Raw genomic sequence first — 144,179 nt, 5'->3', positions numbered from 1 at the left:
CCGCATTGGCGACATTCTCACCTTATAAAGAAATCGTACGCGTGCATATTCAACTCGAAGTAGACACGTCGTGCTTGACGTTTGCGCGAGCGATGTCTTCAGCCACGAGAAGGGAGCGACGGCTCGGCGACGTCTTCGTGCAAATCGGGTTGGTGGTCGGGCGTGTCGTACGGGATGAAGACCAATTCTTTTGATCAGTCCCAAATTTCTCTTTTAAAGGCAGACAAAATTCTCCGGTACCGCGAACGACAGTTCTGAAATAGAGGTCCCACGCCCGTCGTCCGCTGCCATCGCGTCCCTGCGAGTCCCACGATACGCGAAACGACGCACGCACAGAATGCTTCCGGTTGTCTGTGAAACTTTTTTTTTCAATCAACGTATTTGCAGCTTTTTAGAAGCCACAAAAAATGGGTTTCATATTTTTTTCTATTTTTAATATTGAGTGTGTGCCTTCAGTGACCCACGACTTTGATTAAATTTGGTGGTCGCATCGATACCTTAGAAAACGGCCCGTGACCGCGGAAAAGAGAGTGAGCGAGACTCGAACCGGCCAGTTCTTGATCGGCGGTTTTCGGGCGGAAAGAAACCGAATTTCGAGCAGCAAATTCTGTTCTGGGTAGTTGAGCTCTCATATGTCACGTACAACTAAAAACCTCGGCGAGCATAAATATCCTGTCAGTGTCCCTTTAACAGTTGCCGCAAGTCGCGGCTTTGGCTGCATTCAAGTTGATCGAAAAGCGATTTCTCTGCCGGTGAAGCATCGCTTCCAGCTGAGTGAATATCCGCTTTACAAGGATTAATTCAAGACGGCAACTGCAGCCGTGCGCGAACAGCACAAATAGGAAAACAAACACTTCAATATAAATACTGGCTACGAAGAGCCGTGCGGGAAAACAAACTCATGGCTTGGAACCACATTGGAGCACCTCGATTTGTTGGCTTTCAAATAATTACGGGATGATCGAGCGTTTTCTTTTTAATAAGAGATTCATCCCCTGAGCCATTAAAAATATTCTCAGATCTATGACATATTGCTGGAAAAAAATGAACATGTTCGGAATATTTTTTATTGCTTAGGGAGTCAACGGAAAATTCCGTACGTTCAAAACGACCAGTATAAAAGACGGAAACGCAGGGCTCGGGAGTAGTGAGCGCATTCTATTGCCGGCGCTCGTCGGGTGCGGACGATAGGATGAGTAGCTCCCACGGAGCGGTGATAACGGCCTTCGCGGGCCGCGGTTCTTCGGCTGCTGATAACTACCGCATAATCCTGCCCCCTCTGCCTTCTGGAATAGTCACGACGAACTCTTTATTTTTACACTGCGACGTAACCGGACGACCATACCGTATTGACGACTTTCGAGAAGAATTACAGCGACTGCAAGTACTCGGCGATGTGGCCTCATTTGGTGCTTATCAAATGAACCACGTTTGGATGGTCGCCTTCCAGTCTACAACAGCAAAGGACCAACTGCTTGCGGCCAAGGAGCTCACCATCAAAGGCAAGCGCTGTCTTCTCATTGACCCCCAAAACTCAGAACTCCGCATAAAGATTCACTGGGTTCCTTTTCTCGTGTCCGATGACACGGTGCGTCGAGCGCTAGAGCAGTACGGCCAAGTTCATGAAGTCACCCGCGAGACGTGGCGGGCCCAAGGTTTTCAGGGCATACAGTCGACGACAAGACTGGTTCGAATCACTCTGAAAGAGGGCGTCACAAAGGAAGACGTCCCTCACCAACTCCGGCTGTTCGGCGGCACAGCGCTCGTCCTAGTGCCCGGACGCGCCCCCTTATGTCTCCGGTGCAAAAAAACCGGGCATATTCGGAAGGACTGCAGAGTCCCTCGCTGTGAGGACTGCCATCGATATGGCCACACTAGGACAGATTGCGTTAGAACCTACGCAGCTGCAACAAGTGGACCACTCCTCGATGAAAACCTCGACATGCTGATGGACGAAAGGGAAGCGGAACAAGCAGCGAGCGCGGGCACCACCGAGTGCAACTCTCCCACGGAGTCACTGACCAGGGGCACGCCTGCGGTCATCCCCGGGTGTAACCCATCTGCGGCCCCGCTGACCAGCAGCATGCCCTCGGACACCACCGGGCGCAATCCTTCCGCGGCCCCGTCGTCCAGGGGCACGTTTGCGGCCTCAACGTCGACACCTTCCTCACAAGTCGAGCTTTCTGCGGACGCTACTACTGAGGGCCCACTAACTGGCGGTGACACAACGCCCGTTTTCCAGGCGGATGGCCGGGCGAACCAAGCGCAGGAGGCAGCGGTACCGGACACGGCAGGGCAGAACGAAGCGGAGATGGAGGTGGTTGCCACGGCTATCAAGCGACCTCTCGTCCAAGAGAACAGCGCTGAGGAAGAGGAGGACGGCACACCGACTTATTTACACTGTAAACTCGCCACAACCAGACGCGGACGCCTAAGAGCCCCGAAGCCCCGGCCTCCGCTAGAGGACCGGCACGAAAGGAACTCCTAGAAGGTGAACTGTTCCAACGCTTTCAGCGTCGTGCTGTGTGCAGACGCGTTTTGATGCGCGGGGTTTTGTTCTCTATTTTCTTTGGATCGCGACCATAATGAAACAGTTGAAATTAGTAACTTTAAATTGCGTTAGCCTGATAGCTCGAATAAGGAAACAATGGGTGTTAAACGCGCTGTTAAAAGAGAACGCAGACATCGTGTTTCTACAGGAAACGAAACTCTCCTCCGATTCTCAGGTGCAAGAATTGGCTCGATTCCTTGAGCGACATTTCAGTTTGTTTCATTCGAATGCTATCGCACAGAGTGGGGGGGCGGCTATCCTAGTTCGCAAAGATAGTGCTCTCGCCGTGCTTCCGGAGTGGGAAAGTGATAAGAGCGGTCGGGTGTGTGCAGTGGAACTGCTGTGTAATCGTGAGCTCTTTAAAGTTGTGTGTGTTCACGCCCCCAACACACCAGCAGATCGTAAGTCCTTCTTTATCAATCTACGACAATACTTGGACACATCGGCAAAGACGATACTAGCTGGTGACTTTAACTGTATTGTAAATTCGCGAGACTGCTCAAACGGGCTCCATTCTGATTCGAGCGTTGGAGAGCTTAAGAAGTTATTACGGGATTTTGACCTTCAAGATGTGACGGAAGTGGCGTCGGCGCCGTGGCCCGGCTATACCCATTGGCAGGGCAATTGTCACTCGCGCCTCGATCGTGTGTATGCGTCAAGCGAATGCGTAGCGACTGCGGAAGCATACAAGGTCAATGCCGTCGCTTTCTCGGACCATGCAATCGTTTCAGTGCGGGTGGGAAAAAGCAAACCTAAAGTAAAGAAAACATCAGGGTGGAGTTCTTGGAAAATGAACGAGAGCCTGCTAGAAGAGAAGCCGCTTGCTGCCAAAATAGAGGAAGTTCTACGCGAAACAAACAAGGCTGGCGTAGACGCTGTTAGGTGGGAACTCGTGAAGGAAGAGGTCAAATTAATCACCTTTCGGTATAGCCAGAAAAAGGCTGCTCAAACGCGGGCAGAAAAGCGCACCCTTGAATTAACTCTGAAAACTTTAATCGGTGAAGAAAGCCGAACCCCTGGCGTGTTCACTAGCGATATTCGCGAATGCAAGTCACGGCTCCTCTCGATTATGGAAGGTGAATATCGTGGTGCAATGGTGCGATGCCGGTTGCATGCGTTAGACACAGAAGAAAAGCCGGTTAAAATCTTTAAAACGAAAGAGCGCAATCACATTCGCCGAAATAAAATAACTTCTCTGCAAGTTGGGGAACAGGTTTTTTCAGAGCAGGACGACATCGAACGTGAACTCGTAGACACATTCACTAAGCTGTTGAGTGTGCAGAAAGAGGTAGATGAGACCACTCTAGAAAAATGTTTGGAAGCCATGCCGAAAATTCCTCCGGAGATTTCTGAGAAAATAAACGGGGAAATCACTGAAAAAGAAATAGGAGAAGCGATTAAAGAACTTAACACCAGAAAGTCGCCAGGTGTAGATGGGCTGGGTTCAGCATTTTATAAAAAGTTTTCAAGCCTTCTAATTCCAATACTCCGAAATGTGTATGCAGACATCTTAAAACGAAATTTGCTACCTCCATCAATGCGACAAGCAGTAACAGTTCTCATTCCCAAAAAAAATGCAGGCTCCAGCGTTACGAGCGCAGACAACCTTAGACCAATCAGCCTATTGACTTCAGATTACAAGATCCTCGCCAAAATTCTGACTAAACGCATTGAACAGGGTTTAAGCTGTATTGTGGGAAATCATCAACCTTACGGGTTTAAAGGTAGGTCGATCACAACATACTCCCACATAATGCGGACTATATGCGAAACGGCGGAGGCCGAACAACACCCCATTGCAGTGCTCCAGGTCGATCTTAGTAAGGCCTTCGATAGGGTGTCACACTCGTTTCTCTTTACACTTCTGGAACGATGCAGTCTTGGAGGGACGCTAACAAAGTATATTAAGATTTGCTACAGGGAAATCACTACTCGCTTATTAGTTAACGGGAACCAAACTACTCCTATAAAGGTAAAATCATCAGTAAGTCAAGGATGCCCAATGTCGCCGCTGCTCTTTGCGTTATATTTAGAACCTCTATGTAAAATAATTATGGCCGACGAGAGCATTCAGGGCGTGAATCTTGGCACCGGCCCAACTAAAATTCTAGCCTATGCCGATGATGTTGCAATTGTATGTTCGTCTAAGCGAGAACTGGAGCTTGCAGTAAAACATTTATCGGATTTCTCCAACGCATCAGGGGCAGTCATGAATATGTCCAAATCGACTGGGGCTTGGCTCGGCCCATGGATCACAAAACCCGAGAGGTATTTGGGCATGAATTGGTCGTGTTCAGTCTCTAAATATCTCGGAATTGAACTCGAAACTTTATCACTCAGCACCGGCCGAGAGGGCATTCATTTAAATAAGGTTCACGGAAAAATGAGCGAATGGCACGGAAGGTACCTTTCGTTCTTTAACAGGTCTTTTGTTTGTAACTGTATTCTTTTCGAGTGTATGGTATGCGGCACAGGTTGTGCCGTCCCGTCAAGTAGATATCCACAAGTTTCACAGGATTTGTGCAACATTTATCTGGCAATCTTTGTTTGAACGGATGCGCAGAACTAATTTGTTTCTTAGCCTTTCCAAAGGAGGTATGGGACTCGTTAACTTAGAACTAAAGATAAAAGTAAATCGTTTTCTGTTTTTTCGGGACCAAATCCACCCGGTTCTGGCGAGATCCTTAAAGTGCCTAGGGGGACGATACCTGTCGGCCTGGCAAGTTAGTACGGAAGAAGCCTCCAGAAGGGCTCCCGTACTTAGGTTTTACAAAGAGATTGAAGACGCCATTACTTTTTTTCAATCACGTTTTTCTTGGGACTACTTAATCCAGGCGAATAGGAAAAAGCTGTATTGGGACACTATCGACCTGGTAATACCGCCACCAATGTATCGCTCTCCGCCGGAAAGCGTAGAAGGGTCTACAGTGTTTAAAAAACTGCGTAAATACCCGGTAAAAACATGCATAAAAGACTTCTTCGTAAAATTTCATACAGAAGTGTTGCCTGTTAAGACGTGGCTCGAGAACAAAGGGTTTCTTTTGGCGGGGTCTGTCAATTGTGCTTTATGTCCTTTCCAGGAGACTTTGCACCATGTATTCCTGTACTGCACAAATGCTGAAATATTCTGGTCGGAACTCCGTCATGCACTTAACCTTGATGAGGCCCAGCCGGATTGGGGCACTCTAAAATTTCTCCGTGTTGCAGCTGGTGTAAACCAAAAGTGCGTAGAAGTGTTATTTCTGCTCGGGATGCATGCGATTTGGAGATCCCGTACGGATCACACGCTCGTTGAAGAAAAAGGCAAGCCTGCTTGGAGCCATTTCGTCGAAGGCTTTTCCTACACTAGTAACCTGTTAGAGCAAACGTGCATGCCCGGCTTCGAGCAGAGGTCCGTTCTGCAAGCACGTTTAAAAAACTACATGGTGAAAAGAGACAAGTTCATAAATAGAAATTGTATAATGCTCAACTGATCCTATGAAAATTTGATTGGGTGGGTTTCTATACATGTGTGGCTTCGGCAATGGCCAAGAAGGCCAGCTTTTAACTCTGTAAATAAAAACGTTTTTTTAAATAAATAAATAAAAAAAAAAAAAAAGGCTCGGGAGTAGTGAGCGACGTAGGGTGCTGTTGCATTGATGTTTGTATGTGCGATGCCTGTGTATGCGCTCAATATATGTTCACCTGATGCTTGTAGTGTGCGTAACGTGTCTACATGTGTTAGAGATTCCAGAAGAAAAGGAAACGTAATTGTGGCTTAAGAAAAAGAAATGTTTTTTTTGTTTTTTTTAAACATGAATTGGGCGGTACCTAGCGCCACCTAGCCCAGCTACTTGGGATTACTCTGCTTGACCCTGCCATCTGGTGGCAAGCGATTTAACATCCTTTTACGCTACACGGCTACGCCATAATTTCGTGTTACCGGGCTGAGATAAGCCAAGAGGTTGCTTCGGATTTGCTTTTTTTTTAGAGCGGCTTTTGGTTTTGCGGGCGAATGATTTTCACTCCTCCGTGATGTGCGGTTGACGCAATGGTTGACGAAGGAATTGTGGCTCGAGGAATAGCAAAGGTAAGACATAAAGTGCGCGATCTGGGTGCCGGTTGTCTCCGTGAACATCGCAGTGCTGACGATGAGAAGACTGAGTGACTGCGTGCTTTCGAAACGTAAGTTTCTTTACCTGCAGGGGTAAAGAAACTTCAGAAATAAATACAGTTCGCGGAAAGCTCGTGTTACGTTTTTATTTGCTGCTCCTCTCCCTTCGTACAATAGACTTAGTGTTCTCGTTAAGCCTTATCGAGCTCGATTTGCTCGATTCGTGGCCGCCATAATGTGATGCAGTCGACGGAGGAACTTTTGCTCCCCTACTTAAGGGACGAAGGTTTCTCCCTTTCTGAAGGAACATATATGTCAAGAGCGTTCCTCCCTTTAGGGAGGACTATACTGACCCTTTTTTCTAAGAGTGTATTCTAAAACGCTCTAAATAAGAACGCAGAATAACCAATTTCAAAGCAATAATCGCGCCCTGCATGTTGTAAGCTCCCAGTGACTATGCGCCGCGAAAGTAATAGAGAGGAGGAGATGAGAGCACGCTCTAGGACATCAGAGCGCCGAGCTCTGGTTAAAACGATTGGTCGGGAGACCTTAAGCGAGCTGCCTTTGTCTCCACTGCACTTGTAGCATGCGTTCCAACGCGAAAGTCAAATGCCGGACGCCGGCGTTCCACGTTCTAATAGGCCTGTTGTTTTCGGCCAGGGGGCGCAATAGCGCTCAGAAAAGGCTACCACAAAAGAGGCGCCTCCGCTAGCGTCCGCGAAACGCGACCATTTAATGCTGACGTGAAGTGGCGTCCCAGCGTCCTATCATGCACCTTCCCAGGGCGTAAACTAGCGTCTCTGAGCGTCGTGGCTGGGCGTCTGCTCATTGTTCACGTGCACTGACAGAGCATTTGAGAGGATGCAACGGTACGCACGGCGGAAACGCGATCTAGAAATATCTTATATTGCTCGCCCGGGACACTATTCAAAACTTGAGAGCTACGGGTCTATTCGGCGAGCGCAGCGGAGCAAAAGGCAGCTATACACCATTCCATTTAGCGCTCTCTGGGCGGCACCATTTTGTTCGACCGCAGCGCCCTCTCCACACATCCGGGAAGTTCAGCGGGTTCGGCGGGGTAAAACGAGAGAGAGGGCACGCGCCCGACTCCGCTAGCACACGACAAACCGGGAGGTTGCCGTTCTCCATCTTTGGGCTGTATTGGCGGGCTCTACCGAACATCGAACTCTCGCTCGTGGCTGCCGTTGTAAAGTGGTTCGCGTTCTTAGAATAGTTGTGGCTACTCCAAAATCGGCCAATAGCTCTCTGTTGTTTTATTTTGCTAAATGATCAACTAGCATATATTTTTTCCGTTACCTAAATAGCAGTTGAGTCAGCCAGCAGTACTACCCTCAACTACTGCTTGTATTGCGGCAGGAGAGCATGTTTTATTTCTTATTTCAGATTTCCACTCATGGTCGCTAAAGGCCTACACCAGTACGAAAGTTTGTATAGTAAAAAATGTACAGTAACCGGATTTACTTTTCGCCAAAGAGACCGGCCAATCTGACACAGTTTTCCCTACTTTTTTTTTATTATTATTTGCACGCAGGTAACAGCGCAATTGGACCCTGTGAGTCTTTTTATCTAGCATAATATTACACAACTGGCATACCAAAATCTGCGCATCTGCGCTTGAAAGTTTCAAAATGACGCGATTTTAAACAGAGTTTGCACGCCAGCCGGACGCTAGCTAGAGCCCACTCGGCGGAGCGGACGAGATGAGGGGTGAGACGGGGAGTGCATTTTTTTTTTCTTCTACCATCTCTGCTATGACCCTAATGGAACGGTCTATACCTTGTTTCAACTTACGTCCAGACGCAGCCGAAACTACAAGCTGATGGGACCAATCTGACAGCGTCAAAGGCGCACCATCGATTTGTTCGTTATGTTTCTGCATGTGTTTTATTATCACTGAACCAATCGTAAACAGAAAAAGGCCAGTGACTTGCGCTTTCGACGGTGCTTGATTAGTCCCATTACCTGGTTGAGTCGGCTGTCTCTGGACCTAAGCTGAAACAAATCTTCAGGTATCCCCCCAATCCTTCCTACCAGAACTCTGCGTTTTGATGTCTCCGCGCTCTCTCTTCTCCTCCCCTCCCTTAGTTTGTTGTTGCATAGACACATTAGATGACAGAGCGCCATCAATCGCAAGGAAAGGCAACCAATCCTAGACACCATCCTGAAGGACACCGCGTCGCTCATGCCAGTCTCCACACGTTTCAATGTTGCAATACACATTACAATACCGTGGCGTTTTGTTGAGTATTGTTAAAGAGAGAGTGGTTTAGCTTCCAGAACTAGTGAAAGAACTAAATAGGTGCAATTCTGCCGTGATGACCTAACCAAAATCCGCGAGATTTGAGGTGGCGACTCAACGTTCGACGTGGCGAGGTCCATTTCACGCGGAGCTTTGCATGTGTGCGAAAAAACTACCGATACAGTTTCTATTGTTAATCATATTACGAGTGCGGCTACGTTTTCTTTCCTTTATACGGCTTTACTTGCATCGTTAGGTGCGTTCCAAGACGCGGAGTATAGGTAACAACTGTGGTTTGACAAGCTCCTCTCACAAATGGAAACCGCTAATTAATCATAGCGTTTAAACACCTTAATACAATTCCAAATGACCTTATCACAATATTTATATAGTTAATGCTTGTACCAATTGTTTCCCATCAATTAGTCGTTTTAGCAACATCGTTCACAAATTCGTTTGAAGTTTATTACACGACTTTTTGAAAATACGTTTACGTATCAACGAGGATAGAGGGGCTTGTTGCGATACACTGGGGTTCCAGGCCGCGCACAGAAATGACCCGCCCCCCTCTCCCGCCCCTTAGGCCACCGCCATTACACCCAAATCTGACTACTCGTCAATTTGTCCTAACCAAATACGCGTCGTCACAGGCAAGATGGCAGCGCCCAGGCAGTGGTGACTCCGGCTGTGACAGAGCTTGTCGTATGCGTTGTTGGCTGTCGTTGATCCGAGTGAGTTGCTTTCAGATGTGGGTGCCATGATCTAAAGGCGATCCAAAGGAATTTTAGAGTTCAGTGTGGGAAATACGGAGGAACAGAATTTTCAGTGCAAATTTCGTTGGCGATCAGCGGGGATATATCCACGAAAGACACATAAACGGCACTGCTTTGCTCGGACCTCGGATGTATCCGAATATCGCTAGGATAAAAATTACCGCGATGTTTTTCCGTTCTCGTTCGCCATCAGAACTTTTGAGGTCTGCAGTGAAGTGGGTGCGATGTATTTGTATACATAATTTATCTACATAAATTGCGTAAGTCATGCTTGGCAGTGTGCGGTCGTGGTGTGGCTTTGTCCAAATCACCGGAGGCTAACTTTGGTGGCGTGCTGCGCCGGCGCTGCTTTCTAAATTGTTCTGGCATAGATGTGCACTTCCACGAAGCACAGCCGTTGCAGTTCAATGCCAGAAAAGTGGTGCCACATCCACTTCCATTCGGTTGGGCCACGGCAGCTGTCGAAACACCGAAAGAGAGGACTCAATCGGACAGCTTACTGCTAAAGCTATGTAGCTTTTTAGTGGTCTGGATAAGGGTGATTTCATATAAGATCGACCAAAGGGTGGCTGGTCGACATTTTTAAATCAACTGATGTTTTTATATGACATTGTCTAGTGTCTGGTATGAACGAATCCAAACTTAGTTTTGACTAGAAAAAATACTTGGGGACAGGAAAAATCGTAAGGCATGAGGTGGTGGACAGTTGCATTAACGCGCACTGATGGAGGGGGCCCGTTTGAGAGTGAATAACTAAAGCGATAACATTAGGAGAACTCTAATACGTTTTAGGCGCAAACTATGGGTATAGCTTGCTTGTAATATAAAGTAATCATATTTATTTAAAATTTATTTATTTTTCTAAAAATTGACAAACATGCCTGCTCGAACGACAAATGGCAAACTTTGGAGGTCTGTATCTCATGAAATAATTTAATCATTATGATATAATTTGCAGATATTATTCTACTAATATATAGCTAATATTTAAAAAATAACTAAGGTATCTGTGTGATACAATAGTTAGGATATATTTAGTCAAACATGGAAAAAAAATCAAACAAAGAAAAATTTCGATGCGAATAAAAAAAAAACACCACCCTCGATTTTTTTAAATTTAGGTAACCTGTTATACTCTATTTCGGCATTCATTTCCATTAAAAACATGTTGCATCATTTTATTGAGAAAGAAGATACAACTCCCCAAAATAGGGTCCTTTTTCAAAGCCTACACTTAGCAGTGTTTTACACAAGAACTGACTCTGAGTTCCAGTTTCATGAAACCAACACACATCTTTTATATATTTTTATTCAGATGAGGCCAATGATAACTAAAGAAATCGTTCACACACTTAAATTAAGGAGAAACTACTGTGTACAAAGAGGTATCATATTACGGACTAGTGATCCGAGAAAAGATCATGCAGCCATCGGCCACTAGGAACTTTGTTTACTTTATTCTCCTGTGACACTATATGCTATTCCCTCTTCCGCTCTACCTTCATCTCTCTCTCTCTCTCTCTCTCTCATATATATCCCTGATATATATCCAGAACAAAAACATGTTCAAGCATTCCCTTTCTGCGTGGTAGTGTTCTGTGGCTAGCAAAAATCATTTCCTCGCTAAGCTCACGATTATGGCAAAATAGTTGCCGGAAACCGCAGACGACACTCGTCGCTAGTTCTGGCAAAACGGCCGATATAATCTTTTTTTCGCATTTCCCCGCTTGCTGTCGAGGACAAGGGGGTTCGCTTCAACCAGCAAAACATGGCCGCCGACGCCTGTTTTTTTTTCACTTAAACAGCGCAATTAAGTTACGTAAGGAAGAGACAAGAGGAAGGAAAGAGCGCTGTGCTTGATTGCGAAAGAACAGATTCTTGCCTTGCACACACACATAACGATTAGATGAATATATGAAGAAACAGGGTCTAGAGGAGAGAAACACGGTACAGAGCCCATTGTAGAAGAAAGGTATTGTACCTCTTGTCTCTTCCTTACGTAACTTATTTGCGCTGTTTAAGTGAAGATGTCTATCCAACTCGCCCAGCAACTCATTTTGGTGCGACGCCTGTTTACTGAGCAGTCATGCCTGTCGCCATCTCACTCGCTGGCGTCACGGGCGATAATATCAGGCACAAAGGGGCACACCAACCGGCAGCATTAACCCCAAATACTCGAGCCTCGCGTAAATACATAGAGTGTAAACGCTGTCGCCATGTTATCGTAGTAAGACCGCCCCCCCCCCCCTCCCCCAACGGGGGACTGCAGTACGCCACGGCGTACTAACACAACGGCGACGATATCGACATCGCGGGCTCCGAATTTTCCCATAGTTCTACTCCACGGGCATTTCTCGAAACGCTTGATATTGTGTACGCCCGCCTGGAAGGATTTCAGGCGCGTAGTTAACATAAGGCGGTTCTCCGCGGCAAAAGAAAGCAATTTCACAAAAGCTTAAAAGCGGCGGCGACGCGTGTGCGGTGAACGCTTGTAGTTTTGGTGTAGACAGGGTGTGTGTTCTCGTTGTTGACACCAGCCGGCGATAAGGCACTGCAGGCGGTAGCTCAGTACAGCAAGGGCTAATCCGAGTGGCCATCAACGTAACCCCACCGCCAACCCCTCGCGAACCGGTCGCCGACATGGCTCAGGCTGTGTCATGAACCACGTGGTAGAAGCTCGGGTGCTTTCATATCAGCGCGTGGAGGGACGACAGTGCGATTCCGGAAAGTCTTTTTCGAAGGCCGCTGACCACAATTTTTTGTCTGGAGACTTTCCCTCTTTCTTCCTTTGACGTGGATCAAGCTTTGCCGACAGCCTCAGTTGTGACCTCTCTTTTCAAATGTACGTTTGCAGTGAGTGAGCTCCTCAGCCTCGGACTTGTCACGTGTGCACCCAGTAGTTCTTTCACTTGGCAATTATATGCCATCAGTTGGGGTTTAATTTCTATTATTTATGTATACATTATGAAGACGTCCTGGAGCTCCGAACGAGTGTTTTGTGCAGATTACTTTTGCAAACATAAAAAGACTATACCAAAGCAGCGGAATTTTCGAAGTGTTGGCGAGTTGGACCTAAACTCGTTGAAGCAAATTCTTCCGCCTGACTGTTCCACCAAAGTGAGTGCGACGGACTACCTGTGCTACCATTGCTTCATGCACATCACTAAGGAGATCTCGATGCGAAGCTCAGAGCAGTGCCCTGACATATTTGTGCCAGCTGAAGAAGCAATTGAAGATCTAAATCGCAGCATACTACCTACAGATGTGTCGCCGCTGAGACAACCAAGCGTCGTAAGAAGTCGGGACAGGCCTGCCTATGTCAAGAGAAAGCAGACAGAACTGGAGCAGGTTGCTGTCAAGAATATACGCTCAAGGCTACGTATTGCGTACGACAGGGACGCACCATCGGGGTCGTCCGAACCAACATGCTCCACATGCACTGAGTGGGTGGACAACTTTCGGCAGGCCTTTGAAACCGCCACCTCTCTCCGGGAACGTTGTCAACTGGTTACACTCCTGCCGTCAACACTGACGAAGAATGAGTTTCAAAAGATGATTCCACAGGCCTCAATGTACCTCATCAGTAAATCCCGAAAACTCAAGGAAAAGCATGGCGTGTGGTATGAGCCGGATCCTTACATGAGGTGCAAGGTGAGCCCTGAGAACCTGTCCTGCCCTAGAGTACTTCACGAAAGACGAGCTACAATGTTCGCGCCAAAGTCCCAACCAGAAGGACGTCATCTCTGTCATGCTCAACGGAGAGAAAACGTTCGTGCCAAAGCGCTTCATGACACGCTCAATACGAAAGGCCTTCCGTATATACAAAGACAAGCATCCCGATTCCGGCGTTGGGCTAACGAAATTTTATTCGTTGCGCCCTAGATGGGTCCAATGTATTCCACACAAGGAAGTGTGCGTTTGTGTGCGCTGCGCCAATTATTATCTTTGTATTGCCGCTCTAGAGAACGTTACAGGATCAACATTCAACACTGGTGAAATGAACTCGGCATTTCTGTGCGACCCAGCAACAGAACTGTGCCTTCAAGGAGACTGTGATCACTGCCCAAAAGGCCAGTTTCTTACACTCCAGGAACTGGATATCCCGGAGGATGAAGAGATTGTGCTTGCAACATGGGAGTCCGGCGACCTTGTGAAAAAAACTTTGGAACCTGAGACTTTCCTAAAAGTCATCCAAGTGACGGTTGGAAGTTGGGTACTTCACAACCATATCCGGCAAACGCAAGGTAAAGCGATCTACGATGAAAAACAGTGCATGCAACGCGGGAGCATTGTCTTTCATTTTGACTTTGCTGAAAACTGGACCATCGTGCTTCCTGACGAAGTGCAAGCATATCACTGGAAAAAAAAACAAGTTTCGATATTTACATGTGTAGTGACGACAAGAAAATCTACAAACAGCTTTGCCATCATCAGTGAGGACCTGTGTCACGACGCCGCTCACGCTTGCTTGGCTCTAGAAAAAGTGAAGGAGTGGGTTGAAGACAACGTTGCGGTATACTCGTACGTGACGTACGTAAGTGACGGCGCCGCCAGTCATTTCAAGAATCGCTACCAGCTTCACCAATTTGCAAAGGACGATTGCCCACAAGCCCAGTGGTTATTTTCTGCATCTGGACATGGGAAAAATGCATGTGACGGAGTTGGCGGACTCGTGAAGCACCAGGCCACGCTGAACAACCTGAGAGAACGTTCAGTAAGCGCAATTCAGACGGCCAGGACAATGGTGAGCGTTCTATCAAAGAAACTGAAAGGCGTGCATCTTGTATATCTGGACGAAAATGAGGTTGTTCGGTATCGTGAACAAAAAAAAAGAAGAGTGGCTGACGGTGCGCGCCTTCCCTGGCATTCAGTCTTGGCACGCGTGGCGGCTCAGCAAGTCATCAACAGAAGGGACCTGTGACGTATATGTAGCACGGACAGTCGGATCTGTTTGGAAGCAACTTTATTAAATGGGTACAGCGAGGAAAACCTTAGCGTAAAGTGCCGAATTTGATTTCCCAAAGACTGCTCATTTTGAATGCAGGGACATCTTATTTATCACATTTTTCTTCACGGGGTATTTAACCTACTGTTTTTGTTGGTGGTTACTAATAATTTTTATCTGATCACTATAAAAAAAATCCCAAAATGTTATCCTCGAGCAGGATAAAATATATCGGCTTGCCACGATTCATTCATACACCGAGAGCATCGAAGCTGCTCCAGTTAGGCACTATGGCATCCGTCACCTGAAATTGTTTGTAATCGTAAATACACAGCCAACCTAAATATCTTACTATTATATCTTTGTTTTTGTGTGTGGAAGTAAAGTTATTTATTTTACTCTAGATGTAAAATATACCGGAAGGTACAACTTCACACTGCATCATCTTTTCTCAAATCATTAGTCTCTAATATGATACCACTTTGTACGCTTATGTAAAATGCTGTATATAGTTTCTCCTCCCTTTTACTGTGTGACCGATCGCTCTTTTTATCAATGACCTCATCTGAATAAATGTATATAAAAGATTTGTGCAAGTTTCATTTAACTGGAACTCAGAGTCACTTCTTGTATAGGACACTGCTAAGTGTAGGCTTTGAAAAAGGACCCTACTTTGGGGAGTTGTATCTTCTTTCTCAATAAAATGATGCAACATGTTTTTATTGGAAATGAATGCCGAAATAGAGTATAACAGGTTACCTAAATTTAAAAAAAATCGAGGGTGGTGTTTTTTTTTTTTATTTGCATTGGAATTTTTCTTTGTTTGATTTTTTTCCCATGTTTGCCTAAATATATTGTAACTATTGTGTCACTCAGATACCTTATTTATTTTTTCAATAATAGCCATATATTAGTAAAATAATGTCTGCAAGTTATGTAATAATGATTAAATTATTTCATGAGATACAGATTTCCAAAGTTTGCCATTTGTCGTTCGAGCAGGCATGTTTGGCAATTTTTAGAAAACTAAATAAATTTTAAATAAATATTATTACTTTATATTACAAGCAAGTTGTACCCATAGTTTGTTTGTAAAAAGTTTTAAAATTCTCCTAATTTTGTTGTTTTAATTATTCACTTTCAAACTTGCCCCCTCCATCAGTGCGCGTTATTGCAACTGTCCACCTCTCCCTGCCTTACGATTTTTCTTGTCTCCAAATTTTTTTTTCTGGTCAAAACTAAGTGTGGATTCGTTTATACCAGACACTAGACAATGTCATATAAAAACATCAGTTGATTTAAAAATGTCGACCAGCCACCCTTTGGTCGATCTTATCTGAAATCACCCATAAACACTTTTCAGATAGTTTTTTTTTATGTTGTCACAGATGCTTGGTTCAGTCCTATTTTTAATCAATCTTTCTTATTTTGGAAGGTTCCAGCCCATGCTCGGCTGTCATCGTGTCCAAGTGGAGGTGCTGGGTGCTTTACCTAATGGCCTTTCTTCGTACACCCAACGCCTCCTAGATAAGAAATCCTAAGTGCTGAATTTTCTTGCGTCACTAAAGAAGGCCACCATAGACCAAATATTGGACACAATTACAGCGTCAGCCTTCGGCAAGGAGTCGTGTCTAATCAGTGAGAACACGAGTCTTAGCCGAAGGCTGTCGCCGCAGTCGTGTCCAATCTCCGGCCTACGGTGGCAAAATTTCTTTAGTGCCGCAGGAAAATTATGCACTTAGGCTTTCTTATCTAGTAGGATTTCATACATCGCCCGGGGAGTCGTGAAGTGAGTCCGATCTCGAGCCCGGCAAACAAACTGCAAGACGTGTGAGTCCCACAAAAGAGTGAACGCCGAAAGCAGACCGCGAAGTACCAGAACCACGAGTCAGTCGCGGAAATCAAGGAGAACCAATGGGATTTGGTCTCCTGCCGGAAAAATCAAATCGGGCGGCGTCAACGATCACCAACCCGTTGCAGTAGACCTCGGCCGTAGCCAGCTGGGCGCATGCTCAGTAGGAGTGTCTACATATAGGGAACTCGGAGGCAAGGAGCCGATCTAGGAAGGCTCTCTTAAACACTTTACTAGGAAGCGTACCACTCCACTCCTCAAAAATACAATAGCCTTGGCGCGGACAGGTTTTCTGGGTCGAATGGCTCGACGTCCCGCACCCGCGACGTTTCCCCCATTGAATAGGAGGCTTGGCGAGAGCCATCTATCGTCAAGGAGGTCTCGGCTTTAGGGCGGTAAATGATGATGATGGTGGTTTTTGATTTTGAGGGTGTTTTTTTTTTCCTTCAAAGGCAGTACCTGGTGGACAAGCCGCTGTCCGTTCGATTGTGCGTGTTTTTTATCTCTTATTTTATTTATGCATATATACGCGTATAAATAAAGAACACAACGGGCGACCACGTGGAGAAGATGACACATCGGGCGTCGGTGGTGCCTCAATCTGAGCCCTGAGCCTCGGTTCCTTGGAGGCTGTAGCTTCTACATTGACTGGGCTACCTTCTTGGAGCATGATACTTCGACCCCAGTGGACGCCAGTGAGCAACAGCTGCATCATGCTCCTGGGACTCCTTCATGTACAAATCGAACGCCGTGCCAGATCCCATGGCTCGCTGCTGACCCGCCCAACCCACCCCACGAAATCCGGACTTCTGCGAATCGGACTCCCATCCTCCCCAATACCAACGATTCATGTCGTCGTCATCATGCATAATATGCTGATCACATTATCATGTTCACTAGACGCGGCACCGCGGGAATTTATGGTACGGGCTGCTACTGCCTTTCCGCGGGGGCGCGGCTCTCCAGAGGCAAATAAATAAAGACTAAAGACTAGAGACAAAATGCTTCTGACCAATAGCCGGTAGCGCCCTAAAAAAAAAAAGAACAATAGTTTTCCTCGATTATGGGGTACAAATTCCAAACCTAGAGCGCTTTTGGCATAAGTGTGGTTCTTGGAGCTTCGTGACTATGCCTTTCCGACGTTCTTGTAGTACGATATGTGCGAAGATTGAAAAAAATGGAGTCTCGCAAAAAGCGCAATCCCCCCCCCCCTTTTACCGTGTCATTGCTTCAACTTAAACAAACATGGTGGCGTCAGTGAAACAGAGCAGATACTGGTCTATAGCTATCCTTGTGTTTTGTCTGGTCTTCACGCGATGCTAATGCAGTGCTACCTTAAAAAGCGGGGGGAGTTGTGCGCTGTGGGAAGCTTTTAATGTTGGTAGGCCAAAACTACGACGACACTAAAACAGTGAGTGACCACTCCCGCATTCGTGCAAATGAAGCCTGGTCCGTTGTGAGCGTCCGTACCGCCGAGCTCACTCTTCTTCGTCCTTGGGGGGGGGGGGGGGGGGGGGGGGGGGGAATTCATGCTATTGGACCCCCCCCCCCCCCCCCCCCCCCCCCGCCAGCCCCCGAAATAAAATCCTGGCTACGCCACTGAATTTAGCACTAGGTCTATTTAGTACGGTAGTTATCAATAGCCACAAATTTTAAGATCAGTAGACTCTCAGGTGGATAATATAGGGTTCTCAAAGATTTGCGGCTGTGCGACCCGCTTCGGCCATGCCTATCCTCGCACCGCCATCTCTTTGTCGTCGTTCCATGCGCTTGCGTGCTTAGTTTCCTTTCCTTCCGCTCACCCTCGGTGGCGGTGCTGTCGCGCGTGTCTACTTTCAGCCGGGTGGTGGTCCCGTCGCGCGTGTTTAGTTTCTTCTGGCTCCTGGAGGCGGCGATAGTCGTCCACGCGAAATAATGACCCCCGATCAAAACAGCAATAAATGTGTGTGCGTATCTTTCGCCGCGATGACCACCGATCAAGACAATAAATCTGTTCGTAGCTTTGTTCAAAATTCTGTATCGCGTCTGTGTCGTCTGCTAAACAGCTTCGGTGCTCATCTACCCTCACAGAGTGGAGTGGGTGATGGTTTTTTTTTTCTTGCTCAAAAGTTTATGTGTCGTTGTTTGCATGAACCGTGAACTAGCTTTCATAAAATTTGGCTTCATTGTGTTTTGCACTCAAATTGGCAATGACAGTTCGCTACATGTTAATTTATAACCGGACCCTCAAGATTATCAGTTCACTATTGGTTGGCCCTTGAGAGTATCCTTTGTGGGTTTTTCCTTTTTCCCCTGTTCCCCCTCCCTTTTTCGTAGTTCAGACAGCATATTAGCGGATTCTGCGGCAATAAATTTCAGCTGTGTTTGAGACTTCTTTACTTCTTCCTGTCGTTTTTCTGTCGTCACAGCGCAGTGTCGGGTAATTCTACAGTTAGCAACCTACGCCAGATCACTGGGGCCCTCACGTTTTGTAAGCTATTCTTGTTCTTCTTTTTTTGTAGTATATTTTTCATTTACTTAAAATGTGTTAATTAGCTTTCTAATGAGCGGCCTTACAGACGCGCCATGTTGCAAAGCAGTTTATGAGGCAGCCATTGTGGAAAGGTAAGGCAATTTACGCAAGGTGAAACACCGGCTTCGAGATATTCGCCGACGAACTTTGGGCCGTGTCGGCTACGATTGACAGTAGTGTGCAGTGATATCATTTTTTTATTTCGCAGCCGATAGAACGCTAACTTTGTCGGCAAATATATTCAAACCGGTGCCTTCTGTTTAGCTTTCCTAAATTGATTTAGCCTTCCACGGTGGTAGCCTTCAAAATCACACTTCCAACATGGCCTGTATAGCCACTAATGAAATCGTTAACGAATTTCAGTTAATTACCCTACAAAAATTACGGTTACATGCTCGTATATTCTCTGCCGAGCTATAAAACAGGGTATAGCGATAGGCCGAATTCAATAAGCGCGGGCGTTATTTTATTCACGAAAATATTCAGGAAAAAAACCGGTTTCTGTACCATATGATATATATCATGACTGCGTCGCCGTAATATAACAAATATTCCGTCGACATCGGCAGTATCCAAATGGTACCGGCACGATTTTGCCCATACAACGTAAATATCGGCAGTACTGACACGACTTTCCTGACCCGAGACGAATATCGCCACAATATTGTGTGCTGCCTGGTGCTTTGCTCGCATGCAGTCCTTCCGGGCTAGAAAAAAAAACATCGTTACTTGCCAAGACTAAGTGCGAAACGTTCTGCGGCCTTGGCAAGGCATTTAGGATAAACCATTTACTCGGGTCATTCGTTGTTCCCAATCGTCGAAGCTTACGGTTTGACATTTCTTGACGAAATGGCAAAAAGGCTGGGGATTTGCGTGTCCTGCACTCTGAGGTTTTAGAATGTGTTGACCTTGCTCGTTATGTGCCCTTCCCATTAAAGCCTTTCGGCAGTTTGTCCCAAATCTGACAGTGCGGTAGAAGCTATGTGCTCGTTGGAACAGTCACAATTTCATCTCTCGGGACGTAACCACGCTCTCCTATACACCCTCGCGCAGAGAAAGGGACAGGTCATATCATCAAGTAAAAGACTGGGAATTAGTTCTATTGAGCTCATAGCCCCCACCGCATTGTCAGCTTAGGGCTGAATGAAGCATAGTATCCTCGTGATGGCGTGACGCCGTGAATCTGTCTTTAGTTGAGTTCGTGCGCCGTAGCCTTCCAGCGATATCTTTACACATGAGCTTTTCCCACTCGCCTTTCCAGCCCGCCTTTGTGCGTCTGTCGTGTTCCTCGTACAAGACTTTACACGCAGATGACACTCGTTTATTCACTATGCAAAATTTGCATAGTAAATGCATAGTAGCAAACGCATAAAAATGCGTTTACTACTATGAAAAATAATTATATTTCTTTAAAGTTCGCAAACAAACCATCCTTAAACAATCGGGAAGAATAAACACAAATTCTTTCCGATTGTTTTAGTATATTTACCAACACGCTCGTTTTAATATAAACCATCCTATTTGTAACAAAAGTGATTTCAAAACTAATGAGTAATTTTCTCGAAATTATCGCCTGAAAATTATTTATTCCTTACTAAAATACTAGCCTACAAAAGTAATTTATTTCATTACTCATTGCCACAAAAAGTCATTTAATTGCAAAAAAAAAGTCAATGCAAAAATGTCATTACAGGCATCTCTATCACCAGTCACATAACCCTGTTTGGAGACTTGTGTTTGTCCTTTATCCGCCCCTGTTGGGAAATATTATCGCTATTCTTTAAAGTACCGGTTCATCAGGTAGCGAGCTTGACTCTGCGTGTGCGAATTGGCGCTCGCTAGTTTGAATTTGTTTTATAAATTCGTCCGTTCTCAAGAATTTTTGAGTGCCGGGAAAACAGTGGTGTTAAGCTCCAGTTTCATAGGCATCTAAAAGACGTTAAAAAGGAGATAGCTTGCAGATTCGCTGATTTTTCAAAGTAGTTCGTTCTGAATGTCTATGACGTGCTCGTAATATCAGGGTACTGATGTCAGCAAGATAGAATGGCATCTATGGGATCGTCGAATATGCTCTCGTTCCCGGTTATTGGCGTTGCACATGCTCCACATCGCGTGAGGAGTGGCGCGAGCTCATTGGCCGATGGCTCAATTGTCGTTCAACGAAACTGACATCTGCATTCCCGCAAAATACGCGAAAGATCCAATATCCGCAATCTCCGGAAAGAGTTTGGCAAAGTAGGAGGCTTACAATATGTTATACCTAATAAAACAATGTTCACTGTGGTGCTGAGCAATGGACTTTCCCATGCTTAGTTCCACACCGCACACTTTTTTTAGGTCTAAACATAATTCTAGCCTCATAATTTACCGAGCTCCCTCCGGAGATTCCAGCAATTGAATCTTCCAGGTATCGTGCGGGAATGTAGACTCTCCAGATATCTTATAGTTTTTTTTTCAGTATCTTTATTGTTTACGGAATTTATCGTCGAATATTGCCACTGCCAGCTCACTTTTCTTGCATTGGGGCAGGACTGTGTGACAGGAATTTGAGAAAAAAAGGCTCTTTTCGGGTAGGTGATGACGCCACGTAACAACAATCTTGTTTTTCGCGCCCCACCTCACCTTTCCCGAGTAGATATCAAGATATAAAATTATTTTTAAACAAATATCGAGATACCCCGCTACAGTGCCATTTGTCCCCTCAACCTAAACACAAAAGCGAAGCTTCAAAAATCAGTTCTTTACCATTTATTTTTTATTTATTTGTTTTCCGTTCAGGAACTTTGGTTTTGTTTCAACAGCAACTGGTACTTAAAATAGCACCTGCACTCAACTGTACCAAGTTTTTTTCCGCGAAGACTCCCGGGGGACGAACCGTTGCTACACCGAATATAAACGTCCGATTGCTTCCCTATCACGCGGGAAGTTCGTCGCAGTGACATTCAACGTTTATGCGCCAGTACGTTCATAGGATCGCCTTATCACTTTTCGCGACTGATAATGCTTCACCAAAGTACCGCCATAGCCTCTCGTATTATCATGAGGGTAGAACCTCGAGGTTGGCCTGAATATCTGCGCAGTGGACGTACCATTCACGAAAGCGTCTTTTCTATATTTTTAGTTTGTGGCAGAGGATGATTGTTTCGGCGAATAGCAGTAAGCTTTATGCTCCCGCCTCGTGGATATATAAAACTCTTGTATCTGGTGTTTTAATTTGACTGTCTTTCTACTAAACTGAGGGGATTTGAGTGTGGTTAAGAGGCAGGAATTGACGCTTTGCGAGGGAAGGAAATTATAGTGATCTTCAGGTCATGTTAGCGCTCATTCCTGCACGTCTCAGGTGGTCTATTGTTCTGAATCCTATATAGATTCATTTTCTTTGAGAGTGAGAACGCCTCTAAAAGAGCGCCACCAAGATAATACTTTGGCAAGCATCGAAAGAAGTGCTTGAATATATGAATACGCTTTTCCGGGATGCCTCGTTAAATTGACCAAGCGAACGTGCACAAAAAGTCACAAACAGATGGGTATGGCAACACACGTAGGGGTGTGTTGCCATACCTCTACGCGGCTCATCCGTCCTTCCGCTTTTTGTGCAACAGTTGGTGGCGGTTCAAAGCCTCGAGCGACGAAATTGATGTGCTTTGAGAAAAAAAATAACATTTTTTTATTACACGCATTTTATATGTCTTACCTAGGCGGCAATTTCCAGTAAAACAGCGAAAGTTTGAAGCAACGCCAGAAAAATCAAATAGCTGTAAATAAAAAAAAAATAAAAAAACATGCAGCTCTTCCACTGTGGTGAAGAAGGAAGAGCAGCAGAGCTGTAGCTTCTGTTCTGAGCGGTGGCTTTCCAGGCGAGCAATCTGCTCTTCTTTCTCAGGGGAATCTGAAGCGCTCGACGCGGGGGAACTTTAGGCGACAGCGGTCTCGCGGTAGTTGCGGAACCATTCGCTTTGCTGCGCACATCGCCGCTCGCCCGGTTCCCGATCCTCTTCCTCCGTAGAAATGTTGCCGCCATCTATGAGCGACGGCAGCAACCAGTTGTCTGGTTGCCGAGGCTGGAAAGGATGCCGCGTTCTATGAGCGACGGTGGCAAACAGACAACCGGCAAACTTAACACTCCGGATAGCTACCGCCATCTATGAGCGACGGCGGCAACCAGCGTTGTGTCGAACACGCGTGTCGACATTTGTTTGGTACTGGACACGATCCTGGGGAAACTAGCCCTTAACAGCTCCGCGGTAAAAAAAAAATTATGTTTTTAAAGCTCCTGAAATTGGTCGTTGGAGGTTTTGAACAGCCACCAAGTTCTGCACTGAAAATCGGAAAAAAGGAGCAGCCTCTGTTCTCTATGGGAACAGAGATTCTAATGTCTGTTCCCATAGATTCAGATCTCGTCGTATGGACGAGATCTGAATCTGAATTTTGTTTTGTTCAAAATATTCTTTAGAGTACATTTTTGGCAATAAATTATGTTAGGAACCAGACTGGATATTAAAAATCAAGATGATTTAAATCGTGTTTTAAGCGATAAATTAAATGATGATTTGTCAGACCGATTTTGACTTAATAGTATAACTTAACACTTTCGTCCTTAACATTATTGCAATATTTTAAACTTACCGTTTGTCTATCAATGTCCGCTTCTTTTTAGCAATTATTTTATGTTTAAGTCAAATCATTATCAAGCAGGAAATATTTGTATCAGGGAGTCATTAAAAAAGAAATACAGTAAAAAATTAATTCGCGTCTAGCTGAAGTGAAGTAAATCATATATTTTTTTATTTATATCAAATAGATTTGTTTAAGATCAAATATATTTAATATATTACTTTAATCACAAACGTGTCACTATGTTAGGCGCTCACCATGGCCTCATATCTAAAATTGATCAGTTTTCATCGGTTTTTCGGAATTCCTATTCCGCATTCTTGATTTGTTAGTCAGCAGCATTGCTTACAAGGCGTTATCGCTCATACATCGACATTTCAACACAAATTTTAATGGATATATATAGCCATTAGCAGGGGAACAACTATACAGCTGATGCCAAGTTGACGAGGAAACTCGTGCATGAGGAAGGGAAAAGACGCTGGAGGAACAAAATGACCTGTAGAGTTCGGGTCGTCCCAAAGCGGAGAGAAAGGACGAGGAGAATGTGCTTGTAAACTCTAACTATATTTATTTGCAACTTGAACGGGAGGACCGATCGTGGTCCCCACACCTGTGCCGGACGGACAGCATCTGGGATCGACTCGTCGGGGTCCCTTTCTTCTTTCTCTTCCCCGACGATATCCTTATTTTCCGCAGATGTGCAGGGCATAGGACTTCATTTAGAATGATAATTTTATAACAAACCCAGCGGAAGTAGTCTCTTATTTGAGGCACGGGCAGGGACTCTCCGAAGAAGGCCATCAAGAGCCCGCCCCTTTGAAGTTCAGGAGACCGCTTGCGCCACCTGTGGGACGAAGAAGAAAGTATTTATTCTGTAACAAGCAACGGACCTGCTCCCAGGGGCTCTTGACTTTAGGACGGAGGCGGAGGCCAACATGTACTCGGCTGATGCAGCGCGCAGAACCGATGTTACAGAGTGCACCAGGAGAAGACATGAGGACGGCTAGCGTGAAAGCAAGGAGTGATGTAGATGCATGTAGTTATCTTTGGCTGGAGGCGAGGCTAGACTTTGTTCACCTAAGGCAAAGGGAATAGCCAACAAGATCCAATCCAATCATGAGCATAAACGCTATAAAGAGTTGCATACTTAAAAACTCTGCTTGCACTTACCAGGAATGGCACTTTTAGCGAGACTTGTTTTGCTCATTACAAAAGGGTATTTTGTGCAGGTGTATGTGTAACAAATAAAGCTATTATTAGTCGCTTTCCTTTATGTAGGATAATAGCAGGTTTATTGATAAATGTCTACCTAAACAAAATTCCGCAACGTTCAAATACCTTATTCATGTTTCCTTACCTAATATCAGCTGGCATCTCCTTATGTGGATATAAATTATGTTTTATATGATATGCAATATTTTTATCCCAATCCTACCTTGGGGTGTTTTCTTCCTTGGAGTGCCCGGCAGACTTGTGCCTATCATAAATTCTCCACTCAAGATACTGCATTCAAATACTTTTGGCCGTAGTTTGGTATCTTTCAAATATATTTCGTGTAGAGTATTTTCTACTCGATTTCAATTACATTTATCACTGTCTCGTACTCAGTATCTCAAACATATTTCTCAAACTTCAAGAAAAAATGTGTCACAGGATCAATCAACGGACCTAGGAGTTGTCAAACTCCAGGGCAAAACTGAACCGATTGCGAACTAAGATAGAGCCGAGCCACCAAACACAGAACAGGAAGCAGGGCACGAGCAACAAGCTGTATCGAAATGCCAACAGAAGCCGAAAATGATAGCCCCAAGTACACTCGCCTCTAAATGTCCTCTTGTTCTTTATTATTTTTCTGTTTACTTTCTTTGTTAATAGCACGTCATGGTTGAAGCTAGCAAAGTGCATGTGACGTCATCCGGATGTTTCACTCAAATCCCCCTTTTTCTTTAAAGCTAGAGTACTTCCATCAGCGGAGGATCGTGACGTCAACGCTCGACACGATCATGATGAACCAATTTCGGAAAGCACAGGATCAGAAGGTTCTGGTATCAAAATTAGCTAGCAATTAGCTTTGAGGAAGACCAGTCTAGTGACCTAGACTGGTCTTCCTCAAAGCTTTTTCTGTGCCTATTAGGGCTTAACTTTTGCTCCCAGGTTTGTCCAAGAGCGCTTATTTCATCTCCTCCCGAATGCCCACATTGCTTCCTTCTCAGAATCCTCAAATCCAATTTTTCGCGAGGTGGAGACAGTTATTTATAAACTGGCGGATTCTGATTTTGGAACTTTAACTTCGACGTGTCAAGAATGGTTTGAGCTTGAGGGGTGGGAAAGGGGGGCGGGAGGGAGATTGGAAGCGGTTTTTTGGACGCTCTCGTGTTACTTGTGTCTCCCTCCTTATTTTTCTACAATTTTTTTATAGTTTAAAGGTACAGGCGCTCCTCATTGCCCTTTGTTGGAAAGACAAAAAACTCGGTCTTTGTCAGCGACGAAATATGCTGTCCTCAAGCCGGTGATTCTCCTAAGCGTGCACATTTCTCGTTCAGTTCTGTACTCATCATATCTGGCTGCCAGATGAACTTGTAGTTCGGCTGTTATGGATATACATTACCGCGATGTATGTCAGTGCCCCGAATCGCGTCAAGGCAATTAAGAACTTATTGTGGATTGCGTCACGAGCCGAGCCTGCCGCCAAACTGAAGCTCGTCAGTTGCTATGCCTACAACACGTGAGTCTTCCCTCTTTCAAAATATTTCGGTACGCATTATGTATGATATCCCGAATTATTTTAAGTTAATTGCAGCAGCTAAATCGCTTCTTGCAAGTCTTGTGATTTTCAGCGAAGAAAACATGAGTAGAGCACCGCTTTTGAATTTTTTTATTTTTATATTACCAGCTTGCAAATTACTTGCCAAGTATCATGGAATTCGTGCAGAGAATGAGGTCAAGTGATGAAAGAGAGGCGGCTGATTGGTCGGGCAAGCGCGTAGCTTCCACCACAATGTCAGCTATGGGGTGAAGAGAATAAGAGAGCTCCGGTATCGTGTGACGTGCGTTTGGATCCGGTGACGCTCTTTGGGAACCGCGGATGTATCACAGTGAAAAGGCGGTGAGCTTACGAAGGGGAGGAAGTACGAAATAGTCCACTATGCTTTGAGATGTTTCCACTGAAAGTCAGGCTTTTGACTTTCTACCTTTTTTTTCTTGGCCCACTAAACCGATGTGCTATTAGTAAAATCCCAATCTAAAGTGATTTATACCATACCAAAATGTGTTTCTTGGGCCCTTTAAGATAATTGTATTTACTTCTTCCCACCTAGTCATTAACATCGATCTAAAAAAATACCGAAAGATTAATTTTCCTTTGTTTCTGTGAGTTTTCAAGACCTATATACATAAAAATGTGGGTACGTGACACAGAAGAAGAGTACGTGTTATACGCAAAGCGCAGTGCTAGTCTCAAGGTTTTGAAGCTCTGAAATACAACATGATGTATGTGGATCTCATATGATGCTTTCGTATTTCATCATCGGTCTTACCAAAGTTCTTTTTAGTATAATAGTTGACTTAATTAATTGACTTAATTATCAATCTGCGTTGGTCGAGGCAATCTCACCGTATGCTAAGTTGCGGTCACTTTTTTTTGCCTCTCCGGGTGCTTTGTACTAAAGCAAGTGCACTGGTATCTTTCTTGGCAGCTTTCAAGAGTCATACATTTGTTTTCATACTCCGAGCAATTCAAGCTTAACAAACTTTTTGTAGGAAGCAATGGCCGCGGTATAGAATTATTTGTGTCCCCTATTAGCCGCCATTTCGGGTCACATATTGGGCACGAGCTCCACGCTCCGTGTTTGGCTCCGACTCTGTTTAAAATTCATTGACAACAAATCTCAGCAGAACGCTGAAGCAGGTCTCGCGTTCAAACTGTGTCTTGTGCTGACCTGTATCAGCGGACGTATAAAATCTAGCACTGCAGCCTGCGCTATCTAAAAGGCGTTGCATAAACCTTCCTGCATAAAAGTAAAGGGAGGAAAAAGGCGAGAATAATTCATGACGTGTTCGACCACTCCGCCCAAACAGACGGCATCCTTTTTATTTGCTTAACGGCATATTTGTTACGCTTGTTGTATACTGGCCTCTCTGGTAGAGTTTAGTCGACAAAAACAACGTCGCTTAAGGGGTATACACACGAGGAAGAAATCCCGGGGATTTCTCCCCGGTACGCGCGCATCACGAGGTGAAAACGTGAGGCTTTTGCACATCGCAAAGCCTGACGTTTTCGTCGTGGGATGCGCGTGCCGGGGAGAAATCCCCGGTATTTCTCCCTCGTGTGAATGCCCCTTAAGCGACGCCGTTGATCTTCTCTTTTCCGTTTGCAAAAAAAAAAAGAAGAATGGTAAAAGGAGTTTGTCAGTTGCAAAAAGAAAAGTCACTATCGTTACGAATACTAGACGTACGGCACCTCAGCCATCCTAAATAAAAAGTCCATAGTGTTAAAACAAATCTGTACTGCGCACTTTTTGTTTAAGTGGTGTTGTCTCCGCCATGCAGTTTCAGAACTGCCAGAAATATCTCGGAGCGAATCTCTAATTATATCTAGCGCCTCGACGTTACCATTATCATCTTCACGGAGAGCGGATGAGCCTGCCGGATGAAAGGAGGCCGGTACTTCGAGCTAGAGATCGGAGCCTAAATAATTAGTAAAGTACTTGCCGGTTAAAGGTGTGTCAACGAAGGTGTCTTCGGAATATTAATAATCAGGAATGAGGTAGCAAGAAATAGTCCCGGACACTTCATAATAGTTTTATTGTCTCAGTTTTGGTAAAGCGCAAGGTCAGAGGGTGGAAAACCGCCACTATAATTTCCTCTTAAACTTCGAAGGATTGACAGGAGGCGTGGGGGGGGGGGGGGGGGGGGGCGGGTGAGGTGCTGTTGGCGTACGTTTAAGACGACTGCTCAACGGCGATCCATTATTGTTAGGACTGGCGTGCTCTTACAACGAAATGGTTGTGTTTTTACACTAGTACATAATTCTGGGAGCAGTATATGCCACTGAAAATGTTCTGTAAATTCTATGTCTCTGTGTGAATACTAAAACGTTTAAAGTATCAATATATTACATAAATTTTCGTAATTTATTTTAATATCATGCTTATCGAAGGAAAACTCGGATACATGCCGAGATGGCTGGAAAAATCGACTCCTAAGGACATCCTCAACTTTTCGCCAGAAGCAAACACATCAAGAACACAGAATTCTAACTATTCCACGCTCGAACTACCCAATCCCGAAAATACACCTCCTCAGATATCATTGAAAACATAATTTGAGGAAAATATTTATAATTTGGTTTTGCAGCGTTTTATTTTCATTGATATTTGCGGTATGAAATACGCTGTATTTTATCTAAAGTACATATTGTGACACATATGATTAGTTTTAAAAGATAGCTGATGTTCGTTTAATCTGAGCGCTGGCGTAACATAAACTATAAGCCTTAAACGAGATTTTTAAAAACAATTTAGTGGCCGCATAAACGCCAATGTGTAATGTATATATTAACTCTGGTGATTTAATGAGTCAAAAACGATTCAGTGACTCTGTTTTATCACATTGTCAAAAATAAGGTCGAATCTATCCATGTATTGCTCACTGCCCATGTCCGGCATAAACCTCTGCTCCCGTTTGTCACTTTACTACATTTAATTTAAACTCATCAAATATAAACTTATGACATTCAAGCCTAGCTATCTTCAAGTTCAATGTACGTAGACAAGCTAATGAAAGTTTATCGCATTCTCCTTCTATTTGAAAATTCATTGAACTGTGCTTTCTAAAGATTCCTTGACGTTCGAGCTTTTTTTTATTTTACATATTTACATAGACGAGTATTGGACGCCTCTGCACCACCTTCGAGCAGATAATAATGGCAATAGTCGGTGCATTTTCTAAAACATAATTGCACAGTATCTATAAACATAACTACGCCTGAATGAATATGTTATTGCCAGAAACATGTTTCAACAATGTGTTTGAAGCGTGTGTGTACATTTGAACGTCTAGTGGCTCTCTTAAAAAAATGTGACCCTAACTTTTTTCTTTCTCCGAAAGACACATGAAACAATCACGTAAACAAAATCACAAAAACTCTCAACTTCTTTTAAAGTTTCGACAAGTTTGATGCATTATTAGACTGAAGTAATGAAACTGGGTGACAATTAATTTATTTTTCAGCATGTGAGCAAACATGCCAGCATATTCAATATAACTCAGCTAACGCCAAAGCGGAGTTCACCACCAGAGTTCGCATCTTCTAATTTTGTAACTCAACATATCGGTAGAAGTACAACCGTTATCGATTACAGCAATTAAAGGTGGAACTCAAATTCTTCAAGAGTTCCCCGATTCGCCACCTCGCAGTGATCAGCTAAGGCATGTCACATTCCCTTCATTGGTCTTGTCGGGTAGGTCATGGCACCTAAAGCTACTTGACGCTGATTCATGCCACATTAGTCGTCATGTTTTGGCACTCAGCTTTGCATACGGTTGTGCAGAGCAGGTAAATTTGAAGCCGTTAATCTGGATGCCTCCGCATGTGCTAATCTTTTTTTTTTTTGAAACTTAGCTTAGTATTTATTCAAAATATCATCGCACTGTCTTGGGTGTGTAGCGCATTTTTCCTTTAGCATATAAATACGTCGATTTGAATAAGCCATTACGTTTTCAGAATCTGGTGACCTTCCCGTTAATACAACCCACACAATCAACTTAACGAGCCAGACGGATCGGAAATATTGTTTATATGTTCTTGTTTATAAAGCACGTACCGTCGTTTGTAAAGAATAGTCACAAGAAGACAACTTACACTGTCTCAAATGCTGTAATGCTTGTAGCAGTGCCAAAAAGCGTTTATAGGGATTAAAAAAAACTTTCTGATGTTTTTTGTTTGAAACAGCATTTGTCAGAGTATTCTCGGGAAACAGAAGAAGAAAGGAATCACCGAACTGTCTCCCAGCACGTTGGTATTTGTCGAAAACTGCAGGATGCCATGGAAACTGAGCCAACCCGATAACGCATGGAGCGCTTTGTGAGAAAATTTGGCACGGCGGAATAATGCTGTCAGCAAGTTTAGCTATGGTTCCGGGATTAATTTGAGAACGTCAAGACCTGACAGAGTGCATAAACATTACTGTACAGTGCTTAAAAAACTTACCTGGAACCCGCGGTTGGTGACTTGACATTTGTAAGGGCTTTCCCGCTGGCAGCTGAAGAACTGTTTTATGATGTAGCACTCACCACTCAGTGGAACTGTCCGAACAAGAGGGGCCGCTCGCGGCACCGTGGACATTGCAGCGATTTCGCCTACCCCCAAATGTATAGTTATTGCTACGTTCTTGAGCGAATGTGCGTAGGTAACTATCAAAACGGTCAGTAATTGGATGTGTCACTAAGTAAAAGTTTTATCTTTCTACTAGGTAAGTCGGAAGTTAGATCTCCTCACAAGCAAAATTAACGTGTTGCCCTTAGCACAGCAGCAAAGTTCGATCTTAAACGAGCGGCTTTCCGTGTTTAGATTGTTTTATTCAGAGATATGTCACACGGTTGATTGGCTATCGTCAAGATAGTGCTCCCAAGACGCTGTTCGTGTGTTCCTAGTAAGTTTAAACACAACTGTACCCTGCACAGATAATCCCATTCAAAGAGGCAATTATTTTCCCAAAAAGTACGTTAACTATGCTCAAGCGATGTCCAACGTTACAATATCTTGGATGAAGGAACGCGCATGAAGTGCAAGGTATTTCGATGTATTTTTATTGGCGTAACAATCTTCGGACTTCAATGACCAACATCACACGACGTTAGTTTCCACAACGTTTATAGCCTTTCTATGTTCAGCCTTTTACAGATATCTGAAAAAAGAAGGAAGTGATTGCCATGAGAACATTGGTAATGCTTGTAATAAAGTGATAAAATCACGCAAGAATAAAGTGTTCCCTTGACATTTATTTAATATTAGCAAAAAATCAATCTTACGACGGTCTTTTAGGTTATTCGTTTTACGTTTAAGTTAATATAAATTTCCGAATATTTTAACTATTTGAGTTTATTCAAGGGTTGACCTAATGAGTTTCCCGTGTTTTAACGCATCAGTGTATAGACGGGCTGTCGTTATTAATGCAGTAAATATTACTGAACTGAATATCTACAACAAACTTCTTTCTTATGTGTATTTTGAGTAGATGCTACAAATTATGCCAAATTTATGTCTGTGGCTTTTGAAAAAAAAAAAACACTCAAGGCAAAATCTGAACACGAAATGGAGGGACTTTTCCATCTCACTGAAAATTTTGGATACATAGTATGTATTACTTCACTATTTCCAGACTTCACATCTCTATTTGATCAAAGCTCCACTGTTGCCCGTAAATGTCACGATCTACTTTATACATAAAAAATATTTTTTTTTTACCTTAACGCTTAATACTGTTTTTCGTGAAAATTTTTGGGTTTCTTTCACGCGACCTAGATTACATTTGTCCTTTCGTAAGCACCCGATTTCAAAATATTTCAAGAATAAAAACACAATATCTATCACAAACTTGGCTACGGCTTTTTTTGTATTTTGTTTTGTAAGAAGAATGTAATCGAACAAACCAGTAGCTATTCAACTCAAATCAGGAGAATATATGAAATCCCCAACAATTCAGCCTGCCTTTATTATCTAATTAGACAAACAGCAAAAAAGAAGGTGTGTATACAAATTTAAAAACCAAAATATTCTACAATTTTATTTGTTTCTGCTTTTGTTTTGGAAGAATTGCATGGTATGCATCTATTTCTGCACCGCATCATGGGACGCACCTGTTCACAGTGTAGATGGCTAAACCGTAACGCTTAGCCATCTGCACTGTGTCCCCCTAGGCCGTATACCTCACCTGCACAAAGCGCATAAGTTTAGCTTTCACGGCTATTTTAAACAACTTTATAAAGCATAAAAAATAAAAGCCGGTATAAATATAATTTTTAAACTCCTAGTAATAAAATACTATTTGTGGAATATTATTCACATTTGCTAAACAGTCCCTTTACGCAGGCCTTCAGGACGACCTGCTTATCATTCTCCAATTTATTTTAGTTATTTCTGCAAAATTTAATTGAAAGTGAATTTTCTCGCTTTCAAAGTAAAAGCCGGACATTTCTTGATCTTTTATTTTTTGCACAATATAATATGAAAGTGTTTTTTTCAGTAATACTGCACACCTGCTTCTCAACCAAACTCAGTAAAGAAGGTAATTGATATACGTTTTATTTTGATTCCCCAAAGTGTAATATATTATATCTCACCTGATAATTTAGGCCAAACCAAACATCCACCGCAGCGAAAGCTGCATGCCGATTAAAAATGTGATGACCGCTACAACCTGCGCCTCAACTAAAAGTAAATCAGAAAAGAAACACTCTTTCATAAAAAAGTTTTTCCTCTTGTCATATTTCCTACGGACAGTAACAAAGTATATAGATCGAGGCAATGTAGAAGGATATAGTGTATGAAGTTCATCCGCGAAATCCCTACATCACTGAAAATCAAGAGTAAGTGCATATATGTAAATTAGGAACTCAAGAGAGCTGCAAAGTGTCACGTTTAAGCATCCCTGATGTGCATTGCCCTCCGCCAATTGCGGTTGCTTGTTGTAGGTGGCATTCTAAAGTAAAAAAAAGAAACGGGGAATTTTCCACTAGGGTCTTAATTTTAGGGGTGACATTATTCTGCTTTAAGCATTACGTCCACCCGTTAAATCGTACCGTTTAAAGACCTTCACTAGCTTTCCTTTTAAAGTGTACAACAACGGATTGCACGGGCGATCGCGGCCAATGCAGAGCAGAGTACAAGCCACGTGGTCTTCCGGTTGTGGACCGCGAAGCGGAGATGGTGCAGTCCAGAGACATTTTCTCGGTGTTTAATTGAGTCTGGTGATTCCGAGCGTCTGTTTTTTCTCTATTTTCATGTGAAACGAAACATAGGCAGCGACCTTTGTTGCGGATTTTATTAAACAGCTCTTTTATCTGCAATTCCTTTAATCAAAAACAACGTAGCGTCTCCGCGTTTTTTTTTTTTAATTTGCCTATTTCTGTTTTTCTAATTTTTGTTTCTTATAACACACATGTAGCTGCAAGTACACAAATCAATGTAGAGTTTTTGCTTTCATCACTAGTTTCTTAAAATATTAGTATTAATTAGCTCTTAGACAAAAGAGAGCAAAGATACTTACGCTTTTTACCCGCATTTCTTTCACAACGCTCTCCAGAAAATCCTTGTTTGCATCTGAAATGAAATAACGGTTTACAAATGGCACACCGTTTTATTATTATTCTGTTTTAAATTTCACACCTTAACCGTTTTCGCTGAATATGCAAAGCTATCCTATTAAAAGCTATTAAATATTCTTTTTTTGCAACAAGCTTTAAGAATACACTTACTGGGTGAATGAATCATTAAAGGAGAAAAGAGAAATCAATTCAACTATAAATAGGCTGCATAATTTATTCATTTTGCTTGTGCACACCTTAAGGACAGATAATAAATATTTCTCAAGGCGTAAGTGGGTGAGAGCCATATAGGTAGATAAACGAAATTACTCCTGATAAAGAACAGAAAACCAAAGTAAAAACGAGAAATTACGTAAAAACGAGGAAGACTATCAATCAAAGTAGTATTCAAGCGCAGACATGTATAATACATTATAATACTATAATACCTAAACTATGTCGAGGAAGGATTGTCACTGTAATATTATGAACTGCTGGGCTAGTGGTAAAGCATTATAGAGGACAAGAGCGCAAAAGACACAGACAAGTAGAAGAACATGACAGGACAGGACAAAGCGCTACTATCAACGGGTGTTTTTAATAAGAAAAAGGAAAACAAACCTGGACATTTTTTAGAAAAGGAAAAGGAACGTTCCTCTTCCTTTTCTATCACTAACAATATCCAGGCTCGTTTTCCTTTTTCACATTAAAAACAGCAGTTGATAGTAGCGCTTTGTCCTGACCTGTCCTGACCTGTCCTAATCTTCTACTTGTCCCTGTCTTTTGCGCTTTTGTCCTCTATAATATCAAAGGTATAGAGATACAGGCTAGCGTGTGAAGTGGTTGATCTGTATAAAAATTATCATTAACTGGGCTGTTTATTAATTAAACAAATAAAATTTATTGAAACGTAGTATCATGATTTAAGTGTTGTATTATGCACTCTAAAAGAAGCCAGTGTATCTACTTTCCCGCAAAATCACTCAGAGAGCCAATCACCGCGAATTACGAAGGCAGCTCAGCAAATGACCATTCCGAAACATATGTTTAGACAAAAAAAAACGCACTCTGAGTTGCGACAATAAGTAGTGCAAACTACAGTTTTTACGTGGCTTAATGTCACAACTCAAGGCACGTTTTCTTTTTTTTTTTTTTTTTCTAAACACGTGTTTTGGCATTGTCATTCGCTGAGATGCCTCCGTAATTTGCACTGATTCCCTCTCCGAGTTTTGCGCGGGAACGTAAACGCACTGGCTGTTTTAGAGTGTGATAACCAATATTGTTAAACGTGTCAAATGACATAACTTCGGCCTAAATATTGCTTCACGGCAATTCACTCGTTCCCGGAGGCAAGACGGCATGGCATTTAAAGAACTGATAAATATAAAATCTATACTCTCTCAAAAATTCCTGCTCATCTACTTAACCCCCAAAACACTTCAAGAACCAATCCCTGCGGACTGCGAAATCAGCTCAGCGAATAACGAGGCGGAACATCTGTCCTGACCTCAAAATTAACTCTGCGCTGTGGCATTATGCCATGCAAGCATGACGCTTTGCATTGCGCAATGAAAACAGCACAGGCTTCATTTTTAGGTATAAACGGATATTCCTCCACATCATTCGCTGAGCTGATTTCGTAGATCGCATAGATTGGCTCTCTGAGTGTTTTGCGGGTAAGCAGGCGTGCAGGTATTTGGTAGAGTGTGGCATATAACTTTTTTTTTTTGCTTCTGGTATTTATACTTCAAAGACGTAGTATTTCTCAGAGGTGACTTATTTTGATACAATGCCCGTTGTGCAATTCACCTAATAGATAGTGAAATTATTATGGGAGCTTTGGGTTTTTCTCTTCGAGTAAATATTCATATAATTTATAACAAATTAAGGCTTTGCTAGATTTGCAAAAATATTATAGTATACCCGAAGGGGCGAGAAGAGAACAAATTAAATGTGAGTAAACGTAAGAGATTCGACCTCATTTATATATTTAAAGCATCGGACATATCACTCAAATAAACATATTACGAGTCTGTACGCAATAATTAAACATTAAGCAACTTTGTGCGAATAGACCGATCTCACCAAGCCTTCGGCGCATGCGTGACGCCGCCATAACTTTAGCTCACAGAAGGCAGCCGGTCGTGCATGCGAGGACTCGTGCCGTTGCATGCTCCACACGCGCAGAGCTCCAGCGCTGTTGTCGGACGTGCAAAAAGACTAATGTTCACGCTATGCTTTGCAACAGGGCTGGCGAAGTCAAACTGGCTGGTGGCTATATAAGTGTGAATTTTCAATAAACATCAGTTGAGAGTGCGCCTTGTCCTGTTTCCCTTCGTCTGTGTCCCTGTATTTTTTCGGCGCTTTTTGCTTGCCTGGCTGGTGAAATCGGTTTATTCGCGACCAGCGATTGCAGTACTAAAAGGGAGGTCATTGATATAAATAGACGATAGGACTACACTTTCTTGTACTGCGTCCAATGTGTACAATAATATAAAACATCAGTTCATATTAGAAAACTCTTTCATCCCTAACAAATTGTTCAAGGCACTTGAAGTCAGTAATGTACACAATAAAATATTCCCAATAAATAAAATACAATCTTCTCGCGATATTCACTTTCTGTGATGATTTGACAATAATCTTTTGCATTTCGAATCGATCCCGGAATTCAGATTCCATAACAAATTCAACAAGCATAGTTGTAAAATTTAGTGCGATTCAGATCCTTGTACCTTTCACTTAAAGAGGAGCAGCAGTTCAGACAGTTATGGGAGGTATCGCCTTTGCGCACGTATCCTCACACTAAGTTGGTATACTAATATTGTATAATTCGTTGTGAAAATGTATATAGTGATAACTTCATACGAAGCTACCAGACAAACAGTCATTTGAACCAGCAAAAGGTGGACCTAATTTGTAAAGTTTTTCGGGAGTAGCAACAAATTTCCTTCCAAATAGGCCGATAATTAAATGTACAAACATTCAGTCACATCACATTGCAGGTTTTTCTTTGTCTCGTGAATATTTAGATACATTATTTACCACGTTATTAAGGAATGCTCTCTGCCGTCAGGAGCAGCGAAAGAATTAAGGAATACTCGAACACATACTTACTCGCACATATATGTATTTTTCGGTCCTTTTTTGCAAAGGCCATTATTGAAGCAAGGAATGCTTATGCAGGGGTCTAAAAAGAACAGGAAGATAATTGTGCTTCAGTGATGATGTTTGCGTTCATGAGTCACCATGGTTTGAAACGGGAGATAAAACAGGCAATCAAATTCATATGTGACACAAATATACTCTGTTCTTATAAATTAATGCTTTTATAAATCTATTGTTTTAAAATATTGTTTACCTAGAGTAAAGGCATGATAGCGAAAGTGACACAGATTGCCGAACACTAAAAATGTTGCCAACCTATAAACACCATCAAATACTAAACATTTGAATAAGATTGCATACATACACGATGGAGATGAAACTTCCTTTGGTTTAACGAAAATGTAACATATCCTTTGAGAATAAGGTTAAAGTATCAGTGCCGACATTTATTTATTTTTCCCATCGTAAATATTAAAAATTTTTAATTGATGGACCTAAACTAACCATTTTAACTTCGGTAATCAAACTCTCACTTATAAAATGGTTAAAAACCAGGAGGTTTCAATACTTCAAATAAACAAGTACCTAATTCCTTAAAAAGCTTTAAATGTCGGTATGTTTCAAAGCTCAGTTTATATATGCTTATATAATCAAAATTACTCAGAAACACAAGTTGACGTTATCGTACTATTAATCATTCTGACTTGCGTATTACATTTCGTTCACTCGGCTTATTTTTACATTTTCAATGTACGCACGCCACTTCAACGTGAGCCACAACGTCTTAGTGGTTCTCATAATAATGCTGCCCAAAATAAGACAAATCGAGTAAGTACATAAAATCATGAAATTATTCTATCAAGCTTCGCGTATCATTATTTTTATCCACCTGTAAAAGTGCATAAGTGTAAAGAGATGTGATCTGATTAACAAGGCAGTGGTTTAACGTTATGCGGACGAAAGATGTGCTAAATGACTTCCTATAGGGAGAACCCGAGAACATATAGAGATTATTACTGAAGGCGTATTAGCGCCAACGTTTCTGACCGCAACATTTATATATCAAGGTCTATTTTAGGCAAGAAAAGTGATACAGAGATTAATTTTCTTGGCATCTGGCAAAACGGTATCCTTATAATTAAATATCACCGTGTTTCAATAAAAACATTTTCACAGCTTTAATTCTTGTGTAAAAGTTTGTTCAGACTATATTTTGCTAGGCTTATCAAAGAAGCTTTCTGGTTTACTTTCTTAAAAAGGAGTATTAAGAGAACACAAGAAATATAAATATTAGAATCTTGTCTGGCTGATTCGTTTCTCGCGTCGAAAAATAGGGAAGATAAGCAAATACAATAAAAGTTGGCAGTGAGACGCTTTCGCATTCCTACCCTTTGGCGAAAAGTGAAAGTTAAACTGACTACTATTCTTTTTTTTTTTTTTTTTGCAAATAAGAAAAAAATCAACACTAATTTACACTTTCTTAAAGCGTTTGTCTGGATTATTCGCTTATGAAAGTAAAAGAAAGTTCTGCAAATTGCTCATTTTCCTAATCATTTTCTTAGTTGTTTCCTTACCTTCAGGATTGTTCAACGTGGTTGTCTCTCTGCTTCCGGCCTCAGGGGAAATGGTCTCAGGCGCATTACTTTCTAAAAGAGTAAAACACAACACTAGTCATACAGGCCAGTATATTTCCTAAAATCTTAAGATTTTGTGAGTCGGGGCAAAAATAAATCAAACAGAGCGAGCTCTTAATCATGCCAATTTCAGATAACGTGTTAACATCAAGCTGGATTCATAAGTAGAAGTTTATTCGCTGTGTCTAAAGGTACGTCGGACGTATCCCGATCTTAGATTCTAAAGATAGGTCGCACGTATCCCTATTCCAGAGTCTACAGAGACGTCATCACGGCGCTATCGTGCTTCTTTTTTTCTGCGAATCATCGCAAAAGCAAAAGGGAGTTCTTGAGTGTTCCTAACGGCCAAAATGAAGCTATAAGAACTGCTAATTTAATAAAGTTAGAAATTCAATGCCTTTTAAACAAGAGGTTGGTACACCTTTAAGGTATGGCAACAGGCGTATGGTTCATACAGTACATAACCCAGGTCACGAGTGCAGAATCGCTGTTAACCTAGAACCTTTAATTGATACACATGAAATTATTACATGCCACTAATAGGTTCATTAAACCGAAAGGAAGCATATTTATTGGCTTGTGCTAAATGAAATTCACTAACAGCATAAAGATTGTCATGTGCTAAATGAACTTCACTAAGAGCATAAAGATTGTCATGTGCTAAATTACTTCACAAACAGCATCAAGATATTAGAAAGAATAACACAATATTGCTTTTGCCAGTCGGGTCGTTGAGTCATTTATTCACAAACAGGATAAAAAGCCTAAAAAGAACACACATCCAGAAGGGAAGCATAAATAAGGGGCTGCAATACGACCTGGAAAGGTTAACAATAGCATGTAGCAAGATCACGTTTTTAATCAAGTTTTCAGAGCATGTAGCTGCGTCTGAGAAATTAAAATAAAACATTCCTATGGACTTCAGCCAATGACAAAGACAACTTGGCTAACCGATCAATGGGATCATGGTTTTGTGCTTTTGGAAAGTTGTTTTTGGAAGAAACTGATATATTTGACAAACATCCAACTGAGGTAAAAATTGTCCGTGTCTGAAATACACCGGCTCAGTCGATGCATGTGTTATGCAACCTGGGCTCTTTGATGCAAATATCTATTCCACGTCCAAACGATGGGTCCACACTGGAATGCTAGCATTTATAAAAGTACATTAATGAAGCTAATTATGCGACAATGTTACGCTCATTTTTTTTCTCATTATTTTCGATTGATAAAAATGGTTTCAGCCCAGGTTACGTAACACACTATCATTGTACATCAATGAGGTTATTAAAATTGAAATAGTTTTGTAGCTCGAAATTAATGCTAGAATCAAAGATGCTGTAACAATTTAAAGGAAAACAACATACTGCAATGTTTGTTTTTCTGCCGGAATTTTAGGACAATAATCCAAATAAAACTTTGGAGCCCGATGCGTTGAAATAGTTAGCTAATCAAATACTCTAAGCTCCTTGTAAATTAAAAGTAATCTCCACGAGAAATATAGAAAATAGCTTGATGGGTTGAAATAAGTAATCCACTCCCTACTCCATTGTACCCGAAAGAAATGACATGTCGGTGCTAGTTATGATTTCGACATTTATTTGTTGTGGTTATAACTACAGTTCTATTGACGCTCTTTTATTCCTAAGTTTCTAAAGACATTTTTAAAGCATTCCTTTATAGCGATTCGGTCAGTTTCGGTTTCAAATTTTGTAAGGAGCTCGTACTGGTTACAGATCCCCATCGCTAGCGACACTACTTCTTTTTTTCGACGTGGTTCTGTTGTGTGTTGGGAGCGTTTGTGTCGCGGGATGGAAATGCTTTTATACATAAAAATGTGCTAATTTATTTAAGTTTATCTATTTGTGAAGTTTCCTCTTACGATGATTATGTTCAAAAAGAGCGTGGAAGACCTACGACGCGACGGTCTAACGAGCAACTCAACACACTGATTTCTCAGACGCTGCCACATGCTCTAAAACTCGATTAAAATGTGAGATTGCCACAACCTATTGTTAACTTTTCCCGGTCATACTGCAGTCCCTCTATTTATGCTTCCCCACGTATGTGTGCTCTTCTTAGGCTTTTTAACCTGTTTGTGGATAAATGACTCAACGACTCGATTGCGAAAAGCAATGATGTATTATTATTTTTTAATCTCTTGATGCTGTTTCTGAAGTCATTTAGCACATAACAATCTTTATGCTTTTAGTGAAGTTCATTAGCACATGACAATCTTTATGCTGTTAGTGAAGTTCATTTAGCACATGACAATAAATCTGATTCTTTTCGGTTTAATAAGCCTATTAGTGGCATGTAATCATTTCATGTGAATGAAAAACAAGTTCCAGGTTAACAGCGATTCTGTACTTGTGAACTTGTTTGTGTACTGTATGAACCCTATGTGTGATGTCATACCTCAAAGGCGCGCAGACCTCTTGTTTAAAAGGCATTGAACTTCTAATATTACAAAATCTGCAGTTCTTATAGCTGCATTTGACCGCTAGAAACATTTAGCACGCAGTGTGTAATAAAAATATGGAACAAACACTTTTTTTGCCATAACTTGCAGAAGTAAAGAAGCACGATAACGTCGGGATGGCGTGTCTTTAAACTCAGGGATCGATATACGTAAGACGTATTTTTAAACTCTGAGTCCGGGATACGTCCGATGTATCTTTAGACTCCGGGTTACGGGTACGTCCGACGTAGCTTCAGAATTTGCTATCGGGATACGTCCGAGGTAGCTTTAGACACAGCGTAGTTTATTACTGGTAAGGAACACCCCCCTCCCACCGCTCTTAATAACTTGGCGCTATTTCATGGGGGCGCATTAGGAACAAAAATGTTGATATTTATTTATGGCGACTCGTTCCCCACGTTCTATACTTCGTTTCACTTTTACATCCAGATGCAGCCGAAGATACGAGCGGATCAGACCAATCAAACATCGTCAAAATTCACCGCCATGGTGTTTGTCATCTTTATCACGCGTTATATCATCACTGTAAAAATTATAAACTGAAACGTCCAAGTGACTTGCGCTATTTAAGCTGCGTGAAATGTCATATTAGCGTAGCAACACATTTGTCAGGACTTAAGCTGAAACAAAGTGTACATAAAGAGGCATTTGGCTAAGATGATTCCCTTTATGCAATATGTTCCTTTAAAGCACAATCATAAATGTCTGCTCTCTCCGATAACAATGTTGCCATTTGGGGAAGGTGCATATTTATCTGGTTTATTTATGAATTCTATCACGTTATAACTAATCCTACTAGGCGTATTTAGTCCGTCTCTTGTTTGTGAACTTTTGACAGGAGACGCGAAACGTTCCAAACTTCAAATAATACTACGAAAAACTTTTATCATTTTTGCTACATTCTTGTTAAAATTAAAAAAAAAATAAAGTGGAAGCCGTTTACAACTCCCTGTAACACCGAATTAGAGCGCAGCTCTTGAGGAGGAGGGGGGTAGGGTACTGGGGGGGGTCACGTGACCTTGGGGGGTCACGTGACGATGCCGATGATGCCATCAGTGACGTCACTGATGACATCATCAGTGACGATGACGATGCGGACTCCGATGACGTCATCAGCGATGAGGACGATGACGATGCAGATGTCAATGACGTCATCAGTGACGTCACTGATGGCGTCATCCGTGATGATGACGATGACGATGCGGATGCCGGTGACGTCATCAGTGACGTCACTGATGACGCCATCAGTGATGATAACGATGACGATGCGGTTGCCGGTGAGGTCATCAGTAACGTCACTGATGACGTCATCAGTGATGATGATGATGACGATGCGGATGCCGGTGACGTCGTCAGGGATGATGACGTCATCGGGGAGGTCACATGACCTCGGGGGGGGGGGGGGGTGTCACGTGACTTTGGGAGTCGCGTGACCTTGGGGGTCACGTGACCCTGGGGGAGGTGTCACGTGACCCCCCTCAAGGTCACGTGACCCCCAGAGATCACGTGACCTCGGGGGTCACGTGACTTTGGGTGTCACGTGACCTTGGGAATTACGTGACCCTGGGGGAGGGGTCACGTGACCTCTGGGGGTCACGTGATCTTGGGATGACCTTGGTTACGCCGACGCCGACGGCGACGCCGCTCAAGCCGGGAACGCTCCCCTAAGAGCTGCGCTCTAAAAAGTCAGCACATACCCCCCTCCATTACTGTATCTGCAGTTCCTGCTCTTTGTTCCCGGTGCTCGAGTCTAAAACATCTCCAAGTAAGCAAGTGTCTATCCAGATAAAATATCCCGGCCACTTTCGTCAAACATAGCTCTTCTTTCTCTCTCAATCTTTTTTTTTTTTTTTTATGAGATACCACTCCGAAAAAAAAACATATGAGCTCGTTCTTGCAAACGCAGGGTCGTAAGTTCGAGTCCCGCCTAAATTTCTTAAAATTTATCTTTAAAACAAAAGAATTACAATATTGAGTGCAATCACTTGGGACATACAGCAACCTTTAGTTCGCAATACCTGTCATGTTTTTAATCACTTTTATTCCACGTTTGACGCCACGTTTCACGTGAGCGATGGAGCTTGTTTAATATTCCCGCGCGAGGTCTTCCACCAATCAAAATTTTCTCGCCATGCCACCGACGCCGGACTATCTGCGACACAAGCTCCTTAGCGTTGTAGCGTTAAACAACGTCCAGGGCGTTATCATCCCTAAGAAAGGTGACCGGATCGCTCTCTTCAGCGGTGGTAGAGATAATTGAAACGATATTTGGCGTCCTCTTGAGAGAATTTTGGAATACGGGTTTCGGCCAGTACCTCAGGATCCTTCCGTTCAAATTTAATTGGAAAAATTCAACTTTGACAAATAATTTAAGCTCGATGTAGGCGAGAGCTAATCTGCTTATTCGTTTTATAGCCAGAGTGATCGCTACACAGCGTAAACAAAGGCTTTAAATTGGTTTTCAGGAAACATTATTTCATATACTATGGCTATTCGCAGGTCCTGATAATTAGTCACATGATGCGTTCGTTGGATCTCAATTTACGTTTGTATGCTTACTTTATATCTGACTCTTCTCCTTAAATCAGAAAGTATCAAAACGGCCTGAAAGCTTTCGGGTTGAAGAGGGTTGACAGGATTTCTTTGTAACTTATTTCAATATGCTATACTATTTCAATGTATAAACTCCTTCAGGTTACCTTCTAAAAACCCCACACTGTCCGCTGCAGAAAGATGACTTGCAACGTCGTGAAGGTAATAATACTTATTACCTTATATTACAACAGAGTCTGAAGCTATTCAATTTAATATGATAAAATATTCTTGTTAGCACTCGATTGGTGTTATTTCATATTAATATCCAACACGTTTTACGGTTACTAGAGCCTCTTTATCTTACCTGTTGATGATGATGTCAGTAGATCCTTTGCTGCAAGTATAAATATAAATTTTGATTGACATCGTGCATCCTAGTTAATGGATGTTTTACACTCATCGCAAATAAAGCGCCTATTGTAGATTATTTAGAAAACGATCTCTTCATACTTTTTTCGGTTGTGACTTTTTTAACATCATTATGCCATTATCGACCATTCACGTAACATATTTACTTCAATATAGTCTTACTGATATAAGGCACTGCGTGTGGTAATCCGGCTTCACCGCATAATGGCAGAGACGCACCCACATTATCCGATGTTTACATCAGAGAGCGTATACGGAATGCCTTCGAGGACTCCAACACTGTGCCGAGACTGGAGAGCACCGTCAACGCGTCTGTGTTATGACTCGAACGGAGGGGCCACTAATTTCGAGCGGCTAGGGGCGCGAGGGGCCGATGGCTCGAGTATCGCCAGGGGACTCGACCAACCCTCGACACGGGACTTGCAACGGCGACGGATGCCACGGTGTGTGTGTCCGAAAGATATAGCCATGTAACCAAAATAACCACCTTTAGTTCAACACCAGTACTATGTGTATTAAACAGTTGTCATTATACTAATTCACGCCTTTTTATTAGGAAGTAAAAAGTTTAAACCCTTTCAAATCAGACGTGATATATAATCCACAAAACTATAAGAGAAGTAACAAAAAAAATGATGACGAAAGCAGATGGCAAAATGGCTGGGCAGCAAAGTCACAACGCGGCAACTGCTTCGAGGGAGAGCAACGTCGGCACCTCCAATAAACGGTGACGCTCCGAACCTGCCACGTCTTCTGAGTCTGAACAGTCTTTGGACGTCAACAGTAGCAACTGGCACGGCAGTGGCAGGCAAAACCAGTGCAGCTTCTTCAGGTTAAACGACAACAGAAGCAGAGTTCCGGATCATCATGGACGCAGCCGTGAAAAGTCTTCTCCGGTAGGCGATAAGCGGTATCACTGGTTTAACTAAGACGGCTCAGCGCGACACTGCGAGTCAACCTCAGTCAATAAGCAAAACGTTGGTGTCCGAGTTTGATCCAGCGACGAAGCCGATTTCTTCGGCGAATGTATGGATCAACCGAATTGACGACCTGGCCACGGCAGATGGCTGGAACGATCAACAGACTTCGTGCTACGCATTGGTGAAGCTCGAGTGCATGGCCAAGACATGGTACGATGCCTTATCAACAACGCGACGGACCTGAATTGAATAAAGACAGGAATTTAAAAAGGTATTGCCGTCAACGTTAGGCCGATAGAAACCCCACCATGACAAGGAGGCGAAGTTGAGGTACCCCAACGAGCAACTTGATGTGTACTTCTAAAGCAAGCTTTCGAAGGTACGGCTGTGAGAACTCCCAAATCTGACTACGTGAATTACTTGATAAACTTAAACAATGAGGCCATACGAGCTCTCAGAACAGGCATTTCACACACAAGAAAGCCTTCTGGGTTTCCTGAAACGGATAGAATAAGAGCTGTCCCGCTTAAAGAGGTCGTCTGGAATGAGGGTAGCTTGGAAGAAGTGTGGCACCGAGACTTAGGTGCATGCAGTTTCACCGACTCTTCTGGGTTCTGCACTACAAAACCCACAGATGGAAAGAAGGGGCTGCGCTGTTATAACTGCTCGGAATTGGGTCATATCTCTGTCAACTGCCCGAAACCAGAACGGAAGCCAAGATGCATTAACTGTGGTAAGGCTGGCCACGAGACAAAAGACTGCCTTCAAACAAGAAGCTCAAGGAGCTCAAGTGAGAAGAAAACAGCAGTTTAAACACAAGGCATTATGGCACGCGGCTGCATGGTGTCAAACGATAAATATTTACACAAGCCGGTTAAGGCTTCCATAAACAAAGGTAATCAGTGTGTAGTTTTCGAGAAACCGCAGCGCACCAGAGGAATTCCGCTTACCAACCACTAAAATATCCATTAACGATAAGTGGATTCGGTTTAGGGAAAACAACACCACTGGGCATTGTTCAAGCAACGGTGACGGTTGATCACGCTATGGCAGACGTCCAGGTGTACGTCGTACCTCACGGCGTACAGGTTGTTCCACTGATCCTCGGTTAACGTTTCGCAGAACAGCCATGCGTCACCTTGATACGCCGAAAAAAAAATCTGTATGGATTTTCGAAGAGCGCGGGGAATTTGATGAGGAAGATAAGAGCATGCTAGCTATCCATATTTCTGAAATCGCGCCACGCCGACTGAGCCTCTGGCCAAAATAGGCTGCGGTAATCCCCCCCCCCCCCCTCCCACACACACATTATGTGGGTTTTGTAGCACTCTACACTACCGAAGAGCCGAAGGGAAACATCTTTATTGATGCACAGCACTCGGAAGGCTGGACCAGGACCATCGTATTCTCAGCAGTGCTCTAAAGAACTACAGTGAGGAATACGTCCCACCAATAACAGACGTCGAATGTGGGGACATCAAGTTTAATGAAGGAGAACGAGTTGTTCGAGTTGAACGGTTCACCGAGGAGAGTTCTCTGGCAAGTGACAAAATCCGCTGTGACGACAGACAACAACACAGCCTGATTGATATAAAGGATATCAACGTGGGAGCTTCAGTGACGTTGGAGATACAGTATCGAATCATCAACCTCATCAACGAGAAGCGTGACTGCTTTTGCAACTAATGTGTTTGAAATAACGTGGTAGAGATTAAAATTGACCTAACGATTGACACTCCTGACATGTATAGGACGAATCGCCCCGCCAATCATGACAGAGAGAGAGAGAAACAGCGCATAGTATGATTCACGATCTCAAGAATGCTTGCGTAGTCAGAGATTCTTTGTCTGAATTCGCAAGTACTCTCCTCCTGGTAACAAAGAAGACGAGAGAAAAACGGCTGTGCGACGAATTCCGCTTCCGGAACAGCTAAAGAGGACAAGTATATCTTCCATTGATCGAGGATCTTTTGGACCGCTTGCGTCATGAGCTTTGTTTCACGATTTTGGACCTGGCTTCAGGTTACTAACAGGTGCCCTTTGATGTAGGAAGCCAACCAAAGACAACGTCCGTAACCCCTGACGGACATTAGGAATTCTCAAGAAGGCCGTTTATGCTCATGAATGCGCCAGCTGTGTTTCAGAGTATGATAAACACGGTGTTGGGATCTCTGCGACACACGAATGCCATGGTGTTTATATGCCGCTGGCGTATTCCCACGACACTCCCACCTCGAGGTGGAGTTGGGAACTTTCAGGGAAATTTTCCACATTTTACGCGCTGCAGCCTAACGATCTGGCTTCAAAAGTAAGCGATCTTTTAGGATCCAATACTGTAACTCGGATACGAGATCTCCGCATCCACTTTTATTGCAGACTACAACAAACCATAGGAAATCGGAACGTTTGCAAGGCCGGGAAAGGTTTACGACCTTAGAAGATTTCTAGATTTCTGCAGCTAGTTTAGGAGATTGGAGGCAGAATTCGCGACAAGTATGAGTCATCTGAACATACTTTTATGTAAAGGAGAATTCTAGCAATGGACAACCGACTTAGAGCAAGCATTCAGAAACCTCTAGAAAAGTTTATCGAGAAGCCAGCGTTGGCAGTCTACTCGCTTTTGTCGAAGACTGAAGGGCACACGGACGAATACAAGTTTGTACTTGGTGGGATTCTTTTCCGGACACAAGCTCATTGTCAAATTAAGTCAGTCACACACAAAAGCCGTCGTACCACATGTCACGAAGGGCAATACCACTCATACGAACTTGAGGCTCTCGCGGTGGTCGGGACGACTAAAATCTGCTGCCATATTTTTGGGGCAGGAGTTCCACGTGGTTACCGATTGTAACTATCTCAGGACCGCCTTATGGAAAAGAGACATCGTCCCAAGAATTGGAATTGGGCACCTGAATCTCCAAAATTACAGCTTGGACATCGAGCACCGACCAGGCAGTAAGATGAGTCACGTGGACGATCTGAGCAAATCACCTAGTGTCAGGTTGATGTGCAAAACTGCGTTCAAGTTTTTCCCATGTCAATCAAACCAGACGGTTGGATCGCAGCTGAACAGCTAACGGAGTGATCAATAGACAAAATTAAGGAAAAACTTCTCGAGAGCGGCACTAGTAAAGAAGCCTTGCGACTAAAGGGTGAATATGCGCTGCGTAGTGGAAAACTCTTTTGGAAGGAAAACGGCAAAAAATGAACACAACCATCTTGGGTTGTTCCGGCAAAAGCACGAGGGGGTAGAAAGTCACAAAGCGTAATGATGGCGACGAAGTGACACAATGATTTCAGACACCTTTGATTAGACAACACGATAGAGCTGCTCAAGCGACTATACTGGTTTCCACGAATTAGGCGATATGTGGAAGGGTACATATACTGCTGTTTGGAGTGCCTCTTTCAGAAGAGGTTTTCAGAAAAATATCCAGGTGAACTTCACAGCTTAGATAACGTCGGCAAGCCTTTCCACAAGATACACCTTGGCCACCTTGGACCTTTTTCGACAAAGCAAGGCAGGAAGCTTTTACTTAATTCTGGCTTTCAACCGGTTTACGAAATTAGTCATTTTTACGAGCTTCGCGAACTACGAACGCATTCTCCACGAAGAGGTTTCTCCTGGACATCGTTCGAATATTTGGTGCTCTTATCAGAGTGATCACGAATCGAACAGTCGAAAGTAGCGCAGTATTCGGAAACTACTGCAGGGAAATGAAGATCATTCATGTCAGGAATGCAACTTGGAGGGGTTGACTGGTCGACCTTTCTTCGCCGTAGGTAGTATATACCGAAGACACCATTCTTATAGGTGGAAAACGTTTGTGTGTCTGGGTTATTTGTTTTGTTATCTTAAGCCAGAGTAAAAGTCGCAAATATGTAAAACTTGTGATTCACGACAAAACGTTCAGCAGAGATAAGTTAGAGTCATCAAAAATATTGACGTTGAGATTTTGTGGGTGTGAACACCATGCCCAGCATCTCCTCGCAAATTTGGCTTGCGGATAAAAACGTACGTTGTATTTTTCTTTCCTTGTTTCGTAAGCTCCAATCAATAGCGTTTCTCGTTCATCGGAAAAAAATACGCGAAATCACTCTTAATAAAAGGAATGACCTGCTATAAACATCTGGCAATAAATGTTCTTCTCTTTAAATTGTTTGAAATGGTCTACCAAGAAAAACCTGAAACGGAATCAATTTATGCATCGTTTCCATTTCAGCTTCTTATTTGACGGGGGAAAAGAAAAACATTGTCATCTTAAGCGCAAAGTATATATAAGGAGTGAGTCGCATTAGCTCAAAACCGCATTTCTAAGTACCAAATAGCACCCATTTAAAAATATATGTTCATGAAAAATGACGTCATCTGCCGAAGTTATTTGCAGATATTTTAATAGGTTAGTAATCATTCACTCGCCTTTGCAGGACCACCTTGTCAAGCGCCCTGATTTTACTTCACCATAGGCTGTGAAGCCTTCTCTGCACCTAATTGTATAGTTGTCTTCCTCTTTAGTGCATTCAGAGGAAGCGTCCGAGACGTTAAATAGCTCTTGTAGTATTCCTGCGCACAAATTCTCTTCTTCAATAGCTGAAATCAAGCACAAATAAACAGATTATTGCAAACTCTAATCCACGTCTCCTTTTGGATCGAGGACATTAACGTGTCAAAAAGCCATTTTATTCACCATCCGGATTTTGTTATAATGAATAATATTTCCTGTAATAAATATTTCATTGATTTATAACGATTCGCTGTATACCAGTTGAGTGTAGTCTCAGACTTGTGATTAAAAAATTACAAGAAATAAATAGCAAAGCCACGATGTAGTTTTAGCCAATCTTGGAAGCAATTACGATGCAACCTCATTATTTCGAATTTACAAATGATATTATAACATATTCAGTCATTTCATTTATCATATTGCAATCAGCGTATTCCATGGACATAAAATCAAATTTGTGTCCAATATTGGAAACAAAAGTGTTTATTGATGTGACCTTTTTGATGGCAAAGCCGGTGTACCTATACCAATTTTGGCAAGTATTGTAACTTCTCGAAATATAATTTCAACCAGTATACAGATATTATACTTTGCTTTTAACATTAACTATAGTAAACCTACCTTTGAGGGAGGCGGCTTTGACGTTCAGTTTGGGGGGAAATATGCACACATCGCCTTGTGGGTATTGGCAATTGCTCATCCGTCTGAGCACTGCAGGGTGTTGTTTATTTTCAAAAACAAGGCGCAAGACGAACTCATTTCTGAAAAGTTGAAGTAAATCAGTGACCCGTGTTTTCATTTAGTCTCTAATCTTGAACTGAACAAAGCTCTTGATAGCGAGACATTTAGACAGTCAATCCGTGCCTGGTCACGCTCATCGTGGCGAACATCTTTTGTATTGTCGTAGTTAGTAATTCCCACCATCCCAATATATATATATATATATATATATATTATTTTTTAACTAGAATAATTGTCAACGTTCAATTAGTTGCTACACGCCTAAATCGCAACATGTTTCATGCTTCTCGATTTTTAAAAATACTATTTCTCATTCATGCATTTTGCGAAAAGCACAAACCGGGGACGTTACATTTTGCGATATCTTTAATTTGACCAGGCTACTTTCCTATGTTTATAAAAATATCAAGCAATCGAAATGAAGGCATTTTATTATCACCAAACCAATGCCTTGAATTAATATTAGGAAACTTCCCATCAATATGCTTTCATACCATTGACATAGGAAAGGCTGAGTACATAAGAAGCTTTTATAGAGTATTAGGAGCCTCAGTAGTTTAATATTTTTTTTGCACTTGTAAGACGTACTTTGCTCCTCCGTTCTCTGAAATCGGCACCCAAATTTACGATTTAGCAGCATCAGCGCCTATTCAGTTTTGTATACAATACCAAAGCATAATTATAAATCAATAAACATATAATGGCCTTACTATATTAGCTCTGCAGTTTATAGCTTCGTTTAAATATGCATCCGACAAATTACAAGCTTATATAATAAATGAACTTCGCGCTATACTCACTTGCAGCTGACTGTTTCAACTTTCAGGAGCTCCCTCCCAAAAACAACCTTAAGCTGAAGAAAAAAAACAGCTATATATAATATTTCTTTAAGCGAAACTTTCCATTACAAATAGTGAAACATTCCCAACCCAGAACAAAAGTAAATCAGCTACGATAGACTTATGATATATTACCATCTATTTAGTTACACTTGGGTAAATTTATCGTCGCTCGTCTACATCACTATCTTTTCGCATGAAAAATATTTGAATTAAAAATACTTCACCAGTAGTCTCTCAAGACTAAAAACACGCATCGAAAAAGAGCTGCTGGTTTACAAAAAGGCAAGGTTCTCATTTCTAGATGGAATATATTTTAATCCCTCATTTCTTTTACGAATTAACTCAAACAATTTTGACAAAAGTGCGCATATAACTTGTCAGCAGCAGTTTTGCCGCTTTTATATATTGTTGTTAGATGTGCATTTTTCCAAATGATATTTTTTTATTAAATTTCATTTATTGCAAAAATAAACTACAGAAAAGCCTACAAAAACAATTACTTTCAAAGATCAGCTTTCTTGTATCTCCCCAGACTTCGTACACATTGGAGTGCAATGGATCGGTTTATTCATGAAAGTTCGCAAAACACAGAACACGCGTTTACTGTCCCTCATAGTAGAATTTTATCGGTAGCCTTGTAAAAAAAAAAAAAAGCGAGTCAATAAATACCTTGCAACAACGGTCATTGGAAAGGTTGAGGTCTTGTTTTTAAAGAACATACATTCGTTTGAGTCAAGAAGGAGGGGACATATTTCTAACATCTCAACCACCTGCGAGATATTTTGACCGTGCACTACTCTTCAGTAAGCTAACGCGACTGTAATAGTTCGTATTGTTTCTCAGCAGCGATATCAGAGGGACGTACGCTAAACAGCCTTTACTTTCTCAGCAAACAGGAACTGTGAGAGCAAACTTAGTTAATATTTAATAAAGGCGACCTCAATAATATTTCAGTTCGCACTAACATACACAACATTACTCAATGTAAAGTAGAAACACGCCTCTAAATTAGTGATATTTTAGTGACGAACTACGCAGCTGCACACAGGTACGATTAAGGAGGCGGTAACTGTACCGTATACACAAAAGGTAATTGAAATGGTGCATTGTGCTTGTTCCTAATCTGTGTTTGGGTAAGACTCCTTTAACACATCCTTAATCAAGCAACCTGGTTCCTAACAGCATTTATGAGTAATTTTCACTCTTTCAGAATATCGATTTCGAGTGAATGTTTTGCTCTATAAGGCAAATTATATACTCACAGCCGAAGTAATATCCGGGAGCTTGTTGTCGCAAAACGACGAAGTGTATGGCTCAGTGTCGTTTGTTTGAAAAACCAAAATATAAGAATAAAATTCTGTGGAAAATCAGAAAATATTTGGTGAAATTAAAACTGATATATTTCAACATAACAAAGGCACGCACACGGTGTTGTCATGAGTACCTTATTGGAAAAACCAGCATAAAAATCTAACTGGTCAAGCAGGTAACTAAGCTGGTCAAACTGGTCAATGTGGTAGTCAAACTTGTTTAACTGGCAGTCAGGCTGGTTTAAGCTGGGCAAGCTAGAATTGGAACTGATCAGTCTGGTTTAAGTAAAAACCAGCATGGTCTAACTAGAATCTGGTTTTAGATTCAATCTAGTGTAGCTGGGAGCCAGTCTGGTCCTAACTGGTCAAACTGGTCAAACTGGTTTTCCATGGAGCCAATGTGGTCAAGCTGGCAGCCAACTTGGTCAAGCTGGGAGACAAGCTAGTGAAGCTGGTCGAACTCAAAATCGTGGTGGTCAAGCTGGTCTTGTTGGGAGCGCGCACGCCAAGGTCGGTTAGAAATAGTCAAACTGGCACTGCTGGGAGCGCGCGCGCCAAGGTCAGCTTGGGCTGGGGCAAGGCCACGTCCTGTTGTTTGTCCTCTCGTCTTTGGTAGACGACCGGGCACTTGCGCGCTGCGAGCTGCCTTTGTGTGCAAGAAAAAAGTGAGAGAGAGTGGTAGGAATGGAGAAGTTGACACACGTTTGGCTAGCTTGGGCAGATTTGCCAAGGGACGGCCGTGTGCGCGTTGTCTGCAAATTACTTCAACGACGGCCAGTGCAAGCGAAGCGAGTTTTGAGGAGACAGCGAGCGGTAGTGCGTTCATTGTGAGAAGAGGTCGGACGTCCCTGACTAAGCGTCGCTTCGCGTATTCGAACGTGTGTGTGTTCGCGAATGATGCTGGTGCCGAGGAGTATCGCGAATGCCGTCCAAGCCACGTGGATTTCCTTGCCTCTGCCGACCACTGAAGAAGCCACTTCGCCCCACACTAGCGGGACACAGGTTCGCTTCTCTCAACCGTGTAGTATTTTCTAATGCTATTGCCTGTTTTTTTCGTGTGTCTAGCATTTTTCGTGTTGAGAGATAAGCAATCTGGTTTAATAACATTGCTTGTTTTTGTCCGAAAACCTCTGTATGTGCGTCGGTTGTTTTGTTTCAGCGCCGAGGATATGTAGCATCTGAGCTTATGTGAGCAGGCCGCAAGTACGAAAGTAATAGATTGGATGCCGAGTTGGCTTTTCTGAAGAGCTTAGCTTGTTTATCCTGTGTATTATTTTAAACAGGTTAAATTGGTTGGGTAGTCCCCCAGCACGACCGATTTAACCATCATGACCAGCATGTCAAACTGGGCATGCTGGGGCAATAACCCAGCTTAAAGCTGGGACCATATCAACCAGCATGACCAGTATAACCAGATCAACCAGCATAACCAGTATGACCAGATCAAGCAGCATGACCAGCATGCAAAACTCGGCATGCTGGGGCAATAACCCAGCTTGAAGCTAGGACCAGCTTAAGCTGTTTTTTTTCAATAGGGCGGGCGCTTCAGGCGCGCTGCCTTTGCGCGCGAGAAAAAAGGAAGAGAGTGGTAGGAACGGATAATTTGAGACACGTTTGGCTATATTTGGCATATTTTCAAAGGGACGGCTGTGTGGGCGTTGTTTGGAGACTACCTGAACGACGGTGCAAGCGAAGCACGTTTTAAGGAGACAGCGAGTGGCACTCCGTTCATTGCGGGAAGAGGTCTGACGTCCCGACTGAGGCGTCCCTTCGTGTGTTCCAACGTGGGTGTGCTCGTGAATGGCGGTGGTGCAGAGGAGTATCGCCAATGCCATCCAAGGCAGACGGATTTCCTCGCCTCTGCCGACCACGCAAGAACCGCTTCGCCCCCATCACTGGCGAGACCCAGGTTCGCTTTCTTATCCGTGTAGTATTTTCTATTGTTATTGCCTGCTTTCGGCATGTCTCTAGTGTTTTTCGTGTACGGAGACAAGCAGTCTAGTTTTAATAACATTGTTTGTTTTGCACCGAGAACCACTATCTCTGCGGTGGTTAGTGCTGTGTCAGCGCCGAGGATATGTAGCATCTGACCTCATGTGAGCAGGCCGCAAATACGAAAATAATATAATGGATGACGAGTTGGCTTTTCTAAAGAGCTTGGCTTGTTTATCCTGTTTATCAATTTAAACAAGTTAAAGAGGTTCGAAAGCCAACCAGCATGACCACTTTAATCAGCATGACCAGCATGCCAAACTGGGCATGCTGGGACAATAACCCAGCTTGAAGCTGAGATAAGATCAACCAGCATGACCAGCATGCCAAACTGGGCATGCTGGGGAATAACCCAGATTGAAGCTGGGACCAGCTTAAGCTGTTTTTTTTCTCTTCAATAGGCTAATGAAACATTGCAGATTAATTAACGTGTGTGAAGTATAAAAGATAATGGTGTGCCGCAGTCATCTACGAAGCATAGTTGTGTAGTCATCTGTGTAACTTTTAACTAAAAAACACCGTTTCAGTCTAAGTTACACAAATTAATTTTTTTTTTTTTTCAAATAGCCATGTTTTAGACCCAAATAAAAAAGTGTATATTTTTTTAAGTGACGTATTTTTATGTGCAGGAAGTGTACGTAACCATGTTTTGTTTTTTTAAGTACTGCGTTAGGTTTGCATTGCGTGACACCTCTGCAAATTTCAAAACGATTTTTTTCGAAAGCTAGTTTATCATTTTGAGATTGCTTTCTTGATAACATTGCTGAATTATTCGTTAGTTCAACTGACAAAACGAGTACATATTCGAGCTTCAGCAGTTGTGGAATGGTATTTCGATGTCTCCCAATGACAAGACAAATTCAGAGAATTCTTTAAACAATTCGACTTTTAAAAGCAATATTTAAGATAACAGGATATCAAAAGAACAACCGAAGAATTTGATGAGAGATTAGCACCGCTTACCTAAAGTGCACATTTGATTGCCATTGGAGGTTTTAGAGAGAGGGTAGATGCAAGTGCACCTTTCATAGCGGTCTATAATTACGCACTTCGCGAACTTGTGGTCGCACTTCGTGGTACACTTATCTGGAAGAGATCACATTATTTTTCTTACGGTTCTGCGTTTAAACATAAGCGAAAAAGCGTAATGCATGACTGCGTTCGAAAGAGATACGTAGCACACTTGTGGATAGTAAGAAGTGTAACGTTTGTCATGCTGTGCAGGATACCCCACAACGCTCTGTGCACACCTGCAGCTTATTACAGTTATGCGTCGAATAGTCATGATGGCTTTCGTTTTCATTACTTTGCATCAAAATTAGTAGCCTAACTTTCAATACTCGTCTTAAAACAGCATCGCGGCTGCTTGACGTCCATTGCGATGGCCATATAATTTTGTTTTCACATGACGGCACAATATATCACTCTGATCATAAATTAGACCATCGCATTTCATCAGTAGCCTTAATGGGAATGATCTCACGTTTTCAAAGTACTACGGCGCACATTTTGTCATCCTACTGAGGTCCAACCGCTCATAGAAACTTAGAAGGATGTCACCAGTAGGATGGACTTCATGCTTTCAAACTTATGAAGAGAGCGGCGTTGCTAAAATGTGGAGATATACGACGCAGGACGAAAGTTTCACTTGTGAGTAAGAAAACTGTAGGTCTCTGAAACATAACAAAATATTGAATGTTTTTCTACAAACCTGTGCAAACACCATTCAACCTCTGTAGTCCTTCTGCACATGTGCACACTGCTTTGGTGTCAATAATAGTGCAAATCTCACTCTCGTGGCATTTCTTCTTTTCTTCTTCATTGCACACCACTTTTTCTAAAAAGCAACAAAGTGCAAAGGTAAGGCGCATGATTGAAATAATATTTTAACAAATAAACACCACGGGAAACGTGGCGTTTCCCGTGAAGCTGATTCTACTTCTTGAGTACTGACATACACTCCCTCACAATATGTTTTTTTCTTATCATTAACATTTGTTGGCCTAAGGGCACTTTAATTCAGATGAACGTCACTTTATAAAATACATGTGTTGTACCTGTCACTTACATGTGTGTACTGCTCATATGGAGTCAACAGAAAAGATGTCAGCTTACGAAAATCAAATTCTACGTGACAAAAACAAACTGCTGTTCTTATTTTCAACGCTCCCTATTAACATATCCCAATAAAATTCTAAATGAGGGGCTAGACCGCACTAGCATCGAAAGCATTCTTTTGAACTATTATAAAGCACGACGTAGAAATTCATATTGTAAGCACTCTTTACGGGACAAACCTTTATAAAGCATCTTGATTCTGAATTAACTGCTCTCAGAATCGCCCCGCAATACTGACCTCCCGTGAACTCGTTATAAAACACATTATTTTACATAAAATAGCTTCACTTAACTCAGTAAGAAAATCTATCGATTAATGGCCATATAACTTAAAATCCAAACCTTTTGGACAAAGCACTGAAGTATTGAACCTTCGTGTTTTCTTCCCCAAGTGTTTAATTAATCTTTGTAGCTATATATACAGAAAAGACAATACAGCAAAATAAATATATTTCTTGCTTTTCTAGACCAAGGATATCACAGAAAATTTTCATTTATTACACAGAATATATTTATGAGTCGGATTCATGCCGAAAATGTTATGCTCGAGGGTAGTAATAAAGCGTTACCAATCGGCGAAGGAAACACAGAGTACGAACAGCCCATAGCAGGCAACCTGTGAGTATTTAAAGAGAAGGAGTTATAAGTCGTAATTAATCATATGTACTAATCATACGAGAAAAATAATTGTAGCCAGCGAGATGTCTCAAACGGCTCGGTGGGAATTCAACACCGGACAGTGCGATCCGCAGGCCGATATCTTAACTGGGCGCCACAAGAGAAGACTAATAAGAACGCAAAAAGCAGGACCAAGTACAATCTCCGAAAAAATATTGTAGTCTTACAGCCTTTGTCCCATACACTACACTCCACAACTTCAGTTCGGTGTACAGTGCACTGACGTCAAACTGAAGGCCCCAACTGTTAATAGAGCCTTGATGGCGGTCTGATATCTGTTATTAAATGGCTAAAGTGCGTATCAAAGACTACAAAAAAAAACAATGAAGTTTTGCAGTAAGGCCAATAAAAACCAAAATAAGTTTTTTGATGAGTAGCACGTGCATTAGCTACTTTCCTAAGTTGTACCACTTGGCTGTCAAGCCGTCTGCGAAAGTTGGTGCCGCCGGTTCGACGTCTGTGTGCTGTACATCAAACTGAAGTTTTGGGACGCAATATATTGGGCAAGAGGTGTAAGACTATGCACTTTTTATCTGAGAGTTTATGCCGCACGGGAGCTTGCTTCAATAGGGAACCATTCGCACCCGCAGCTGGCTCATGGCAAAGTGTAGCTCCCCAAGTGTTCCCACAACGTCACGAGTAAGGTAAGAACGAACCCAACGAATATCGTTGCAGTTGTAAGACGCAACAACGTAGCACATGAGGTAATAAATAGATTGACGGTTTAATAAGCGTCCTCCCCTCGCGATTAGTTTAGTTGCCAGAACAGGCTCCTCGAAATACAAGAGCAAAAAGTACTAAAGACGCTGCACGCGCTTATGGAAGAAGCAGGACCCAAGCACTTTACTGGGAGAATACATTCTACTTCGCGCATTTACATTCGACAGCGCGCCTTCAACGCCAAATCTCCCGAGCAGTTCGGAAATCTTCAGTCCAAAGAAATGCACGTGCACCGCGTTGTGCACAGTGTCGCACTTCCGCAATGCAACGAGGAGAGGGCTGCCGCCGACGAGCCGAGATTTGACCGAGATACCGGGTTAGTCAAGACAGCAGAGACGGCTCTCTCCTGTTTCACGGGTTTCCACGATAATAGACGGCAGCAACCACCCCTCCCAATTTAAAGCAAAAACCTCCATTCTGTGCGCGTCCAGCAGTTCCAACTAAGAAAAACCTGACAAGGGCATTATATCTTTGTGGAATGGGGTGTATTGCCAATTAAATTACTTCTAGAGACCGGTGAAACTTATACACTCAACTTCTGAATAGATCTAAATGTGATAATTATTCTGAAAACCTGGCGAGCAGCACACGAGTGTGTCGTGTACGAGGAAATACTTAGACGAATCCATCCGCACAGAAGATTGACAGAAGAACCAGCGGATGCTCAGTCCTAACTTTGCAGCTCGAAGAAAGTAATATTTTTTTGGACGTTTCTCACATTTATTACCGCCTTCTGTCGTTCATTTTCAGAAATTAGAAATGTCTCAGTATCTTGAAGGAAAAGACGAATTCAGAAATGAATATTCGACATGAAATGAATAAGTGCTGACTGTTGCGCGAGTTGATATTGTGCATTACAAAACGTGATTGTGCTTGGGGACAAGGACAGTGCAAGAATATACAACACAGAGCGCTAAAACAAGCCAGCGTTTCAAGTGCGGGGAAAACAACTTCTACGTTTACACATATCGCTTTCCTAGGTTGTGCGCTGTCCTGTGCATGTACGGCACAATGGCCATATTTATTCTCTCCTTTTGGAGTGCATCTAAGCGCGGGCTGACGTCCCTCCGCCGTTTCTTAAGGACGCCTTCTGCTACAGATACAAGCACAGTCTTTGAAAAACCGGTACACAGCGAGCGCTCTTACTGCTTAGTCACACTCGAGGTCGTTGCATGGCGGCAAGACCTTCGTAAGTCGTTCATGAAACACAAATTGGCTATTCCTATTTTAACCAGCTTTGATTGGGATGAGTAGTATGGTAACAAGGGCTCATTGACCCTAGGGTGGTAGGCTCGACACACATGCTGCCCAGAGAGAGTGAGTTTAATATCTAGAAACTGTAAAATACTCTTTATGAATACTTCACGTGTAAGCTTAAGTGGATTAAGAGCATCGCCAAAAACGGTCAGAAGACTTTCCACCGTCGGGTAGAGGAGCGGTGTAGCTTAGCCAAGGAGTAACAAAAGATCATCAAGATATCTAAATCCATATAGCGTTAAAACCTTTTAGGCTGTCAAAAAGAACTCTGTCATCGTGCGCAGAAAATATATTTGCTAGAATAGGAGCTAAACAAGAGCCGATACACAAACCCCATTTCTGAATAAAAAATTCGCTATTCCAATCTACAAAGGTTAAGATAAAAAGGAAACAGTTCTAGCAAGCCATCTGCTGTCATACTAGCTGCATCTTGAAAAGCGATTATCCCGTAGTTGCCGATGAACACTTCAATGCAACTTAGTACACTGTTAGCAAGTCCCGTGTATTTGGCGAATATTTGGGGTGAAAAACACGCTATTTACACAAATTACCATAAATTTACACGATGAGTAACGGATAATTCGTTCAGAAATCATGCGAGGTTGTAAAAAACGTGTTTTCGTTCGGTCATATACGCATAACCGTGTAGCCGACCTCGATAACACGCATCGCCCCCGGCGACGACCGCGGCATTGCCGGCTATCGAAGCACCGGAATGCTTGGGGACACACTTAGAAAGGACCGTCAAGACAAATGCCGCGGAAATAAACATGTCTCGGAGACAGATATGCACCAAAAGCAATTGCGCCATGTCGCAGGACGTTGGCGAAACCCACGCCTACCGTGCTCGCCGCCATCTTCTGGTCGATGGCAATGCGGCTTCCCTCATGTCGCCCATGTTTGTATTTAGTTTAGGGGTCCTGATAACAGTTTCTTAGACACCACAAATAAAGTCATGGGTCTAATTATTCGTTCCAAACAGTTAAAATGGATATAAAAAGCGTGTCCTCGATGTGAACACGTGACATTGCAGTTGGTTTCGTTTTTGCTTCAACCTTTAACTGCAAGCGATCTGGCCACGGCGCAAGCGCAACGCCGATGTACGCTGGAAGCAAGCGCCGGTTGGTTTTCGTGTTTTTTGTTTGACCGGAGAAAATCTGGCAAGTACGCATGGCGCCGCTACTGTTTTGGTTTGACCAGGGTTTGACGGGACGCGAGAAGCTTCGCATAGAGCTTCGGAGTTTGCGAGCACATAGTGAAGACGTGACCGGAGAAGTGCCCCTGTGATGTTCCTGGAAGACGGAAAGTAGCATTCGTAATCGTCGTGTGTGCTTTGAAAGCGAAGAGAGTCACAGGGTCCACGAGTTCGCAACCACAAGCCAGGGTTCACGACAGCGCGGCGTTGACTTCGGCGATCTCGTTCTGTTTGGTGCGACCCGGCGATGCGAAAAAGAGCTGAAACATTCGTCGTCTGTGGTGCGGTGCTTTGTATTCCGGGTCTGTTTGAACCACGCTTTTAACACGGAGCGCAAATTGTTTGTTGCGTGGTCGAGGTTCAACGGGTACAGTCCCTTCGTCGTCAGCTGATTCGGTCCAGCTGGTCCGGGAGGACGCAGCGAGCGTTCTTAAAAGTAAATCTTCCTTCGTTCCGTTTCAAACTGTGGAAGTATCCCGACACATACCGTGAGTAAGAAGCAGCGGGCGTTTTCAACAAAATTACGTTGTTTTAATTGAATAATGGACTCCGGATTGTTGTCTTAAATCTGCCGTTTTTTATGCTTCGTGTTGGACTGCGTTTGCATAGCGACGCACACCGCTCGAGTAGATGATTCGGTCCTGCAACGAGTTTGTTGCGCCAATCATGCGGCGTGAATAAATTAGGGCAAGGTTTCCTACCTGCCCACATGTGCATGTACTGAGACCATTTTTTATGTTGTGAACGTAGTGCTCTTTCTTTATCTTGGAAGACGCGTTGGTGCATTTATTATGGTACAATCACTTGAGAGTTGAGAAATTGGAGAGCGAGCAAGCTTTCCCAACTTTGTCTCTTTCTCTCTGGCACTGCCCTGTTTCAGTTTCAGTAAGCATATCTACTAGCAGGTACAAACTGCTCTAAAGCAGGTAAAAAACGGGAAGCTTAGGACGGTGCGGATTCCGTGTTTCGTGCTTTTCGCAAGGTGACAGGGTAAATGCTTTTGTGAGATATGCGGAATATGCAAGCGATTTTGTTATGCCCGTCGTTTGCGTCTCTCCAGCAAAACGAATAAGATGATCTACTACAAAGGCGCAATCACAAGCCAAGATTTAAGATAGCAGTCGTTTGCTTCGGTGATCCGTGTAGCTGTATTTTACCCTGCTCTCTGCAACACCGTGTCATGACGAAGAGCTGGAACGGTCACGGTTTGTGCTGGCCTCCGCTTGACAGAAACCCGCGTCGCCCGCATCGGCACCGAGTGCGCTTGGGCTGTTGATGCTCAAGCCTTTCATCCGCGGCTTGTCGCCAGCTCATTCTGCTGCTCAACGGTGAGGAAGCGGCGAGAGTAACCTCGGAAGTGAATGTAAATCATCGTTCATTCAGTTATCCGGTGTCAAAGTGTGGAAGATGTCCAACGTGTACTGAGGGCGGGAACTACGAGCGTTTTGCCTTGCTTTTATAACCGAAACCAGACCAACAAGATAACTGCCTTGCGTACTTTAAAATGACGGAAGCATTAAGTTTCAACAGGTCGAGTACGTCACCGGGGATGTAGGCGAGACGGTGCACACTGTTTAAACGCTTGCAGTATCCACGAGTGGAACCAGGAAAGCGACGTCAACAGAGAAGGAGCTCGCGATTCAGCATAATGCACTGCTACGGGCCCGTGTATCTTCAAAGTTCGGGGTGGTGGCAGTATAAAAAAAAAAAAGACGCATCAGCGCCCCACACAGGGAGGAAGTGGCCGAGTGGGCTAACGCGTCTCAGCTCGGAGCGTGGAGCGAAAGCTTGCGCTGGGAACCTCCTGGGTTCGATCCCCGCCGCCCCCGCCCGTTTCGATCTGGATGAGTTTCGTACCGGCACGCGTTCGTGTGATCACTACTGCGTGATGCACGTTAAAAATCCCAGGTTAGCGGTTGTACCGCACTGGCTTAATTTCTCATCTACAGCTAAGAGACCGATTACCCGTTGAGGCGCATCTCCATCAAGGCTGTATAAACATAAAGAGCAAGCCAATTTTTTTTAAGCGCCCCACACCAGTGTTTACGAATAACACCGGTCACAAACTCCCAAGCCCCACCGCTCTTCTCGACACCGACACGACTTACGACAACAAACTGCATCAAAACGCCCCAAAAGTGAAGGCGTCTGCTCCCGTACTGCAACTGCTGCAACTAGCGGAAGTGAAGTGTTGGGCGGATGTCCGGATGTCCTTCACAAAAATATATAAAAAATGCTTTGCGCAAGGATCATTTTCATTTATTATTGTATACGTAATGACAAAATCCCAATAATTTGTTTTCCTATCTGATTCAAGCTACTCGGACTGCTCATAACACTGGTCAAGCAAGAAAATAACAAAAATTTGAACTTTTTCATGACCGGTTTAAGATTTATTGTTAACATATCGGTATTTATTGCAACGGACTAGCATTATAGATTTTGCCTCCATACTTTTTAAATGCAAACAGTTCTAAAACACGGCTGTCCATTGCGCCGTGTTTTGTGTATTCTTCTATAAATCTGTAATGGTCAGCGACCAAAGAGCTCACCCGCACATGTCAAGCTTATATGCGCCGCGGGGAGAAATGGATATCGAGTAGGAAGTGTCGGGTGTAGTGTCGGTTGATGTGTAGCTGTGTGCTGTGTTGCCTGCGTTGTATGTAGGGTTGCTGTTTAGTCGTGGTCGTTCGTAGTGTTAACAGACTCGCCTTTTTTTTAAAAAAACAGGCTGCTAGAAATCTCGATAGGCGGCGCAAGTTACCGCCCTATTCTAAATAGTTTGCTCATTTTATTTATCCATGTGAGTTCGGCATTCATTTTTCTTTTTTTTTCTTTTTTTTGTTTAGCGGCCTGTTTAAGCTACCGACGCCGCCGACCGCCGACAACGCACGTACGTACCTTTGCAAGTAGCTACGTCCGCCGCTTGGAGACTTTACTGTGTATAAAAGACACCGAACGAGAACTAACGCGCCCTGTGTGCTTTCAATTCGGCTGAAGGGCGCGCGGCTAGCTGGGCTCGTCTCTCGCCTGTTCTCGGCCGCTGGCCGCCATGTTTCATAAGGAACACGCTCGAAACGGTGTAGCGTGTTAAGTTTACACAGCACCTCATGTGTAGACGAAAAACACAGATGGCCTCGTGTAAAACGAACACGTTTCGACGTGTCCGCTATGGGACAACGGTTTACACGTCTGGGCGTGTTATTTTTGCTAACAGTGTAGTCTGTCATGCCGCAAAGAGTGATATATATCTTTTGTCGAAAAAGTAGGGGAGATGGCCTTTGTCAGAGTTCACCTTTAAAGTGGTACGGAAACCAAATTCTGGAGCTCATTTCTTTGTTTCAACACGACGCAGGTAGCAGCACAACCACAGAAACATAAATATTGCGCTAGAAAACGCAAGAAAACATATTTTAAAGTGAATTAAACGAGAATCAAAAAACACCTGGTAGTTGGTTATGAAGCTTCAATGGAATGTCGTGACGACAACATGCCTCTGAAAGCAGCGCCGCAGCGGTATGTCCGCTCACTGGTATAGATTGCCTAGGCCTGAACGCAATACCGAGGCGTCTTGGTGGAAAGAGCCAAAACGAAGTGAGCCACCTTGGTTTCAGCCCTCGCGCGACGTGCAAACGCGTGCTTCGGTTGTTCTCAGGTTTGGTGCGCGTGCTGGCCCCGCGATATCTACAGCCCTTGGGTACTTCGACAAAGCGAGATTGTAACGCGTTGACGCCTCCAAGTGGCAAAACTCGTCACTACGGTACGCTTGGTCGTCCGAGGCATGATGACGTCAAGACGTCTGCCGGATCTCCCGAGATGCATCGCGCTCCTCCATGGCTGATTTTGAAGCGCTCGCCAAAATCGCGGCATTTAGAGCATAAAATATAGCCATCTGCTCAAAATACGACCGTGCGATTATTCATTACAGGCTTAGCTGATCATATTGAACTCATTTCTTGATGTTTTCTCTATATTTCAAGTTTCGATTCCGTATCCATTTAAAAAATCCCCAACCCGGCTCGTTCGAGGTCTTGATCAAAAACGGGAGGCACTCACTTGATCGAATGACGTTTTAGCGAACGCCCACGTTTCATCGAACGACACTTTAGCGAATAGTCGGACGCCGCGAAGCGGCGTTTTCGGGTGAGCCAAGTGAGTTCATAATTTTGTAATGAGTTGCCGCAGACTGTCGCCGCGAAGCGGCGTAAAGCGCAGCGCGACGGATGGGTTAACGCGCGCCCCCGTTATTCGCTAAAACGACCATTCGCTCAAATGTCGCCGTTCGCTAAAATGTCATTCGCTCTTGTGATATGGACCCATCAAAAACTGATCGTCAATCTTTGGGATTTTCAACTTTTGTTGCAAGAAAAGTGCAATTGATTTTTCCCACGTGCCATACTCAGAAACTATCACCCTCAAAGGGCATTCCACTTTATGGTCTTTAGCACCAAACATTATTTGCGGGCAACTACTCTTGGTGTTGTCAATGCTCTGCGCCCATCGGCTAAGTTCCAAACTCTTGCACTGATTCTTCCCCTTTGCTTTCCGCTTCTTCAAAAATACATCTTGACGTTTGCTAAAAACTGATCTAGTGGCCCTCAAGGGCCTTACTTCCAAACTCTGTTTCCGTTCGCACAACAACCCCCCCCCCCCTACCCCTCTTTGTCGTCAGAAAGAAGTGACTACTGGCGTTCTCTCAGGCCTGACAGGCACGCGTGATATTTCTGGCTTGTTTCGAGTGGCACACATCAACTTCGTCCGATACGCACAGCCCCACATTGCCGTCTGGGGCGCGTCCAGAGACTCGCCGAAGGAGAGCCAAAAGTTCTGGGGCACTCATCTTCAACTCAACGGCGAAATTTGGCCTTTATTTGAGAACGTGCTTAACATAGTCGGCAGATTCACTTCACTCAGAAATCTGAAGCTGCAAGTATAGTCACCGAATGTTTCCTGGTTTCAGCAACCAAACGTTTCCTGGGAATGCTGCCCCGTAGGCCTGGCAGCATTTGTTGCCACAGGAACTCAGTATTACGATACCATGATACCAAAGACGCCGCCAAGTCGTCTGCTGTCTTAGTCAAGCCAACTGGAGTCACGAAGTACAACAGACACTACAGGCCCCTGAAGAGACGCAATTGGCGTTGCCATTCAGATCTTAGAATCCTCAGTATACCCTGTCACCATGTCCAGCTGACGGACTGAACCCGCCAAAAAGATGCGTGACTTCTTCAAAAAAGAAATCGCAGCAAATGCAAAAAAAGAAAAGAAAAGATAGCTTGCGAGTACTGCAGACAGCGTTCGCAATGAGTGGAACTATGAAGCAAGGATCCAACGAAGAACAAGTAAAAGGGTCCGATTAACTAGAAAATAACTTTATAAATGCTTACAATTGGGCGAGCTTATGTTAGCGCTCTGAGTTGTTCGTTCTTCCACTGTCCTTGTCCTAAAGCTCAACCATGTTTTCTAATGCATAAATTGAAGTTTCTATTGAAACCAAACACCATTCCCTATCATCCTCCTTACTTCTTTCTCTTTCAACATCATGCGTCGCCGCCATTAAGTCAGCTCAGTGGTGCATTGCAGTTCAGTCTTCAGTGCACGCGCCTCTCAATGTTTTTTTTTTTTTTTTTACTTTCTAAACCTACATTAAGAGCACCGATTGGCTCCACTCTGTCGCCGCAGTCAAGTTCAATTGCAGTGCCTCGCTGGTCAAAGTTTGGGGCGGATTTCCATTTCGTCTTCGTTTTGAAACTCTAGCTATCCCCCTGGGACGTATCTCTTCTGCTTGGGGCAATGAGTGTGATACGCTGCATTTGTTTGTCGCGTGTATGTTCGAGCTGCCGGTGCGGGGACAACGACATGTCAGCATTTGCTTACATTGTGCATTTCTGCCTTCATTCGCATAACCTTAGACTAGACTGCGATCTGATTCAATGAAATGTTCATGGCGACAACTGTAATTGAAACAGGCGAAACACGCGGCCGTAGCGTCGCTTAAAAGAGCAAGTTGCTTACTGTAATCAACTGCGTGTGTGTTTTTTGTTTTGTTTTTGTCGGGCGGTTTTTTTTTTTTTTGCAGAAAAGAAAGCGCTGCTCTCTTTCTACTATAGGCAGGGCTAATGCATTATCTTGCAAAGTTTTGGCGCAACTCTGGCTACTCTAGCCCCTCTACGACATTTGCCTCCTCAGAAAGTCTGCGTCCCAAGGCATAATTCGTGAGTACGCCACTGAAGGTTCATTTTGCGAAACATCACAGTGACGTGTGCAGACGGCTTTAATATTTCTACACGGAAGTTGTATATACTTGCGCCTACATATCACTACAATTTTAAGAATCGTGCACATTGGAAACCTTGGACTGTCTTGGCCATAATGTGGCAACGAAAATGAAGCTGCTGTGAATATGTTTGCGGGCTCCAAATAAAAATTACTGTTGAGAGAGAAGCGCCATTGGAAATCTCGGGAAATGTCGAGAGCGCACCAGTAGATAATCTTAAACGAGGAACCACCCAGGAAGGCGAGAAATTTGGTAGGCACCTACTTGTATATATACCATGTGCTTGCGTGTTGGGGGGGGGGGGGGGGGGGATATTTGTTTTACATTCTAAATGACTTGATCTGTTGATGTGTAAAAATGAAAATGAGTTCTGTGTTATGAATATCCGGATGGATCGTTTTCATCTATCGTGCGGGAACTAGACTTTGTTTTACCTTACGTCCGACCGCAGCGGACGCTACAAATCCATCTCAGCCAATCCAGCTCTGTGAACGTAGCCCGTGATACGCTCTCCAGCCGTCAGTACGCGCCCTCTCCAAGGTACGGAAACACTCACACGGCCTTGCATTGGCTCCAATGGCTCGTAGCATCCGCTCCTGTCGGTAGTGAAGTGAAACGGAGTATAGGGTGAAGATATTAATTTATTTTCTTAGAAGTTTAAAAAAAACTTGCATGTTTTTTTTGTTTTTTTATCTAACTTTTTTTTTCTTTCTCCCCCCCCCCCTTTTTTTTTCCGTTCCTCGAAAGAATATGCTGCGTGCGCTACTCCTTATGTGTCTTGTACCGTTTCTTTGGAAAGGACGTGTTGGTGATGGCTCTAAAATGATTTTCCTTCAAACTGAGATTTTATATTAATTTGTCACCCTGGCGATTAAAGGTATAAGCTGCAGTTCAATGAATTAAAAGAAGAACAAAAATATTATCAAACTGTTATTGATTTCCATTTTCAACCTTCTGTTGTGTTGCCTTGAGTTCTAGAAATACCTTAGCGAAAAACACCATATCAAAAATTTACTTAGTATATACTTAGTGCACTATAAACAAGTGATAGAAATTAGAATGTCCCAAAAGTGCAATATTAATATACGACTCTTCTTAATAGGAATATATCCTGGAAGTATGTTTGACGCATATTCGCTATTAGTGTATATTCATTGCAATCAAAATAAGAGTACAACCTTTTAGGGCATTTAAAACACGTTGTTAGTAGTATTTCAGAATGCATATATTGGCCACATTAAAGATAACGGGGAAGTGCCTCAAAAGAATATTTCAAGCGTGCGGAGCCTCTATCTCTACTTATAGTGCACTCGGTGCTCCAACGGATGCACGAAGGCAACTTTGGGTGCAAAAGTGTCGTTCGAGGTTCGACAGAGAAGGGTCTCCAAACTCCGGCCCGCTGAGGCTTTCCAACAGGCCCGCGGCTGGCCGCGGTCCTTCCAGTGACGCCCCGCCCGCAGCTCGCTCCAAGCATGCCCACTGCTACCCGGGGAAATACAAAATACAATACAAAAAAAAAAACAAATCTGACGCCGTTACGCGCACAAACTGATAGCAGCAAAAGTAGAACTTTTCTTTTCGTGCTTTGGATTCTTTTTTTTTTATATTCCGCCCCTCGAGACTGTGACCGAAGCCCAGACCGGCCCCTTAGCCAAAACGTTTGGAGAACCCTGGACTAACGTGTAGCTCCAGTGTAGCTCCGATGGCCCGGTCGGCTCCTCGTCATCGGCATGCAGTACACCCTCCGAGGCTCTGGCGGCCTATTCCGTCCTATATTTTGCGTTACAAGTTGTTTATGGTGCATCTAATGTGACATTGATAGTTCAAGACACTTTCACATCTAAATCGCGGGCACAGGCGTTCGGCCGGTTACCCAAGCACAATGGTGAGCGGCAAACGGGCGCGGACAGGAACGGTGCATGGAGGCGAACGCTGACGTCAAGATCCTAAGCAGCCTGTCTCGTTGTGGTAAAGGGCGGCGGGCGGCTCCTGGCGACGTCAGCGCTGTATTTCAAAATGAGTTGGGTGTGATGTTTCTAATGAGCGAGTTGATAAAGTTTACTAGGTAACAAAAATAATAAAACATGAATAGGAGTAGACAAAGACGGGTACATTCTTTCAACTCACAACAAAGCAAATTCCTTGGAATCCGATCGTCCGTTCCCCCGGCATTTCCACTAGAGCGACAAACAGAAACAAACGAAAACGACAAGCCTCATACACATGAAGCATGCTCGCGTTGGTACCTTTGGCGGTCGTTTAGTCGTTCGGTGCGCATAAAGTAAACACGAGTGGCTGCAAGACTGCCAGAGATATCCTCGTGTGCATGACGCTTCTGTTTGAGCATAGCCTCCTTTATTCTACAATGCCTGTCAAATCGTGAAAGACTCTAGATTGAGGCTTGTCGCTGTCGTTTGTTTCTGTTTGTCGCTCTAGTGGCACTCGGGCATTAGGGAAAGGGGACAAAGGCAGAGCCAGAGGGGGCAATTCAGAAGAGGGAGGGACGAGTGGGAAGGGCGGAGGGCCTCGGGTGGAGCGTTCAGGGGGGTGTCGCGGCGGGCCACGAGAGGGGGGGGGGGGGGGGGGGGGGAGTCGCGGCGGGCCACGCGAGAGCGGGCGGGGGGGGGGGGGGGGGGGGGGGTGTCGCGGCGAGCTTCCGGCCCGGGTGCCGCTGACCCTTGTGACGCCAATGCTTGGGGGTTTAGCTTTGAGGGACTAACGGTAGGGGAGCAAGGCTTCCTCTCGTTACCGTTGCTCCCCTGGAGACCAATGGTTGTGTCAGCGCATTCGCTCCCTTGAAGAAGCAAGTCACGCTCACTTTTTTTACAGTGTAGGTTTATACTGGGGGGCCTTTGTGCGTGCGACGTTGAGTGTTTAAGACAGCTTCACTTGTGATTGCGTTATATGCCAGCGATGTCGGACTACATGTTTGGAGCTTGATGCTTTGTGCGGAGTACATTGTTGCTGCCCGAAGTCTTTCAACGAACGTTCGTCCTGTTGCCGGTTTATATTGTGCAAGCGCCGTGCAAAGGCGTCCTCTACAGGACCTCGCCCCACCTAAACGTCAAGCGGCATTCTTTAAAATTCTCGTTTCCTTTTTTGCCTTTTGTGGCTGGAAGATAATATCTTCATTTGTTTGCTCCGCTCCTGCCCCAATAGAGCAAAAGTGAAGAACGGGGTTGAGTCCACGATACAAATGAGAATTTCTTCCCACAACAAAAAACAAGAAGGAAGCACTATGAAGAAACGCCGCCTCTGTGGGGGCGCCAAGGATAATGTGTGTCGCCTCCACTCCTGTTTTTTGCCGCTTTCGAGCCCGATTCTCTGAGTGACCTCATAACATTTAAAAAATGCTGGGTCTGTGGCACTGCCTTGTGTGTTCCGATTTTTTTGCAGGCTAAACTCTCAAAACAAGCCCTGCACCTGAAGAAACCAGAGGAAAACTGGCATACTCTATAGGCTGGAACCCCGAGAGCTCCTTTTTAAAGTTCAAAGCAGCTTCAAGAGGTGTGCTACGTTTTTTTTTTCTGATATATTTCCTCGTGACACAGTTTCTAGACCCTGCATAATGTTCAAGGCAGATTGGAAGCTCACATTTTGAAAATTTTCTGGTGGATATCTTCGTGTTCTTGAATAAAGTCAATTTTTGGTTGTCCTCCCTTCTTGCATTACCTACAACATGTATAAATCGGCACATACATCTCTCCCTGTGCCACGGATAGTTTAAAGATGCGTCTGTGATTTTTAGGACGGCTGCCTTTAGTGCGCTTTTGTTGATGGCATAACCAGATTAGGTAAATAATTAGAATAGGAAGCCTGTAAGCGAAACTGCCGGCCCTAAATAACTTTCCATGATTTCCGTGATCATGAAGTCTTGGGTGTTTCTTCCTCTGTTGGCTGTTTGGTTTGCATAAGCTACTAGTTTTAATTATTGCTTAATCTGGTTTCTTCACTTTTAATGTGAATTTCCGCGCATTATAAACTCAATTCTATTTAAAACGCACTTTTAACGCATTGATTTTATAAATTACTAACAAGCTTTAAAGGGGCCCTGCAATCATAAATAAGCGTCAACCTTTTTTGCGGTTTCCACGTCTCTTGGGGTTCGGGCAAGCCAGCGGGCACGGAGAGAGTAACAAAATATCAGTGCATCATATTTTAACCGGACGACGCGGAAACCTCCTCCACCGACGGGGGCGACCCGCGGTACCGAAAGCGCGCAAAATGTGACGTCTTTGGTCCTTGGCTTACTACTGGTTAGAGCCGCTCAAAGCTTTTTTTTAGTCGAAATACAAAATGTAAGTGGCGTGAACCGTTTCAATTATTTATAAACGTAGTTTTTGTTCAGTATTTTAGATCAGAAAAGAAAGAAATGCAGTTTATAAAGTACGGAAACAAGAAATGACGCGTCGACGTACCCGCCACCAAGCGGTGGAAAAGGCGGCGTATACTAGAAAAGAGTAGTGGTACCAGGAGCCGACCCGGAAAGGTCCCGGATGTACGCGGCGGCGCTGCGGTCGTTTACGGACTGGAGGATCCGACCGGCTCCGAGCGTTCCGAAGGCCTTCGGCGAGTAGCTTTGTCTTGCGTTTTGGCCATTTCGCGGTACGGCAGCACGAAGTGACTCCCATTCTGAACTGATCTTTACCCCGTGTTTGCTGTCGTTTGTGGCCAATGAAGTGTCATGCCGAATTAGTGTTTAATCGTGCAGCAAATGCAATGAGAGCCGCTCTGGCTGCCCGCTGTATACAGCCTATCCAGAACACGCCTTAGTGGCGCCCTCTCGCGCCGTCGACACGGAGTGCGGCAGCCGTGAGAACTCGCTGAGCTCACTATCCCTTTTCTAGTTCACGGCCACTCAAGCAACCAAGGACGTCATGAGGGAAGTTAATTTTTTGCATGTTTTTGTAATTTTAATTAGGCTATAACTTCTAAAATAAAGCAAAATTCGAGAAAAGAAAAGTTACATTAAGTTACTACGGTCAGTGCGCTAAGGTTTGGTGCAAATTAAAAACCAGTGAAAAAGTGCTTGCAGGGCCCCTTTAAGGAGACTAAAGGTATATTCAGATCGTGCTAACCTTGCGGTTTGAGGCTCTTAAGAAGTATGATAAAAGTGCGCAAGATATAGAGTAAAAGTGCACCTGTAGTATAGTAAGGATAGGCCATTTATAGTTACGAACTATAAGCGGAATGTATCCGTATTCATTTTCGTATTAATATATTAAAATATGTTGTTTTTTGCTAAGGGACTTTGTATGGAAATCTTAATATAATCGGTTTTTTATATATTTATTTATATAAATATTTGAGAATTTGAATAAATTAGTATTATTAATATTATTTCTTTATCTTACGTGGCTTCGTTGAGGCTTAGATTATCGGCATAAAAATATCGCGCCAGGTTTTTAGGAATGCTGGGCTCTTCTCGCAACAAATACCGATAATGATAAATTGGAAATACTCACAATTTGAATAGGTAATGTTTCGTACCAATAATTATTTGTATATGTTATACACTTTTTCTTGTTTTAGCAATAATCCCCTACCCCTGCATGTCAGTCCATCCTCCGCAAGCTCAAATCCCGATTTGCATTTGCAATGGAACGGCATCTGGTCATTGGTCATTGGGGTACATCCCTCAGGACAAATCGGTGAAGTTACGTTTGCCGTACATGCATCTGAAAAAAAAAAGAACAATAAAAATTGAAATACTGGCAAACAGCGGCAGTCGCATCGCTCTGAACGTTCCTTTGAAACAAAAAAAACTCCCTCCTCAATTCTATAAAAAAAAAAAAAGCTTTTTTTTCGGTTTAAGCCCCAGGATACTGGAGATGTCATGTTGCAAAGTGTATTGTGTGACATACCTAAATAAAGAAAAAAACTTTTACAATTTTTTTTCTAATCCGCCCAAAGGCCTCACGAAGACCCTAAATGTAATCGGTTTAATGAGTAGACAATGTGATCCTTACTTTTCCAACTAATTATTTTTTCAGAAGTTACATGAAGAGGTCAACATGGCTGTCTTAAAGTATAATAGTCAAATCTAAGGTGCCAGCCTTAAACAAAACACCAGGACATTCTCTTGACAGTTTTGACGAGGTACTCAGCTTCTTGAAGCTTTCGAATTCGTGGGAGAAATGTTTAAGATACATTGATTGCATACTCAGATCCCTATTTTTCTAGTGTATTACAGAGAACAAGTACTAACACACTGATTTAAAATTTTGCAAATTCCAGCTCAACTTATGGTGTAATTACAGTACACCTTTGCTTCTCATTATACCGGAATCTTCCTACCTTTCCTACCGGAAAAAAAATACGCAGTTTCCGTGGACGTCTACCGGGTACTGCAACAGTATTTATCATGGCACTCATACCTCCTGTAATTTTACATGCATGTTAATTTGCAGTTTAGGTGACTGTCAAGAACGTATAATTGAATGTGGAAAGTAAGTGACCTGCCATGTCTCGACAAATTTCCAAGGAGAAATATAATGCCATAGCAACATCCACCTTATTTTCACGTGATTAAGTAATTAATACAAATTTGAGATTTCAGAGAACCGCATTTTTAATATGCACGTACCTTAAATTCTTATCAAAATTTATAGGCGCGCATAACAAAGTTTTTAAAAAGACGAAACAATTTCAAGCAAAGTAAACGAAGCTTATTTAGCGCCTTCGATTGGGTCAAAAGAAGAAATGGACCGTTTGATTTTAAAAGAATCAAAATGAAAGTTTCCTCTACTTTAATATGGTATGTCCATCTTATATTGAAAAGTTTATATGTTCATCTTTGACACACTAAAAATTAACAAGGAGAGCCTGCATTTTTTTCTGATACAATACTTTCTTAGGAACGTTTACGTGAATTAAACTTTTTTATTAACAGTAATGCTATGAAATAAACAAGTACACCCTAAATGAACTCAAGTATTTTTGTTCGCAGGTAAATTAGTAGTTATTCAAAAGCCGTCGTTGAGACAAATAATTTACTGAAGCAAATGCTTGAAATTTTCGGAATACAAAAACCCTCGCAACAAAGGGTCTTCTGAAAATTTCTACTAGTATGTTTTTTTTTTGTTTTTTTTTTTACTTTTAATCTGCTTATCTTGATTGGTTTCCAGACTTGTTAACCAAACATTCTTTAATGATTTGCAGGCACAAACTGGTTGAGCCAAACTTTTTACAAGAATAAAAAGTTAAAAACTACGGGAAAAGAAAGAAACAATGCCCTGCCGATGTCCATCTTTTTTATATATGTATTTTTGGGACATTATCAGTACCGCTGTAATTTATCTAGTACAAATATTAAGTATCAGACATTTATATACTACAAAATTCTTACCTCGGCATTGGCCACGAAGACGTACATATCCAGTGGGGCAGAACGTTGACGCAATCGGAGGCCCTAAACAAATTATGAATCGTTCGAGCAAGGTTTTTAAAGCTAATTCTTATGGCCGTATCAAACGGTAAATTAATCATAATTGCATTTTTTCTATATCAATAACCAGTATTTTAGATTAAGTCCAATGAAAAAAGGATGCATTATGCATAAGCAAAAAAATATTTTATTATAAATAATTCAGACCTACATGATACAAAGGGCAGCCCAAATATTGGAACTATCGCGGACAATATGAGCTGAAACAGCACTCCGGCCTGTGCACGGTACCACCTGCGCCGCCTGTCGCATCGCTCCCTAAACACGGCGCACCCTGAGGCCGACATAAATTGTCACTTGCGCTCACTGCGCCGCTGCGCTCTTCCGGCCGTCTGCTAGCGAGAATATTGGCCGACGGAACCACCATCACGATGCCTGTGCCGTGTAGCCTAATGTTCACGTTTTCAGCTAACATGCATTTCAGTGCATTTCAAGAAAGCGCCAAAGCGGAAAATGCGATGTCACGCTCGTATCGCCTCGAGGACCGCTGCCTGACGAAGCCGCCTTGGCCCCCAAAATGAGCCGATCTTAATATCATCAAAAACATTTGAAGGCGCATCTAGGTAGCCATGTCACGATGTCCCCCTCCACCACGCCACTGCCTACAAATTGTGGAAAGCAATGAGGTGAATGGGAGAGGCTTCGGGCTGAGCCACACTTCATGGCCACGCTCTATAATTTCTTACCAGACAGGATGGAAACCTTTGTTGCGGATCAGGGGAGAATGACGTGGTAATCAATTATTTTGTAAGTTTTACTGGGGCTCAGGATGCCCTGAATCGGACTTCTGCCGATTGGAACAAAGCTTGATGCTACGGTTGCGACACACTGTTTGACGCCGTTAACCACGCATACTTTTGTGGGGTGCCTCCTTGATCCCGATCTTCTTGTATAGTGTAGTTGAAATTCCACGCCCACTATTAATCTTTCGTGTGTGACATTGCCCTCTGCAAATATTCTTTCGATTAAGTTTCAATCTCCTTCTCCTGGAAAATACATGACTGTTTGTTCCACTTTGTTAATACTAGGAATTTGTAAACAAAAAATGCTGGTGTCTTGTCAGCAACTTGTTTTGTTTGAAACAAACACGTGTGCCCAGTAATAAAGAAATAATACTTTTGACTCTTTTCATACCAATTAAGCTCACAAAACCTACTCAGTAACATGTATACGCTTACCGCTTTTTTGTTTGTTTTTAATTTTAAACATCTGTATCAATGAAAAATAAAACAAGCATACACATTGGAGCCGCATTAAATCCGGCATACAAAGTTTGGCCAATATTTTGCGATGTCCTACATTGTGAATGCACCTATAATCAAACAAAAACAACCTACAACGTCTTTTGATGTGACTTTCAAAAACAATAATCGCAGCTGAAATTTAAGGCACTTCAACATTTTTTCTTCACCAGTCAGCGCTTTTTCTGCGGGATTCTGCGCGATAGAGTAAAGTAAATTAATTCCAAACGAGGGATGACAAGTGTAATATTTTGTTCCCCCCGCCGCCCTACCACACACATGCCCGCTGTCGCACCCTCCGTCTCGCTTGCAGACGGCCGGAAGAGCGCAGTGGCGCAACGAGCGCAAGTGAGAATTTATCTCGTACTCAAGGTGCGGTCAGTGTGCGGAGCAAGGCGACAGGCGGCGCAGGTAGTACCGTGCGGCGGCCGGAGCGCTGTTTCAGCTCATATTGTCCGCGATAGTACTGCGCTAAATTCAAAGTTAAATATATTAATTTCTTCGGTTGAATACATGAAACTCCTCAATAAAGAACCGGATAAATCATCATTCTCACGGTCTGGACGACTGTCTGCTGCAATTCAGACTCTGACACTTAAGTGAATGAAATATTTTGAAAAACCAGAAAATGAACCTCCGTGGGAAGATTAGGACTGTAGCCCTTGATTCCGAGTCTTCAAATGCAGCTTATTTTGTCGTATTTATTAGAAAATACGTTTAGTTTGCTATACACAAGTGGACTTACTACTTACTATCAAAGAACGGGGAGGGTCAGTCGTACCAATAAACAAACCAACCGAAACAAATAAAAATGATTGTTAGAACGAACACAGAACATGCAGGCGAACTTGTGAACTTGATCCTTAAAAACCCTACACTGGACCTGAGTGTGTGCTGCCCACTTTGTGTTCCTAAACCTCCGGTTTTCAAGATCTGGATGATTCTTTAGGTTGAGGCTGGGGAATCATTTCTCATATTACGCGATTCATAGCACGCCGTAAAAATGCATAGTATCGGAGCTCAGGCCACTTTTGAGGCTCAACTTCCGCTCCTTGTTATCCGCTAGTCTACTTCTGTAACAACAGTGATTATATCTCGGCATGCTTCATGGAAACAAACACCCACGGGCATTGAAGAGGTTCAACTGGGCTCCCGTACTGCATAAATTTTTAGATGAATTACGATCTACACCTCGCTATTCGCAAGTGTCTGGCAATCAACAGCAGTTTTTGGATCCCGTGTACTTCACTCGTAATTTTACATTCGGATTTTAAAGAGTAAATAAAACCGTGTAATCGATGTCGAAAGGCAAATAAATAAAGCGATGTAAGTTGCTAAGAACATAAGCCAGTTTTGAGAACCTTGGCTTGACTAGTTCTGTCTTCTGAGAAAGTTGAGAGATGTCTGTGTATTAATCATTATCTTGGTTTCTACCTGTGTGCATGCTTCTCAAAAAACCAGTATCGGACATATAAAACAAGATACATAATTTGGTAAAGAAGATCGTGTTCAGTGAGCTCAGAAACTGGAGCTGATATTAACAGACGTACTTGAACAGTTTGATGCATTCCACCCCTCGCAGCAACGGTCGTCCTTGTACAAGATGTTGTCATTGCATAGATCTTGGCAGGTCTTACTGTAGTTAAGGCAGCCTGTCACTGGAAGAAGCACGTTTATCGAGTACATAAGATAGCATTCGGTTAAATTAATTCTGATGGAATGTCCAGTACTGCTCTATTAATACATTTTCAAGTTTTAAATACATATACTTTTTAATTGTACAGATACCCCGCCTCAATATTTATAGCACTATTTTTGATAAATATCAATATCAAATGCACAGATTAGCTTCCGCTAACAAATCAAGCAAGAAATTTGTTTCCGTGTTTTATAGCCAGGCATTAAAAGACATCGATTTCAAGTAGCTTCTCCTGTAGAGGCTTATGAATAGATCAAGACTTTTGAATGAATATATTACCTTCAATATTAATATACTTATACCATATCACTTAATTTCATTGGGTAGAACTCATTATTTATCACAGGAAAATGAGAGTGTGAGCCGAGATGGATGTACAACTATTTCAACACTTGAACAAATTTTTTTTTCAAGAAATTCAATTAACACTATTTGAATATGTTTGTTACTACGTACGTTCACATTTTCCGTTATGGTATGTCTTGGCTGGCCCGCAATCGCAGTAAACTCTTCCGTTTTGATCAATTCTTGCAATCGCCTGAGCCTCTTCACAACTGAGCTCCTTCTCCTTTTTTACTGAAAAGTGAAAAGTATTAGAAAAAATATTCATGCTGTTAATCGAATTTAGCACTTTCAAGGCAAATGAAACTTATTCTCATAATGTTCTTTTTCCTTAGCCAAATATACATATTTTCACAATATTTTTACAAGCATTTTATTTCAGCTCATTAGGTTTTCTTCAAAGGAGACGAAGGTCACAGAAAAACACTATTATTATTTTTATATTTAGAATGATTCAATTTAATTATTTCCCTGCTAGGTTCAATAAAAGTATTATTCGGAATATTACCCAGATCAGCCCTCAGAATGCAAGTATCATAATGGGTAAACTGAAGTGAAAAGTGTGGGAGTTCCTTTGCTAAAAATGGATTAATATATATTGCTGCGCTTCAACTTGTCTGAGTGGATTCTGTAGTAACGCATTCTCCCTAAATGATGTTAACTGATGCAAGCGTAATTCTTCATATATATATATTTTTTTTTTGAGCCTCTGAAATTTTTTGCCACAGGCATAAGAAAAAGAATTAAGCCATTTGGGAGTTCGGTTCAAATACCTCTTGGTATGCGACTTGTGTTTCGTTTGTTTTGTGTTTCGTTTCGTGTTTCACCCTAATGGCGCATTCACACCGGCGATGTAGGCAGTCGCGTGATGAGACTAGATCGATGGTCACACTGACCTGCGCGATGAGCGAGTCCAACGCCTTCGGTGGCGAGTCGTTTCTCGAAAACTCTCGCTCCGAACGCCGTTGATTGTCTAAGCCGCTCCACGGCTAGATTGCATCGCAAAAAGTCGGGTGAACAGACGACTGCTCAAATCGCGTCGCTTTTTGCCCGCGAGGTCGCTCTTGCGATGAACGTTATCGCGCGACTATATCGCATCGCCGGTGTGAACGCGCCTTTATGCTTCGGGTAATTCGAACACGGGGGAGGATTCCGGGAAACTTGGCAGCGCGCGGGAGAAGAAAGAGTCTACGTTGAGCATTGGAGAGTGCCGTGCGTTACTACACTCCGAGAGGTCTCGCGTAGCTCCTAAGATGTTGCGACTCGGTTTGAACATAATATGTAAATAAACTGCGTATGTATATATCACTTTGTTATCTTCATCCAGGGTGCCTTTATGCTTCTCCACGACCTCCGACGGCCAATGCGCAATCCGGGGTTCCCATCGTCCCATCTGCGGCAACCACCATATCAAGAACTTAACTTTGGCGCTGAGATTTACTGCTTTTGTTATACAGTTTGCTTAACGAACACAAAACGAAGCACTACTTTAGACAAGAAAGTACATTATGTCAAATAATAGTTTATACAGACTATCTAATGCTATGTTTGGATTCTGAACATTATTTTGCGAAACGTATGTTGCAAATGTGCAAACTATCGCGTTCATAATAGACAAAGTTCTATTCTGCTAAAACCTCTTCAACACGACAATTCTCCCTAAACATTTTATTTCATCATGAAAAACAAGAAAACTCTGACAAATTAATAATAAATCGAAATACCCAAACAAGAAGTCTTAACTAAACGACTAACTCTTTCTTGCGTAAGCATCACTCCTCTCAAAATATGCATCATTTATGATTATCTATACAGCAACATCAACAAATCTAACATTGTGGGTGACACACGATAAAGTTTATGTTCGTCTAGCTTAGAGTTGTACTAATATTATTTAGAAAATTAAAATCCAGAGGGTGGCATACAGTTCATTTTACTTGTCGGAAGCGTGTTCACATCCGACAAGCAATTATAACGCGCTCGTTATAATTGCTGACGATATTTAAATCCTGTATAAGCCTTAACCTCCGCAAGCCTAAATGTTTCGTAAATTATGAGAACTGGAAACTTCGCGGCGTTTGAAGGCCTGTGAACAATTCCGTTGTCTAGAGACGAAAATTCCAGGGCATAAAATTTGCGGACTGTTTTGGTTACGGATATGACCCTCTGCCCAATTCTCAAAACGTCGGGGCAACGAAAATAAAGGTTTTACTTTAGTTCCTATTGCAAACGGTGCTATGCTAACCATTACAGTTTCGTTTTTTTTTTTTTTTTGTTTTTTTTTTACTCGTGAATGCGACACTTATACGGTCTGTGCAGGTGAGTTATACGGTCAGGTAAACAAAATATAGAACATAGATTTAAGAAGCAAGTGACCAGGTGTATACTGATCATTTGAACGCAACCAGAGGCGGGGGATACAACAGTTTACATCCTAACAAGAAAAGGGGAACGTCTAATTATTTTTCTTTGTGTCAACGTCTTTTGCTGTCAACTTTCGTTGACACCAAGAGAAGTTCACACCAAGAAAAGGAAGAAGAAAAACTTTCGTATTCCTCAGTCTCGGGTTACTTCAAAATATATAATATTGAGGACTAGGTATCACGCTAAGTCGAGTAAATACCTGAACTTGTTCATTAACGTTTTAATTAGAAAACTAAGCACAATGTTCTACATGAAAACCTCATGAGAGTCAAAGAAGACCACTAACTCAGTCATCTTTATAAAACCTTTGAGCTTGTGGAAATCGCAATTGTGCACTTAAGGTACAACACCTGCAATAGACAGAAGGCTGGCAGTGAGTAAACGGGGATTATAAGAGACGGAAAAACAGCGCAGGTGCGTTATAGCATCGATGGCCTAGCTCCTCCTTCAGGAGTGATAACGTTAGAGCTTCACCGAGCTTCCCACGTGCTCCAAGTGTTGTAGTTTTTTTTCTAAAATTGACTGATCTACTGATTTTTGATGACGCTCAGCTAGTTTGAAACTGTAACCGTATGTTTGTTTTCACTAATTAAAAAGTAGAGTAACATTATTTTGTTAATTAACCAACTTATTATGACTATCGTCCCCTTATGTTATGTCCCCCTGGCAGTGTATCTCAGCTGCGAAACTCACGCTGTGTAGCCTTCACAACTTTTTTTTTAAAGCTGTAAAAAAAAAACTATATTAGGGAAAAGCGATGGCATGCGTGAAATAATTTTTCAAAGTGTTCTGGGGCATTCAAGTAAAAACAAACCGGGTGTTTCGTGCCACAAGAATGAACTAGGCATTGCCAAAAATTCAGACAACTACAGAACATACCACCAGGGTTAGGAATGAAATTATTTTTTTTAAAACGCACTTTTACAAAAGTAAAAATTAAAGAAAAAATATTAGACTGATTTGGACAGTTGATACGTCGAGTGGATATTTGCTTCTGTTACATCTTTAAAATCGCGCACCTATTGTTAGCGCGCAGCTATTTGCCTAGATTTGGCAGCGATTTCAAACAGTATATGGCCGATTTCTCGATCGGGTTAATGTAGTTAACCAACTCTGGCATTTATAATAAGAGGAGCGAAAATGCTGTGAAACGTCTGTTTCGCCCAACATTCCGCCCAACGTCCCTCTAGTTAAGCATGTAACAACTGACGCGCTCGCACGAGCAACCAATTTGTGCAGGAGGTGTTTCCAAGTTGTTGTTTTTACTTTTCGTCCATTTCCTTGGGCGCTGTCATTCCATTCTAAGCTTCCTCCCTTGTTCGACTCGCTTCTTTCCGATCTACGATCTATAAGGCGTGCAAGGCAACCAAAAGGCGTCTATTCGCGCACGAGTAGAGAGCAACCCAAAAAGATAAGGGGTCTCTGTGCGCATCATGCGAGGAGGCGCATGCGTGCGACGAAGGCCCACCCGAACAGACTTCATGCTCTTAGAGGAACAGCCGAAAACTTGTCGACCGTCAGTTTTTCATTTCTTGCTGCTCATCTGCTAGATCTTACGCAACAAAACAACGAGCAGTCGCGATCACGCTTATGGAGTAAACACGACAATCGACTGCTCCTTACTGGCAGCGTCATGAAGCGTTGGCCATGGCAACATCTACGCTTTGTTTATTGGCAAAGGTGCGACATAAGGCGTGCTAGCCGCCACGTCCCTCGTTTTTTGACGCTGCAAGTACTGAGTGGCAGACGATCGGGTATTCGCCTTCTTATGGATCACGATGTTTTGCCTGCTGCTACGAATCGCAGACGACGCCGGAGTTTGGCGGCTCGCCGCCTTAACTCCGCGACATACCCCATGCACGGAGCAGACGAGCTTCAGCCGATGTGTCTGCCAACTATTACCATCTCATCATAGCTCGGCACTGCGATGACATCGTGACCTCCCGGTAAAACGTCGACTAACTTACTTGCCGCACACACTTTTTCCGAGCTAACAACCGAGGTGAAAATTGTTGTGTGACTAGTTTGTGGATAGATGCGCAGCATCTGATATTTCATCCAATACAGATTCTGCGGCATGCTTGAAGGCTAACGTACACTTCGTGCTTTCCAATTTCGCCGGCTTTCTTCTTTCCTCTATCCTCTCGATCTTCTTACCATGCCCCAAACTTGGCTCCCCTCGCAGCTTAGGAGAGCGGAGCGCTAAGAGGATTATCTTCCCTGCAGAAAACCGAAATTGTACGTCGGCCTTTAAAGGTGCCCTGAGGAGGTAACTGAGATCGCCTAATTGTGGTGCTAACTCATTCTGCTGGCTGTAAGCATCCTAGAAATTCCTAGATATAACGATACGCGGTTGATTTCCTTATTTAAAAAAATTAACTATGTTTACAACTCCCTGTAACGCTGAATTAGAGCGCAGCTCTTGAGGAGGAGGAGGGGAGGGTATGGCCTTCCTCCTCCGTACCCTCTCCTTCTCCCCGGCTCCTCCCCTCATCCTCCACTCCTTTCCCCCTCCTCCTGCTCCTCTCTTGATGTATTTCGACCTTGCGATATACCGCGCTAAACAATCTGAGATATACGAATATTTATATATATATATATATAGTGGGCATGGTGGCATAGGAGCCAAGGGGCCGAAGGCGTATATATAACGAAGTGGAGAACTCACGGTGAAAAACAACAAACAGAGGAAGTTTAATCGACAGTTTCGCCGAGAGACTCGGCTTCGTCAGGAGATGACATTCAAGTGCGGGCATATCGCTGCGGCAAAAAAAGTCAGAGCTAAGGGGCGAAAGAAAAAAAAAAAAAAAAAAGGAAAAGGGTGTAGGCTAAGTACGCGTTTCTAAATAGTAAATAACTTGAGCTGAGCCCGCTCCTCCTTCAGGGCGGCGAAATACAAAGTGCGCTTGAACGCTCACAGCAGTGGCCACAATAGGTCGTGGACGGCGACGTCTTCTTGGCTGATGGCCCCCAACGCGCCAATGCATCCCCGCGACGGTCACCCCTGGGGCGCCGCGCGTGTCAAGAAAACCGAAAATTCAAAGAATCGCAAAAACATGTTTGCCCTGTCTTCCAACTTAAAAAAAAAAAAAAGAGGGTGTGGTATTTGGGGGGGGGGGGGGCGATGAATGAGGGTACGTTTCTGAGCTGTGATTAGTGAGACATGAAGCGCGCATGTAAGAGAAAAGCACGGGAACAGCACGGTACCATAGAAAATAACATTCACAATATAGGGGTCTCAATAGAATAATCACGTGGTCCAATTCCAGTCGAAAATACAGTACCACCATGAAAGGGTAGTCTAGGTTAATGCTCTTATTGATGCAAGTGTTCCTGGACTCTCGTTTATTCCTTTTTCTATAGTATTAAATTTGTATATGAGGTATGACTCTCGCTGTTCGCGCTCCCGGTTTGATCTAAATCCTGTTTCCAGTAATGTCACGGATAGTTCGTCGAAAGAATGCTTTGGGAGACGGAGATGTTTTGAAAGAGGAAGGCCTGGATTAGTTTTAGAGTGAGATTTGTGATTGTTAAAGCGTAGTCTAAACGCTGTCTCGGTCTGTCCTACGTATTGCATTTTGCATACTCTACACTCTAGCAAGTACACTACATTTGAAGAGTTGCATGTCAGTTCCCCTTTAATTTTCATAGAGTATTGCGAATGCGTGCTTTTGGCTGTGTCTGTTTGTTGAATTTGTAGGCAGATTAAACACTGTGGTGTATTACAAGGCCTGCACTCATTGTGTCGCGGTGCAGAGTTTAACCGAGAATTTACCAGCACGTCTCTAATGTTGCGTGATCGTCTATAGATCACCCCCGGTGGGGAAGGAAATGCGCGTTTTAGGCGGTCACTCTGCTCGAGCATATTGTAGTGCCGTCTTAAAATATTATTTACGTTAGGATAGTTAGTGCTATAGGTGAGACACAGATTTGTACGTTGCGTGTTGCTCTGCGGGGGACGGTCCTCCAGGAGGTCGCTGCGGTTCAACATTCTGGCTTTATCGATCGCATTATCAATTACACGTGGGGGATAATTATAATATCAATTACACGTGGGGGAATCGCATTATCAATTACACGTGGGGGATAATATATATATATATATATATATATATATATATATATATATATATATATATTCTGGTATTCTCGCTCACCGCTTCTCCGGATAAAGGAAATATAGTTCTCACATCTGGAAGCTCCACTCTGTCTAAGTTCTGCCGGTGCCAGGAAACAGAACAGCAGGATCAAGGCGGGAAAACGAGATAGCTTTAAAGTCTACACTTTAACGAAGCACGTGATACTGTCGGTGTCATCCTACTTACTGTCGGCTCTGTCGAAGGCTGCTCCGTGTTTTTGATTCCCTCAGCATTAGTCTTGAGCGTGCTCCCTCGAGATGGCACAACAGAACAGCGAGTGCACGTCTCTCGGGGCCAATGGGATGTTTTCCTGCATGACTGGTATGAAGTTTTTTTTTTTTTTTTTTTTGTCTTCCATGAAACGTTCGGTGAGTGCCGTAGGCGAGAGATATGGATCTACCACGAGCAAGCCGTTGTCGACCTTAGCGGCACACAATTTACCAACTTCGTCTGACGTGCAAGGGGTCGGCGGGTACAGCACAGACCCGTACCCATGTAGGTGGCCACTTGGATGACGAGTATACACCCCGTTTTTATACCTGCCTCTCTGTAATTTATGAATGGTGATATCACTTGCAAGCACAACGGGTAACTGGTATCTATCCCCTCTTCCTCCTTCGACCTCCCTTCTCCTCCTCCCTCTTCCTCCTCTTCTCCTCTCTCCTCCTCCCCTCCCCCTCATCCACCCCTCCTCCTCCTCCTCTTCTTCTCCTTCTCTCCTCCCGCGCGTTGCATCATGGGACATTTCCCATAATGCAACGCGCGGGACCCTCGTGACGTAACTCGTGATGTCACTATGAGAAACGTCCCCTGATGAAACGCGCAGGTCATGAGCGAGACCCGCGCGATGCGTTATGGGACGGTCCATTACGCACCGCGCGGCTCCGCCGACGGCGACGCCGCTCAAGCCGAAGCAGTCGAAGATCGCGACACACCGAGGTCATCTGCGGTGATTGGAGGATCATCTTCCGAAACCAGGACCACTGTCAGCCAATCGCAAGCGAAGGATCTTCGCGCCTCCGATTGGTGGAACCCGCAGCGATATTTCGAATGCGCGAGGCTTGTTGCCCATGCAGTCCGAACTACGAGTCTACCTAGCGAGCGCGCGCTCGAGAGCAGGCCACCAAACACATCACTCCCACAAAAAAAAAAAAAAAAAATCAGAGCATAGTGCGTAGTTATTGAGATTATTAGTGCTGTACTATGAACCCTCTGCGCGAAAGACTACCCCGATTTCCATTTATCATCTATAAAAGCTTACACAGTTTGTGGTAGCAACGTTTGCAATCTCAACGAAATATGGTGTTTTCATTGGTCACATGTCGTCCTGGCTCCATCGCCGGGGAAAACCTCTGTGTGTGTTCCATCTTTGATCGCCTTTTAACAAGGAAATCGGTCGCGCATCGTTATGATTAATTGATTTCTAACAAGCTTAGGGCCCGCCTTGGTTATCGACATATTGTCACAAAGAAAATAACTCGTCCTCTTCTTCGTTGATGAAACGATTACTGATGTTAACAAACAACACTGTTTATTTAAGAGATCTAGACAAAGACTCTTTTACATCACTTTGAACATTATATAATTTGAGATTAAACTTTTGGGGGGAAAATAATTCTAACCTAAGGAAACCTTCCCTGCCGTCCTCCCTGACCACACACACCCTCAGCGGGGGCCCCGACCACAGCCAAACTCGACAAACACAGTTCCACACAAAGGCGGGCGAGCCGAACTCCTCCACAGCCGTAAGGGGGACCAAGTTTGTGAGCTAGCGGGCGGACGGCTCCACAGCCGAAGGGGGGTCGGACGTGCAGGTTGGCCTCCAGAGGCAGGGAGATGTCCAAGGCTTGGTATCCGGGAGCCAAGTCCTTACGGCCCTTCGATGGCCTCTTATATTGAGTTCAGCAGCATTCTGGGGTCCTTCAGTCCACCAATAAGAAAGTTTGGGAAGGACCAATCAAGAGGGGTTTTCTTAGAGCCAATCAAAGGCTCGGAGCACAAAGCAAATACGAACATTCCAAAAAACATGCGCATACACGAGACAGAACACATTCCAAACGAAGCTGACAAGAGCAGCCATAAACAACAGAAAGCACTTCCGTACGCAGACAGAGAAGTTACACATACACAGCGCAAAACCACCTCCGAAGTAGAAATCCCAAATGCAAACATACACAAGACAAAAAGTTTCCAACGCGGGGTTCTGTAAATCAAGTATAGTGTTACAGCGCTCACGTTCTCCCCCATTTGGGGTCCCCCGACCCCGGCGGAATCCAACAGCCGTCCCGTGTAGACGGAAAGAACTCTCGAAAAAGGCAAAAACATAAAGTGAAGACAGACGAAATACTCGCGCGAGCAAAACTTCGCGACAATATTTAGGCGATCTAAAAAACCTCAGGGCACATTTAAAACGCTTTTCACATCCTAGTAGAAACAAATGGAAGTGCACAAAGGGCGATTAATAAAATGGCCTATAGCCAATGAGAGCTTCAGAAACGAAAACGTAATTTTATTGCGAGCGGAGAGATAACTATAGGCTCCAGAGACTCACCTGGCTAGGGCGTAGTTCCAGGCAGACATGATCATCACAGCATAACGCCTACAGTTTAAGTTATCATGGTGACGCACTCACCGACATGCAGCGTCTCCCGAGAGATCATCAGATTACGATACTTGATTCAAGTGCTGCGTCGTCAGCGGAACATTTCGCACGCTTGCATCAGTTCAACGCAATAACCAGATTGCCTAACACTGGATAATAACCTCATGCCTCACCATCGCACCACAGATACTGCTCTATCATCTGGTTGCCGTATTGCTTCGCGATTTCACCAGTTGATTCCAGCTTAACTTGGTCTATTGCGACGACCTCGGTACGGGCCACGGATTTCAAGATAAATATTCTTTGAAGTTTGCCTTAAAACCTTGTGTGGCTCGTCGTAAGGCGGTTGCAGCGGCATCCGCAAGGCGTCATTGGGCAGAAAGACCTCTGTGCAGGCTGCACGGTCCTGCCTTATCAAGGAGGGCTGACTTCTTTTCCGCGGGGTGCACTTGCAGAGCATCGGATTACGATACCTGATTCAAGTGTCGCGTCATCGGCGGAGCTGATGCAAGCGTGCGGCAATGTTCCGCCGACGACGCGGCACTTGAATCGTGTATCGTAATCCGGTGCTCCCAAGAGCCGGTCAAGCGGAGAAATATTCTCGGGGGCCCCTGCATGTCGGTGCGTGCGTCACCACATGATCATTCTTGTGGCCGAAGCAAGTCTTTTTCTCTCAATTTCTACTTCGGTAGCACTAATATTGGAAATTTGTTATCTCATTGCAACCGTTGATTCTACCTTCTCCCGAACAGTGATCAATCAACAATCATTGATGCTGCTAATTGGAGTCAGCATAAATCATCTACAGGAATATCTGGAACATATCCAGTTGTTGACGATGGTGTTTGCGCTTTGAAACATTGGTATCCTGCTAAATACCAACTAGACAAATTATTCTTTAAAGCAGAGCCCCTATAAAAGGGTGGTGCAACCAAGCAAAGTAAAAACGGTGCAGATATGAATAGTATACATAAATAATTATGCATGTCACACGGCGCTCTTCTTTTTTTCTTTTCAAGGACTATTAACATTTACACATGAGATAAAGTGATAATGTCAAGATGTTTATGCGAGATAAAGTCATATAAATCCCGTTTTCTTGGTTGAATTTCAATTATAAATTACTCACTCTGGCAGTTTTCGTATAGGTCCTTCATTCTAGGACAGGAACAGCTCCTTGGCTTCTTTCCGCCTTGATCGGTGCATTTTCCATACCGACATGGGTTTGGTTCACACGATTGCCAATCTTCACATCAACAGCACAATAAGGAAATGTTATACACAAGAAGGCAAACTCAAAACAGCAAGATTTTTTTCCGTTGTGTATCATATGTTTTAATTAGTCGTCCAACAAACAAATCGAATATTGTTCACTTTTTAAGATAAACAAACGGCTTATGGAGAAGTCTCCCGCAATCTTACTGAGATTATGTATCATTAGTTATAATATAGCTGTAAACAAAAGAAGAACTTGCACTTTAAAACAGGAATGTTCACACTACATGTGCTACGAAATATATTTTTTTAAATATTTATTCAGGATTTTGATATTTTCCGCATCCTTGCCCTCTAGTACCAGCTGGGCCTTCCAGTGATGTATCTTTCTATGTTTAGGCGACATCCAGCACTTTGTCCTCTACATCCGCCTTTCGCAGCGACAAATATAATTACATATTCCACTTTAACGCTGTTTATTGTTTAGCTACTGCAACAGCAGTTTCCAGGATGTGTGGGAAAACACCATGCCGCATAGATTCTACAGAATAATCCATGTATATCCTTATGAAAAGCTGACACTTTCCCGAATGTGCGCTGTGGGAGTTTTTTTTTTTTTTCTTGTGAAATTTCAGGCGTAGTTTTCTACCTGTTAATTATAGGAAGTATTCACTGGCGGCCATAGCCGCGTGCGCGACTGCTGAGCGCGTGCTCATGGCGAGCTTCCACAGTTCTTTTGCAACGCGCATTCCACACCATCAAGATTGCCCGTCTCAGGAACCTAGTAATGTGAGTTTGTTCTGAGCATGCGCTCTAAACAGCACCCACAAATATGGCGTCCAGTGAATACTCCTTATAGCAACATACTTGCTAATATTCACGTTGCACGTGTCTGCAGACGACGAAGTTAGAGACGCTACTAATTGGTGGCACCACCTCCCGATAGGCACAGTGAGAAGACACCAGTGTGCTGCGTCTGCTCGCAGCATCTATCTGGAGATCAGGTAGATCGGCACCTCTGAACCCTAGCAGCACACTTCCCCGGCTCATACTTGGGCCAGTTTGGCGCAAGCATGTGCCAAGCGTGAGCCAATTCGGCTCTAGCTCGCGGCAATCTGGCCCGAGCCTGGGCCGAGGAAGTGTGCTACTTGGGAAGTTAAATCACGTAATCGCAAGTAATAAGGTTGTGCTTCCCGAAAAAAAATACGCGGACAAGGAGGTATACACGACGTTTCGGGCGGACGCCCTTCTTCAAGTGATAGACGCGAAAGACTGTAAGAAACAGGCAGGGGTCGGACACGTCATAAAAATAGGGGTAGGTACATTGGCCGAGAGGGAGAGGAAGGCGAAACCGTTGGGAGACGGAGTACAACTTCTTCGTCTGTCATCTAACGCAGTTAAAAAAGATGCAAAGCAAAAGCCGGGCCGCGTAAGTGCCACAGGATCCAGAAATCGCCTTGCAGCGTCTTCCGCGAGGTATCGCGGAAGACGCTGCAACCCGGGGTATCGGGTGACGCGTGTTAACTTTTGCACCGTTTGTCTCGAAAAGATTCAGAAAAAAATACAGTTTTGTAAACAGCAGTTGGGACAATTTATTGCTACTCGTTTTGAGTGTTTATTTATTGGCCTCCGAGTCCCCAAAACCACCGGGTGCCGAAATCGCACGTGCGGGAAGGCCGTTCCCAAACCGGCACGAACACAAGAGCTAAACGTCCGGAGTTAACTGTAATGTCGTTTCACATGCTATGCATACGTGAAACTCTTACGCGATTCGTATATTTCTTTTTTTTTTTTCTTTCTTTCTTTCTGTCAGCAGCACTAATGGCCCTCGCTTTGAACCCGACGGCTTCAGTTCTCAGTTTGGAAAGAGTATCGCTACAGGGTTTTTTACCTCTCCGGCCAGCATTCCATGTGACCGTTGAATAGCTGTATATTCCTATTTGCCAAAGTAACACCATTATTTGATGGTGCAGCGGGTGCTCCTATTGAACGTTTTCGACGCGTTAACATTTTTCACCTTTACGCATCCCACATCCCAGTCGAAAGCTCCCATTAGTCCACCGAGGCTGCCGGCGACTCATCGGGCTGTTTCCAACGCCCCTATTGACCTGTGGTGGTTGTCCCCCACTTTTCGCGGGGACGTCCCGTAGACACTCCGCCGTTTTTGTTCAAGCCCTTGCGATAGTCCAATGCGCTGGTGGTACTGGTAAAGTCAATATACATCATCGTGCGGTTCAATAGTCCGCTGACTTTTCTGCCATCGTTGTATACTTGCGTTGCGTCGTCAGTTCCTCAACACCCCAAAGTTAGTCGCAAAATTGCTAATGTTTCACAACCATGCTGTAACTGTGTACAAGAAAAAAGGGTACTTACGCTTGCACATTGTTTCATTTGCGTCGTAGTATAGATCTTCGCGCCAACAGTCACATTGAAATGTTTTTTTGGCTTGAATTGGTGAGCAGAACGCTCCCATTTCGTGACATGTTTTATACCCGACGCTTCCTTCGGTGCAGATATCTGCAAAAGCAAAAGTTTATCCTTCCAATATGCAACGTTACAAGATACATACATTAGCACATGTCTTATTCAATAAGAAATATTTAGTTGCTATACACTTAAGAGAGACTTACTCTTAACATTTAAAAAAAATAATATTTCGTGTAAATTCTTGACCAATATTTAATCTGAATAGGAAATTACACTTTCGTGGTTGACTCACAGCTAAATAATTCGTGCTTCATGAGTTCATGTGAAGCGAATGAGCCTCTGTATAATTATATAATTTATAATCTGTGAGCACTGAACATATCATTTCGTAATGTATCGGTAGGATTCCGTGCTTTCGGAATTTACTTATTTTATCAGAGTCGCGGAAAACCGATAAATTCAAAACTGGAGCTGTCACACAGACTATGAATTATAGACTACAGCGACTATACACAAAAGTCTCTGAGAGCTTAAAAAAAAAAGGACACGTCGTACCATCTTCAAGCTGCGTGAATCGTTAATTATTCGGACGTTTTTATCGGTTAACACAACATTCTCGTTGGATACGGATCGGTAATAAAATGCACAAGACGCAACACAACATGGGGTATATACTATAAATGAAAAAAAAATATATATATAATAAACAAACATATGCAGATGAAGGAACCGTAATTAATCCAATGAATTAATGTTTTTAGGAACCCGCCGAAAGTCAAAATAACGGTGGAGCCAGAATTTGAACGCTGGGTCATTACACCACCCTACCTTGGCTTTCCGGCGTTTCCTAACTGTCTTATTAATGCACAAGAAACGAACTGTACCCAATCGGAGGTGTTCTGCAAACACGCGCCGCCGCGTACGACGCGGTACGGCGCTTGCTGACACGTGGTACGTGCTCGTTTATGCTCCAGAAATTCTCCCACTGTTTGTCTCGTCACGTGTACATCTGGAAGTCTTCTTTTTTTATGAGCTTTATAGTAAAAGTTCCGTACTTTCGGAGTTGCTATGCTAGGAAGTTTGTTGTATATGATACGACAGTTTCGCCAAAGAGGCTCGGCTTCGTCAGAAAATGGCATACAAAGAAGGTTCTTCGTTTTCGGGTTATATATATATATATATATATATATATATATATATATATATATATATATATATATATATATATATATATATATATATATATATATATATATATATATATATATATATATATATATATATATATATATATATATATATATATATATATATATATATTCAAAGAAATATTTGCCCTTAAAGGAGTTGGTCGAGGAGGTTGCCAAAAAAGTGAGCTTGATGAAACGTTTCGGGCCTGGTAGGCTCTTCGTCAGTCAAAGTAAGAACACTTCATTCTCCTTTTCTTTCAATCAAAGAAAAAACGTCCGGAAAAAAGAAGGTAATTCGAAAAATGTTTACCGTTTAGCGGGTATCTACTCAACTAAATTCTCGCTTAAAAGTTTAATATATCACGATACCAATGCAGCAAATACTATGGAAATAATTAAATATAATATTATTACTCCCATTCTTGTGATAAAACCAGTTTTTGGGACATGTGGTTGGACATAAGCCAACTATACCTGGTGTCATGTGGAGCCAATGAGAGGCCCAAAGTTAAGCGTTTGCTCGTGTCGCATTAAACGATGAAGCAAGAAAGAAAAAAAAAAACAGTGCGGCACGGATTAGAAGATCTCAATTAAATGTTAAATTAAATTAAGTAAGTCGATTAAATAAGTCGAGCGATCTCTCGGAACACGTGTTTAGTAGAGCGGCCAAAAAGAAATAACCATGAATTACGACTAATCTTACCTTACCAGTCAAAACTTCCAAACATAAACAAAATTCTTAGACGACACATGAATATTTTACACATGAACACAGCCTTAAAGGCAGTTATCCCTCGACCCCCTGGTATAGCGTTTAAGAGAGCACGTAATTTATTAGATTTCTTTAAACAGTCCCGAAACTCCATCGGACGTAGCCTGGTCCCTATTGGTTGCATCAAGTGCAATCATAACCAATGCAGTTTATGTGGGGACATAATTATAGGTAACTCTATTCGTAGCACAGCAAATAACTTTAACTGGAAAATAAATGGTATCTTTGACTGTAATTCGGAAAATGTTATTTATTTGATTCAATGTAAAAAATGCCAAATTCAATACATAGGAGAAACTAAAACAAGCATAAGAAAACGCATGAATCTACATAAAAGTCATATACGTAAACACGTTGCCGGACCAGTTTCTCGTCACTTAAACTCCGCAGGAGATAACGGACTTTCTGATTTTAATTTTATTATACTCCAGGGACCACCAGAGATCGAAAAAATAAAGAATCTGAATTTATTTATAAATTTAATACTTTAGAACCGAAGGGCCTTAACAGTTCGAAAGGATCATTGCCGTCTTTTTTTATGGACATTTAATTGAGATCTCCTAATCGGTGCCGCACTGTTTTTTTTTTTTTTTTCCTTTCTCGCTTTATCGTTTAATGCGACACGAGCAAACGCTTAACTTTGGGCCTCTCATTGGCTCCACATGACACCAGGTATAGTTGGCTTATGTCCAACAAGATGTCCCGAAAACTGGTTTTATGATAAGAATGGCAGTAATAATATTATATTTAATTATTTACATAGTATTTGCTGCATTGGTATCGTGATATATTAAACTTTTAAGCGAGAATTTAGTTGAGTAGATACCCGCTAAACGGTAAGCATTTTTCGAATTAACTTCTTCTTTTTTCCGGCCGTTTTTTCTTTAATTGAAAGAAAAGGAGAATGAAGTGTTCTTACTTTGACTGACGAAGAGCCTACCAGGCCCGAAACGTTTCATCAAGCTAACTTTTTGGAAGTGTCTATTCTGCCGGCAGCCGGCAGAATAACCGGGGAGAAAAAGTGCCGGCAGTAGTCGCCTATTGGGTCTCGTATAAAACGGATTGTAAACACGCCTATTCTAAGCTGTAGATTAGCTTAGTGGGTAAGATGTGCGCCTCATACACAGCAGGTTCAATCCCCCGAGGGAATTTTTTTTTCTTCGAAATTTTGATTTTTTGTTGAGGTATTATGCGATATTTACGACATCTCTCTTTTAGAATTAACACTGAAAAAAAGAACACAAAAAGAAAACACGAATGTTTTTGACAAAACACTTCCTTTTTGGGGGTGAATGGAGGACAGCGGTGCTTGGGCCGGCCGGCACGCCGCCGCGATGCGGTGGTACTGGTGGGCCAAATAGGTCAATATATTTCTAATGAGCAGCCGCAGACTGTCGCCGCTAAAGGAAAGGGAGGGGGGGGGGGGGGCTATGTTAACGAGCTCCCCACTGATACACGCGCCGGAGGTGACTGCCGGTAGAATGTCGGAAAAATTATTCTGCCGGCTGCCGGCAGAATAGACACTGCCTAACTTTTTTGGCAACCTCCTCGACCAACTCCTTTAAGGGCAAATATTTCTTTGAGCATATTCCTCTCGAGTGCCGTCTTTTGTTCTCAGGTGCTGTTCTGTATATATATATATATATATATATAACGGGCATGGTGGCGGGAGGCCGAAGGCGTGGGTATAAAACTGAGAAGAAAAAAACCCTTAGTGGAAACAGCAACAACGGACGATTTACGACGTTTCGGCGTTTCGGCCGGACTCCGGCCGAAACGTCGAAGATTAAATCGTCCGTTGTTGCTGTTTCCACTAAGGGTTTTTTTCTTCTCAGTTTTATATATATATATATATATATATTTAATTCGGGAGGTGAAAAACAGGAGCTAATTTTCAAGATGATTATCGGGGAAAAATTCGGTTTTATGTGGACCAATTCCTGAATTCGGGTTTCTTCGAGTTAAGTTTATAAATTTAGTCCTCTATTCAGTTGTTTGTTTGTTTTTCTTTTCGAAATCAGAAGGTAAAAATTAGGGCTATGTTTCAAGCTGGTAATCGGGGAAAGATCAGGATTTTTTAGAAAACATGATGGAATTCACGGTTTGTTTGGAACAAGTTTCCGACCGCTTCCTCCTCTCCAGCTCGTAGATTTTTCTTGATCTGTCGCTCTCACTAGTAACAAGATTCCAACCTCTTATCGCATCCCAGTGACGTCCTTTCAGTCTCCTTTCTTGCTGCCTCTGAAGCACCTCCCATTCAAGCAATGCCACCTGTCTCAGAATATTGGCTGTTCCTACCAAATCATAGTATTGAGTGCAGTCGCCCTCCTTCTCTCTTTTCTGTGTGCGGTCAAAAACAAAGCGGGAAAAAACCGCTTTATACGAACTTCGCGGGCAAAAGGTTCACACTAATGAAATATTTAAGGGATCTAACTACGTCACCGACCGTACACTCTTAGAAAAAAGGGTACGTATAGTCCTCCCTCACGCGAGGAATGGTCTTGTAACCTATGTTCCTTTAGAAAGGGAGAAACCTTCGTCCCTGAAGCAGGGGAGCAAAGCTCCTCCGTCGCTTGCATCTCAATATGGCGGCCCCGAATCGAGCAAATCGAGCCCACTAAGGCTTAGCGAGGACGCTACGTCTCTTGTACGGGACGAGAGCTGCAGCAAATAAAAGCGTAACACGAGCTTTCCGCAAACTGTGTTTATTTCCGAAGCCAGATTCCCACCACAGGTACAGAAACTTGCGTTTCGAAAGCAGTTACTCAGTCTGCTCGTCGACAGCACTGCGATGTTAAACGGAGACAACCGATACCCAGTTACTTCGCGCACTTCGCGTCTTACCTTTGGTGTTCCTCGAGTCACAATTCCTTCGTCAACCACACATCACAAGGAAGGGCAAACTCAATCCGCGAAACCAAAAGCCGCTCTCGAAAGAACGAACTCGAAGCCGCTGTTTATCGCGTAGCGTGAAAGAAGGTTAAATCGCTAGCCACCAGATGGCGGGGTCAAGCAGAGTAATTGCAAGTAGCTAGGCTAGGTGGCGCTAGGTACCGCCCAATTCATGTTCTACAAAAAATTATTTGCTTTTCTTAGGCCACTACCAACGAGGTAGAGGCGCTTAGAGCGATAAACCGGGGTTCCGGTCTGCACTCGAAAGTGACCCCCCTAAGGCGGCTGCCATTGTACGCAAATTTGACCACTCGTCACATGACCAAACCAAAGACGTGACGTCACAGGAAAGATGGCAGCGCCCATGCAGCGGCTGGCCGGGCCCCAGCTGGGCCGGAGCATTGGCCGGAGCTTGTCGGATATGCTTTGTTCGTTGTCGTTCGTCTCGGCGTGTTGATTTTAGACGCGGAAGCCGTTATATGAGGTTGTATGAGGCCGGTCGAAAGCGGCTTCAGAGTTCAGCGTGGTGTCTGACGTAGGTATAATGTGAAAATGCGGAGGAGCGGTGAGCATTTCGCTAGTGACCCACGAAGGAGACAATCGGCCCTACGTTGCTCGGACCTCGGATTGATTCGGACACCGCTAGGATAAATTTTAAGGCGACGTTTTTGTGTTCTCGTTGACCATCGGACGCTTCGAGATCTGCAGTAAAGCGTGTGCAATATATTTGGATAAACAGTTTAGCGACGGAATTCGCGTGAGTCGTGCTTGGCAGTGTGCAATCGTGGTGCCGCTTCGTTCAAATGCCCGAAGGCTCACTCTGGCTGTGCGGTGCACCGGAGAGCTGCCTTGCCGCTTGTAGTTCCCGTGCCGTGCTAAATGATACTGTGCTGCTTCCCAAATTGTTCCGGCGTAGACGTGCACTTTCACGGAGCACAGGTGTGCGGCGCGCCGAAGAGCTGCCTTCAAGCTGCGAGTTCCTGTGCCATGCTTTAGGTGATGCTGTGCTGCCTACTAAATTGTTCTGGCGTAGACGTGCACCTTTACGGAGCACAGGTGTTGCAGTTGGTATTGATTCCGCTGGTCTGTCGCACGTTTCGTGGACACCAAAGTTTCATCAACACTCGTTACGCGAATTGCAAGCTGTATGGACATTTCATCGCGCGTGTTACCTGCCCAGTCCACCAATTCACGCCGCTTTGCGACGGCAGTCTGCAGCGGCTCATTACCAGAAAAGTGGTCTCACATCGATTTCAGTTCAGCTCGTCCACGGCAGTTGCCAGACCGTGAAGGAGAGGATTTATTCGGACAGAATGCCACTAAAGCAGTGCAGCTTCTTTAGTGGTCAGGATAGACTCTTTTTTTGTCTGTTTTATTATATTGTCACGGATGCTTGCTCCAGTCCTATTTTCTATCAATATTTACTATTCTTGAAAGTTCCAGGCCATGCTCAGCTGTCATTGTATGTTCTGGTGGAGGTGCTGGGCACTTTATCCATAGCCCTTCACTCTGTGTGTACCCTGGCGGCTCCTCAGCCGAGTTGCCCGATAACAAGACACGGGTGGCACATTATTCCGAGTCTTAAACCCCCGGCGAGCCGTGAACCAAGTCCTATCCCGAGCCCGGCAGAAAAACCGCAAGACGAGCGAGTACCACAAGGACAAAACTCAGAAATACACCACGAAGAACTTGAAATCCAAGCCAGTCGCTGCTACCAGCAAAAACCACCGGAATTAGATCTTTTGCCAGAAAAAAAACGAAGCTGACTAAGCCAACACTGACAAACCTGTAGCAGCAAACCACGTCCGCTCCCACCATCGTTTGCATGCCCGTCACACCTCACACTCTGATGCCCTTTCACGCAGGGTGCATAAGACGTCGAGGGCTGGATTAAACAATATGATCGTGTCGCCCGCCACAGCGCGTAGATGGACAACCAGCTCCTGCACAACCTATACTTCTCGTGGAAGAAACTGCAAGGCACTGGTTTGAGAACCACGAATCCTCCTTAACGTCGTGGGAAGTTTGCAAGACCGAGCTGAAGTGCATGTTTATCAGTCAACATTGACGAGAGAGAGCCGAATTCCTGATTCTGTCCAGGACACAGCGCCAACGAAAGCGTCACCACCTTCGTGGAGGATGTTTTGCTTCTGATCGAGCACCCACGCCAACCCTGATGCTACAGAAGGCAAGAAGCTAAGAATCCCACGTTCCTTATGTGAGAGACAACAGCTTCAGCAGCCTTGTCCGCAACCCCACGACAACAGTCGAAGGGTTCATATCAATGAAGCTTCCAACATTGAATGTACACTGCAGGCCCGAGCATGTCACTATCAACAACTCCCCAGCGTTGCGACACTCGAGTCGTCCAGCTGCAACTTCGACGCCAGCCCCCCAGGCATCCGTGACATCATTCACAACGGTGTCCGGGAGGAGATAAGGAAGCTAGTTCCTGCCATCAGTTGTCCGGCTTTTATTTTGATCGCCGAGATTGTTTCAGAAGAAGTTAGACAGGCATTTCAACTGGAGACTTCTTCGAGCGAAGCGGCATCTGACGAAACGAGGGCGACTTATGCCACAAGGTCACAACGACCACCACCGGCTACCTGTTACTATTCAATGTCAATTCAACGAGACACCCCAACGCCAAAGTATTCCCGACATCGGGAAGAACCAGTGCAGGTCCGGGCAGAACAAAGTACACCGAGGAAAACGGAGGTACTGCGAATGGCCGACCGAAAACCACTCTGCTACCACTGCATGAGGCCGACCATGTCTACTGGAGGTGCCCGTACTAATGAATTGGCCTGCAAGGGTTTGTGCCGAACGACCCTCGACCACGTCTCGACGAGTGCACGGGGAAGATTGAGGATTATCTTCGGCGGTCTTTGTCCCTGGTGCCGACATTACCCCGAAGCTCGTGATCTACTTCATCTGGACGGGTAAGCACGACAAAGCAGGTGAGCGGCAATGCAAGGAGAGTTAATCTGGTGTCGGTTGTCGTCCAAGGACAATGCCTAATAATTTGCTGACACTAATTATCTGTGTCCACGCCACGAAGCACACAATTTCCAACTTTGAGGGAGAATGCCGCTCAGTGACCTTAAGAAATAGAATGGTTGGTTGCTCTCAAAAGTGGACTGCAAGCATCACGAGACTTCACTTTGCCACACAAGACTTGCACAAGTTGCAGTGGTCGTGGGATGCAGAATAAATCTCCATTACGAAATGGAAGTGAAATGGCTTGGATATCAAACAAACATTGTTGCCAGCTATCAAGTCAACGGTACAGCAAAAAGCACAGCCACATAACCAATACATGCCCGAGCTTGCTGCATTGATGCAGAAAACTACCAGGAAAATTTTGCGGATTAGAAGCCAGCCCTGCAGCTTCAGTGCATCAGATGTCAGTGGGCGCACATGACGTATGATTACAAGACGGTATCACTCGGTCAAAGTTGCTACTCGACCAAACTGAACACCGACGTGCCAGGAGCATCATCCCACAACAAGGTCCCTAGGTATTACGACTGAACGCCTGACAGGAGACTGTCGCAGAAAGAACTTGTTCTGGAACCATTAACTAAGAATCAATAATTATGTAATCCAGTGGAAATAAACACATTTGATACACTAACCAAAAAACATTTACGCTTGCCTTTACGCCTTCAGAGTCTAGACACCAAGAAGTGTTTTTACTGCACACGCTGGACCTTTTGAGGACAATCACAATCTCTGACCCTTCAATATTAATTAATGGGACATACCAGACTGGCAGACTTGTTGCATTGGGCTGCACTCATTCCACTTCTCCTGAACACACCTCTGAGCATATACTTTAATCGTATGTGTTGATGCATTGTTATATAGCAGGACACTTCCTATACGTATGACACAATAGACCTGTTACCATTTTTTTTCGGCGTAAAGCACACAAATCGGCCCCAGTTCACGTCGAATGCTAATGCAGCATTAGAGTCCAATAGGCGCTGAGCCGAGTTCACAGTGATGGCGGACGTAACATTCTTGTCGAACAAACGACCAAAGTATGAAAGCCCTAGTAATTAGAGTAGAAGCTACTGTAATTTGGTTCATCACAATTTGGCAAACAGCAAAGGCTACAGTCTCGGTGAGCCAATATGCATGTTGGAGAGAGGCACATGACAGCATGTCATTCAGAGTGCTCGTCTGCACAGATTTGTCACACACCTTCGCTCTGTCTCTCCGATTGGCTCGAGGAGGCTGTGGCGGTCGCCTTTTTCCAGGTTACAATGATACGAAGTACAGGCAACCCACACTTTTCGAAAAAGGCTATTGAAGAGACCGAAAGGAAGGGTAAACATTTTTCAACAAGACTGCTTGCTCTTCAGGCAAGGGATGAACACAAATATGAATAATCTTATCCAGGTAATTAGAACAAGTAAATAATTGACCGACTAATACAATGCACTCCTGATGAAAAAAAGTATTGCTGCAACAAATCCTGCGAAAGAGAAAGAGGTGATGTTAATCTATGCATACACCAAAACAGTTGTTCTTATTGCAAGTCGAATAACTTTGAAGCAGGTGCCTGCAACGATTTATTCATCCCCACACTCAATGAAACGTCATCCTCGTAGCTGAAAATAAGTGAGCACTTCTCACTCACCAAGAAAGGAAGAAAATCGATCGAATGTAGAATCGTCGATTAGCACAAGATCGCAGGAGCTTCTTCGCTCGGTGACGCAGGCCTGAAACAACTCCTCCTAGGCTCAAACGCGACGTATACCTTTCGCGTCGATTCTCAGACATTCCAACTTCAAACAAAGCTAAGAGAATGCGAAAATTTTATGCTGAAACCATTCAAAGTACTATCGATCCTCGAACAGGTCCCAAATCTGAGCACCGGTACGGCGATACGGCTGATGCTGTCTTACAGTTGTTAATATCCAGATGATCCAGAGCGATCTTGCGCAAAAAGGGTATAAAGTCTCACCCCTTCATATTTTCAAATTATACCTGCGTCAGCGAGCACGAAAAAGCCCGAAATCGTCGGAAAGCCGCTCCACATCACGGCTGCCACGCACCGAACCAACTCGCATCCGCCAGCTCTGGGCGCTGCCATCTTACCTGCGACGTCACGCCTCTTGTAAGGTCACGTGACGAGTGGTCACATTTGCGTAAAACATGGCGGCAACCGGGGGGGTGCCACTTCCGAACTTCCGGTTTATCACTCTAAGCCCCTCTACCTCGTTGGCCACTACTGCGCTTGAGGACCCTCTACTATACACACATGACACCCATACACTTTTTACAAGCATCAGGTGAACATACATTAAGCACATGCACTGCACACACAAATATCAATACAACGGAACACCACACTAACCCGAACACTACATCAGTGCTCTGCGTTTCCGTCTTTTATACTGGTCGTTTTGAACGTGCGGAACTTTTCGGTGACTCCCTAAGCAATAAAAAATATTCCCAGCATGTTGATTTTTTCCCTGCAATGTCATACCTCTGAAAGTATTTTGAATGGCTCAGGGGTTGAATCTCTTATTAAAAAGTAAACGCTCAATCATGCCGTAATTATTTGAAAGCCAATAAATCAAGCCGCTCCAATGCGGTTCGAAGCCATGAGTTTGTTTCCTCACACGGCACGTCGTAGCTTGTATTTCTATTTGTTTTTCTATTTGTGCTGTTCGCGCAAAGCTGCAATTGCCGTTTGAATTAATCTCTGTAGAGCGGATATTCAGTCAGCTGGAAGTGATGCTTCACGGACTGAGAAATTGCTTTTCGATCAACTTGAATGTAGTCAAAGCCGCTACCTGCGGCAGGTTTAAGTGTACGGAACTACGCCGTGGCGAGCCCGAAAACTTCTAGCGCTCATCCCAGCGCGCCACGGAGGGCAGTTTCTCCAGCAACCGTAGTATAATTAAACAGCAAAATAAAGGGCAGCTTTTTTTTTTTTTCGATTTTACCTACTATTGTTTTTAATGCCGAAATTCCATACTGTAAATATACGTACTTTACGTCACGATTTCGTACTGTTCAGTCCTTGCCCCAGAGCGCAATCGCTGTCGGGGACGAGACCATTCCGACAGTCACATTGGCCACTGTACGATAGGAGCTTCTACTGTTCAGACCAGCGTTCCAACATGACTATCCGCACGTTGATCGATTGCACGTAATCATTCAAGTGGTATTAAACTTTTTAATGTAAAGCGGAATGTCAGCCTGCGACACCCCGCACCCTCCTATCACAGCCCGACCAGCGGCATCAATGCCCAACAGGTTACGATCTCATCTTCTTGTTACACCACTGATACGCGAACACAGGGTCACATCGGCGATAATTCCAGTCTTCTGTTCACAACCCAACACTGTCATCACGATGTTGCAGCTATGTTGCTGACACGCACAAACACAAAACCACGTTGAACGCCGGTTGCACTCGGCATCAGAAAACAGAACCGAACTCAGTGGGGAAGGCACCCAGGCAGCCGGCAGCAAAACCTGCCTGTCTTGGACGCAGTTCCTGCGGTTTCCATAACGTCGAAAACGTCGACGCAGTTCCGCGTGCTTTCGCTACTGTAGTCTGTAGTGCTGCAGCCTGCAGTGACTGTAGTTCCGTGCCGCGCGAGTCACGCAATCCGGAGACGGCCATCCCCCAGTGTACGTGGCGCTGCTGGCACTGCTCCGGAACTTCGCTGTTTCTAGCGGCTTCGTTTGCTCGTTTGATAAAATTAGTGATAAAAATGTCAATGCAACCGAAATGTTCTGGACGTTTAAACTGGAAGACGAAATTACAGGCGGCCTTCGCTGCTGCTGAAGCTCAATCAACTCAACATCAATTTATTAAACAACGTGTGCGATGTGCTCGAAAAACGAAACCGAAAGAAGATGAGTCGGGAGGGCGAAAGCTTTCTCCCGTCTGCCTGGAGAAGGAAAAAAACATTTCGTTCCTCCCCTTTTCTCGTGTCCGCTTGGGGGCGCGTCGGTAGAAGGGAGGAAGGCGCGCCGTTGCTACTTTTTTCCTCCATTTTTTCTTAGAGTGTAGTTCACTTAAAGGGGCCCTGCAATTATATTTAAGCGTCAACCTTTTTTTGCGGTTTCCACGTCACTCGTAGTTCGGGCAGGCAAGCGGGCACGGAGAGAGTAACTAAATACCAGTGCGTCATATTTTAACCGGACGACACGCAAAATACCACTACATACGGGGGCGACCCGCGGTGCCGAAAGCGCGCGAGATGTGACGACATCGTGACGTTTTTGGTCCAGGCCTTATGTAGTATCTTAAATTTACGTTAAACCATCTACACTAGCTAGATGACGCCACCAACCACCAATGGCACCCGTGTTTTCATGCTTGCGCCCCCATTGCGCCAAGCTCCATGTTGTTTACCCGTAATTAAACAGAGTACGGCACGAGAAACCTTCCGTGGTGGACGTGTTTTTCTTCCGAGGCTCTACCCGCCCCCGGCCTCCACCGATCACGACCTTTGATCGGCAGTTGAGGCCCTCCTCAGTTCCGCAGGCACCCGTGGACTCCGCTCTTCTTTATTTTTACGGGTTCCCGATTTATGGCGATGAGATAATTACTTCATATTACTACTGGTCAGGGCCACTAAAAGCTTCTTTTTTTTTTTTGTAGAATTAGAAAATATATATGACGCGAACCGCTTCAATTATTTATAAAGGTAGCTTTCGTTCAGTATTTTAAATCAGAAAAGAAACACATGTAGTTAATAAAGTACGGAAACAAGAAATGACCCGTGGACATACCCGCCACCAAGCGGTGGAAAAAGCGGCGCGTAGAAATGTCCCGGATGTACGCGGCAGTGCTGCGGTCGTATGGGCTCGAGGATCCGACCGGTTCCGAGCGTTTCCAAGGCATTCGGCGAACAAGTTTGGCTTGCGGCTTGGCCGTTTGGCGGTATGGCATCTCAAAGTGGCTCCCGTTCTGAACTGATCTTTACCCCGTGTTTGTTGTTGTTTGTGGCCAATGAAGTTCATGCCGAATTAGTGTTTAATCGCGCAGCGATTAAACATTAATTCGGGGGAGGCGGGGAAAGGAGGAATTGTTACCAGATAGTTATCAAGACGTCGTCGTACCGGAGAGTGAAGTAAAAATGCAAATTCGAAAGGTAAAAATTAAAATAAACATAAGGATAAATTCAGATGCCTAGGGTCAAGACCGAGTAACGTTGCGTGCAGCAGGACAGCATGGTGCGGAAGGCAGATTTGCAGCGCATTTCAATGGAAATAATAATATTAACGGATCTCCCATATGAGTGAGTGAAATGAAAAAAAAGGAAGCAGCAGGTACAGAAGCGCTTGTGGAAGGCTCATTGTTGTGTACATACACACACACACACACAAATGGTCCATTTTCAACTGCAAATACAGTGCCACTTGGGCAGGGTGAGCATTGATGCTCCCTGTTAATTAATCAAAAATTGGACGTTTGAGTGATTTATACAGCGTAAGGTTGGTCTGCCAGTAGGGGCGACACTGGTTTACACTGTAGATGAGCAATTTAGCCAGTGCAGTACAACCGCTAGCCTGGGCTCTTTAACGTGCACCACGCAGTAGTGATACACGACCGCACGCCGGTACGATGCTCATCCAGATCGAAACAGGCAGGGGTGGGGCTCGAACCCAGGATCCCTGGGTTCTGCAGCGCGAGCTTTCGCTCCACGCGCGTCGAGCTGGGTGTGCGCTTCAGCGCACTCGGCCACCGATCCCCCTGTTAATTAATAAATCTTAGAAATTCAAGAACACTTGCAGCGATCAAGGCATTTTCTGTTAATTAATAAATCTTAGAAAATGCCTTGATCGCTGCACGTGTTCCTGAATTTCCATTGATTCCTTTATCAATTGTGTTGAATCGGTATATGAGATACGATTCGCGTTGCTCCCGTTCGCGGTCTGACTTTAACCCGGTTTCAAGAGTCCTTACCGATAGTTTGTCGATCAAATATTGTGGGGGGCTGAGGTGTTTTCAAAGAGTTAGGCTTGGAGCGATTTTGAATGAGATCAATAATTGAAGCGTTCCTTGAATGATGTCCTCGTTTGCTCTATGTATTGAATTTCGCTGACACTCTACTCAAGTAAATAAACCACACTTCTAGATTCGCACATCAAGTTTCCTAGAATCTTTAAGGAGTATTGCGATTGTGTGCTGCTAGCGCTTCTAGGATGTTGCATTTGTTTGCAGACAAGAAATTCCAGTTTCGTGCACAATCACAATACTCCTTAAAAATACTAGGAAACTTGATGTGTGAATCTACAAATGTGAATAATATTGTGGCAAATGGGGTGTGAATCTATGAATGTGGTTAATGTGGAATGTGGTTCATTCGTCAATTTGACAATCACGGCTTCAGTTGAGAATTTAGGTTAATCTTCTAGATTACGTGATCGTCTGTAGACCACACCTTGGGCGGGCGGAAACGAACGTTTAAGGCGTTCGCTTTGTTTTAGAATATTATAGCGCCGTCTTAGTATACTGTTTAGATTAGGAAAGTTCATGCTGTAAGTTAGACATAGATTCGTGCGTTGTAGGGCGGGTTTGGGGGGGGGGGGGGGGGGGAAGGGCGGTCCGCAATTAAGTCCTCGCGGTTAAATTGTTTAGCTTCCTGAATTGCGTCGTCTGTTACACGTAATAGATATTTTTGCTTTCCCAGCATGGTATGTAGGTTCTGGGCGCTCGCAACGAAATCTTCCTCTTTCATGCAAATTCGTTTCAAACGGTGGGCTTGGCTGTAGGGGACGTTGTTTTTACAATGGCGTGGGTGGTCATTTTTGGTCATGAAGGTAATGTTGTCCATCTGTCGGTTTACGGTAGAAATTTGTGGAGAGTTCACCATTTTCAATTTTTACATTTACATCTAAGAAGTTGATATCCGCTTGAGAGCAGTCGTAAGTGAAGTGAGTGTTCGGGTGTACAGGACTGTAAAGCCCCGTTCACACTCCTGCAACCGTATACGACTGAGAGAGACGAGATTTGTTGAAACATCTTGAAATTTCTTAGGACGAAAGAACACACTGGCAGGCTGGCGCCATCTATGCGGTGACCCTGGAACTGCATTTCACAAGAGCGAAGGTTTCGCGGGTTTTTCGAGGTCAAGTATGCGCGATACCTATGAAAAAAGCTTGTTTATAACGTTAACACAAGCTTTTCGAGCCAAGAAAGAAAGGATAATGCGCGAGAGAAATATAAACTATGCCGGACCGTCAAGTTTACACTGCTAATCAATAGATGGCGCCAGTGTGTCTTCTTGTTTTAAGAGGTTCCAAGGCGCCCGGTTCTAAGAGGTCGCAAGTGTGTGAACTAGCCTTAAGAGCCTACGAAATCCAGCAGTTCCTCTTCGCTGTGTGTCCAAATAAGCCCCTCTCTTCCGTGGCGTGAGGCACCCGAGGGGAGGCGAGGTGACCGTCACGGAGAGCGGACCCCCCCATCGGCTTAGCCTTAAGGCCCGTTCACACTTTTGCAACCGAGTACGACGGGAAGAGACGAGACCTGTTAAAACCTCTAAAAATTTCTTAGGGCGAGAGTACACACTGGCAGGCTGGCGCCATATATGCGGAGACCATAGAACCTATTTCACAAGAGCGAAGGTTTTGCTGGATTTTCGAGGTCATATGTGCGTAATACCTATGAGAAAGGTTTGTTTACAATGCTAAGTTTTTCGAGACAAGAAAGAAAGTATAATGCGCGAGAGAAATAGAAAATATGCAGGACCGCCAAGTTTACACTGCTACCCAATAGATAGCGCCAGTGTGTCCTCTTGTTGTAAGGGATATTAAGGGGTTTCAAGGCACCAGGTTCTAAGAGGTCGCAAGTGTGTGATTGAGTCCTTACGTGCACTTAGTACCGAAGATGTCGTTCCAGAGCCTGAGCCGTTCGTGTATGACCTATTGTACCCACCACAGTTTCGGAGATCTTATATACGCCTCTTACTTTGAAACCCGCTGCCCTACCGTGAAAGCGCGCTCGAGTCATTTTTCTCCTCCTATATTGTGCGCTTCATTTTGCTTCACTGTGTTTGCTTTCTTTGATATATCCTTTCACTTTTTTTTTTCTGACGTCACGTTCTTTTCGCCCAATTGACCGCTTAATGCTCTGCGCAGTCTGATGTCCTCACATGTATGCCATCTCCTGACGAAGCCGAGCCCCTCGGCGGAACTGTCATAAGACATCGGCTCAGGCCGAAACGCCGACCTACATGCGAAACGTCGACGTATATTTAATAAAACTCCACGAAAAGCTTCGAGGTACGTTTACTTTCCTATATATATATATATATAGGAAAGTATATAGGAAACCATCTGTCTATTTTCAGTAATTAAGAAGTTAATGAATGAATTTCAATTAATTTGCCGACTTATCGCAAAGATTATCCACCCACATATTGTGCGCCAGGCCGTATAACCCACCTGCACAAACCGCATTGCTGTAGCTTTTACGTTTTTTTAAGAAATGTATAAGAATAAAAATAACGATATATATATATATATATATATATATATATATAATGTGAGGGAGACAGACGCTTGGCGACCGGTTTCAATTATGTCTATATTCGAACTGACCCGCGCTGCCCCGTGTGGGCAGCGCGAGCTATCGGCGATGGTGGTGATGATGACGATAATGAGGGTGATGGCTGCACGGGACGCTGGATAAGTCACATTACCCCCCCCCCCCCCCCTCGGGGGGGGGGGGAGGAGGGGTTGGCCGGTTGGGGGGGTTAAAGGGAAGCGGTGGGTAGCGGTGGGTGGTAGGGTTTCAAGCGGTTCACATGTAGAACCTCTGAAGTGCGGCGGCGGCCATCGCAGGAGGAGGACACGGGTTCGGCGAGGTACGACACGGGGGATGTTTGCGCGATGACTCGGTAGGGGCCGATGTACTTGTGACGAAACTTGTCAATTCGGGCAGGTTGTCGGGCGGGGGTCCAGACCCACACAAGGGCACCGGGAGCGTAGAAGGTATGGGTATGATGCTTGTCGTAGCGATCCTTGGCTATATGTTGTTGTCGCGATGTGCGTAGCTGTGCGAGCTGGCGGCACTCTTCGGCACGGGAGATGAAATTGGTGAGGAGGTCATTTTGGTCGGTTGACGGAGCAACGGGAAAGATGGTGTCTATAGTGCATGAAGCTTCGCGACCGTACACTAGATGGAAAGGGGAGTAGCCTGTAGTAGACTGAAGGGCAGTGTTGTACGCGAAAGTTACAAAGGGGAGTATTGTGTCCCAGTTTGAATGATCCCTTGAGATATACATAGATATCATGTCAGCGAGAGTCTTATGAAAACGTTCGGTGAGCCCATTTGTCTGCGGATGATATGATGATGTTGTCTTGTGAACTACCCGACAGGCTTTCAAAATGGCTGCAAGTGTGCTCGAAAGAAACTACCGTCCGCGGTCGCTTAAGAGAACTTGTGGCGCGCCGTGACGGAGGAGTATATTATGTACAAAGAAGTGAGCTATTCCTTCAGATGTCGCAAGGGTCAGCGCGGCGGTCTCAGCGTATCTAGTCAAGTGGTCAACGGCTGTGACAATCCAACGATGACCGTGCGAGGAAACTGAGAATGGGCCAAACAAATCGATCCCCACTCTTTCGAAGGGCGTACTGGGGCAAACTAAAGGTTGGAGTAGGCCAGCAGGTGCTGTGGTTGGGCGTTTTCTACGCTGGCATTTCAAGCAAGCCTGAACGTATTTAAAAACGGACGTCTGAAGGTGGGGCCAGAAGTAGCGTCGCCTAATTCGAGCATATGTTTTTTGGAATCCCATGTGTCCTGAGGTGGGATCATCATGGAACGATTGAAGAATATCCTTGCGCATTTGACGAGGAACGACAACTAGCCATCTGTTGCCTTCAGGGGAAACGTTATGCCGATAAAGTACACCATCTTGAAGGGTAAAGTGCTGTAACTGTTTGCGCAACTTTTTATTAAGGAAGTGAGTTGGTTTATTGAGATGCTCGATTATTTCTTTGATCCATGGATCCTTGGATTGCTCTAAAGTAATATGTTCGCAGTTGACAGCGGAAACATCGAATACATCGTTCATGTTTTCGAGACGTTCATCAGGTTCGTCTACGGGGCATCGAGATAGGCCGTCAGCGTCTGTATGTTTGCGACCAGATTTGTATACGACTGTATAATTGTACTCCTGGAGTGCAAGAGTCCATCGACCATGTCTTGCAGTGATGTCTTTCAGGGAAGAGAGCCAACATAAGGCGTGGTGGTCGGTAACGATAGTGAAATGCCTACCATAAAGGTATGGCCGGAACTTGTTGACGGCCCAAACGACAGCCAGACATTAGTTTTCTGCTATGGTGTAATTTTGTTCAGCGGTAGAGAGCATTCGACTTGCATAAGCTATGACGTATTCTTTTGTTGTGTTGTGGTCACGCTGCAATAGGACGACACCAAGGCCATAACCACTGGCATCGGTATGCAACTCCGTATGCGCAAGGTCATTAAAGTGCCCCAGGATGGAATCGGACTGGAGAGTGGTTTTAAGAACATGAAATGAGTCACGACATTCAGGTGACCAGATAAATGTTGTATTAGCTCGTAACAAACGAGTGAGTGGAGCAGCCAACTGTGCGAACTGTGGGACAAAACGACGAAAATAAGAACGAAGTCCTAGAAAACTGCCAAGTTGTTTTATGTTAAGGGGAACAGGAAATTCGCGTACTGCCTTGATCTTGTCTGGGTCGGGTCGGATGCCATCTTTATTTACAAGGTGGCCAAGGATCTTAATTTGTCGAGAGGCGAAGCGGCACTTTTTTGTGTTGAGTACAAGGTTAGCTTTCTGGAGACAGCCGAGCACATCGGAGAGTCGACGGAGATGGTCATCAAATGTACGAGAAAATATAATAATATCATCAAGGTACCAAAGGCATATGTGCCATTTAAGACCGCGAATGACGTTATCTATCATGCGCTCAAACGTTGCCGGAGCATTACAAAGGCCGAAAGGCATAACATTGAACTCGAAAAGACCGTCCGATGTAATAAAAGCGTTTTTTCTTTGTCCTCTTCCTTCATTGGTATTTGCCAGTAGCCGGACTTTAAATCTAGTGATGAAAAATATTCAGCTCTTTGTAACGTGTCTAATGTGTCATCAATCCGTGGTAAAGGGTATACGTCCTTGCGAGTGATCTTATTCAGTCGACGATAATCAACACAGAAACGTATTTTCCATCCTTCTTTTTTACAAGGACTACTGGTGAGGACCAGGGGCTCGATGATTGGCGAATGATACCTTTACGTAACATGTCTGATACCTCTTGGTCAATAATACGGCGTTCTGTAGGAGATACGCGATATGGACGCTGGTGTACGATTTGTACGCGGGGCGTATTAATCTCATGTGCCACTGACTTCGTGGAACTTGTAAAGGACGTATAAACATCGAAGCGCGATGTGAAACGAGTGATTAATTGAATTAATTGCTTTTTATGAGTGTCTGCAAGGTTCGGATCCATGGCGTTCAATAAGATTTCGTTGGAGATAACGGGGAGCGCTGGAGGATCAAAATTACATGAGGATTCCAGTGACGCAAGTTCTAAAGAGACATCAGGTTCGATATTTGCGACGATTGTACCTTTTACAAAAACCAGTGGCTGATGTGTTACGTTACAGACAGGCAGCACTCTGTTCCCATGGGTAAGTGTAGAAATAGAATGAGGTATAATAAACCCGTGCGATAGTAAGATGTTTGAAAAAGGAGTTACTAGAAAAGTGCCTGAAACGCTTGGTTCACTCGAGAAATTCATGACAAGAGATGCTAGCGGGGGAATAACCGTGTCTTCACAGTCACGTAATTTTGTTTTAGGAATACTGGAGTTGGATTCGCAGCTATTTGAATCTCTTAAAACGACCCCTTTGCAGCTAATGACAGCTTCCGCAGAGTTAAAGGGGTCATGAAACGATTTTCCTACTTCTTCCTCGTTAGCTGTAATCCTTAACTCAAATGCGAATTGTGAAATCACGTGGTCGTGGCATTCCTTCGGCACCGGTGCGATGACTCCTAGCTTCCACCGTGCTCTTTATGCACACCATAGAACTTGTCATTCCCCAGTGACAATAAGTTCCGTCAGGGCACTCATTGGCCACGAACGCGAATCCCAATATTCGTCGACGGATTGATTGTTGACGAGCGCATACGTCCGAGTGACGCAGTTTTGGTGTCCAATGCGTGAGCTGAGCTCTGCTGACGTCAGTTTGGCGCTGGTGACGCGCTTTTGGAACCGCGGATGTATCATAGTGAAAAGGCGGAGAGCTTTCGAAGGCAAGAAGGTACAAAATAGTCCGCTATATTTTAAAATTTTCGTACCGAAAAGCTGGCTTTTTACTTTCTAGCCTCTTTTTTTTTTTTTGGCCAACCAAACGATATGCGATTAGTAAAGCTCCAATTTAAAATCATTCATCCCAACCCAAAATTCGTTTTATGGCCCCTTTAAGGAAATCCCAGCCGAGGATGAGATCGTGCGTACAAGATGTTAAAACAACGAATTGAATGGTGTGGCACGCACCCTGTATGAAAACGCGTGCCGTGCACCCGGGCTGTTGGATGAATAATGTCTGTGGATGCTGCCCGCAGTGAACAACCATGGAGGGGTGTTCTTACTTTATGAAGACGGATGCAGATGTCCTCTCTAATCACAGAAGTGGCCGCCCCTGTGTCAACCAAGGCGTACAGAAGTAAGCCATCGATGTATACTTCAATGAGGTTAGATGGGTCGGAAGGAGGATGATGAAGACCTTTTTGTGACGCAGTTGCTCCTCCGACAACTGCGGTGCCTAGTTTCCCGTGTCAGTCCCCGCGTCTCTCCTTGAGACCATGGGCGAGTAGGATCGAGGATAGGGAGACGGGGAGCGGCGGCGAGGAGCCTGTGGACGACGTGCTGGATAAGGATCCGGGGGCGGCGATTGATCGCGCGGCTGACTCCTGAAGTCTCGGTGGTTTCGGTCTCGGTTGTAGTAGTAGTAGTCGCGGGTTGCATGGTATTTTCGTAGTCTCCGGCAAACTCGTGCGACGTGGCCGGTGATTCCACAGTAGTAGCAGACTGGCCTCTGTCGATATCCCCAAGATGCGTTGTTAACATGAGTGGGGCGACTGCGCCAGGCGGGTAAAGAGCCCCCAGTGAAGGCAGGGGAGATGGCAGCCAGAGCAGGAGTGTCCGAGGTCATTTGAGGAATTCCCGAACGAAGAGTTTTGTCCGTGATGGAAAAGGGAGTCACTGTTGGTGGAACTACGTATGCAAGCTCCTGTTGGATAGTACGTCGCAACCCGGTGTCGTCAGTCTCAGGCGTGGGGTTGCTTGTAGTTGGTCGGAGAAAACGGGCAAGCTCATCTCGTACAATTTTTTTGTATTATCTGCTTCAGAGAGTCAGTGGATATAGATTGCAGTGCAATTGATGAGCTGTCATGTAGAGCTCGGACTTGAAGGCGGGAATTCCGGGCCTCATCTAGCCGCTGACAGTGCGTAGTGATGTCCTTCACTGTCGTGGGGTTTTGCACAAGAAGGACATTAAATTCCTCTTCAGAGATGCCTTTCATAACATGGCGGACTCGGTCGGCCTCGGACATGTCTTTGTCATATCGGCGGCAAAGTGAAAGAACGTCTTCAATATAAGAAGTGTAAGTCTCGCCAGATGTCTGGATCCTGGCTGCCATTTACGCTCAGCTATAGCTTTACGATTGGTGGGTTTTCCGAAAATTTCCGCTAGCTGAGTTTTGAATTGGAGCCACGTCGCGATTTCATCTTCGTGGTTCGTGAACCATATTTTCGCCACATCGGAGAGATAAAAAATAGCGTTGCGCAGCTTTGCTTGGTCGTAATACTTGTTGTAAAGGCTCACCCGGTCATAGACGTCCAGCCAGTCCTCTACGTCGTCCTCGCGGAGTCCCGCAAAGTTTTTGGGATGTCGCAACTGGCTGGGGGCAGGACTGACGGCAGCTGCAGAGGCACCGGAGGAGGATTGGCCAGTGCTGGTCATCGTTGCTGGTCGCCTTCTGGGACGAAGCTCCAGAGTGATTGGGATACCCCGCACCTCCACCAATAATGTGAGGGAGACAGACGCTTGGCGACCGGTTTCAATTATGTCTATATTCGAACTGACCCGCGCTGCCCCGAGCGGGCAGCGCGAGCTATCGGCGATGGTGGTGATGATGACGATAATGAGGGTGATGGCTGCACGGGACACTGGATAAGTCACAATATATATATATATATATATATATATATATATATATATATATATATATATATATATATATATATACTGTGAACGACTTAATTTTCGCGGGCTCCAACTTTCGCGAATCGGGTCAAAGCTGAAAATTTGAAATTATCTGCGGGTTCTAATTTTCTCGAATCGAGTGTAGCTTCCGTAGCGTTCACATATTGCCCGAATTGTTCGTGGTACCTATTTTTCGCAAATTGTAGGCAATTCGCGAATTTTTTTAAAATTAAGTCCCCGCGAAATTTTAGTCTTTTACAGTATATATATATATATATATATACAGGGTGTGTTTTTCTAAGCTTAACAGATTTGTTATAAGAAAGCCGCGAAAGTTACACTTATGCCGCTTGTGGAGGTGAGTTATACGTCCAGAAGGACATATTATAGGGGGCTAAACGTAACGATCGGTCGGCTAATTAATTACAATTCGTTAATTACCATTTTAAATAATGAAAATAGACATATGGTTTCAAATAGAAACTTGCTCAGCGTCATCGAAAACCACTAAATCAGTAATTTTCAGAAAGACTTTGAGCGCGTGAGAGGAGTAGTAGTAAACTAAAGTTACCACTCGTGGAGCAGGTACGAGGCTAGCGGTTGCGATAAGGTGCCCGAGTGATTTTTCCGTCTCTTATCTAGCCCCAGCCTTGTACCTGCTCCACGAGTGGTAATTTTAGTACGATACTACGCTTCTCACGCGCTCAAAGTCTCTCTGAAAATTACTCATTTAGTGGTTTTCGGTGACGCTGAGCAAGGTTCTAATTGGAACCATGTCTATTTTTATTAATTGAAAAGTTAATTAACGAATTTTAGTTAATTAGCCGACCGATCGCAACAAGTAGCACCCTATAATATGACCCCCTGGCCGTATAGCTCACATCCACAAGCGGCATAAGGTTTACTTTCACGGCTTTCTTAAAACAAATCTGTTAAGCTTAAAAAAACACCATGTATATATACTATATATATATATATAGGTCGTTTCATCGGGATTCAGGCAACGAGGTGCAGTCATATATTTTATTTTGCTTCAAATTTTTATATTTCGTAGCGCATTTTCCACGAAGAACAATCCATTTTTTTATTATTATTTTCATGTTCTGACATGTTTCGTTTCAGAGAGAAAAAAAATCTCAAACCGGGAAAGAACGACGAGGTTTTGACGATGGTCGTGTGTGGCGTTTTTGAATCACCCTCAATCACAAAGTACTTAAAAAAGAGCGTCTATTTTTTTTTAGTTTGATATATATCCAGGTAAGGAAGACGACATTATAACTACTATTTATTATTTGTAGCTCCAATTTTTGTAAAAATCCCCAAACATGCCTCCGCGAACAACTGTGACCTAAATTGCGGTTTTTTTTAGAGCGCAGCTTTTAGGCTAAAGCACGGTTCAAACAGACACGGAATACGGAACCCGGGAGCCGGAACCCGTACTGAAGTAATCACTTCCGGCTCCCGTTTACGGGAGCTGACGTCACGGTTTGATTTGAACGGCTCGCGGCACGGGCCCCTGTATATACAGAAGCTGACGTCACGGCGGCTCCCCAGGCAACCAATCAGCGGCTGTCGTCAAGCCGGGTCGTCGCCCGGGCAGCCCGGGTGGCCCGAGCGCGCGGCGCCTCCGTCTAGAGCGGCACTCGCTTTGTTTCGTGATGGCGTCGTCTCGGCAGGATCCCGGCTATGAAGCTCGAATTGCCTCACTTACGAACCTTTGTGTAGTGAGGTGCGTCACAAATGCAAGAACTATCAACTGGTGTCGGCTGACTACTTTCGCGGCTGCGTATGAGCAGTACCTACGGAGCGTGAAGAAAAAGAAGAAGCGAGAGGCCGTCCGCGAGCTCTTGAAGCCTCGAAAAATGCTCGACGAGTATGCCCCCTTCGTGAGACTACAGTGTTGTGAGACAGATGTTCGAAGACACCGACGGCCGGGAATTCTTCGAGTGCTTCCGAATGTCACGAGCCAGATAGGGTGTGCTGCTTTTTATTTTGGATTATTTTCATGTTATATATCAAGTGCCGTTCCACATGGGCCCGCGCGTCGCTCGCAGGAATACTCACCGGGAGCGTGCGCTCCCGCAGTGAAAGCACGTTGATATCATTTTTAACGCGGCAGGATCACGAGAGCAGCTTTCGTAACAGTCACACGCTTGTCAAATTTTACTGCGTCTGTGCTATAAAAAATAGCAATAGCATAACATGTGCAGCGCGTACGACGCACTCTTTCGGTCCACAAAATCTGGTCACGGTGTTGTGCTCCTTTGAGTGCATGTATTAGGGAAGCCCGCTGTGCTTCCTTGTCCTTTGTGCTAGCTAGGATGTGTGCTTACAAGCTGCTTATGAGTGAATTCCGCACGAAAGCTCGCGCTGCAGAACCCAGGGATCTTGGGTTTAATCCCCACCCCTGCCCGTTTCGATCTGGATGAGCGTCGTACCAGCAGACGCTCGTGTTTCACTACTGCGTGACGGGTGTTAAAGACCCTAGGCTAGCGGTCGTATAGTACTGCCTAAAAACTGGTCTACAGCGCGTACCAGTGTCGTTGACCTTCTTAACCTTTTTAAGTGTCGGATGTAGCTCGCACGCACAATGGTTACAGCTAGGCACGTAGCCAGGATTTTGTTCCGGGGGGGAGGCGATTTTGTCGGTCGCAGAGTGTCCGAGGCTTGTAAAACATTGTGTATAAATAAAATGAACAAATGAGTTGCTTCATTACGATTGTAGTGAACAAGCATGCCCTCAAAGCTGGAAACTTGGCACATTTGCTTATTAATAACATCCCACTGCCTCTCTGGTCTCTTTGCAGCAGCAAGCCAGCCACTGCCTGCCTCTACAAACGGCCTTTCTAAAGGCCACTCATATTTTGCATTAAAGATGCCGTTCCATCGGGTTGCAACCACCTCCCGTGTCTCCGAAACCGTGTCAATAAATTATTAAAAGCAGTATCGAGTTCTTTCACTTGTCCCGGTCCTTGTGGTCGCTCGCTACCCAGGCAGCACACCAATGTCGGTCCGACGTTGGCCTAACATTGGCAAAGACCGGCCGCAATATTGGACAATATTGGAAGCGCTACCCTTTCCAACGTTGGCCCAGTGATTGGTGCCAATGTTGGGCCACTGTTCAGCCATCGTTCCAGCCAATGTCGGCCCAATCATTGGTGCCAATGTTGGGCCATTGCTAAACCATGGTTCCAGCCAAGGTGCTCCCACATTGGCGAAAACCGGCGTAATAATGGACAACACTGGAAGGGCGACCCGATCCAATGTTGGCCGTTATGCTGATTTTTGGCCATCGTTGCACTCGCCCAGCTCTTTGCAAGTGCATTCACCAAGTTGTTTGCAAAAAGGAAGGTAGACAGACACAAGGGATTGTTTTAAAATCTTCAAAAAGTTTATTACACACAGCTTATTCTGTAGACAGGCACAAAATCAGCAATTTGTAATATGTGAAGAGGTACTATTCAACTGTGATACAACTAAGAAGATTGCAAAGTAAACACAAACCGGGGTAATTATTGTGGAGTGTCCAGTCTCCCGGCAGCTGGAAGAATTTTTTCCCCCAAATTCTACCGCTATTCGCCCTTCATTGGCGGTGCAATCAGTTCATCGAACGACATTTCATAGACAGATCGTTTCATCAACACGCGATGTTTCATAAAAAAAACTCAAAATACATCTTTTTCCCACTTTTCTTTTTTTGTTTTTTTGCAATGAACAGCTTCAGACTTGGCATGAAGCGGCGTGAAAGGGTGGGCTGGTTCGGTGAGCACGCGCCTCAGGAATACACTTGCGTTGAAATGCCCCTACAGCGTGCAATTCGCGTAATGCATGTCAAGGAAACGTTGCGCCTCAGGAATACACGCACGACGAAATGCCCCCACAGCGCGCAATTCGCGTAACGCGTGTCGATGAAACAAAAATGTCGACGAAAAGGTGGCCACGAAACGTGTTTTCGCGAAACGCACGGAGAATAAAAAAGTCAGCATTCTACCTGCAGTTGTGACATTATTTCAGACAGATAATGGCAGGCGACTGTCGGTAAGATTGCGGGAAACTTATTCTAACGGCTGCCAGGAGATAGGCCCTGCCCAAGTCTAGAGGTTATCCGGAAGATTACCCATACAAGAGCGGACAATGATCACCAAGTAGGTTGCAGCGCACTTACTTTGAAAATACCGGACTTGAAAGATGTAATCCGACATATATGTAAACACGGGCACTGCACAAAAACCCCTCAAACACAAAAACCAGAAGGAAGTGATCCGTGAAGATTCAACACGATGTAGCACACGCTGCCATTTGCCGAACCGAACACTAAACGATTCACAAGAATGTCTTGGGCTTCTATGAAGAAATCGACACGGGTGGGACTTTTCGAACGAGATACCATTTACCACAGAAGCGAAATCCACAGCGGGCCCGCACCCCGCAGGCCGCGTCACACGCGAAACTAGGTCCGGTCTTCGCGACGCAGGCATTCCGAGTTTTTCAACGGCTAATGCGTCATCCGTCAAACCACGTGATCACGCTTCTGCCGTTACCCGCGCACAGAGAGCGAACTCAAGCGATAAAACGTGTACGGTTCATTGGTCCGGCGAGTACGGACCGTCTACCGCGCCTTCAGCTTAGGGAGAGAGAAAAAAAGAGAAGGAGGACAAAGCAAGCAGGCCAGAACGGGGGTGGGGTGCGCTTACAAAAGGCTAATCTCCAGGGGCATCTCAACAATGAACGCAGCGAGAGAATTTGTCACTTCTACCCAAGGTTGATAGTGCAGTAGATGTTATGCGTGACCTTGGGCTTTAGGCAGGTTCCGTGCTCTGCCTTATCACCAGCTTCGAGACCGTAGTCAAGTGACCATAACCGGAGACACGATTGGCCTTAAACACGCATAGCGTCTACCCTGCTGTCAATACCGATTTAACAGGACAGCTCTTTGAAGGTCAGCTTTTGAACTTCTAAAGACGCTCTCCAGCCCAAAAGTGGTTCTAAACGGGGCAAGTTTGAAGACAGTATGTTTTACGTCGTATAACGTAAATATAATAATATATAAATATATAATATAATGTAATGAAGAACTAAGCGCGACTATTTTTTGCGCTCGATGTACACAAATATATCTATAAGTATATAAATATATTTTTTATCAATAAATTTAAAACTGTTTGTACGCTGTTAGGTTCGCGTTTTTAAACTTCAAATTGTTTTACGAAAGAGTTACACATAAAAGACAGCCCGAGCAGCACATCGTCCGAATTGCAGCACACGATGAATCGCCCACGCTCGCCGACAGAGGGTTGCGATGCTGCGCGAACGGTTTCTGAAAGATGCTGGGTAGGGTACTCCGAGCGCAACGGCTTCGCGACCGTTCGAAGGGCAAATGATTCGCGACAACAAAGTAGGGTCTAGCAGCTTCAGTAAGCTAACGGGGCTCGAGAGTCCCACGCTCACATTTCCGCAGAGCGAGCGCGGCCGGCCACATCGAGGCGCAGTGTGCTCTCGCGTCGCGATAGCTACGTCGTTGCTCTGCCTACCCTGATGACATGTGCACTGGCAGTCGAAGCAACCCTCTCGAGACTTCACTCGAGTTTAATATATGACTTTATATCGCGATATACTCTCGTAAAACTGAGAGTCACTTCGGTTGCAGCGTAAGCGGCGGCTTTATGTTTGTTGACACCTGCGTCGACAATGACTAAATATGCACAGAATCATTAAATATAAAAAAATAGAGCACGCAGAAAGAAATACAAACATGACAGGGGCACGGACAAAGAGAAAACGTTAACGCTACGTATATATAAAAAATATATTGGAAAAGACAAAAATACTTAAATCTAAAAAAACGGAGTTAAGTTGTCAACGCCGAGGTAAGGCAATGCGAATGGAGAGCAGCCAGCAAAAAAACTGCAATAGTCATATAGGCAGCTAAGGACGTATTTGTGATTGCGGTTATAAAGCGCCGGCGACGTACGCCCCATGAAGTTGGCTAAATAAAATTCTCGCCCGAGCGAGCTCATGAATGACCCTTTTCCAATTTCCTATTTCTGCAATGCAAAAAAGAGGTTCGCGGGTCTATAGCCTAGGCGACGTAAATATCGATAAGCCATTGGTTATGGCAGTACCAATATTGACCAGCCTATACCAAGACATCACCAATATTAGAAAACTCTTGGCTTTGACAGTTTAATATTAACCAGCTTAAGCCAACGTATATTCAATATCGGAAAACACATTGGCTCTTAAAGTTCAATATTGTACAGGTTATGCCGGCGTATATCCAATATAGGAAAGCTGTTGGCTTTGACAGTCCAATATTGGACAGCTAATGCTGGCATGTATCCAATATTGGAAAGCCATTGGCTCTGACAGTCCAATATTGTACAGTTTATGCCAGCATATATCCAATATCGGAAACCTATCGGCTTTGACAGTCCAATATTGGATAACTTATGCCGGCATATATCCAATATTGGAAAACAATTGACTTTGACAGTCCAATATTGAACAGGTTATGCCAGTATATATCCAATATTGGAAAGCCATTGGCTTTGGCAGTCCAATATTGGATAACTTATGCCAGCATATATCCAATATTGGAAAACCATTGGCTTTGGCAGTCCAATATTGGACAGGTTATGCCAGCATTTATCCAATATTGGCAAGCCATTGGCTTTCACAGTCCAATATTGGACAGCTTATTCCAGTGCATCACCAATATTCGAAAAACATTGGCTATGATAGTCCATTATTGGCCCAGGTAATTCCAATATTGGTAAACACATGGCTCAGTTGGGCCATTGTTGGGCCGTTCTTTGTCCCATCAATTCCAATGTTGGCCCAATATCGTGTGCTGCCTGGGTACGATACCTGTCGTAGATCCAGGGGTACCGCTGAACTAGCTAACTAATCCATAGGCTTTCTGGGTACGTCAAACGCAGCGCCACTCTTCTTTGCAGCTTGAGCTGCTTTTCTCACGTTGGGGACGGGCGTGAAGTTCATCGCCGGAGCTTTTCTTGCAAGCAAGCACGGAGCGACTGAGGCATTCGCACGCGGAACCCCGTGAACGCCGGTGGCAAGGAGGGCGTAGGAGGGAAGCGCGCCGCGCTGATTGGCCGCGGAGAAAATACGGAAACCTACGTCACGACCCGGGAAGGAGAAAGTTGAAAATGTTTCAACTCTTCAATCCGGGAGCCGTAAGCCGTAATTACGTCACCACTCGTACGGAGGGAGCGCTGACGTCACTACGGGTTCCGGTTCCCGTCTCTGCATTCCGGGTCTGTTTGAACCGGGCTTTAGGCGCCCGTTTCCGGCTTGAGCGGCGTCGGCGTCGGCGTCGGCGTAACCGCGCGGTGCATGAAGGGTAAATTTTCCCTCTAAATTTAGCAGAAAAAATTCCCCGCTAGATCTAGCGGAAAAATGTCCCCGCCAAATTTAGCGGAAGATTTTCCCCTAAATGGGAGGCGAGCTGGAGAAGAGCATCGGGACCCCCTCTCCGTACCTTGCCATCCTCCTCCTCAAGAGCTCCGCTCTAATTCGGCGTCACAGGGAGTTGTAAAGACTTTACTTTTTTTAGTCGTCTATGTTTAGTATCGCTTTTAAAATATTACCACGTGTAGAACCGTTCATTGCCTTCCAGATTAATCACATTTTGTGTTTTTATCGTGCACGAGTACTGAGAAATAAATTATTATACAGAAAAAGTTTTCACTTTCGTTCATTATCAGCGCGCTGTATATATATTAAAAAAAAATTTTGGTTTTTCTTGCGTTACGTTCTCTTCACACCCTATTTTTAGCCAGAATACATTCCCTTAAAGGTATATGCACTGGTTTTGAGTTTTAAGCCTCTAAATATGCTAAAAAAAGAGCAAATGCCAATGGTAGGTTTACGGGTTAAATTGACAATTGTGGTGTGTGGCGTTTTTGAATCAATCTCAATATCAAAGTATTCAAAAGGGGCTTCTATATTTTTTTTATTGCAACATATATGCAAGTCGGTAAAACGACATTCAAACTGCTATTTATTATTCGTCGATCGAATCTTTGTAAAAATCCGCAAACATGCTGCCGCGAACAACTGTGACCTGAACTGCGGATTTGTTTTTTAGTCGAGTATGTTTAGTTTTGTTTTTAAAATAATACCACGTGCAGAAGTTTGCATTGCGTTCAGCATTATTTAAAGTTTGTGTCTTAATTACGTACGAGTACTGAGAAATAAATTATGGAACAGAGGAGGGTTTCACTTTTTGTTCAATTTCACGATGTCCCCCTTCATCGTCTTTCCGCATGGTGGACTAAGAGGACGAGGCCCGCGTGCGCTTGAACTGGATGCGCGGGCAGAAGCGCACTCAATGCTTTAAAGTGCGGACATAAAATGGTCGTCGACCCATGGTCTTCGTCTCATATTGATGGAGGAGCGGGGTATCGATCCCCGCACCAGCACCAATATGCCGCCAACAGGCTCAACTTCGAACTGCTCAGCAGCAGCATACCGCGAAAACTCGCTATGATTTGCGGCATACAGCCGCAGCTTACGCACCAGGAGACCTCGTCATGGTGTGGACACCCATCAAAAGACAAGGCTTAGCATACAAGTTCCTACGCAAGTATGTCGGGCCATATCGCGTCATCAAACAAATGACACTAGTCGCATTCCACGTCGAACTGATCTCACCACCATCCGATGCCCCCTTCCGAAACGCCGACATTATTCATATTAATCGGCTAAAGAAATACGTTCAGCCCCAGCCAACCCCTCTCAAGCACTAATCTCCGAGATGCTCCTCACCATACAACTGTAAAACCAGTACCGCCTTCCTGTCTATAAACACTCCTGCTGTGTCCTACTTCACATGGACACCGCCCCGCAAACACCCCACCCCCCACAACACCCTCTTCTCCCACTCTCGGAGGGGAGGGGGGTAATTGTGACGTGTATAGTTCACGATGTCTCCATTCATCGTCTTTCAGCATGGTGGCCAAGGAGGACGAGGCCCGCGTCCGCTTGTACTGGATGCGCGGGCAGAGGCGCGCTCAATGCTCTAAAGTGCGGACATAAAACGGTCGTCGACCCTTGGTCTTCTTCTCAATATATTCAACGAACCTCTGCTGCGCTGTCATCGCGCGACGCTGCAGAGGTTGGTTGCACTAACTCTCCACGGGGCGCAGCGCCGCCGGGGCAGAGATGCGCTCCGATAGCAAACCGAAACTTACCCCCCATTCACACTGGAAGCGGATCCGCGTTCGCGAAGCGGTTGCAAACGCGGTTGTATAAGGATTCAGTACAAATGCACGCGCATTTGATGACATCAAATGCGCGTGCATTTGTACTGGATCTTTATACAACCGCGTTCGCAACCGCTTCGCTAACGCGGATCCGCTTCCAGTGTGAATGAGCCCTTAGAAACCCGTCAAATCGGTGCGGTTTTTCAGAAAGCCGTGAAATGCTTCGCGCGCCTTCTATCGTTCTGCAATTTGTTGATTTAGTGTTTTTCGATGATGCTGAGCAATTTTCTCATTTAAACCATGCCCTTAAACACAATATTAAAAAAGTTAATTACGCGAAAATAATTAACAACTTAATTATCCCAGACTTTGATAATTTTCCTAAATAGGCCCCTGGCCCAAGACCAAACCGCCACAAGCCTATTTTCGTTGCGATGAGTAGTTTCCGCAGGAGTGATTTGGATATATATATATATATATATATATTCAAATCGCTATCTCAGCTGAGATGACCTGCCACGTCACTGCCGCATGTCAGAAATAGCGCGGGCCTTAAATCAGCAACGGTTGTCGTCGATCCAGTTAAGCGAATTCGAAGCTAAACAGTACACAGAGAGCTAGACAGAAATTGAGTCCGCCGAAACCAGTGGCCGGGATGGTCCAATCGGTTAAGGCGTCGACCCGGACAGGCGAAGGTTGCGGGTTCGCTCCTGGCCCAATTTTTCGACAGCTCTCTTTCCCTTTCCCTTTTTCTAACTTTAATGCAATAAATTCAATAATCACCTTCTCCCCTCTTCGTTCACAATATTACTACGGCAGCACTTGTCAATCTTCACTTATTCCAGCCTGTCCCTATAGGGAGGAGTGGTTGGTTCCCTAGATATCTTGGAAGACGGGCCCTTTCCGACATTTGCTAGCTGAGATGACGTGCCACGTCACTGCCGCATGTCGGAAATAGCGCGGGCCTTAAATCAGCAACGGTTGTCGTCTACCAAGTTAAGCGAATTCTAAACTAAACAGTACACAGAGAGCTGGTCAGAAATTGAGTCCGCCGAAACCAGTGGTCGGGATGGTCTAATCGGTTAAGGCGAAGGTTGCGGTTCCATCCCTGCTCCTGGCCCCGGCCAGGAGAAGGTTGCGGGTTCAGTCCCCGCTGCTGGCCCAATTTTTCGCCAGCTCTCTTTTCTTTTCCCTTTCCCTTAGCTTTAATGCAATAAATTCAATACTCACCTTCTCCCCTCTTCGTTCACTATATTTATATGTCTATATACTCGAAAATACTTCTTTTTCGCGGGCTCAATATTTCGCGATAAATGCCAAAGCTGAAGTTTCGGAATATTTTTTTCGCGACCGCTGCGGGAACTCAATATAGATTTCAATGCGTTCCTTTTACCGGAATCGTTCCCGGGACCCATTTTTTTGCAAATTGTAGGCAATTCGCGAAATTCGCGAAAATCAGGTCCTCGCGAGGATTAGTCGTTTACAGTAAATATATATATATATATATATATATATACAAGGTGTTTCAGAAAACGCAGGCCCCAAATCGCTCCCGCAAAAACTATTTATCACATCGAAAAAATGCTTGTGGCGTTTTGGTCCTGGGCCAGGGGCCCATTTAAGAAAATTATTAAAGTCCCGGATAAGTAACTTGTTAATTATTTTTCCGTAATTAACTGTTTTAATGTTGCGTTCACGGGCATGGTTTAAATTAGAAAATTGCCCAGCATTATCGAAAACCACTAAATCAACAAATTGCAGAACGATAGAAGGCACGCGAAGCATTTTACGGCTTTCTGAAAAACCGCACAAATTCGACGGGTTTTTAAGTTTCGGTTTGTTATCGGAGCGCCTCTCCGCCCCGACGGCACCGCGCCCCGCGAAGAGATAGTACAACCAACCTTTACTGCGCTGTCATCGCGCGACGCAGCAGAGGCTGGTTGCACTGTTTTTCCACAGGGCGCGGTGCCGTCGGCGCCTACATGCGCTCCGATTGCAAACGGAGACTTAAAAATCCCTAAATTTGTGCGGTTTTTCAGAAAGCCGTAAAATGCTTCGCGTGCCTTCTATCGTTCTGCAATTTGTTGGTTGAGTTTTTTTCGATGATGCTGATAAATTTTCTAATTGAAACCATGCCCTTAAAACAATATTAAAAAGTTAATTAGACAAAAATAATTATCAAGTTAATTATCCCGGACTTTAATAATTTTCTTAAATGGGCCCCTGGCCTAGGACCACAACGCCACAAGCCTTTTTGCGTTACGATGAGCAGTATTCGCAGAAGCGATTTGGCCTGTGTTCTCTGAAACACCCTGTATATATATATATATATATATATATATATATATATATATATATATATATATATATATATATATATATATATATATATATATATATAAGAGCGGTCCCCGCTCGAAACGTCGTAATAAACTTCGAATTAGTAACTCCTACAGTACGCACCTTTCACTTATTAACTTTTCCCGGTCCATTGTTTTCATATTTACCTTACTTTACCTATATATATATATATATATATATATATGTTGTGGGCTTGGCGGCCCTAAAGCCCCTCGATGTGTTTGCGCTTTTATCAAGGGACTTTAGGCGGCCCATCATCGGGCGAAAGAACTCGCGCTCCGCGCCCGGCGCGCAACGTGCGCGTGAGCCACGCTCGAGGCTCGGGGCTTGGCCAGCTTGGCAGTCAGTTCGCTGCCAGGAACAAGTAAAGGTGTGTGCTCTGAGATCTGCCTCGTTGGTCCTTCTTGCGGGTGAGCAGTAGCACCGAACCCTACATTATTTGGCGCTCCACGCGGGGCCTACTGCTTCCCGCGGGTTTGACCGCAGGCTTTTAGCCCGTTTTAGGTGTGGTAGCCTGGGTTTTCTCGCGTTGTCATACCCTACAGGCCTACCTGGTCGTTCGACTAGGCTTCGGCCACCGGACGCCATCTTTGCCATTGGGGCTTGGCCGTTGTGAATAGTGTGCATATTGTAGTATATTGCGTGTTCTTCTGTTCTTTCGTGTTTTGATCTGTTTTTGTGTTGGGCTGTTTTTCTGCGGTTGTTTCTGCCGTGCAGACCCGCCAAAGAGCCGCTGCAGGCCAAGGCGAGACCGGAGAGGGGCCTGACCCGACATCCCTAGACCAGATGGCTTGGGTGGCCAACCCCTGCGACACGGTCGCGCAACGCCTGGTCCTGGCTGACCAGGGACCCCAAGGGCAAGGTCCACGGCCCCAGGTGCCGCTTCCGTTGTACACGGGCTACGACGACCGTAAGTCCGTGGCCGACTTCCTGGCCGAACTGGCGGCCTATAAGCTCGCCACGGGAGCCTCGGACGAATACGTCCTTGCGCGGGTTCTGCCCGTGGCATTCCAGGCGAGCCCTTCCTCACCTGGGAAGACTTTCCGCGGAACTTTCAAGATGAATTTCTTCCACCTGGGTACCAGTCTCGAGTCCAGTGAGAACTGGAGCGCCGGACCCAGCACCCGGACGAGACCCTCGTCGAATATGTACGGGTGATGCAGGAGCTTTATGACAGAGACTGCCGAACGACGTCGGAGTCGGACAGGGTTGCTCGGGTGATGCAGCAGAGCCACCCAAGATTCCGGCCCTACCTGCATGGCGGCACGTATTCCACCCTGGAGCAACTGGCCCGGGACGCTCACGGCATACAAAAGACGATCCTGGCCGAGCTGCAGTATCGGCCCCCGCCACCGCCTGAAGAAGCTCTTGAGCCGTCCTGTGCCTCGCGAGCTCCCATGCAGGCCCAGAAGAGGTCCGACTCAGCGCCAAACCCTGGATGGCGCGGTCTGTCCCCCCGTGCGCTGGACTCCTACGCCTTCGGGCAATGGGAACGCGGGAGACCACTCGATGGTTCGGACCCCCGGCTACGTGCCCGGCCGGCTGGATCCAGGCTGCGGCAGGGTGAAAGCCGTTTAAGGTCCTTCCCCCGCATTGCCAACCGGGGCGCCGCTCGCTGGTCCAACGAGGGACACCAAGAAGGGCCGCAACGACAAGCGCAGGCAAGCCCGACGCACGGCCCTGACCGGCGCAACTCGGTGCGGTGCTTCGGCTGCGGTCGCCATGGCCACTTCCGGTGTGACTGCCCCGACCTGCTGCGCAACCGTCCTGCAGCCTCGAGAAATGAGTTGACCCCTGAACGCCTGTCGGCCGTGGTGACTATGGACAACTCGGCAAAACTTCCATCGGTATGTCGAATTCAGCCTGACCTTGAGCTAATTGAGCCTCGTATGACAGTTACAGTGCTCGGAGTAGCTGTGGCAGCGCTGATTGATACCGGTGCAAGTCTGTCGCTTATTGGGGACTACTTGATTGAACGCTGCAAAGAGCAGAAGGCTAACCTGCGCGAGACTAACGTGCGCTTACAGCTAGCGTCAGGACCAGAAATGCTCGCGAGTCAAGCCGTGAGGTTACAGATCGGGTTCAACGACAAAAAACGCCGTCAGCGCTTCGTTTGCTTACCTGGTCTCACGGTGCCGAGTATTTTTGGGCGAGATTTCATTTTCGGGGAGAACCTGGTTCTTGACTTTCCGAACAAAGGCTACCGATTAGGTAGTGACGCGAAACTGATCCCGTTTACCAGACGAGAGGATGGTATCGTCAGTGTCGATAACGTTGGCGTTAGAACGCCTGCTTTCTGACTGCCATGTGCGGTAAGCGATTCTTTGCAGAAGTGCCATGCTACAGACTAGCAAAAGCGGCGTCTCCAAAGACTCCCTGAGGAGTTTTCGCCGATATTCTAGGAGAACCCGGCAGAACCGGTGTCCTAATGCACTCAATTAACACCGGGAATACACGGCCTCTACGCTGCAACCCTCGACCAATCAACGTACAGAAGCGAGCCCTGCTGGACAAGGCGCTCCAAGAGATGATCGACACGGGTGCAGTACGTGAGTCACAGAGCCCTTGGGCCTTCCCGATCGTCCTTGCCCCCAAGAAGGATGGAACGGCTCGGCTTTGCGTCGACTACACTGTTAGAAAATTCCATCAATCTACGTGGAAAAACCGAATAGAACATGTCCCGTTTTCTGGAAATGCATACAATGTGCTGTTTGCTTTCAAAAACGGGAACTGTACCATATGCATTGAAATGTGCTATTTAGTCAATAAGTATGAGCTTATCCGTATAAATAAAAAAAGCCTTACAAGACTACAGTTTATAGTCGGTTCAACTGGTATAAGCGGATTGAACGCGCCCAAAAGTGCCGGATATCCAGCAATTTGTATGGAACTCTATCAGACCGCGGAAGTACAGTGCCCGTGAGACGTGTTACGCCACGCGCAGGAAGACATCTCTCACCCGCGCATGCGCAAGCCGCTGCCGGCCGGTGTGGGCCCGCGAGCTGCGGAGTGCTGCTGCCCGTTCGGAAGGCGAGTTCGACGTTGTTATCGCGTCGTCAGAGGCGTTCAGCGGCGCGTAGACGGCTTTGTTTTCCAAGGTACGTATACGTTAAGTTGTTCCTAACGCAGTGTTATTTTACTATCTCCAAGGGTGTCGTGTATTCCAAGTTCGGGGTGCCCAGCGTGTAGCGTCTCGTCTTCGCAGCTGCATAAAGCTAGGCCTTTTATAGTTCCTGATTCGGGGAGCATACTGCCCGACCCTACTTAGTATTGATGGTATGCTGCGCTGCGTAGTTACGCGGAAAAAAACTGGAGAAATGAAGTTAATGCAGAAGGACAGACAAAAACATGCATGTATTGGCGCAGACTAACAACTGTTTAATTTCTTTCTCTTCTTTCTCCCCCGACCCGTATTTCCAAAATTGCGGCTAAGAAAACGAATGGTTGATGTCTTGAATTTGTTGGCTTCTGAACTTGATGGTGTTTGCTGTAGCTGCCTCTTTGATATACGAACTGGATGGTGTGTTTTTTTGTAGCGTTTACCTGGGGCCTGATGTTTGCTCCGACAAGTTTGGTATCTTATTGAGTATATCTATTTCTTCTTGTCGCAAAGCTAGTGGTAGCTCACTGACGCACGCTCCGTGTCTACCCGAGGCCATGTGAAAAGCCTCGATTATTTCACGCTTTGTTCTGTCCTTTGATCTGGCCAAGATGGAAGTAGTGTCAAGGAGAGCTTTGCAGTTGCATTTTGAACAATGCGCTGCAAGGTTGCCAGGTGCTTGCAGTTGTCCGCATGCATGGTTGTGCTCCCTCAGTCTCTCGTTAAGGCATCTCCCAGTCTGCCCGACGTAGGATCTTCCACACGACAGTGGTATTTTGTATACCACACCTTCGACACATTCAACAAATTTGCTCCTGTGTTTCACTTGACACAGTGCCTTACTGTTAGTCTCGTACACTTCATTGTTGACCCTCCTGCATAATCCTTTGAGCCTGAAAGGGGCAGATAGTGACACTCTGACTTCGTACCTTGCGGCGATGTTTTTTATCCTGTGTGAAAAATTGCGTATATATGGCAGTATTACCATTGGTCTTTTGTCCAAGATCTTCTCCTTGGTTTTGCACTTTCCTGTGAGTGTGGAAATACATTTTTTCTGCTACAGCTACCAGTATGGGTTCAGGATAATCGCTTGCGTGTAGTCTGCTTGTCTGCCTCTGTAAACTTTCTGAGACTTTGTGGTGACACGATTTTTGAAATGCTCGCCACATGCATCCTGAGGCAACACTCCTCTTTACTAACTTTGTGTGTCCAGAGTCATACGGCAGAATTCGTTTTTTTCTTCTAGTTTTGTACATCCAGCATGTGTGTCTGTAATCAAAAGTCATGTGGATATCCAAGAACTGAAGGCTGCTTTTCTCAGGTAACTCAAAAGTAAAATCCAGTCCTCTGTGCGCTTCTCGAAACTTCTCCATGATCTTTGAACGTACCTTGTCTGTTAGTTTGTGTATTGGAAAACACACCAAAAAATTGTCTACATATATCTAAAGCACTTGCTGACTCCATTTTTCTGGAAAAACCCCTGTAGTTCTCTATTTCCTTTTGCCATGTACAGGTGGTACTGCCATATATACAGAATTTTTCACACAGGATAAAAAACATCGCCGCAAGGTACGAAGTCAGAGTGTCACTATCTGCCCTTTTCAGGCTCAAAGGATTATGCAGGAAGGTCAACAATGAAATGGACGAGACTAACAGCAAGGCACTGTGTCAAGTGAAACACAGGAGCAAATTTGTTGAATGTGTCGAAGGTGTGGTATACAAAATACCACTGTCGTGTGGAAGATCCTACGTCGGGCAGACTGGGAGATGCCTTAACGAGAGACTAAGGGAGCACAACCATGCATGCGGACAACTGCAAGCACCTGGCAACCTTGCAGCGCATTGTTCAAAATGCAACTGCAAAGCTCTCGTTGACACTACTTCCATCTTGGCCAGATCAAAGGACAGAACAAAGCGTGAAATAATCGAGGCTTTTCACATGGCCTCGGGTAGACACGGAGCGTGCGTCAGTGAGCTACCACTAGCTTTGCGACAAGAATAAATAGATATACTCAATAAGATACCAAACTTGTCGGAGCAAACATCAGGCCCCAGGTAAACGCTACAAAAAACACACCATCCAGTTCGTATATCAAAGAGACAGCTACAGCAAACACCATCAAGTTCAGAAGCCAACAAAGTCAAGACATCAACCATTCGTTTTCTTAGCCGCAATTTTGGAAATACGGGTCGGGGGAGAAAAAAGAGAAAGAAATTAAACAGTTGTTAGTCTGCGCCGATCCATGCATGTTTTTGTCTGTCCTTCTGCATTAACTTCATTTCTCCAGTTTTTTTCCGCGTAACTACGCAGCGCAGCATACCATCAATGTCAAACCAACTAGCCCAACTCCAAGCATTCATTATTCCTACTTAGTAGTTGGGCACTAGGAGGGCACAGTTTTCGCAGTACTCCCGCATTATTATGCCAAGCCGCTGTCAACATGCGTGCTTCAGCGCGTCGAATTAAACTTGTTTCGCCGCCAAGTTCAACCTCACATGGTTCAAAGTTTAGCGCTTGATCGGGGAGGGGGATGGGGCAATTGGAGGATGAGGGAAGATTGGATTAGAAGGCGTGAACATTGGTCAGTTATGTTTTAAGGAACGAAGTATTTTCATAAGGTCGAAAGCGTAATATATTCTCAATACAGCGTTTGAGAAACGGAGCTTGTTTTTAACTTTCTTTTTTTAAATGCGTCTGAAAGCATAATAAAGCACTGCGTTCCTCTGCTACTCGACCGTGTGAGCGATCTTGGCAGCTTGCTAAATATGCGGTGAAATAAGGGTGGCACCTGCTTGATGCAGAGAAATAGTGCAGGCTTTTGCATCTTAGGAATAGTAACGCTTTATCGTGCGATATTTTGAGTCGCCCAGTAAACTTATCCGCGCTGAGCCAGTAATCAATCATCGTCGTGGTAATACTCGTGTGCGTGCCGCGGATGCTCCGGGCGTTTTGAGTACTAAATTAATGCCATTTTTTCAGGACTGATATTTCCTAAATAACTTGAGCTTCTGATAAACGAATTTACTTCGAAATTACCCCGGTCGAGTTGAAACCTTTATTGTAATAGGTGGTATTCACTGGACGCCACATCGGAGCTCTCTGAACGCTGCGCATGCTCAGAGTGAACTCCCGCTTATGGCCTGAGGACACCCTTTTTATGTAGAGTAATGCTACATGCACGACGTCGTGCAGCTCAACCGGAAGTGGCTGTACGCACGACGCGCGTTGATGTTCTTTGATTGGACGACCCGAATCCTGGCCATAGTGGCAGAGCTTCGCTCTGCCAATAAAAATTACTGTAGAGCCCCTCAAACAAATATTTTCGCCCCATCATGACCTAACCAACCCTCGCAATTCACGAGCTTGCTCGTGAATTGCGAATAACCAGAATATTCTGCTTAAGCACTTCAGGCAAGTTTTTTTGTAATATTGCATTTACTGGTACTGTGAATTCCTTTTTTTAACCGAAGTATCGTTGGGTACAACTTTACTAGACAGGCGAGCTGGTTAATATGACATTCTACAAACCGAGATGGAGGCTTGGAAGACATACGTTTCAATTGAGACGGATGTGTTCGTCCTTCTTTGTAGCCTCCGTCTCGGGTTGTAGAATGTTTTAGCGTTGTGTGCTGACACAAGATCCGAAATGTGTCCAGTTATTACTGAGAACTGATGCCAGTAAGCTGAATCGTTTTTTTTTTTTTGTGTACAATAACAATTCGTTTTGATGCAAGGATCAGACTTGGAGGCTCATGGTGTGTGGACGGACTGTCCAAATTAAGGACGTGTCTCGGCTTGAAAGTATACTATAGACGAGGTTCAGAATTTGTCCAGATTGGATTACTAACCGATAGAGAAGTTAAAGAAGGAGCCAGGAACTCCTTAGCTTCTGTTATACATCCTCCTCTAAGAAATCCCACCCATTATTTATGTTATCTTTTTTTTTTTCAGGCGACTTGTGGCAATGAATCCGCAGGAGGGGTCCCGGCAGTCGTCAAGAAAGGTTGCTCTGGTGCATCTGAAGGCGCAGGGAGCTCTCCAAGAGTTCTCGAAGTTCCAAAAGAAGTGGAAACAAACTTCGGTGCTTGTTTAGATTAATCTTTCTTTTCTATTGTTAATATTACAATTAGTTGTATAGGCCAAGATGGTTCTTTTCGAGATGTAGCATGTCAGCATAATTTTTGGTCCGATTTTTTTAGGAGACTGCTCACTTTGATATTTTTTTTTATGGCTGAGCTGCCCCCCAAAATATTTGCGGCATGAACTGTGTTTTTTTTATTGTGTATCTGCTCTAATCATTTAAAAGAAAAATAAATGTAAATATTTTTGAAGCAGCAAACTGTTCAGTCTTCTTTGCAATGGGTCCGTTGCTATGGGTTGGAACCAAAAGGACCAAGCGTGAACTTAGTTTGATAACGATTTTTTTACAAATGTTTATCTGCCTTTATCCCCGTCACTACATGTACAATGCTCTCTAAACTTGACGTAGCATGTGAGCACTTTCTCATGGCATTCCTGGCTGTTCTATTGAGTATATATGTCGCAGATTCATTGTTCTGTTTTCAGGATAGTGCTCGCATTAGATACGACAGTTCAAATTTTCCATACATACAAGTTTGGGGAACATTTGCGCATTGCAGGTAATTTTATGTTGCAAAGACGTGCATCAAGTTGCGCCTGCAAACTGCCAGGACATCTCTGTTTTGCATGTCACATATCAACTTTTTCAAGGAGGAGCTTGGCATGTGACATACAAAGCCCGGATGTACTCATGAATAGCGGCAGTAACATAAAATGGGGCGAGTACTATCACAAACAAGACTGAACTTTTTCCGTACGTACAAGAAATGTAACCTGTGTCGTTTTGGACGCATTGGAACATGTAATGTACTTCGTAAAAATGGTACATGTTCTGGCATGGCTTGCAACAGAACATGTGCTGCTGTGTGCCACGATGGTACATTTCCTGTAGCATACAGTACTTGTTCCGTGATGATGGTGTATGGAACTTGTTGTGCCTGCCCATACAGCAACAACATGTCCCGTACTAAAGAAGTATGGAACATGTTCTGTAGTCCGGTAATACAGTACATGTTGTGGCAACAAGGTTAGCATGTTTGTGTCCCATATTTTGACAGGAGTTTTTCTAACAGTGTACCGGCGCCTGAATACGGTAACCGTTCGTGACGCCTACCCGTACCCCTCGATTGAGTCGATCATGTACAACTTGGAAAACGCGAGTTTTTTCACGACTCTTGACTGCAGTCGCGGTTTCCTCCAGATAGAGGTCGAACCCGCTGACATCAAGAAAACAGCATTCACATGCTACAGAGGGTTCTACGAGTTTGTGCGCATGCCTTTCGGCTTGAGCAACTCTCCTGCCACATTCCAGCGTCTTATGGACATTGTGCTTGGAGACGCACGGCACAACTACGCCATGGCATATATGGATGACGTAGTAGTCTTCTCACGCTCGTTCGAAGAACATCTTGAGCACCTTCGGACTATTCTCGAGCGCATGCGGAATGCTGGTTTGACAGTTCACCCGGGAAAAATGCAACTGGCAGCATCTAAGATTAACCTGCTCGGTTTTCTAATCGACGATGGATCGCTTCGCCCCAATGAGGACAAGCTGAGGGCCATAACTCAGTTTCTTCGCCCACATGATGCAAAGAGTTTGCGGCGATTTCTTGGCACGATTTTACCGTCAGTTTATTCCCCAGTGTGCAGAGATAACGCGGCCTCTGAACGAACTGCTGCGCAAAGGCGTCAAGTGGCGTTGGACGGAGGCACAGCAAAATGCTTTCCTTCAACTGTCCAGAGCTATTGCTGAGACAGCATCTTTGAAGCTCCCAAACCTCAACCGTCCGTTTTTGCTGCAAACCGATGCGACGGCTACGGTTTAGGTGGTGTGCTGCTTCAAGACTTTGATGGTGTCTTACGACCCGTTGCGTTTGCTAGCCATACGTTGACAACAGCTCCGCGGAATTACAACGTTTGCGAGCTTGAGTGCCTAGCCATCGTATTCGCCCTGCAGGAATTCTATATGTATCTTGACGGCGCGCGCTTTGTGATCCAGTCGGATAATGCCGCCTTGTCTTGGCTTCAGCGGCTGGAAAATCCGGCAGGACGATTAGCACGCTGGGCACTTACGCTTCAGAAATATGACTATACCATTGTGCACAAGCCAGGCTCCCAAAACAAAGTTGCAGACGCTTTGTCGCGCGCTCCGCTCGGCGAAGAGCACGTGCCCGAGGATGCCAATGTTGTGGCTGCGATAGATGCTGGCTCGCGCTGGGGTACTTTGATTAGCCGAGACGAGCTTCGTGCTGCACAGCAGAACGATGGACTTTGTCGCTGGGTCTCTGAGTGGTTATCTTCACGTGACCGACGTGGCAACAGAGACGCTGACATGGGTTTTGACTCGTACTTGCTGGCCGAAGACGGTCTGCTCCTCCGGTACATACCTCAGATCGACGACGAGGAGGGTGGCTTCACAGGCACTCCATTTCGAGCCGTGATACCTCGCCGACTTCGCACGTCCTTCATTAGATACTACCGTGACTCTGCTCTGGCTGGTCACAGTAGTGGCTGCGAGACTTTCGAAAAGTTAAGCCGTACTGCAACTTGGCCAGGAATTCGTCAGGACGTGCTGAGGTACGCTCGTTCATGCCCGGTTTGTCAGAAAGGCAAACCGCGCGGTGGTCAGCCCCCTGGTCTCATGCAGCCAGTCGTGAGTCGGTCCCCATGGGAATGCGTTGCTGTCAACGTCATGGGCCCTTTCCCACGCAGTCCGCGTGGAAACCAGTACTTGTTGATTGTCACCGATCACTTTAGCAAGTGGGTGGAGCTATTTGCATTGCGATCGCTGACGTCCAAGAAAATTTGGACGTGTCTGATGGAGACGTTCACACGCTTCGGATTTCCGGCGAAATTGATTAGCGACAACGCTACCTGCTTTGCCAGCAAAGTGTTCCGAGACTCTTGTGCCGCATTGGGCATACAACACAAGCGGACGTCTCCCTATCACCCACAGGCAAACATCACAGAGCGGGTGAACCGAAACCTGAAATTGATGTTAATAGCTCACACCGAACGTCACCCTGACTGGGACGCAAAGCTCCCAGAGCTCGCGTTCGGAACACGCACAACCGTTAACCGGTCTACGGGTTTTACGCCAGCTTGCCTTAATTTCGGAAAAGAGCTGACTTTGCCGCTGGAAAACACTTGCACGACCGACAACCGTGGCGCTGCTCGCTCATACGGTCAGTTTGCAAGAAGCCTACGACGCAGACTCAGGGACATCGTTCGTGATGCCCGTGAAAGCTTGGACGCCACACGGCTTCAGCAGGCTGAGCAGTACAATCGTGGCCACCGGGACGTGCAATTCGAAGTTGGAGACCTTGTACTCCGGCGGACACACCCACTTAGTGACGCCTCCAGAGGTTTCACAGCTTCCTTGGTGAACAGATGGGATGGTCCGTATCGAGTGCGAGACAAGGTCCCACGCCTCACGTACACGCTCGTTTATTGTGAGTCTGGACGACTCGCTGGACCCGTTCATGTCACCAACGTCAAACGGTATTATGAATTGGATGACAAACTTCTCTCGCAGGTGGAGAGTGATGCCGATCCTGGTTATACTTAATTCTGCGAGGACTTTTCCTGATGTTGGTGACGAAGACGAAGACGAAGACTTAGAAGATGCGCGTTGCAATAGGCTTTGGCGAGAACTAGTTTCCGCACCATACAGATTGTGCGCGTAGTTCTGTGCGATATTCACCGATAACGTGCTCGCAAATTTAAGTTGTCTATTGCCGCGCTCGACGTTCTCGTAGAAGAAACACTTGTAGAAGACCACTCATGGGTCCCCCTCTTTTTTTCTTTGTCTCTGCTCTCCAAGATGCCTCGGTACTACAGACGGGGGCGTTCACTTTCTCCCCCCCCCCCCCCCCCCCCCACCACCGCCACCCTGGGAGCACCATGGCCGTCGCCCCCCAGCTCCGGGACAACGTCGCCGTCGGCACTTTTACCGACGCCGGGGCAACTCCGCAACCTGGACCGTGCTGGGCCCCCAGGGCCTACCAATCTCATGGACATTAAACCTGCCCTGGGAGGTCCAGCCCCGGCCCCTCACCACGGACCCCCCGGCCGAGGTCCCGGAGCCGTTTCGGGGATGCACCCTGACCGACCGGCACCCGAACGACCCCGTGCAGCTCTACAACGAGGAGGAGCGCCGGCTCCTGTGCCCCATTTGTGGGGTGCCCGAGATACACAGGGGCACCCACCAGGCCGGCGCTCTCCACCGTGCCCGGGAGTCGGCCGCCGCCGCCAGGGCCGCCGTCTTGCGCCTCGCGGCCATTGACGAGCACAACCTCCAGCGGGCCCTGGCGGTCGTGCGGCGCCTCAGACCCGCCCTCCTCCGCCCCCCCCCCCCCCCCTCGCCGGCCAACATCGCCATCAACAATGACGATAACGACGAACCTTTCTCTCCACCACCAACTCCAACGAACTCGCGGGAGGGGGGGGGGGGGGGGTGAAAGTTTGTGGGCTTGGCGGCCCATCATCGGGCGAAAGAACGCGCGCTCCGCGCCCGGCGCGCAACGTCCGCGTGAGCCGCGCTCGAGGCTCAGGGCTTGGCAGTCAGTTCGCTGCCAGGAACAAGTAAAGGTGTGTATTCTGAGATCTGCCTCGTTGGTCCTTCTTCCGGGGGAGCAGTAGCACCGAACCCTACAATATATATATAGATATTATGGTAGGTGCTGTATGCGCAAAATATTGCCAAAATTAGGGTCAGAATAGAAAAGTTGAATCCAAACAAAGATGGGTGTACACTTGTTCTACCGCGGCTATTCATCAGCATGCAGGTAAATACGCTCACCCTTGAAGTCATCACCTTGAAATCGGTGATTCTGGTTTTCCCTTGCCTGCATAATCCCTGTTTGTGGCGAACACGTGACGATGACGCAACACGCAAAATGCGCGCTCCACACAAACAAACATAGCGACCGCATTCTTTTTGATTAAGAGTGTCAGTGAAATAACCAGAGTGCGTCACCTCCTTTATATTCGCGAACGGTCGGTTCCACGCTTTGGAAGGATCGATCTTTGGCACCACTTTACGATAAGGGCCTGTTTGCATTAGACGGTTCCCTGCTTCGATAAGGCTGATACTCTAGGCCCGTGGCAAATTGCCACAAGATAGCGGCACCCATACTACGTCTCACTCTGCGATGGAGTAAGGCCCGAAGGCTGGCGGGCGGAGCGCTACCTCAGGAAAAATTGCGTCCTTATTTCAAAAGAGCGCGAGAAAGGAATTCTGATACGCAGGGTACGAAGAGCACAAATCCCACGCATATGGTTCTCTGTTGTGATAGCGGGCTATTTTATAATGGTGAAGTAAAAGTACATGATATTTAGTTTCATAAATATTCAGCCATATATTGCAAACATATTAACTCTTCGGAGAAGTTGAAGGGCTCGCAAGTAACACTGACATGAAGTCGCTTCACCTTAGCCATAACAATCCTATCCAATCTTTGTGTTCGTACCCGGACCAGTATCTCCTTTCCGCACGTGGTTCGTACGTACACTCCCATATCGAACACTCGATCTGACTCATCTTCACTTCTTAATGGTCACTGGTTCTGATCCCAAGCTCTCTTTGCCACATTGCTTCCAGACAGTATTTCAAAAGACTCGTCTTAGTAGTGTTCAGTAGTAGCAAGCGGACGGTGCCGCCGCGAGCTCTCGCTAAGCAGACGAAAAACTCATCCCCTCATGACGCGTCTTGGCGCACCGATGCGTACAACGGAGCAGATATACCATATAGTTTCTAACAGGCTGGTGTTTGGACCCGACAGCCTGTAGCATTGTGCTTGAGACCGTCATAGTATGAGACGGTGTATGGAGATATTAAATGAGCTGGGCGCTTGGAATATCAGCACTCTGTTCCTCAATATCGTTGTGGTCGCCACCATCTTAGTACGTGTGGAGAGCAGATGAAACTGCCGATCATTGTGATTCAAAGCTGCGACTTCCTCAGCGTTAGAGTCGGTGTTAGAAAGCTCATACAATATAGCTTTCCTTTTTCGCGAAATGTTTAAATAACTGTGGAAGACGGGAAAGCGTTTCCTGTGATTTCAGATAATGATGCAGATAACTAGCAACCATGCTTTTGAACCACAAGATGGGTAAGTGTCGTTACTCTGAAACGTAGCTTATTTAGTGACACTGGCGGCACCCGTAGGAATCTGCCGAGCTCTAACTCACGGTATGAGGGGTGGCCATAACGTTCCTAAATTACTATCGCGAATGAGCATTGCTACGAACACGAGCATCACTGGCGGGGTTAGTCCCCACATTCGCCTTACTCGAAGTGACAATTTTCCCACCGATGAATGAGCTGGGGGAATACCCTTGCTCTTTTCATTTTATGTTCCCTCGATAATCGCCAAGCCATTGTCCTGCAGGCTTGTCCCGAAATTGGTTGTTTATTTTTGGAAAAAATAGGAAGTCTCTCTGTGCGCATGTTCGGGTGAAAAGGGGGCCGCATGAGTCACCGTCTACACCTCAAAGGCGAGTCGTCGTGGTGTAATGAAGCAAACTCACCCCCTTGGTCAGCTTCTCGTCGCGCTTTATGACATTCCGCAACCTCGCCAGGAGGTTCCGATAACATTTTCTTGTGACTTTTTGGGCCTTGCGGTCATGATTTCTCAGGAGCACAACATGGCAGTCCCGAAATATATTGACCTTCTTCTTTCTCGTCGACAACCGAGTTTTCGCGTTTTAACGTGAAAAGTTCTTTGGCTCTTTGTTCGTCATTCCGTGAACCCCAAAAGTGAAGCCTCGATAAAAGCGTAGCCGTCAGACTCGACACTGATTGGTTCACAGGAAGAAGAGGAGGAGTGTGGTGCTTGGCGCTGATTGATTAATAGGAAGGTAATGTGACCAGGGGTGGAGTGACGAGGACAGCGCTGTAAACGTGGGCATCTAAACGTAACCTTGTTTCCCGGCCACGACGTGTACAACAGGTGGATATTAGTGCGGGGTCCCATATAAATTACTCTATTGCCCCACTTTTCCCAAACAGATCGCACTCGGTTATTTCTACAAATATTAGAAGTGTACTTTCAAAACAAGAAGAACTGCATCCATTGATTAAATCGGCAAATGCTGGCACAGTGTTTCTAACGGAGACTTGGTTACGTCCAGAAATAAAAGATATAGACGTGTTCCCAAAAAAACATGAATTTCGCATTGCTTGGGTGTGATAGAGACAAAAGAAGGGGTGGTGGCATTCTTATCGCTGCCAAAATCACAGTATCTTGTAATAGGATAGCAGTGCCATCATCGCTGGAAATGGTTTGGGTGATTGCATCATCACTATCTTATGAGGCCTTACTGGGAGTTTGCTGTAGACCGCCAGATTATTCGGATGATTTTGTTACGGAACTTCATGACGCACTTTTTTTCTTTCCAAAACGTTTCCGAGAGCTAGTATGACACTTGTTGGCGATCTCAATTATCCGCATATTGACTGGCTTCCTTTGTCATCACGATGTGCTACGTTACGTGCATTCATTGACACAGGTTTAACCTTCAACTTAGTTCAAATAATAAACCAACCAACCTGGAATGTAGGTTCTTCTTGCAGCACCCTTGATCTATGCTTATCGTCTCATCCCAGAAACATCAGCAACATCTCCCACCTTCCGGGCTGAGTGATCACTTAGTAATACATTTTTCGCTGGAAGTTCCTGCATCCCGAAATCTGCATACCATACATACATCATGGATTATAACAAAGCAAACTATCAGGCAATAAACGAGGGCTTAGAAGCGTTTTACTGTTCGTTTATGTCCACCTTTGACCAGAATTCAATTAAAGAGAACTGGGGCCGCTTTAAAAATATAATGTCTTCACTTTTCAATTCCTACGTACCACGAGTAAGAATACGATCAGATAACGTCAATCTATCGTTCACGAAAGCAATTAGTCGTATGAACAACAACAAAAAAACGACTATTTAAGAAAGCAAAATCATCGCCTTCGAATAACAGCCTTTGGGATAAATATGCTAGTCATGCAAAGGTATATAAAAATGCCGTCGCGCAAGCAAAATTAAAGTTTTTCAAACATGACTCAAAAAACATTCTTACAAACAACCCAAATTTTTTTTTTGGAAAATTATAAACCCGACACGTGCGAACGCATTGGCGTTCGTTGATGGCGACGGTGTGAAATTCGAGGATGAAGATAGCGCACAAAGGCTTAACACATTTTTTAATTCAGTATTCACACAAGAGGATTTTGACACCATACCTAACCTGAACACGTTAGACCATGCGCCGATGAACCCAATCGATATTTCATATCCCGGCATCGTGAAATCAATTGAAAATCTAAAAATTTCTTCTAGCGCTGGCGATGATTTGACAAACTCAAAGATTTTGAAAAATACAAAGCAAACAGTGGCTCATTACTTGTGCAAAATATTTAGCCAATCATTAAGTTCTGGGAGGCTACCGGATGACTTAAAAGTAGGAGAAATACTGCCGATGCACAAAACGGGTGACAGGAACCAAATAGCCAATAATCGCCCCATATCAATCGCCAGTGTTCTCTGCAAGCTTCTCGAGCACATTATATATTCAGATGGAATTAACTACATGGAATCTAATAACTTGCTATGTTTAAACCAGCATGGGTTCCGGAAAACGTTTTCCTGTGAAACCGAGGTGTTACACTTCACAGATGACCTCTTTTCTAACCTAGATAACAAACTCCAAACTGACGCCATATTTATCGGTTTCTCAAAAGCATTTGATAGGGTACCTCATCAACGCCTCATTAAAAAGCTATCTTAACTTAAAGTTTCTTTAAACTTAATAGACCAGATCAGAGAGTTCATCACAAATCGTACGCATTATACAGTCATCGATAACAAAATGTCATGCAGGTCCTCTATCACCTCAGGCGTCCTACAGGAAACCGTACTAGACCCATTATTATTCTTAGCATACATCAATGACTTAACAAAGCTCCTATCATCCCCCGTGCGTCTCTTCGCAGACGACTGCGTCATTTACAGAGCGATCAAAACACCAGATGACCATAGAATACTTCAACATGACCTCAATATAATTGAACAGTGGTGTAACGATTGCCAGATGAGCCTAAACATGAAAAAGTGCAAGTTACTAACATTCACTCGTCGAACCACCTCGTCTAATTTTTCTTACCAACTAGGTATCAATAACATTGGCCACTGCACATGATATAAGTACATAGGACTTCACCTCACCAGCGATCTCGCATAGAACAACCACGTTAACGAAGTTGTCCCAAAAGCTAACCGCACACTCGGATACTTAAAACGTAACATCAAACTCTGTTCACCCGAAATTAAAAGGCTAGCCTACACAACTCTGGTTTGTTCCCAAATGGAATACGCATGATCAATATGCTCACCATTTCAAAATCATCTCTCTAACGAACTAGAAAAAATTCAAAACAGAGCACTAAGGTAGGTACATTCACTCCGACTCCCCCTCCTGCACTAGTATTACTTAATTTCGTAACCGATCTGATCTAAACACTTTCTCTTCGTCGAAGGCTCTCCCGACTTGCCCTTCTGCATAAAATATATTATCACAATCCGCAGATAAAAATGGCCCTGCTCAGCGCCCCAGATCAAATTTCCGCTTGGGTTGACAATGTGTGAAATCAAATACATCCGCTCTTCATCCTAGTTTTTCATAAATTCCATGCTACCTATTGCTATTGAAGATTGGAATTCATTACCCAACGGCGTTGTACAAGAAATTAACACATCTACGTTTTGTGAACTTATCAGTGTTTTTTTTCTAATGAAATGAACGAGTTATAAATTTGTATAGTGATTTGTTCACTTGTTATTACCATTTAACATTTGCATGATGTTTTTTTTTTTCTTTTTGTGATTTTTAATTTTGTGTTCAAACAAGTGCCTTTTAACTTACCCACACTTGCGTAATACCAGACACGGGTCCTCAAGATAAATAAATGAGAAAAAAAAATGAAAAATCTGACTGAACAGGCTAGACGTGTTTCGAAACGATTATATTGTAGCTGGCGTGAAGGAAATCCCGAGAGAGATGCCGCGGAGCAGTAAGGGCATCGTCAAGTTTAGTCTACATAAATTTTATTTTAATGAAAAGAGAGAAGACCTAAAGACGTGGTCTTACTTCGAACACCACATGAGAGCTATATCTCGACGTGCCACCGGCTCCACGGGCGGTAGCGAACCATCTGGTTGTCTGGCGGCTGGACAGACTCCCCCACGAGCACGGGGGATACCCCGAAGACCCCCAACCGAGGAATGTCTAGCCGTCGGGTTTCGCCCCTGCGGTGGCTGCTTGTTGTTGACGGCTTGGTCTGCGTCACTTGGCTGCGCGCGTCTGGCAGCTGTCTCGTTTCCCTCTGGAGCCACCATAATATAAACCTTTATTATGTTAGAAGTTTCATGTATGCAACCAATTGCACTGCAATCTTCCTTTTTTTAGAATCCTTGTGATTCAAATATTTTTTTATTCCTCCATCTTGGAGTGCTAATACCGACCTTCATGTCGTCACGGTCTGCTTGCTAAAGCTGAAACATTTCTGTTTCAACTTCCTTTCGTCGTCCTTTTTGTATGGGCGTGAGCATCCGCTGAATCCAGCGAGTGGTTACCTTCATCATGTGGAAATCAGTGTTACTATGCATATATGTTAGCATTGTGGGAGGAACCTTTTCAGCGTGCTAAGGATAAGACTTAATGAATGTAAGATTTCACTGCAACCCTAATTTGGCCGATATTTATGTTTACCATCAGCTACATTAACTTTAAAACACCCCCTCGTCATTAGTTTCCGATTCCTGTTCAGCTAAAACGGATGTGACACACAGAATCAAACAAAAGAATCGAAAATCAACATCTTTATGTAGGTGTTCAATATTTGATCAGAACGATTCAAGCGCGGTAAGTGACATGTGGCTACACATCGTGATAAAACTTCTTGATCACCCACCGTCAGAACGCCGGAGGTTTCCGCATGAGAAGCGGTCGCCAGATATTGTAGGAATAAAAGTTGTTACAGTTTTTAACGTTTCTGTCATTTGACTTGCTCTCCCAGAGAATAGCAAGCGTCGCGACGACGACCCCGCTTCCCAGGTCGAACATCACGACGTGGAGTTTGGGACTTCCGTTGCACAAGTCCTAATTGGAGAATCGCACGATAGTCATTAATTTTGCTGATCATAATTACGTGCTAAAGGGACAGTTCGCGTCATACAGATGCATGTTACCGAAAGCGGTAATCGATTATAATTTCACCTGATAACAGATAAAAATATTTGACTATCCTTATTGACGGCTCTAGAGGTGCAGGTCGCTCCGCATCTGATCATATTGAGGTATCAACCAATAAAAAGGTTGAATAAATTAAAAAAAAGCCTGGCTACGCCTTGCATTATGTCTCGATTATTCGACTGCAAAACGTTGAGCAATTGAGATTTTCAATTTACACATCTTTAAAAAATTAAAACTACTTTTGCGATTACCTTCCGAAGTCATGTGATTCTTTCCTCGAGTCTGATCGCTTAAAAGACGCAGGGCGTGACCAATTTATGTTCTAGCGCATTTTGGTGGGTGATTCGTTCTTCGACAGTATTATCGTGTCATGGCGCAATTTCATTGCCTACTGAGCAATAATCAAATGCTGCTCGGGACTCGCCACGCCCTGCGTTCTTTGGACTATCAGTGACCATACCTTACTTCAAATACCGTTTCGCGAATACGATTGCGATATATATATATAAAGTAACGAAATTCTATGTTACTAATTGTAGAGGCCACAGTCATCTGTGCCTCTTGGCAAGCCCTGAGAAGATAGCTTTTGCGGGTACTTTTACTGCACGAAAGTTTTTTTTGTTTTTTTTTTAGAAAAGGTTTGACCAACGACTAAGGATTTGCAGGTTAATGTTCAGAACATTATCCGCGAATGTTTATCTGGGCTTGTTCTTTTTTTAAAGTTTCAGTAGCCGTCTGTCATAAAAGCGAGGCATAAGAATTCGTAAATATTTATTGTTTATTTGCTTAGTTATTTATTCACACACTTCCCTGCCAAAATCTATACTCCGTTACGTACATATATTGCATGGATGGAAACAGTGCTGTAGGTTATCACGCGCCAATCCTTTCAGCAGTGCCAGCGTTTTCTCCTTTACTTCGTTCACAGTTCTTTGTTTTTATTCTCCGTTACGTGGGCGATTTTAATTGCATGTCTGGTGTCTTGTTTTTCTTCCAGAAGTTACTAAAATCTCCACGTCTTGTCACACGCGACGATATTCCCCAGCGAGCAGGGTACCACGGCGTGTCGTTCAACGTGGTGAGTTCAAGTGTGTGCCCGGGCGACTTTCTGTTTCTGAATGTACACAATGTTGGAAAAATTAGTAACACATTTTACAACAATCGGAAATTAGGCATTTGCATAAGGGCCAACATGGTGCATAATAATAAAAAGTCTATACGTCAAAAGATACATCACCGATTAAACATATATACATAGTTCGCGCTAAACGGTAGCTAAAAGCCTTCGCCGGGAGCAAAAATACGACCGAAAGCACACTTGCACTCACTTGAAACCGTATTCGCACCGCAACCTGACTGACCCAAAAACATCCTCATATTTGAAAAATCGTGGGCATTTCGGTGCAATCTGGAAACATTGAGGCAGTCAATACAGTAAATAAATTCCGATGTCGCCGAGAATGTAACAGCTGAAACAAAATACAGTAAATGAGATAAAAAAGAAATTAAGGCAACGGTGCAGCTGAAGGAGTTGACAAATGATGACCAGAATCGCAGTTTCCAACAATATCAAATTTGTATGCAATGTCGCATAGCCAGATGAGGGGAGAGCTTTGAAAGAGATAGCATTAAAGTTGTAACATTTTAATAATTATTATAAAGCATACTTTTTCCACTAGTCTCGTTAATAAATAGCTGTACCTTGCATAAACGTCCCTTTGTCCTCCTCGGGAATGTGTACGTCGGACAATGTAAAATATTTCAAACAAGTTTATTTTAACTACGGCTGTGGAGAATAAAGTAAAGGAACTTCATAACTGTGCACTCTTTCAGTATAATCACACTGTGCTAAGCTAACAGAAACTGTTTTGTGTTTA

General features: G+C 44.5%; 2 protein-coding genes across 9 annotated transcripts; one reads left to right on the top strand and one right to left on the bottom strand.

Annotated features, from left to right (window-relative positions):
* Positions 1-1,174: 1,174 nt before the first annotated feature.
* Positions 1,175-5,752, top strand: LOC120843703. 2 transcript variants are annotated; one of them, XR_006077484.1, is made up of 2 exons: positions 1,175-2,952; positions 5,632-5,719. XR_006077484.1 is itself a non-coding variant. In XM_040215129.3 (2 exons), the coding sequence occupies exon 1, from the start codon at positions 1,193-1,195 to the stop codon at positions 2,486-2,488; it is 1,296 nt and encodes a 431-aa protein (XP_040071063.1). In that variant the 5' UTR covers positions 1,175-1,192; the 3' UTR covers positions 2,489-2,491; positions 5,632-5,752. The 2 variants fall into 2 exon arrangements, 1 of the variants encoding a protein (XP_040071063.1); XM_040215129.3 differs by having other exon boundaries at positions 1,175-2,491; positions 5,632-5,752.
* A 25,637-nt stretch (positions 5,753-31,389) lies between these two features.
* On the bottom strand, positions 31,390-136,063 carry LOC8050470 (glycoprotein antigen BM86). Of its 7 annotated transcripts, none has more exons than XM_029978033.4 (19): positions 135,851-136,063; positions 90,134-90,277; positions 87,675-87,791; positions 77,495-77,614; positions 76,890-76,997; positions 74,000-74,062; positions 72,198-72,329; positions 56,118-56,243; positions 55,370-55,492; positions 52,367-52,461; positions 51,063-51,115; positions 50,143-50,282; positions 49,437-49,607; positions 44,032-44,061; positions 38,591-38,662; positions 37,026-37,098; positions 33,872-33,924; positions 32,946-33,033; positions 31,390-31,510 (listed from the first exon to the last, which is right to left on the bottom strand). In XM_029978033.4, the coding sequence occupies exons 1-18, from the start codon at positions 135,981-135,983 to the stop codon at positions 32,954-32,956; spliced, it is 1,833 nt and encodes a 610-aa protein (XP_029833893.2). In that variant the 5' UTR covers positions 135,984-136,063; the 3' UTR covers positions 31,390-31,510; positions 32,946-32,953. The 7 variants fall into 7 exon arrangements, with proteins under 7 accessions (XP_029833893.2, XP_029833894.2, XP_029833896.2 ...); XM_029978034.4 differs by having other exon boundaries at positions 135,866-136,050; XM_029978036.4 differs by lacking the exon at positions 76,890-76,997.
* Between the last annotated feature and the right edge of the window lie 8,116 nt (positions 136,064-144,179).

The sequence above is a fragment of the Ixodes scapularis genome, unplaced genomic scaffold (genome assembly GCF_016920785.2).
Source record: "Ixodes scapularis isolate PalLabHiFi unplaced genomic scaffold, ASM1692078v2 PGA_scaffold0__279_contigs__length_252992795, whole genome shotgun sequence".
Taxonomy (NCBI): domain Eukaryota; kingdom Metazoa; phylum Arthropoda; class Arachnida; order Ixodida; family Ixodidae; genus Ixodes; species Ixodes scapularis.
The sequence above is the reverse complement of the archived record's forward strand: the minus strand, read 5'-3'. Positions and strand labels throughout refer to the sequence as shown.

What these genes read in the sequence shown, in the direction of transcription:
- LOC120843703 (XM_040215129.3), top strand. Translation starts at nt 1,193, where the DNA reads ATGAGTAGCTCCCACGGAGCGGTGATAACGGCCTTCGCGGGCCGCGGT.
- LOC8050470 (XM_029978033.4), bottom strand. Translation starts at nt 135,983, where the DNA reads ATGCGGTCGCTATGTTTGTTTGTGTGGAGCGCGCATTTTGCGTGTTGC. An exon ending in CCTATACGAAAACTGCCAGA is followed by an intron (nt 77,615 to 87,674) that starts GTGAGTAATTTA and finishes TTCACTTTTCAG; the next exon opens with TAAAAAAGGAGAAGGAGCTC. An exon ending in GTTGAAACAGTCAGCTGCAA is followed by an intron (nt 50,283 to 51,062) that starts GTGAGTATAGCG and finishes TCAACTTTTCAG; the next exon opens with AAATGAGTTCGTCTTGCGCC.